Source organism: Cibotium barometz, chromosome 22 (assembly GCF_041138505.1).
Source record: "Cibotium barometz isolate CiBa-2024 chromosome 22, ASM4113850v1, whole genome shotgun sequence".
Lineage (NCBI taxonomy): Eukaryota > Viridiplantae > Streptophyta > Polypodiopsida > Cyatheales > Cibotiaceae > Cibotium > Cibotium barometz.
Genome location: NC_141067.1, coordinates 20,177,482 through 20,321,660, shown reverse-complemented (window position 1 = coordinate 20,321,660; position 144,179 = coordinate 20,177,482). Strand labels below are relative to the sequence as shown.

The 144,179-nt window shown below is 43.7% G+C and overlaps 1 protein-coding gene, 1 long non-coding RNA gene and 1 pseudogene across 6 annotated transcripts; 1 reads left to right on the top strand and 2 right to left on the bottom strand.

The window, feature by feature from the left end:
* Positions 1-13,518: 13,518 nt before the first annotated feature.
* LOC147626363 (uncharacterized) lies at positions 13,519-19,740 on the bottom strand. 4 transcript variants are annotated; one of them, XR_015268650.1, is made up of 5 exons: positions 19,586-19,740; positions 19,346-19,402; positions 14,108-14,186; positions 13,935-14,028; positions 13,519-13,839 (listed from the first exon to the last, which is right to left on the bottom strand). It is a non-coding gene; the product is annotated as an uncharacterized LOC147626363 (long non-coding RNA). The 4 variants fall into 4 exon arrangements; XR_015268648.1 differs by having other exon boundaries at positions 13,935-13,982; XR_015268649.1 differs by having other exon boundaries at positions 13,519-14,028.
* A 24,811-nt stretch (positions 19,741-44,551) lies between these two features.
* On the bottom strand, positions 44,552-143,320 carry LOC147626361 (putative phosphatase SPAC513.02). Of its 2 annotated transcripts, none has more exons than XM_086816502.1 (10): positions 143,025-143,304; positions 142,866-142,903; positions 142,704-142,763; positions 95,516-95,626; positions 95,389-95,433; positions 95,246-95,308; positions 72,230-72,313; positions 71,933-72,053; positions 71,742-71,836; positions 44,552-44,998 (listed from the first exon to the last, which is right to left on the bottom strand). In XM_086816502.1, the coding sequence occupies exons 1-10, from the start codon at positions 143,032-143,034 to the stop codon at positions 44,939-44,941; spliced, it is 687 nt and encodes a 228-aa protein (XP_086672628.1). In that variant the 5' UTR covers positions 143,035-143,304; the 3' UTR covers positions 44,552-44,938. The 2 variants fall into 2 exon arrangements, with proteins under 2 accessions (XP_086672628.1, XP_086672627.1); XM_086816501.1 differs by lacking the exon at positions 44,552-44,998 and adding an exon at positions 49,901-50,131 and having other exon boundaries at positions 143,025-143,320.
* LOC147626362 (uncharacterized) lies at positions 67,640-69,042 on the top strand (annotated as a pseudogene).
* Positions 143,321-144,179: the final 859 nt, after the last annotated feature.

Below are 144,179 nucleotides of genomic sequence, written 5' to 3'. Positions count from 1 at the left end.
CCCTACCCAAGTAACCACACCATTGGGAGGAAAAGGAGGTTGTTTGACCAAAGCAAGGTCACCATCATGGCCAATGGACTCTTCCCCCCTATCCACGTAGCCATACCATTGGGAGGAAAACAAGGTGGGTTAACCAAAGCAAGGTCACCACCGTCCTAGTGTCCCATGGCCACATCCCCTCTCTTTAGAAGATACGTGAAAGCCAATTCCCATGGTTTACTCATCTATTTAACCAAATACAAAAAAAGTGAGAGCCAATTCCTGTGGTTTACTCCTAATCTATTTAACTTAATACAAAAAAATAAATATATTTATCTTTCCCAAATTGAGATGATTCTACAACTTAAAGAGCCCATTGAGTTTCCAAATTTTCCTTTTGCCACTTGAGAAGCTCTTCTTGATCCTTGATATGCTTCTTGAGATTCTTCACCTCTACTTCTTTTATCTCCAAAACCTTCATGGGATCAATCCTTAAATAGACTTCAACAAGATGCTGTAGTGCCAATATGTGATGGTGCGTGGCTCATTAATGATCACTATAACACAAGAGAGTTCTTCCACCACTCTCTTCCAACACAATGGGAAAGGAATCTCAGCTCAGATACTAATGTAATGCATGGTGGATTAGAGATCCCTTAATATTATGCTTAAATAACCATAAAAGAGAATAATTTCAAATAGCATGATACCACTCTAACTCAACACATAAAAGAAACATTACACCACATTGGGGCCAACGGCGGCTACAAGCTAGCACATATATACAAAGCTTGTTCAAAATTATGAATGCCTTCTTCCAAAATAATAATTGTGTGCATCCACCTCAATCTTTTAAATCCTCCTCGACTGTAAAATATCCAACAAATAATTTAATAAAATCAACATATATTCCATAGGCATACAAACTATCACCACACACATGTTCATCAAGCATAAGTACTTCAAGAATCACCCTACTATACAACCAACTACTACAGAAAACAATATAGGAAGAAACAAGTATATGTCAATGTGCACAAAATGTATTAATATTCATAATGGCATCACCCACGATATTAACATAACTTGGCATCACATAAAGATTAGCTAGGTGTCCTTGAATTATCTAACAGAGCAGAATACTGTTTTTAAGAGGGCTTTGAATACATTCTCATCCTCTTACCTGGAACTGGTAGAGCTTTGCCATACACAATATCAAAAGGTGCAAAGCTAGTAGTAGAGCCTAATGAGGGTATTATTGTAAGAAAACTAGAGAAAATTAATGTACTTATCCCATAAACTAGGTTGTTATGGACAACATAGACTCTAAGTAGATCCATATTTTTTGTAGCAAAAAAATATCATTTTTCACTAAAAAATGGTTGATCTCCCCACTTGGCAAAGTAATTTTATATTGAGCTCTTCTAATGAAACATCACACCATTAGTTATACAATTAAATGTATGGTTCGATTGAAAATTAGAAATTTTAAACACCAAATTTTGTGTGTTACAAATATAGTGTATATGACATGTCCTAAACTTCAATATGTAGATAATATGATCATAGAATGTTAATAACTTCATTATTTTAACTCTAATTCCATCCCCACTTTTCACACAAGAACGATATATAATGATAATCTTAACTTGATTTATTGGTTAATTTTCATGTAATTTCTATGTTAAATTAACCTTTGCATACATGAATGGTATATAATGGTGATCTTTACTAGATTTATTTAGTGATTTTTACATGTAATTTTTATTTTAACTAATCATTATATGTTTTGAAGGTATACAAAAAGAGTAGTTTTTTTAAAACACCGCGCATAATTATAACAAAAATTATGTATCATATTTTCCAAGATCCCTATTAGGAATTTAGTTCAAAGCATCAAATCTGTTGAATATAATTAGTAATTAATAATAAAATTTATTTTTATGTGATTATGTAACAACCATGTGTTGAAAAGTAGTGCTAATCCTGGTGAATCTATGAAAAAAAATGGTTTAATTTGAGTAAGAAAAGGTCTATTTTCATACTAACACTATATTCGTGAGTTTGGGAATTTCCCAACTCCCATTTTTTGAATACTAAAAAGGTGGGGCATGGATAACATGCCTATAAGTTTCTCAAAACCATATCATGTGACCTATTGTTGGAAAGCGCTTGGAAAATGGAATCTAGTGAGCTATAGAGCGCTCAATTCGGAGTAACGGTGTTCAAGTTATGATTAATCCAAAGATTTGACCACGTGTCCCAAACTACTGGAAAATTCCCATATTCCCCAATATGGTGTTTACTCCTCATGTGATTAGAAGGAGAATGGCCCACCACATTTTCCTACATTGAACACACATTAGAAAAGAACAATTTATATAAGTTTTAATTCTTTGGAAACCAAAGTTTTGAATACAAAATGTTAAGGGTTCAAATACTTACAAACTGAGAGAGGAAAGATAGCCTTCCATTCGATCCAAGATGAGAATCCCCTTTTTTATGTTGTCGTACAGGCTACTTCTCTTTGTTGCTTGAATAGATTGGGATTTTTCACGGTATGCCTTTTTTGCCTTCTTTCAATCTTTATCTGATTCTCTTGGTGGCTTGATGGCCTTAGTAATCAATGATTTCCTATGACTTACATGTCCCCGCATACGATCCAACATCTTAAGGTCATTAAATTTCAAGTCGGGGTGTGGCACAGGAAACTCTATCTCAATACACTTAGAATGTATTGCTTATTTGCATTGTCTTGATTTCTCCAATCAATTTTGCAAATGTTTTTGAACTCAAGATTTACAAGGTGATGCATGCGTGCTTTGACATGCTTTCTCTTTCTATCCTCAATGATGCTCCCATCTGCCCTCCTCACACAGTAAGGAAGCGTTGCAGGGTCGTAGGCATTTGGATCCACCACCTACTGTGCATGTACATCCTCTGATATGGGGAATCGGAACTAGATCTATTACTTCTCCAAAAACAATCATCGGCACCACCCCCACTAGAACAATGGGAAGAGATAGACCTTCTATCTAAAGAGGATATCGTATGAGGTCATGGTGGACTAGGTGCCATAGAAGAAAGGGGAGTGGGGTAGTCGCAACCTCCACGTGAAGGTCCAACACTCTGAAATGGACTAGATCCTCCAATGGGACTAGATAAGGGTATAGGAGTGCATAACCTAGAGTAGAACCACCCATCAGAGTACCCCCCATAGGTGTAGGGTTAACTGTGTGGAAGGAATCAAGGGTGGAGCAAAAATGTTTCACACATTATCTCTCCCATACTGACGCAACAGACTAGTGGCCAACTGTGAGAGTCACTCCATATCCGGATCATCAACAATGGACACTGAATCGCAGGCCGCTGGGCTTCTCAAGTCTGGATAATCCCCCCACATGTCTATAATATAAAAACTCGGCTATCATGTTCATTGTCTATTATGTGTATATCTTATGCATGCATAGAGCTCTATGCATAAGGCTCTAGTCATAAGGCTCTATTCATAAGCCTTATGCATAGAGCTTATGGCTTATGGCTTATGCATAGAACTTATGACATGCATAAGGCTTATGCCTAAAGCTCTAGTAAAGAACATGCATTCATGAGGCCCCAAGATGTAATGGATGAGGTGGGGTCCGCTCTAAGAAGTTTGTGCACTCCAAAAGGACAGTCGAGCATAGGCAACAACCCTCACAAGCTATGTCATCATCAATCAAGAAACAATTAGATTATATGGGCATAAAGCCTTCAAAGAAGACAAGCATGAAAGCTTACTCAAAGAAGACAAGCATGAAAGCTTACTCTAAGAAGGAATTTGTAGAGGCTTCTATATCAAAGGGTATAGTGTCACAATGTTTCATTATGAAAATAAAATGTTGCGTCATTTAATTCTTGAAACACTGCTTTTAGACAGATTATAAGCTTGTGAATTGCCACACCACTATTGCTTGGGATCTCTCTTTCTATGAGGAGGCAAGGTAATGGTTTGAATTGAGCTAGAAATTGCTTGTCATAAGTTTTATATGGTATTTACTTTTCAAAGGTGGCAGGATTGTGCATTTTCTATGTAGCGTAGATGCCAAAGGTCTACTTCTTAATGGTGGTGAGGAGAGCACGAGGAGAGCACATATGTCATCTCTCTGTTCTTTGTTGCAGACTTTCCAAACGAGTTTCTTGGTTGAAAACATTTCTAGAGACTTGGTAATTTTATTGATGTATGTTGTTTTGTGATGGTTTCAATTATGGAATGTGTTCAATATATAAGGACAAAGTGTTATTTTAGGTGCCTAGATGGAATGATTTCTCTCATAAGTTGAGCAAGAATGTTGCTACATCAACTAGCAACTATGTGGCCGATGAGAATTGGTTTATTAGTTTATGTTCTTTGGATGACTTTGGTATTCTGAGTGGGCATGCCACAAGTGCGGGTTTCAAGTTAAACCAAACAATTCACATAATAATCCTGCAAGGCTACATGCGAAAGAGCACTCATCGAGAGGGTACATTGCAAACTTTTAATGGCATTAACCACCACTCGTACATGTTCTATGGTTTCTTGTTGTGTAAAATGCAATTCACATAATAATTCTGCAAGGCTACATGCAAAAAAAGCACTCATCTCTCACGAGGGGGTACATTGCAAACTTTTAATGGCATTAACCACCATTCATACATGTTCTATGGTTTCTTGTTGTGTAAAATTCAAATAATGATTATGTTATGGAATCTATTGTAGGTATTGGTTTGTTTTATCACAAAGGTAACCGCCCCATGTATGATGGCAGCGTGGGGAGACAATAAACAAGAAGGCATTTGATGCCCAATCAAGGATTCTAGTGGACGTAGACGATGTAGAATTTCTTGGGAAGGGCCCACTATGGGGTGAAGCGGAGAGGAGCATGGACTTCTAGAGGTGTGTCAGATTTAAATTGCAAAGATGTGAAATTTTTTGTTTTTCACCCTTTCTGCATGTTTTATGAAATTACAAAAACATGTTAATTCCCTGGTTTTACACTCTTTAGAACTCTTTTTGCAAGGACTTTGATTTTTGCTTTAGCAAGAAATGTTTTGTTTTGCACCCTTTATGCATGTTCTGTGAAATTACAAAAACATGTTAATTCCCTGGTTTTACACTCTTTAGAACTCTTTTTGCAAGGACTTTGATTTTTGCTTTAGCAATCTTTAAATTACAAGGACGTGGGATTTTTTGGTTCAAATGAACAATCTTGCAATCTTGTATAGGTGGTTGGTGTTGACTTTCACAGAGGAGGAAAGTACAGTCATTGACATATTTGCAGGATGTGGTGGATTGGGAGTTGCATGTGCGGAGCTATGTCGACATTGCTTGTGTATCGATAGTGATACACAAGTTTATGAGAGCCATCTTAGGCATTGCCAGTACTGACTCCTCATGCACCTAGCATGGCAACTGGTGGTAGTGCAGAGACTGATTCGGGCCTCTATGAGCCCGGGTCCCAACCTCCATGGTTTTGCTATACTAGCCAACTTTATGGTGGTCTCATCTTGTTATACATTGGACTCTCGTATATGGTTATTTTGGTGGGGCTTTGCATGTACTCTCTCATGGTTATATTGGTTCTATGTCATCTTTAGAGGTCTGGGGTGTTTTGGATACATTTTGGATGGACAGATACTTCTAGAGAGGGATACATTTTTGGATGGATAGATACTTCTAGAGAGGGATGCATTTTTCCCTCTTAGCTTTGGATATATTTTGGTTTGATAGGTACTTTTAGGGAGGGATGCAATATCTTCTTTTGGTTTTGGTCTATTGATCAAATTTTTGGTGTTCTCATTATGTTAAACCATGGATTGTGTTTATGGCGTTTATCTATTTATGTTTCCCACTGTAAAGGCAAGAGGAGAGATTGTTCATCTACATGTGTCTGACATGGATGGGGTTTTATTTTTTGCGAGCATTTCCTTGCACATCCGGGAGGATTTTGTGAGTTTTTTTGGCATCTAAGAGGATTTTACAAGCTTTTTTGGCATCCGAGAGGATTTTGCAAGCTTTCAAAATTGTTCCAAGAGTCTAATTATGGCCTAATTTTTGATATCAAGGCTGCTTTTGGCACCTTCTGGACACAGTATCAACGATATCTCTTGGGTGGGCTACAAACTTACAAGGAGGTATCCTCCACACGCCTACAAAGCCCTATCTTGATTGAAGTCCATTTTCTCCAAGTACCCCCCTCCTAAGATTTTGGCAAGCCTTCTAGTTAGAGACATAGACCATACAAAGGACTACTCTTGTGCGGAGCATTGGCCTCATCAAACCTTTTCTTCATGGTTTCTCGATAGCCCAGAAACGGCTCCAGGCCACTTTTTCCAACGTGTCACCTGGGACGGGAATGGATAATGGTCGAGCGTCATAACGATGTCAAATTGCACCCATCCACCAAAAGGGTAAAATGCCCAGCTTTTTGTGAGGATCAAGATGTGCAATCCAATTTTCCATAAACATCAAGGATTATCCATGGCCGGAGAGTCTTTGCTTCAATGGTACAGTTCTTGGTGCCCAAAATTGGCTGATTCTTTAATCACGGCCTAATTTGACCTGTTTGTGTGACCAAACCAAAACAGCCTAGCACATGCATTGTAATATGTTCGAGCAAGATATAGGGCTCCGTACCCATCCGACATCGTTTGTTTGGTTTTCGAAGGGTCAGAGTTGCTTTTGGCACCCTGTGGGGACATAGTATAGGCCATATCTCTTGGGTGGATTGTCCAAAGTAAGATCTGGTGGGCCAAAAAGTCTCAAGGAGGTATCCTCTGCATGCCTACAAATCCCCATCTTAATCGGAGTCCATTTACTCCAAGTACCCCCAGCACGTCATCCAACCCCATCAAGAGAATCCGCTTGGCCATCCTTGCTCAGGAGCCAACTCTAGCAAACACCATTTGAAGAGCTTAAAATATTTTAACAGGCCGTGTGGGCACAATCGTAGACCATACAAAGGACTACTCTTTCATGGAGCGTTGGCCTTGTCGAACCTTTCCTTCATGGTTTCCCCACAGCCTAGAAATGGCTCTAGGCCACTTTTTCCAATGTGTCGCCCGTGAAGGGAATGAATAATGGTCATGTGTCTAATGATGTCGGACTACACCCATCCAAAAAGGTAAAATGACCAAACTTTTATGAGGATCACAGTCGTGCAATTTGATTTGACATAAACAGCAAGGATAATCCGTGGGTTGGAGGGTATTTTCTTCGGCAGCACAGTTCCTGGTGGCCCAAAATTGGCAAATTATCTAATCAAGGCCTAATTTGACTTGTTCGTGTATAAACCCAAAATGACCTGGCACATGCACTAGAGTCATGGTATGTTTTGTATAGGATCTAAGGCTCCGTCCCCATCATACATCATTTGCTTAGTTTTTAAAGGGCCACAACAACTTTTGGATTAGAGCCGCTTTTGGTACCTGTGTGGACAGAGGATCAGCCATATCTCTTGGGTGGATGGTCCAAAGTGAGATCTAGTGGGCTTGAAAGTCTCAAGTAGGTATCGGCCGCATGCCAATGAAACCCCATATTAATTAGAGTCCATTTTCTCCAAGTACCCCCCGTCATGTCGTCTGACCACCAAGAGAATCCGCTTGGGCATCCTTGCTCAAGAGCTCAATTACATGCTATGACATCTCCATTCACATCATCAACATGCAAGAGAAGTTGAGGTTTACCTTGATGAAAAAGTATTCATAAATTAATCACCAGATTAATTTCTATCACTTTTCTATACATGAAGGGTAGACTTAGCCACGTTGAAGGATAGTGCTAAATAGAACACACATGAGTGCATACATTTTTTGGGATAGACATCTACACTTTTGTCCTTCTAGCACATGCATTAAGTATATAATGTCGTCGTGTCCATTTTTAGGCAACAACAATCACTATGAATAACTATATCGTTCTCTATATGGCCACTCTTGACAATTGTCACAAAGGTTTCTCTTATATATGGTGCTAAATAGAACACATATGCGTGCATACATTTTTGGGATAAACATCCACACTTTCGTCCTTCTAGCACATCCACCAAGTATATAATATCATCGTTTCCATTTTCAAGCAACAATCAGTGTGAATGACTATCATTCTATATGCCCACTCTTGACAATCGTCACAAAGGTTTCTCTTACATTGATAAATGAATATATCTACCAAATCTTCCCAATCCTACTGGACATGATTCGTTATCTTTTAATAGACTCATTATTGAAAAATTTGGCTACAATTTGATCAGCTTATAGGCAAGATATCTTATAGTATTAAATACCAATATTTTTGGGACCTTTCCACTACATGGTTTCTATTAAAGGTACATGGTCAAGTAAATCTCATCTACATCAATGTAAGTATATTCTCATTCTCTTTTATTTATAGAATGTAGACGAACACTCAAAATTTCCTTGGTGGATGAGAGGCATATGATATACCCATACCCTTGGGGGAAATGTATCATGGTTTTTATATCTTCAATAATATCATATTTAACATTGAATGCCATATGTTTACATTGCCACCATGTTTTCTCTTGACTAGACTAATATATGGTGAGTATCCCACATAATGTACATAAATATCCAAAATTATGTCACTATTTTCCTTGCATTTGCGAGCCGCACACTTTTTCAAGCAATGATTTTCATATTACCAATATTATGCCCAAAAGGCCTCCATATAATGACGATATATTATCGAACAATATGTTGAAACATGCAATGCACCAATCACTCAAGTTATCAAATAGATAACGACTAGAGTCTACATATATTGAAGATATATTATTGAACAATATGTTGAAACATACAATGCACCAACCACTCAAGTTATCAAATAGATGACGACTAGACGCTACATTCGTGGCCTTGCCCATGCTAGCTCCTCAAGCCTTTCCCCTGCCAACCATGCACTGATAGCCTTACATGTCATTAGTCTCTTGCCATTCCACGGTCACATTTCGTGAAGGGCAAGATATTATGCTTGGGCATACATACTCCTCAAACGTAGCCATTCCACGATCACATTTCTTGGAGAGCAAGATACTATGCTTGGACATACATGCATCAACATTGTATTCAAAATGCATGTTCACCCTTTAAATGAAAGGTAAAGACTTGATTATTACTTAATTGCTTTTAGAAATACTTAATTATTGCTTAACTACTTTACCTTTAAATGAAAGGTAAAGACTTGATTATTACTTAATTGCTTTTAAAAATACTTAATTATTGCTTAACTACTTTTATAAAGTATATGCTAATAAGACTCGCTAGAAGGAGATAAAAAGCTACTGACCATAGGGTCAAAAAGACAAATCAACCTTAATAAGTTCACTATATTATCAACCATTTAAAAAAACCCCGAGTTGTTGTATGTACCTCTAGGTTATCAACTTCACTTATATTGTCAATGCCCTCATTTATAGAAGGTTTATTTTTTATATGGAAAACATGTTTATGGCCTAACGACGATAAGGTTTTTGTAACTAATCAAGGAGCTAAGATTTTGAAACCTCTAAGGTATGTAACTTCTAAGGTTTCTTTGCATGTAAAATTTATACACCATTAGAAAAAAGAAAAATAGCTCACCATTTCCACCCCTATAAATATTATGCCACTTCAGATGCATCACTATTTCTGATACAAATACTTGCTCTCTTACCTATAGCTGCTATTATTTCAAGCATACAATGACTTGTAGGCTTACCAACTTGCAAAATTAAATACTTACTGGTTTACTAGCTTACTGGCTTATATATAAACTTGCTATACCTACAAGGGTGCATTATCTTACTAATAATCTCTACTAACATGTTTTTTAGATGGATTTGCTTAACAAAATACAAGTGCAATAGAATCTTCCTACTAAGCATACTCATAAAACGAAGTAGATACTAGATTCGGTATTGCAAGTATTATGGAATCCGCTTACTAAGCATACCCACAAATAAAGTAGATACTATATTAGGTATTGCAAACATTTGGAATGGGCATTCTACCAAATAGAGGAGAAAACTCTTGCTACTTTTGTAATACAATCTTATGGACTAAGGGGTTTAAGTATATGACTATCTCTAGGTAATATTAAATATAACCCCTACCATCGCATGGTTTAGATACTATCTTTTGCAAAAACTAACGTTATGCTAGCAAATACTACTACTCCCACCTACAAAAATATATCTTGATTGGTATACTTTATTATCAAGTATAATGTTAATTTACCTATTTTTTTAGAGAGTTATTAGGATTGATAACTTAGAATTGTTCTTTTGTCATCACAACAACAGTAGAACACACCTATGAGATGGCTTCAAAAAACATCAAACTCAAATTTTATTGCTAGGATACGCTTTCTCTTAAACCACGAAACCTTTTTGAAGGGAACCTTTATACAGCAATAAAAAATTGAACAAATACTTACCTCGATATGGGTGAGACTTGAGTAGTGTTTATACAATCTACATACCCATAAATTATCAAGTTATAATAAAGACTTTTCTATTGGATGGATGTAGGTGAGGTGCTATCCCTAGGTAACAATTGTTCATATAAATACTTAGCATTGTATAGTATGGTATCTTCATGAATGTCTAGAGCCATTACAAACATGTATATATTGGAGTCCCTATTACATCACCCTAAAAAACTCATTGTGTCTCAATACTGATGTATGGTGTAGCTTAAATAATTGGATTATCTTGATTATGCCTTTTCTAAAATATGCCATGGATTAATTTACGAGGTATTACAAACATGTTGTATATATTGGAGTCCTTACTACATAACACTAAAAAGCTCAGTGTGTCTCAATATTGAGTATGGTGTAGCTTAAATAATTGGATTATTTTGTTTATGCCTTTTTTGAAACTTGTCCCATGAAACAAGAAACAAGAATCTTATTCTTCTTTCGAAACTTGTGCAAATATCTTGCGAGTTCTTACACAACTGCATGCTCCCATCGATTGAACTCATGTATGTACAACACTAGCTATGGTTAACCAAGTGCTTGATATCCTCATATCCACAAGGGATAAGCCTAAAAGGCCATATGTTGTAGATATATATAAGATAGATTTGGAACACTATCACATAGGCTACATTCTAGATGTTGAAGATGGATGGATATCAACAAAGTTATTATAAATTCCTCCCATGCTATTTTGAACATATGCTTCTATAGGCAACTCTTGTGTGGGGAGTTTCATGGCTCTTGAAGCGTTAGTGACTTCATGAAAATAAGAACACGTTTAGGAGTGTCCATTGTGGTGCTTGCTTTTGTATACATATCCTTGTAATTTAGCCATTACTCTCCCCCTTCTTGACTTGGAATTTAAAATCCAAAGGGCTTAAATCTCTTCTTGTTACCGAGCATAGACTTGACCATGATAAGTCCACTTCTTCCCACTAGTGTTGGCACCTTTAACCACTTTGTAAGGAACCACTATGGATACCCATGAATATCCCTCTTGTATTGTGCAAGAACAACCAAAATACAATTTGATGGAGTCAATAACATGCAATTGCATTCTCGGAAAAAAAAAAATTTCTCGGAAAAAAAAATAACATGCAATTGCAATACCCAAGGGGATGGGAGTGCAAGAAAATTGTGCTACTAAAGTTATAATCTAAAGACGTGCCTTAGGCACTCTAGCTCATGATATGTTTTCTCCTCACCCTTGCCAATATGCTTCTATGACTCTTTGGTCCAAACCTCTTGGCATGAGCCTCCTTGAGAGAGTGATGATGAAGCAAGGATCTCCTAATAGCCTTTCCCTTAATATCTTAATCCTTGGGTTTCCCTTCCTTGTCCCGACTTCTTGCTCTTTTGAAGCTACTACTATGCACTAATATCCCTAAAAGCCTTTTGATGTCTCAACTAGAGTTGCCAAGAAATCCTATAAATCATGTGAAGCATGAACAACAAGAAGCTAGTTAGGTTGTTACCTACTTGTTTGTATTGTGGATCTCAAAAACCTTGTGTTGTCTTTTTAAACTATGTAGATGGTTCAATGGTGTGAAATACTTAATAATGGTTTGATATCATCCATTCAAATTACATAAAAAATGAATCTTCAGGTAGACTCCACAAGAGGAGAGCTTGAGATGATAAAGTACAAAGCTCAAATGCCTCAGATCCACATGCTGGTGGAGAAAGGGAACCTCTTGATGAGTGTCTCTATACAATTACAAATATGTAGGATGTAGAAGATGGATGGATACCAAGAAAGTTATCATAAATGCCTCCCATGCTATTTTGAATATATGCTTCTATGGGCAACTCCTGTGTAGGGAGTTTCGTGGCTCTTGAAGAGTTAGTGACTTTCATGATAATAATTGTGGTGCTTGTTCTAGTATTCATATCCTTGCAATTTAGCCATTACTCTCCCTCTTCTAGGCCATTGTAACCTTAAACTATTGTAGCTTTTCTTTGTTGTTTTAGGCTTTTCTGCATATTGACGAATTTCTACTACCATGCTACTTGCAAGTTGTATGTCACGACTACTCTATAGAAGTCGGTTTGCCAAAAGAGGAGACATGCTCTTGAAAATCAATGGTTGAAGTAGAAAAGTGTCCAGTGCTTTAGTGAATCACATAATGATATAAGAAAAGACTAAGCTAAAGCTAGGGTGCAAAAGACGGGTTTTCTTCACAAATATATAACGTTAACTAAGAATGACAATAATCTGGCAATCAACTATTAAGAATGGCTAGAAAACAAAGTTGTTGAGAAACCCTAATCTTTGATATCAAATGCAATGCATATTTGTCTAAAGTTCAAGTGGTGACATGGAAGTAGAGAAGAGTAAGGAAAGACTCAAAAAAATCACATGCACAAGCAAATACTAACAAAACTATTTCTTGGAGAGGGCAAGATCTATGTAGAATCCCATTCAAAGAGAGAATAAGGTTAAAAAGTATGTACTCTAAATGATAAACCATTCTGTATACAATGAAATTCACATATAACCTCATGTTTGAGGATAAACACTAGCTAAAATATACTAGACATGTGACCTTGATGTTGTTTCCTTGCATGTAGCCCTCAATTACAAATGTATGATATCACTCAAGTGCACGAGAGATGGATTTGTTATTAGGCCTACTTATAATATTTTCTATTTATAGGTATATGGTTTTTTTGCTTTTGATGCTAAGTAGTCATCTTTAAAGTATGTAGACTTAAAAGGAGAGAAATCATAGAACCAAGTTTCTATCACCTATTTCTAGGACCTCAAAAGCATTTTTGCAAGACAATCAGTGGCTTACAAAAAGGGACTCTTACTAAGGCATCTTACTTGAAAGGTGCCCACAAGCCTAATGTTCAATGTGCTCACTATTTAAAGAAAAATGGTGCACAATTTGGCACCATCGATACATAATTCTCTAATATTCACCATGGACACACTATACTTAGGATCATTATGCCCATTGGTCACTTGCTATTGGTAGGTACTCCTACTGGTTCTTTATGGGATAGGTATAAATTCAAGCAGTGACCTATAGCACAGTTTGTTCAAGCAATGACCTATGGGACCTATGGCACAATTTGTCTACTTTACCTGCCATAGTTAAGGTCTTAAGAAGAGAAAAACTTCGCACATCATTTGATGCACATTGAAATTCACCATCAGATCATAGTCCATGTTCAAATTTCAGTAGTAGTAAAGATTTAACAACTTTATATCTTTATACTTAACTCATCCATATACTTGCAATGCATCATGACTAGAACCAAAGCCTAAAATGAGATTATTACAGTGAAAATGAAAGGGATTTTATAAAAGCCTCCAGGGAAAATGGCAGGGACGTCCACTTCAAGATGTCCTGAAAATAGAGAAATTGTAATGACTATAGATCTAATAATCAACAAAAAAGATAGTAACCATATCATGCCGGTACAGAAGATGTTATCTTCTCACTTAAGAAATACTCCATTTGTGTCGTGTGTTGAGAAATGGCTAGGCACTCTTCATTATTGCTCACATGTAAGGTCAGATGAGTATGAGACTTTCACTGCTGCCCAAACACTTGCATGGCTAAATTTGAGAGGAAATATTGCTAGTTAGATGTCCAAACAAGTGATGGTGGGTACCTTGTGAGTGACTTCGCATACACACTCTTTAGACATAAAATTGCCACCAATGCAAAGCCACTGAAGTCAGTGACATCCTCTGCACTCACAAAAAGGAGAGCGTTAAAAGACTACACGGTAACTCATCAGCATTTTAGTAGATTCAAACATCAAAAATATCATGCATACAATGCAAAGCTACAATAAGCATATACCTAAGCTCCTCAAAAGATGCATCACAAACATCACAAATATCATGCATACAATGCAAAGCTACAATAACCACCTACCTAAGCTCCTCAAAAGCTGAAACTCGGTATAGTTTAAGTCTGACATTAGCACTTTTTCGTTCATTTATCTGGAATAGCAACAACTCATAGCTATTGGGATGCTTATAATCTCCAAGTGCAGAGCTTAGGGAGATCAAGACCTCAAGATCACAGATGCCATAAACCAGCTCTGGTCCATGGCACGCTTCGAGCTGGGACCCCAGGAGATCTAAGGAGGTCCACAATTTCGTCTTCTTCCAAGGAGGACTCCAGGATATCCAAGGAGGTCCACATCTTTGTCTTCTTCCACACCAGCTTTGTGACAGAGCAAGAGGAGTTTCATGTACCTCCACAATGAGGATCTCCACCCAGTGAGGCTGGGGACAGGGCCTCAGCAGAGTGACATTTGGCAGGATGTATCTGCATCCACCTCGAGTGCTTTGCGACCGCATGAGAACAATCACTACTCTCCCTCCAAACATTTTCGAAAGCCTCACGGGCAGAGGAGAGGCCCTCCATGACCCGCCGCAGATTTCTCTGGAGATGAAGAAGACACCTTGTCCTGCAAGTCGCCTCTCTCTGCTCCTGAGATTGCCACCTTATTTTCCTGTAAGAGTTGTTTGCTGGGAAAAAATTACTAAACTAGGGTGGCTCCTAGTAAGTATTGATTGTCATAATTAAGATTGTTAATCAAGGATTAAGAGATAAGCAAGACTTAATGCCAGATGAAGACACTAATCACAAAATCAACACTCTCATTGCAAATTGCTCTCTGATGAGAGGCTAGACATCATCCACACTCTGCAAGGATGCTGTGAGTGCCTCACACCCGACTCAGTGTGGATGCAGCAGCAACGGCGCCGGGCCTCTTGTGGAGTCTGGACACCTTCCTCACTAGAGAGGGCCATGGACCATCTTGGCATTACAGCCGCAAGTGTGGCCTTTTCCTCCCCCTCCCCTGATGTAGTTTCCCTCTGAGAGTGGCCAACCAAAGAGGAGAACCCCCTCTTGTGTTTTTACCCTTTTGTGATGGTCGAGAAACCAACCCGAGACCCATGGGGCTTTGGGGGTATACTAGACCACGCCGAAGATCATGCATCTATATGGGGATGAAGTGCAAAGGAGAGGCGTAGCACGGACTCATACATAGGCACACATAGAATCACTCACGCACCAGGTAGGCACATTAGGCCTTCTGGGTCGCCGTGGGGGTTAAATGGTGCCGAGTGTCCCCTCCCCACCTTTCCAGCTAGATCGCCAATGCGAAAACGGGACCAACCGAAGAAAAATGGTGAAAACGATGAAGCCGCTGGGACGGCGAGCCGTGCCGAGCCGACAGGCTGATGAGGCCAGGCCAGTCGGATCATGGATTCGAGATGGAAGGAATGACCCCAGTCCACAAGGCCATGGAGCCGGGCTAGGGATGAAAGAGTGCACAGAGCAGCGGAAGCAGAGTGGCACTAGAATGTGCTGAACAGAGAGTGCAAGAGAGAGAGAGAGAGATATGGAGCAAACTATGCTGAATATACTGAACCAAAACAATCCCAAGCAAGAGACAGTGATAGTCTCGTAAGTGAGGGAGCAAATATGTACAAGACTGAATGAATAATGAGAGGCCACCACCCACTATTTATAGTGGGGAAGTGCTGGCCGACTGGAGCTCATAAACAGGCCGACTCGAGCTGTTGGACATGGCCGACTGGAAAAATGCCAGAATGGCTGGGAAAAATCCCAGAAAAATAGTAAAAAAGGGGTGGCCAGCCCACAAGCAAGGGCCATACAAAAGGGGACCAAATGGGCACCATGAAGAGCAGAAACTGGGGATGAAAGTGCTAACACCCCCTCTCAGCACCAGATGCTGAACAAACTTCGAGAATCCGAAGATGAGGAGCCAAGGAAGCCTGAGAAACCGGCTTGGTGAACAAATCTGCAGCATTCTCTGCGGAAGGACAATACTCCAAACACAAATCTCCAGCAAGAACCCGTTCACGAACATAGTGATACTGAATCTCAATGTGTGTCGTACGAGCATGAAACACAGGGTTCTTGGCGATGGCGATGCAACTCTGATTGTCACACCAAAGAAGAGTAGATCCGGTAGGAGGACAGCCAAGCTCCTCCAATAATCTCCGCAACCATATCGCCTCACATGCAGCATAACAAACTGCACGGTACTCCGCCTCGGTAGAGGAAAGCGCCAGAGTAGGCTGCTTTTTACTGCTCCAAGAAATGGCTCCAGACCCAAGTGAAAAAACACAACCGGTGGTCGAACGCCGTGTATCTGGATCTCCAGCCCAGACCATCCAACAAGAGTGCGACCTTGGCCATAAAAGATGCCAAAACCCAGAGTGCCACGTAAGTGCCGGCTCATAAACAGGCCGACTGGAGCTGTTGGACATGGCCGACTGGAAAAATGCCAGAATGGCTGGGAAAAATCCCAAAAAAATAGTAAAAAAGGGGTGGCCAACCCACAAGCAAGGGCCATACAAAAGGGGACCAAATGGGCACCATAAAGCGCAGAAACTGGGGATGAAAGTGCTAACAAGGGAGACATGAGACGGGTGTGACCCGACAAGGTGAAACGCGTGAAGATGCACTCAACTGCCAATGGAGCCGAGTTGCAAGACGGATGTCAATTCCGAAAAGGGGGGGTGTATGTGACGGTCAAGAAACCAACCCGAGACCCATGGGGCTTTGGGGGTATGCTAATATCATGCATCTATATGGGGATGAAGTGCAAAGGAGAGGCGTAACACACTCATACATAATAGCCACACATAGAATCATTCACGCACCAAGTACACACATTAGGCCTCCCAGGTTGCCGCGGGGGTTAAATGGTGCCGAGTACCCCGAGGGTTGCCCTCCCCACCTTGCCGGCGAGATCGCCGATGTGAAAATGGAACCGACGGAAGGAAAAACGGTGGAAACAGCGAAGCCGCCAGGACAACGAGCCGTGCCGAGTTGACGGGCCGATGAGGCCAGGCCGGTGGGATCATGGATTCAAGATGGAAGGAATGACCCAAGTCTACAAGGCCATGGAGCCGGGCCGTGGAGACATGAGACGGGTGTGACTTGACAAGGTGAAACGCACGAAGACGCGCTCAACGGCCGATGGAGCCGAGTTGCATGACGAGATGGGATGATAGGTCGCCTTGTGGCCCGATGTCCGAGACCTTGATCGTGGGGCCTGTGACACTGTGGAGGGATGTACCGAGCAAGCTCCCCCTGGGGCTCCTAGTTTTGTAGGCAAACATATCTCTTTTATGACTTTTTTTGGTTGGGTTTTCCTTTTTTTTTGGGGCGGGGGGGGGGGGGGGGGGGGGGATAAGGTGTCACGTGGACATGGTCAACCGACTTAGAGTCAAGATTAGAGGTCAGATAGGCACCCTTCATAAGGCCTAGGGGCTATTAGGACATCTTCAAGCCAGGCATCCAAGTGTGGAGCCAGTTGGCACATTTGGCAGCCAGCCAACCAACCCTGCATCAGCCGACCAGCCCTAAAAAGAAACAATAAATAGGAGGCTGAGGGGTCAGAGGAGACCAACCCAGATGGAGTATCCAAGGTGCCCAAGTCAGGAACAGCAAGAGGTGAGTTGAGATCATTAGAAGGGTGTTTCCTAGGAGCCAGATCTTGCCCAAGAACAGCCAGACCAATAACCTTTTCCAGTTCTTGCATTAACTCACAGTAGGAAGGTGTAGAATCAAAATTTAGATCCAGATCAGCAATGTACACATTCATTTTTTTGAAATATATAAAGTCAATCAGGTCATCTTTTCTTGTCTCTTGTGTATTCACAGCTTTCAGTGATTAGCGTGAACGAGCCTTTGAATCAGCATAATCAAGCATGCTTCTGCAGTGGATGTTACAGTGGTACCAGAGCGCTAGGCTTGCCAACGGAGTTGCGTAGGATTTGCATTTTTCCATCTTGCAGGTCACTAAGGGCTCTGTGCAGCAAGTTGTGCATAAGTTTTGCATAGGTTCTCAGGTTTGCTTCTAGGTCCAGTTGGCAGCAGGTTGATGAGTCTATCTTTTCTCTTCTGGGGGGAGCAAGATCTACAATTTTCTTCATGATGCTGTTTGGCATGGAAATCAGCCAAAAATTGAGCAGTACAAGAACATTAGTAGGAGGGAAAGAAGGCTGAGTTGGGTGCTGCAGCCAAATACACCTCGGTCCTCTATCTCAGCCGTGTTGTGCTCCACAGAGGGACTAGATGATGCTAGACAGAGCAGCGATTTTTTCTTCAGTCAGGCAGGAAAAGCAAGGCTGTGTTTTCTTTCAAGGACAGCCTCGAGTTTCTTCAACTTCAGAAACAGATCTTCGTGAGTCAGATCAGCATCCTAAATGCAGTAGGGATCCAGTTGGTGGAGATTCAGAGAGAGATCTGCCATATTGATCAGCATCCTAAATGCAGTAGGGATCCAGTTGGTGGAGATTCAGAGAGAGATCTGCCATATTGACAACTGCAGAGCCCGTGGACAAAGGAGCGAAAGAGGAGAGTTCACCCAAGATTGAAATCGAGCAGAAGGGAGTTTCTGAGGATGCCACAGAGCTTCCAGGACTGGAAGTGGCTCAGGAGGCAATGCTTGATTGCCTACTATGCTGACACTTGGACACTTACAAGTATGAGCATCCCTCAACCATGCTGAAAGTACGGCATTAAGAGAGAGATGAATGGTGTGACATCTAGGAGATGATGAAAGAAAGATGACTAACCCTAAGTATGAGTGCTTGAATTGAGCCAAGACGCTAGCAAAACTGTATTTTAGGAAAATTTTGAGGCATGTATGTATGAAGTGGAAGGCTTGGGGACACATGCTGATACATAAAAGAGTAATGGCATCAATGAGGAAGTCTGAGCAAGAAGAGGAAAATGCAATGACACTTATGGTTTGCAGCACAATGCATATAAGATGATCATTATGCTCTCAGTTCAGATAATGGTGGTGTCGCACATAAATACCGGAATGAGACAACTGCTGACATACCTCTGTATGAAAGCCGGCAATGATAACCTGGAGATGAGCTCTTCATCATCGTTGACCCTGCATAAGAAAGAGTTTCACCTCGGGTCAGAACACAGGAAACGTTAGGCCAAACCCTAATCCTGATAGAGACCTGTCGCTTACAGCCTTAATGGTGGGATTAATTAAGGTTCTAGACACAGTCGATGATTATGTGACCCTCATTCTGAAACCATAGACTTTCGATGAGCAGAAAACGCTCACCGCGGGAGCAGCATCCTCCACCTCTGCAGCAACGGGTCCAGAACTGCTCCATGTCGAGTTAGTTTATAAGCGATTCTTGACGACTCGGAAAATGCAGTTGTTCTCCAACCGCCACCGTCACATGACTCATCAGATCACAAACGCATTTAGTAGGTACGTGGTGGTAGTAGATTTAGTCTCCCTAATAAGCGAGCGTTCACACCCACCCTCTTGGCTAAACGTGATTCATTCAAAGTCTCATTGTGTTTCAAATTGTCCGTGTCCCCGGACAAGCAAAGCACAAGTCCACCTTTCATGCCTAGTCACAAGCACGAAGTCGTTAATGTTGGGATTCGAAGCCTTGTGTGTGTGAACCTATGTTTATGTGTGTGTATGTCGATAAAGTAGGCCAACTAGACGTTGGTAAGCGCACAACTTGATATATTAGATAGAATCTAAGCTTTTTCTGACAAACGCATCCTTGTAGATGCATCTTTGAACCATCGTCACTTTGGAAGAGCATAATCGAGAGAGAGTCAAAGGTGAAGCATCATCACTTTGGAAGAGCATAATCTAGAGCTAGCCAAAGGTGAAGCATCATCACTTTGGAAGAGCATAATCGAGAGCTAGGCTACTCTATACCAGTGACCCTAGGGGTTGAGGCCCAAAATAGGAAACAACCACCACGGGGCACTAATTTTGCCAAATCATGTAATACAAGCGACGTGAGGTATTTTTGTTATCGAAAACGGCCTTTCTTTACAAATCACAATAAGAAATTTCTTCAAAGGACGTGTATTAGTTCTCCTAATGAGTTCAGTCTATGGCTCCCTATGCTACCTAATGTAAAGAGGGTTTCGCACTTTCATCAATTCCAACCCTAAGGCTTAACCACTTTGGCCTTGACTAAAGGTGGAAAGGTATATTTTATAAACTTGTATGTTTGAAAAGGGTAATAGCAGTGGATGACAGACTCTGTGGTGATAGCCACTTTGGAGTACTAGAGTCATGGCATAGTTATAGCGCCCGCTCATATAGTCGAGTTCACACTATAGACCGACCATTATATGTGGTTGTAGAGAAGTAAGGAAATGGTACACGGGTAAGAGCATCATCATCTCGTTCCCTTCTTGTTTAGGTACAACACCCCCTCGGTAGCTCCGAGAGGAACACATCTTTAATTGAGGAGCTTTCTTCGCAATCTTGGAGATTCCTTTGTGGTACTCAGTACTTTGTACTACTATTGTGCGGCCACAATGGTGTTTTGAGCACGTCTCAGTCTCAGTTTCATTGCTCTGTAAGTTATTTTTGACAGTTTTGGGAAGTTCTGGTGGAGAACTATCTCTGGTCGAAATTTGGTTATCACAGTGTAGTAATGCATTTTGGGAGTGCAAACAGTGTTTACACGTATTGTTGATATTGGGTGTATGTACATGTACTCTGGTCAGATTTGGTGACATACAGGTTGTGCTGAAGTACCGTTGCAGCAGAAAGTGGTTGGCAAAGAGATCAAAGTGCAAATAGCATAGAGTGCTATTATTGTGGAAAACTAGGGTACATGGTAAAAAAACTGGTATAAAAAGCAGAATGACATTAAAAGTGGAAAGTTACAGCAAGGCAACTATGTATCATTTAGTATGTGATACAACACATACTCAGTTCCACAACAACAAGAGATGTATCAGGATCTTGAGATATATGGTATATGGATTCTAGCGCCTCTAACCACATAACTAGTCATGGTGGTAAGTGGTTAAGAGCCATGCAAAAAATGAAAAAAACAAGTTTTCTAAAAACATGTAATGATACTGCGCATCCCATTGCACATGTTGGTAAAGTGCCATTGTCTATGCAGGATGGCAAAATGAAGTACTTGGCAAATGTACTTCATGTTTCAAATATTACAAAGAACATGGTTTCTGTTGGGACAGATGGTTGAGTAGGCTCTATAAGTGAGGTTAAATCCTCAAGGATGTTTTGTGAAAGACTTCAAAAATCAATGTCACTTGGTTGCAAAGGGTAACAAAAATGGCAGGATGTTTACTTTGGATGTGAACATGCCTGAGGTAAAGGTAGCCATGCTAGAGCATGAAATAGGTGTCATTTGCAGATATTGACATATGGCACATGCGCATTGGTTATGTGAATATACAGCGGCTAAAGTTCTATGCAAGCCTAAAATATTATTGCAGGTTTGCCAAAGTTCAAGGTTGATGGTATGCATAAAGTATGTGAAGCATGCCAAACATGCTTTCCCACATGAAAAGCATGTTAGTGCAAGGCCATTAGATGTACATTCAAATGTATGGGGACCGACCAAGACTACAACAATTGTAGGTTGCAGGTGTTATGTTACATTCATTGATGACCACACTATGAAAGTGTGGGTTTACTTCATGAAGGAGAAAAGTGAGGTGTTTTCTCACTTTTCAAAGATTACAGCATTGGTCAAGAAGGAAAAAGGCATGCAAATAAAATTCCTCAGACCAAATGGTAGGGGAGAATATTTCTCCAATGAGTTTAGCAATTTCTTGAAAAAGCAGGGAATCAAGAGATAATTTACATGTAAGTACATTCCACAATAGAATGGTTTTGCAGAAATAAAAAATAGGCACATTGTAGAAGTGACATGTGCCTTGAAAATAATATGCCGCATTATTTTTGGGCAAAAGCAATAACAACTACTATGTACATTATGCACAGAACACCCACCACTGTAGTTTTTCATGGTATAAGGCCTGAACAAAAGTTTATAGGCATAAGACCGGATGTGTCTCACTTGAAAGTGTTTAGGTGTATTGCATATGTGCATGTTCCTGATGAAGTAAGAACAAAACAAAGTTAAATCCAAAGGCAAAGAAATGCATCTTCATTGGTTATGCTATGAAGCAGAAAGGTTATAGATGTTATAACCCTACCACTCGTGAGATGCGAGTAAACAAAGATGTTGTCTTTGACGAGATGAGTCGCTGGTATGTACCAGCAATGAAGGCAATAGAATCTATAGATGTAAGAAGTTCTTTGCACCCCATGTAGATCAGCAAATCAAAGGTGCTTAGTAGACCTGGAGAGTCCTCTAACAGTGGAGACAATGTTAGTCCATGGTCAGGTAGGTTGAGGTCAAATGTATGTACACATGTATCACGCAAAGGGAAGGAAAAGGTAGATCAACCTTTTGTGCATGATCTGTCAACAGGTTACTCATATGTGGATGGCGATTCTAGCGGCTTTAAGCAGAGACTTAATAAGGAGCTTGGCATTTCGTCTATGGTTACTCTTGGTGTAAGGAGAACGAGGGTTGTTTTTAAGGACATCTCTGGCAGTGATCTAGGTGTATGCAGGTCTACGAGGCTTAGATACCCTGTTGAGACAGATTAAGATATGATGGGTATACATCCCATCATTATGCTTACATAATAGTAAAAACAATACAAGAGTTGGAGCCTACTTGTTTTGAGCAAGCAAGCACTTGGAAATAAGAAATGGGAAGATGTCATGAATGAGAAGATAGTGCAAATTCAACATGCGAGTTAGTGCCTTTGCCTAAGGAAAAGAAGGTAATTAGGTGGAAGTGGGTGTATAAAGTCAAGCATAACAGTTGATGGTTCAGTGAGAAGGTATAAGGCAAGATTAGTTGCCAAGGGCTATACGCAGACTTACAGCTTGGTTATAAGAATGGCAACCATGAGAGCTATCATTGCTATGGCCACAACAAAGGCTTGGTCTTTACATCAAATGGATGTAAAGAATGCCTTCTTGCATAGTGATTTGCAAGAAGAAGTATAAATGATGCAATCACCAGGTTATGAGAGTGATGCACACCTAGATTTTGTGTGTAGGTTTACGCAAATCCCTGTGTGGCTTGAATTAGGCACCCAAAGCATGGTCAAGCAAGATCAGGGAATCTCTTATTACCATTGGATTTTAGATAACCAATGTAGATTTTTCAGTTTATGTGAAAAAGATAGATAGAGGGATCATGCTATTAGTCATCTATGTGAAAAAGATAGATAGAGGGATCATGCTATTAGTCATCTATGTGGATAACTTGATTGTTGTCACTGGGGTGATAGTGATGCTAACATACATGATGTCAGGAGGCTTTTGAAGCAGAAGTTTTAGATGAAGGATTTGGGTCAGCTGCGGCATTTCTTGGGCATAGAGGTGGTGAGATCACCTCATGGCATTTTGTTATTCCAAAGGCAATATGGCTTGAACATGTTGTCCAAGTATAGTATGATAGGCTATAAGCCTATTTTAGTGCCATTGTAGCACAACACAAAGCTTTCGGTAGATACAGGTGAGCTTAGAGGACCCCACTACTTCAGGCGCATAGTGGGTACCTTGATCTACATAACCATTACTAGGACAGACTTGAGCTATGTTGTTGGACTTGTGAGTCAATTTATGTGGGTCCCTAGGAGGCCACACGTAGATGCGGCTAGACGGATTCTTAGGTACATAAAGTCCATAGTTGGTTTTAGACTTTTCTATGAGACTGGTGTAGAGATACAACTACATGAGTACGCAGATGCTGATTGGGTTGGTAGTGTTACTGAACAGGAGATCTATCACTAGTTTTATGTTTTCATTTGGGAGTGCTGCTATTAGTTGGAGTAGCAAGAAGCAACCCAGAGTTATCTTGTCGAGTATAGAGACAAAGTACAAGGATGCTGCTATGGCAGCTTATGAGGTAGCTTGGTTTCAAAAGCTACTTAGTGATATGGGTGCACCTGTGGTGGATAGGGCAGTTGTCATTATTATGACAACATGAGCAGCATCATACAGCTAGCGAGTGACCTAGTATACCATGCTAGAACAAAGCACATTGAGGTACACTATCACTTTGTGAGGGAGAAGGTTCTAACAAGTGATGTAGATCTGGTATATGTAAGCACAGAGGATCGTATGGATGACATCTTCACGAAGGTATTGGACAGAGAGAGACTCCATATGTTTAGGATCTTACTTGGAGTGCAGTGTGTGGAATTAAGCTCGAGGAGGAGTGTTGAGATATCGAGCTCAACTAGTGCTACGGTGGACATTGATGACCCGCCTGGGTGATAGCTTCCGCACGTATTCCACTAGCATGGTTGGTGAGATTATGATTGATATGCCACCAATGGATGACAGGGTGTGTGACAGCCACTTTGGAGTACTAGAGTTATGGCATAGTTATAGCGCTAGCTCATATAGTCAGGTTCACACTATAGACCAACCATTGTATGTGGTTGTAGAGAAGAGAAGAAGATAGAATAAAATTTAGCCATCCATCTCTCTCTTGTGTCTTGCACTCTCTTGTGTGTGTGTGTGTGTGTGTGTGTGTGTGTGTGTGTGTGTGTTTACTTCCAAGGAACTCAAGCTTTCTCTCTCTCTCCCCCCCTATTCTCTTTATAAAACTTGATTTCTCAAGTGATAGAGTCGTAAGTTATTTCGAAATCGTCAATTCAACAAATATTGTTCTACTTAATGTAACAATAAAGTATTAAAAAGGTGCTTAGTAGGAATCGATCATGGTGTCTAAAGCCGAGGTTGGCATTGAGTCTAATCCAAAACAGAAACTTCCCATCATCAAAAATTTCTTATCTTGTTTGGGGAGTCTACAGACAAGGTGGAGAGATTGCTAGTGTTTAACATCAAACCATTAGGAATCCCTAAATTTAGGATTAGTAGTTGCAAATAGAGAATTGAGAAGGACAAAAGGGAAAGAAAGAAACCCAAGAAGAAAGGAAGAAGATAAACAAAAGAAGACATGAAGAAAGCATATAAGGAGAGTATTGAGAAGCCCGAGAAGGAAGGAAGAAGATAAATAAAGAAGAAAAAAGACATGAAGAAAACATCCAAAGAGAGAATTGAGAAGGAGAGAAAGAAGCCCATGAAGAAAGGAGGAAGAAGACATAAAGAAAGCATGCAAAGAGAGCAAGAAGGAAGGCAAGCAAAAACAAAGAAGATAAATTTATGAAAGTGGAAGGTACGAGATGTCAAAAGATACAAGATAAAAAGAGGGCCAGATTTTGAAGTAAATGGAGCAAGAGACTAACCATGAAATTAGATACAAGAAAAGAGGAGAAGACAAAAAAAAAATAGAAGGGAAGAATGATAACCAATGACAAAGAGACCTATCCCAAGGTGAAGGCTTGGGAGAATGCTTATGAGAAAAGCATACACAATATGCCAAAACAAGCCATGGAGATTGTGAGATCCCCCTGTTCCCACCACGCGACGGATTCGGGGTACTAGCAGCGGAAGTAGCACTTCTCGCACGGGACAGGGGTCCCACATTCGGGGCCTCGTCCACGGATATCCGGACAAGAGACTAATCCGTCGGTTTTTCCAAAACCGAACCCGGAAAAAACTTCCCTTACCCGGAAAGCACGGGCGATTCCACCAGGATAATTTTTTACTCTAACGTAGTCAAGATCATTACGGATCAACTGATCTGACTGCACCTTTAACGGTACTTGGTCAAATCAAGGAAGAAACTTGTACTTGGATCATTGGGATCAACGCTTTTTTTCCCCATCAAGAGGCACAGCCGTTGATTCCTATCCATAGAACAATTTCTTTCCGGGATTTATTTCATCTATCGTAATAATAGAAATTAAATCTCGATTTACGGATCCATCAGTCCAGCCTAACCCCATCCGATCCCATGGGTTAGCCAACCGCCCAACCACTGTAGTGATGGGATCCAATTTGGAATTTGGTTAGGTTTTGTTCCCGGGTACCAAGGAAAAGAGTTCCAAGGCCCCCTAGCCGGAAATTCATGCAAACATAAAACTAGCCACACCACTTACACACCCAATATGAAAATTGCCTTTTTCTTAGCATCAGCTAACTTTAAAACAATCCTTTAATGAAACCATAGTACCACTGATCATCCATTCTCCAATTTATCCAGTTGATTCATAATTTCCCATCATTCCTTCATCAGAGTATCTATGGCATCATTGGCAACTAGAACGCTCACCACCTGTCCACACAGAGGCCGTTTCCATAGTTCCTAGCCCATAATACTCGGCAATATAATCACTTATCAAGATGGACTCTCGTTGAAGATCAGCAAGATCAACCAACAGATCCATATAAAAGAGCCATGGACTCATCCGTTGAGGACCAGCAAGGTCAGTCAACCAGATCCATGCCCGGTTTCACAAAACAACTCTTACTCCTTGTTCCAATATCTTCCTCGACGCACGCGTGGGTATCCTAGGCGACCCAGAGCCCGAGCACCGTATGGTCAGCACCCTCTAGGATCCTTCGCAGGTGACCTAGCGCTTCACTCATAGGCCGCTTCCTTGGTCCCTCATCCACCGTACCGGAAGCTCACCATTTTAATCGAACCGAGGCTGGTCAAGACCTCGGTCGACCTTGCTACGCGAGACGTCCTCCATTGACTCTCCGTCAGCAGTTGCAACTTTATCAGTTAGGTCTCCACAACCTTAATCACATGACGGTCAAAATGCTTCCCCAGCATTCTTGACATAAAACAGCCATTTACAAACAGCATTTACAAACAGTTTACAAATACAGTTTCTATATTAACTCTATTTTTTTCACATTATCCCTCATTAATCCACATTACTTATTCCACATTCCATGTATATGTGTACTCATCCAATCACCTCCTTTTCCATCTCTTCACTTCAGATTCCTTCACATCACATATCATATATTCACATCCATATCCACATCCATACATCCACATCCACATCCACATTCACATCCATACATCCACATCTACATGCTTATCTCCATTTTCACATCCTCATTTATACATCCACATCCCATATCCACATTCATACATACACATCCATACATCCACATCTACATCCACATACATACATACATCCACATCCACATTCCACATTCACATCTATACATCCACATCTACATTCACATTCACATACATCCACATCCACATTCCCATACATCCACATCTATACATCCACATTCCACATTCACATCTACATTCACATTCACATACATGCATCCACATCTACATGCTTACCTCCATTTTCACATCCTCATTTATACATCCACATCCCATATCCACATTCATACATACACGTCCATACATCCACATCTACATCCACATACATACATACATCCACATCCACATTCCACATTCACATCTATACATCCACATCTACATTCACATTCACATACATCCACATCCACATTCCCATACATCCACATTCCACATTCACATCTACATTCACATTCACATACATCCACATCTACATTCACATTCACATACATCCACATCCCCATTCCCATTCACATCTATACATCCACATCTACATCCACATACATACATACATCCACATCCACATTACATCTATGCATATACATCTTCATGCATATATCCATTTTCATGTTCATACATCCACACTCCCATCTCCATATCCACACATCCACATACATACATCCATTTTCACCCTATCACAACCCATATACATCTTATCCTATCACATACACTTCTTACCTCATCCCATACACATCTTATCACATCTTAATTCATCTTATCACCTCTTATCATCTCTTATACACCTCTTATCACATCCTATCACATCTCATATCTATTTATAGAATACAAGAGAACTCTTATATTTGATATAAGATTTCTTTACACATTTACTTATGCATAAATTCCATTTAAGGAGATTAATACTTCTGAAGAAAAATCAATCTTTTATGCATCTTCCTATGCATAAATTCATTTTAAATGAAAATGACACTTTTGAATTAAAATTCAATCTTTTATGCATCTTCCTATGCATAAATTCAATTTAGATGAGAATGACACTTTTGAATTAAAAATCATTTTTTTAAAATGCATCTTCTTATGCATAAAGTCAATTTGGTAGGAATTACACTTTTAGAATAAAAGAATTTCTCTTATGCATCTAAGTTATGCATAAAATCCATTTATGATAAAAATCACACTTTTAGTATAAAAAGAATATCTTTTATGCATACCTCCATGCATGAATTCCAATTATGATAAAAGTTACACTTTTATAATAAAATAATCAACTTTTATGCATACCTCTATGCATGAAATCCAATATGATAAAAGTATCACTTTTGATATTAAAAAAAATTATCCTTTATGCATACTTCTATGCATGAAAATTAAAAATGATAAAAGTAACACTTTTGATATAAAAATTTTCCTTTATGCATACTTCTATGCATGAAAATTAAAAATGGTAAAAGTAACACTTTTAATATAAAAATTATCTTTTATGCATACTTCTATGCATGAAAATTAAAAATGATAAAAGTAACACTTTTGATATAAAAAATTTTCCTTTATGCATACTTCTATGCATGAAAATTAAAAGTGATAAAAGTAACTCTTTTGATATAAAAAATTTTCCTTTATGCATACTTCTATGCATGAAAATTAAAAATAATAAAAGTAACACTTTTGATATAAAAAATTTTCCTTTATGCATACTTCTATGCATGAAAATTAAAAGTGATAAAAGTAACTCTTTTGATATAAAAAATTTTCCTTTATGCATACTTCTATGCATGAAAATTAAAAATAATAAAAGTAACACTTTTGATATAAAAAATTTTCCTTTATGCATACTTCTATGCATGAAAAATAAAAAATGATAAAAGTAACACTTTTAATATAAAAATTTATCCTTTATGCATACTTCTATGCATGAAAATAAAAATGATAAAAATAACACTTTTGATATAAAAATTTATCCATTATGCATACTTCTATGCATGAAAATAAAAATGATAAAAATAACACTTTTGATATAAAAATTTATCCATTATGCATGATATTAAAATTCAATTTCTCCATGATTATAATGAGATTCTTTCAATTAATCTAGGATGATAATTCCTAGAATATGGTAGGAAATCCTCTTTTTATGCTTTGAATGAGATTATTTTATGCATAATTTTTATAAAAATTTTGCCATAGCTCCGCTGCTATGACTGATAAATCTCAATATTTCTAAGGGATAATGCTTATCATTAAGGAAATAATTAAAATAATCTCTAATTGGATTATTAATCCATAATGGATTGAATCATTAATATACATAAACTAAAAGCATAGAAAAAAGCCATTAATTTGGCCTCAAGCATAGCTTAATCTTGGGTTAAGGAAAAGCTTTATGAAAAGCTTGATTTGGATTGAGAACGGTCATGAGTATGACCATTTCTTGAGTGAGAGAGAGAATTTACATAAAAATCATTAGAATTTAAACATAAATGAAATTTAACTTCAATAGCATTATGTAACTCTTCACTACTATTCAAACTTCAATAGCATTTAAAAAAAACCATACCAATTAAACTTCTCAAGCTTGAGAGGGGTTGAGAAGAGAGAAACATTGAGAAATTATAGAAAAGAGCAATATTCACTAATTACCTTACAATTTTCTTGATTCTTTGTTCACGGTAGAGGCCCCCAACCAATCAATTGGTTAAGTATGTTGATGGAGCCACTAATGGGGATTGAAGAAAGAGGGAAGCTCCAAAAACTAGTGAATTATTAAATCAATTCACAGTTCTTGGCTTAGGTGGAGTAGAGTAACGATGCATAAACACTATATATTTTTCAACAAGGGGGAGGCTTCTATTTATAGGAAAAATTGAGCTCCTAACCAAACAAACTGATTCTAGAATTTTCTAAATCAGTTTGGTCAATATTTGACCATTTTTAGGTCAGTTAAGCTAACTTTTTGGAACTAGACTTGAATGAGGAGAGAGGAGAGATGAAATATCTCAATTTTTTATGAGTTTAAAACTCATTCAAGCATGTGAATTATGCACCTCCTTTAAAGAACTCCTCTTCCTTACATATGTGTCATAATGGAATCATTTTAATATTGCTCATAGTTTTTTTTTTACTAATAATCCTTGTACATTTTCAACTCTTCATCTTATGTGAAATATGCACCTCCTTTAAAGAATTCCCCTTCCTTACATATGTCATATTTTTAATATTGCTCATAGTTTTTTACTAATAATCCTTGTACATTTTCAACTCTTCATCTTATGTGAAATATGCACCTCCTTTAAAGAATTCCCCTTCCTTACATATGTCATATTTTTAATATTGCTCATAGTTTTTTACTAATAATCCTTGTACATTTTCAACTCTTCATCTTATGTGAAATATGCACCTCCTTTAAAGAATTCCCCTTCCTTACATATGTCATATTTTTAATATTGCTCATAGTTTTTTACTAATAATCCTTGTACATTTTCAACTCTTCACCTCATGTGAGCATTTACTCATTTTTGGGTATTTTCTTTTTACAAGTTGGATTTATCTCCTCCCTACACATGGATTGATGCTATTGGTCCATAGGAACCTTAATTGGACCATAGTCTAAAGATTTCTGAAAATCTAGACCCTTAGACTAAGGTTCTTTATACCTATTTCCAATTAATTCCAATTGCACATTGGAAAATTCTTTTTGAATTTCTGTTTCAGGGGAACTCATCTGAATTATAAGAGATATTTTTCTATCCAATAATATTCAAAATCTGAATATTCTCTCTCTAGAATAATTTTTCTCTCTCTAGGCTAAATTAGTTAGCAACAGGGTCTTTATATTTCTGAAGAGGGTTGATTACAGGGGAAGATACTAGACATCAAAAAGGGAGTTGGGGGAGGAATCTTACATTCTACCCCACTTAAAAAACGCGAGATGTCCTCATCTCGCAACTTGTGATAATTTCGCAAGATTCACGAAAAAAAAATTTAATCAAGATTAACCACCAAGATAAGTCTTAAAGAGAGCAAGATTCAAAATACGAACAAGATTTAAACTTTATTCATTCCCGGAACTTATACAGTAAAGATAGAGGAACTCTTTACACTTCCATAAGCCCGTCCATCATATGGTCACAAAAGTAGCACTCACAAGCTGCGCATGTATAAGGTAACTCATCTATGGGAATAATTCTGTTGGTTATTGCCGCACCTATCTCAGTGGTATGAGGTGTTCTAACAAAAGGACCTCTGAGAGGCAGGCCAAAAACGGGGTAAAGGCATATCTTCTCATGAGGAAGAAAACACGCCAGTAAGAAGACCCGCTCAGAAAACCCAAGATGCCTTGATCTCATGACGCAGTAGTATCGGGAACCCAAACCCAAAGCTTCAATAACCATGGCCAAGCGGACATTATTACGAAAATGTTGCTGACCCCAGGGTGTTACCCTAGTTATGTCTTGATAGGTCCGCCATTTGGTCTGTGCTACAGAAGTTCCCAAGTGAGGGAAAAGTGAGCGCTCATACTGTTCTATAAAATCTTTCTTCACAGACTCACTTGCGTCTTGAAGGTGAGGAATCATTATGGATAAAACTAGTTCTTGTTGCCAAGCCATGAAGGAGATTAAGAAAGAAAGGAGATCGATGGAAGTAAGATTACTGTGAGCGACAAGTAAAAGTTACGACTTATATAAAGGAAGGAGCTAGCGTAACTTAGAAGCCAACGGTAACTTGCCACTGAAGTTTTACCGTCTTTCCATGATTTGGGTTTGACACATTTTTCTATAGAAGGCATTAAGAATTTTGAGATGAAGAGATAAAAGAAGCTTGTAGGCTAAGTCATCTACTTTCATTGAAGTCAGATAAGGCTCACAATATCTGGGGGATAACTTCTTAAACTCCCCAATAGATAAAGAACTTCTTTTGTGCCGTACTCAAATGAAGACCAAAACCTTGGTATCCAAAACACCGATTTTCACTTCTGAACTCATTGTTCTGAATCCTTAAAACAGCGTGACTCCTGAGAAGTATTCTAGGGAAAGGGTCTTCTTTTTTTTTTTTTTTTTAACAGAATCTTTCTTTTATTTTTGAGAGGGAATAATTTTAAGATCAAAAAGGGAGATTCTTACTCCTGTATGCCTCGAAGGCTGGGGAGGAATCTTACATTCTACCCCACTTAAAAAAAGTGCGAGATGTCCTCATCTCGCCAAGTAGAGGACAACTCTTTTTCTTAAGATCCAATTTATTCTAGGGTTCCTTATATTCTGGTCAACCCAACAGAATACGGGGATAAATATCCCTTATATAGAACTCATCATTAAATAAATTCATTTCAGATCATATCATTCATATCTTTAACATGATAATGGTCCATCAGATCGAAATTTTTTCTTTCTGAACATTCCTCCACGGGAATTTCAGTCAAGCAAGTTTTCAATTTGTCATCCCTTAACTTGATATACCGAGTCAAGTGTTAACAGTAGTACTTTGACAGCACCATCCACTAATCTCATAGTGATTTGTTGAAATCATTATCATCATTTATCATTACAGGGACTCGTCCCATTCATCCTCATTGCGGTTTTGCTCAAGTTATTATATTTCAACTAAATTTTAAAAATCATCATTTTTCAATCAGAATCCCAATCAATTCATCAGTTCCCAAACAGAATTAAAAATCATATCAACCACATTCAAATTCATCATCTGGATAGCATTAACGCTTATAATTTCAAGTCTTAGATTTACTCGTATATACTGTCAGTAAAGAGCTGCAGTATACTCTCGGTATATACGGGTAGTCGTGGCTCTTGGAATTATAAGGTAAATACCATCATGTCTAGGCCTCAAGCAAGTCAGGGATTCTATATAATTGCGGTACTTCTATCTGAAGACCCAATTACCAAATTACGAATTTCAGTTTGAATATCAATTTGTATGAATTATATCACACAATTACAACCTTTTTGTGTTTCTACATAAATTTTTGACATATTTGTCTTCTCAGTTGATCTTTATTAACCAATTCGCTCTGATACCAACTGTGAGATCCCCCTGTTCCCACCACGCGACGGATTCGGGGTACTAGCAGCGGAAGTAGCACTTCTCGCACGGGACAGGGGTCCCACATTCGGGGCCTCGTCCACGGATATCCGGACAAGAGACTAATCCGTCGGTTTTTCCAAAACCGAACCCGGAAAAAACTTCCCTTACCCGGAAAGCACGGGCGATTCCACCAGGATAATTTTTTACTCTAACGTAGTCAAGATCATTACGGATCAACTGATCTGACTGCACCTTTAACGGTACTTGGTCAAATCAAGGAAGAAACTTGTACTTGGATCATTGGGATCAACGCTTTTTTTCCCCATCAAGAGGCACAGCCGTTGATTCCTATCCATAGAACAATTTCTTTCCGGGATTTATTTCATCTATCGTAATAATAGAAATTAAATCTCGATTTACGGATCCATCAGTCCAGCCTAACCCCATCCGATCCCATGGGTTAGCCAACCGCCCAACCACTGTAGTGATGGGATCCAATTTGGAATTTGGTTAGGTTTTGTTCCCGGGTACCAAGGAAAAGAGTTCCAAGGCCCCCTAGCCGGAAATTCATGCAAACATAAAACTAGCCACACCACTTACACACCCAATATGAAAATTGCCTTTTTCTTAGCATCAGCTAACTTTAAAACAATCCTTTAATGAAACCATAGTACCACTGATCATCCATTCTCCAATTTATCCAGTTGATTCATAATTTCCCATCATTCCTTCATCAGAGTATCTATGGCATCATTGGCAACTAGAACGCTCACCACCTGTCCACACAGAGGCCGTTTCCATAGTTCCTAGCCCATAATACTCGGCAATATAATCACTTATCAAGATGGACTCTCGTTGAAGATCAGCAAGATCAACCAACAGATCCATATAAAAGAGCCATGGACTCATCCGTTGAGGACCAGCAAGGTCAGTCAACCAGATCCATGCCCGGTTTCACAAAACAACTCTTACTCCTTGTTCCAATATCTTCCTCGACGCACGCGTGGGTATCCTAGGCGACCCAGAGCCCGAGCACCGTATGGTCAGCACCCTCTAGGATCCTTCGCAGGTGACCTAGCGCTTCACTCATAGGCCGCTTCCTTGGTCCCTCATCCACCGTACCGGAAGCTCACCATTTTAATCGAACCGAGGCTGGTCAAGACCTCGGTCGACCTTGCTACGCGAGACGTCCTCCATTGACTCTCCGTCAGCAGTTGCAACTTTATCAGTTAGGTCTCCACAACCTTAATCACATGACGGTCAAAATGCTTCCCCAGCATTCTTGACATAAAACAGCCATTTACAAACAGCATTTACAAACAGTTTACAAATACAGTTTCTATATTAACTCTATTTTTTTCACATTATCCCTCATTAATCCACATTACTTATTCCACATTCCATGTATATGTGTACTCATCCAATCACCTCCTTTTCCATCTCTTCACTTCAGATTCCTTCACATCACATATCATATATTCACATCCATATCCACATCCATACATCCACATCCACATCCACATTCACATCCATACATCCACATCTACATGCTTATCTCCATTTTCACATCCTCATTTATACATCCACATCCCATATCCACATTCATACATACACATCCATACATCCACATCTACATCCACATACATACATACATCCACATCCACATTCCACATTCACATCTATACATCCACATCTACATTCACATTCACATACATCCACATCCACATTCCCATACATCCACATCTATACATCCACATTCCACATTCACATCTACATTCACATTCACATACATGCATCCACATCTACATGCTTACCTCCATTTTCACATCCTCATTTATACATCCACATCCCATATCCACATTCATACATACACGTCCATACATCCACATCTACATCCACATACATACATACATCCACATCCACATTCCACATTCACATCTATACATCCACATCTACATTCACATTCACATACATCCACATCCACATTCCCATACATCCACATTCCACATTCACATCTACATTCACATTCACATACATCCACATCTACATTCACATTCACATACATCCACATCCCCATTCCCATTCACATCTATACATCCACATCTACATCCACATACATACATACATCCACATCCACATTACATCTATGCATATACATCTTCATGCATATATCCATTTTCATGTTCATACATCCACACTCCCATCTCCATATCCACACATCCACATACATACATCCATTTTCACCCTATCACAACCCATATACATCTTATCCTATCACATACACTTCTTACCTCATCCCATACACATCTTATCACATCTTAATTCATCTTATCACCTCTTATCATCTCTTATATACCTCTTATCACATCCTATCACATCTCATATCTATTTATAGAATACAAGAGAACTCTTATATTTGATATAAGATTTCTTTACACATTTACTTATGCATAAATTCCATTTAAGGAGATTAATACTTCTGAAGAAAAATCAATCTTTTATGCATCTTCCTATGCATAAATTCATTTTAAATGAAAATGACACTTTTGAATTAAAATTCAATCTTTTATGCATCTTCCTATGCATAAATTCAATTTAGATGAGAATGACACTTTTGAATTAAAAATCATTTTTTTAAAATGCATCTTCTTATGCATAAAGTCAATTTGGTAGGAATTACACTTTTAGAATAAAAGAATTTCTCTTATGCATCTAAGTTATGCATAAAATCCATTTATGATAAAAATCACACTTTTAGTATAAAAAGAATATCTTTTATGCATACCTCCATGCATGAATTCCAATTATGATAAAAGTTACACTTTTATAATAAAATAATCAACTTTTATGCATACCTCTATGCATGAAATCCAATATGATAAAAGTATCACTTTTGATATTAAAAAAAATTATCCTTTATGCATACTTCTATGCATGAAAATTAAAAATGATAAAAGTAACACTTTTGATATAAAAATTTTCCTTTATGCATACTTCTATGCATGAAAATTAAAAATGGTAAAAGTAACACTTTTAATATAAAAATTATCTTTTATGCATACTTCTATGCATGAAAATTAAAAATGATAAAAGTAACACTTTTGATATAAAAAATTTTCCTTTATGCATACTTCTATGCATGAAAATTAAAAGTGATAAAAGTAACTCTTTTGATATAAAAAATTTTCCTTTATGCATACTTCTATACATGAAAATTAAAAATAATAAAAGTAACACTTTTGATATAAAAAATTTTCCTTTATGCATACTTCTATGCATGAAAATTAAAAGTGATAAAAGTAACTCTTTTGATATAAAAAATTTTCCTTTATGCATACTTCTATGCATGAAAATTAAAAATAATAAAAGTAACACTTTTGATATAAAAAATTTTCCTTTATGCATACTTCTATGCATGAAAAATAAAAAATGATAAAAGTAACACTTTTAATATAAAAATTTATCCTTTATGCATACTTCTATGCATGAAAATAAAAATGATAAAAATAACACTTTTGATATAAAAATTTATCCATTATGCATACTTCTATGCATGAAAATAAAAATGATAAAAATAACACTTTTGATATAAAAATTTATCCATTATGCATGATATTAAAATTCAATTTCTCCATGATTATAATGAGATTCTTTCAATTAATCTAGGATGATAATTCCTAGAATATGGTAGGAAATCCTCTTTTTATGCTTTGAATGAGATTATTTTATGCATAATTTTTATAAAAATTTTGCCATAGCTCCGCTGCTATGACTGATAAATCTCAATATTTCTAAGGGATAATGCTTATCATTAAGGAAATAATTAAAATAATCTCTAATTGGATTATTAATCCATAATGGATTGAATCATTAATATACATAAACTAAAAGCATAGAAAAAAGCCATTAATTTGGCCTCAAGCATAGCTTAATCTTGGGTTAAGGAAAAGCTTTATGAAAAGCTTGATTTGGATTGAGAACGGTCATGAGTATGACCATTTCTTGAGTGAGAGAGAGAATTTACATAAAAATCATTAGAATTTAAACATAAATGAAATTTAACTTCAATAGCATTATGTAACTCTTCACTACTATTCAAACTTCAATAGCATTTAAAAAAAACCATACCAATTAAACTTCTCAAGCTTGAGAGGGGTTGAGAAGAGAGAAACATTGAGAAATTATAGAAAAGAGCAATATTCACTAATTACCTTACAATTTTCTTGATTCTTTGTTCACGGTAGAGGCCCCCAACCAATCAATTGGTTAAGTATGTTGATGGAGCCACTAATGGGGATTGAAGAAAGAGGGAAGCTCCAAAAACTAGTGAATTATTAAATCAATTCACAGTTCTTGGCTTAGGTGGAGTAGAGTAACGATGCATAAACACTATATATTTTTCAACAAGGGGGAGGCTTCTATTTATAGGAAAAATTGAGCTCCTAACCAAACAAACTGATTCTAGAATTTTCTAAATCAGTTTGGTCAATATTTGACCATTTTTAGGTCAGTTAAGCTAACTTTTTGGAACTAGACTTGAATGAGGAGAGAGGAGAGATGAAATATCTCAATTTTTTATGAGTTTAAAACTCATTCAAGCATGTGAATTATGCACCTCCTTTAAAGAACTCCTCTTCCTTACATATGTGTCATAATGGAATCATTTTAATATTGCTCATAGTTTTTTTTTTTACTAATAATCCTTGTACATTTTCAACTCTTCATCTTATGTGAAATATGCACCTCCTTTAAAGAATTCCCCTTCCTTACATATGTCATATTTTTAATATTGCTCATAGTTTTTTACTAATAATCCTTGTACATTTTCAACTCTTCATCTTATGTGAAATATGCACCTCCTTTAAAGAATTCCCCTTCCTTACATATGTCATATTTTTAATATTGCTCATAGTTTTTTACTAATAATCCTTGTACATTTTCAACTCTTCATCTTATGTGAAATATGCACCTCCTTTAAAGAATTCCCCTTCCTTACATATGTCATATTTTTAATATTGCTCATAGTTTTTTACTAATAATCCTTGTACATTTTCAACTCTTCACCTCATGTGAGCATTTACTCATTTTTGGGTATTTTCTTTTTACAAGTTGGATTTATCTCCTCCCTACACATGGATTGATGCTATTGGTCCATAGGAACCTTAATTGGACCATAGTCTAAAGATTTCTGAAAATCTAGACCCTTAGACTAAGGTTCTTTATACCTATTTCCAATTAATTCCAATTGCACATTGGAAAATTCTTTTTGAATTTCTGTTTCAGGGGAACTCATCTGAATTATAAGAGATATTTTTCTATCCAATAATATTCAAAATCTGAATATTCTCTCTCTAGAATAATTTTTCTCTCTCTAGGCTAAATTAGTTAGCAACAGGGTCTTTATATTTCTGAAGAGGGTTGATTACAGGGGAAGATACTAGACATCAAAAAGGGAGTTGGGGGAGGAATCTTACAGAGATAATTGCAATGATGTATTGGACAAATTGATGTACATGGGATTTATGGATGTAAAAGAATTAAGCCTAGGTCATTTGTTCAAAGATTAAAAGCCTTGAACAATAGACGTAAACTATGCTGGTAAAGGTGAAAGAATCCATGAGGTGTACTAGGACCCAGGAGCATTTAAAGGATCCTCCTTTGTTGACTTTCGAAGCTAGAATCTAGGGCATGTGGAGGCTACAATCATGGAGAGATTCCAGGGAAAGATTCTAGGGAGAGAATCATGGAACTTTATTAGCATATAAGCTTGATTAGCATTGACCTAATCATCTTGTACTCAACCTATATAAGAAGCACACATCTAATGGAAATCATCTCTCTTGTTCTACTCATTATGCCTTGTTTATGCTGAACTTTTGTCACTAAGCTAATCTCTCATCTCATTAGCATGTCATAGCACCTACACCATGAGCTTTCTTGTGTACTTTAAGCCTCCATGATTCCAACATTTGATATCAGATCAATGTTATTAAGAGTGTAATTATCAATATTTATGCATAATTACTAGCTAGCATTTTAAGAGTTTTCCTAACTATCACTACTAGGCAGAAAAACCACCCTATAGTTTTTTGCTCCGTTCTCCCCGTATACTCAACTTTTTTTATAACTTTTTAGTTCAAAAGAAAGCTGACATCAAGCTCTATCTATAGTTATACAGATTCAACCAAATTTGAAATCATCGTAAAAATGCACACACAAAAAATTATGCGTCAAAAATCAGTCGAAAAATGTAGAAATCGGTGCCTACAGTTGCAATTGGTGAAATTTCTTTTGTGGGCTTCTAATTGGGTTCAAGAGGCACCCACTCATGAATTTTAGTGGTGATTTATTTGCTGGTTGGTGAGATCCACTCTGTCATGCTCTTTTCTACTGAATCTCATAATAGTGAGTTATTAGCCCTATTTATTCACTAATCTTGGTGTTTGAGGGTTCAAAAATCAATGCTAGGAAGTCTCTCCTTCATCCTATTGCATTAATTTTAAAAAACCCCTTGATTTACTACCTCAATTTTAACTGGGTTCAAGAGGCACCCACTCATGAATTTTAGTGGTGATTTATTTGCTGGTTGGTGAGATCCACTCTGTCATGCTCTTTTCTACTGAATCTCATAATAGTGAGTTATTAGCCCTATTTATTCACTAATCTTGGTGTTTGAGGGTTCAAAAATCAATGCCAGGAAGTCTCTCCTTCATCCTATTGCATTAATTTTAAAAAACCCCTTGATTTACTACCTCAAATTAGGCATTTCAAGTCAGCTCATTTTTTTACAATAATCAAGTCTTGATCATCATTTTTTTGCGCTACTTGTATTAACAAAGAAAAAACTATATAGTAAGATCTTCCCTCTTCACTCACATGGCCACCTCCACTAAAATTGATAAATTTGAGGGTCATTCATTCCATACATAGAAAACCAAAGTAAAATTTATACCAATGAGAAAGGGGTTATAGAACATAGAATGTGGGATAACAAGGGATGCTAAAGCCACATGGGTGTCCAAAGACGAGAAAGTTTTAGGTCTTAGTGATCAATTCATTCATCATATTGATGGAATAGACACTTGGGAAGAGTTGGAAAAACTCTTTGGAGTGCAAGCCAAGAGCTCAAGATTAACATGCTAATCCAATTGTTTGAGCTCAACATGAAAGAAGACTCGCTTGCTACACATCTTAACCATATGAAGAGTCTCACAACTCAACTTTCAGGCATTAAAATGAACATTGATGAAGATATTTGCATTGCTTTGTTGCTTAAAAGTCTACCATAGGAAGACTATGGAAACGTAGTCACTACACTCACCAATCTACCATCTCTAAAGTTGGTTAACATTATTGCATCCTTGATGGAGGAATAGAAAAAGATAAAGCAAAAACATGGAAGAAGCCATATCTTCTCCCATAATGAGGCCTACTACACAAAGAATATATCCAAAGGGTCTACATAGACAAAGGGTAGCACTCGTACGCTCTCAGCTTGTATGTCCACCTGCACAACAACAAAAGTGGGCTAGAACCTCATACACCACTTAGAAGTATTTCTAATGCTCTAAACCTTTTTGTTCACTCCATAGCCCTTCGAGGTCATGGCTAGCTTGCTCCTTCCTTTGCCATCATTTTTTATTGATTAGGATGGTTGGCTATGAATCAGTAGTTTTTTATAGTCCATCATTGCATCCATCCTCCTTTGCCATCATTTCTTATTGATTGGGATTGCTAGCTATGAATCAGTAGTTTTTTTTTCTAGTCCATCATGTTGGAATCATGGAGGCTTAAAGTACAAAAGGAAGCTCATGGCTTAGGTTCTAATGACATGCTAATGAGATGAGAGATTAGCTTAATGATAAAAGTTTACCATAAACAAGGTATAATGAGTAGAATGAGAGAGATGATTTCCATTAAATGTGTGCCTCTTAAATAGGTTGGGTACAAGATGATTAGATCAATGCTTATCAAGCTTAAGTGCTAATAAAGCTCCATGATTCTCTCCCAAATTCTCTCCTTAGAACCTCTCCGTGATTGTAGCCTCCACAAGACCTAGATTCTAGCTTCCAAAGTCAACAAAGGAGGCTCCTTTAAATGCTCTTGGCTCCTAGTATACCTCATTCTTTCACCTTTACTAGCATAGTTCACATCTACTACAAGGATTTTAACCTTTGAACAAAAGACCTATGGTTAGTTCTTTTACATCCATAAATCCCATGTACATCAAGTTTTCCAATAATGCCCCCTTCAAATTTGATGACCCCAACCCCTAGCAGTAGCCCATGGGATGTTTAACTTGTCCACACCCTTGTGTAACAACGTACATGACCCCAACGTGAAACTCACTCTAGTTTGTAGGTTTATAAAGTAAGTGGAATTCAAAAGTCATATAATGAGTACAATGGATTAGGATGGAAGTGAGCTGGCCTAGAAGGCCCAATCAATTTCAACAACAAGGTTGGCCTCATGTGAGGCCTCATGTGAGGCCCAATCAATTTCAACAACAAGGTTGGCCTCATGTGAGGCCTCAATAGTATTGTCTTCATCTTCTTTTTGAGTGTCTTCTTCCACGAGGTTGGCGGAGATCTTCTTCTTAATGTAGCAATCCTTCTCGTAGTGCCCTGGCCTACCACAAAAGTTGTATTTACCATTTGCTTTGTTTTTAAAGGTGGGAAAGTCTAAGGACTTCGTGTACATACTTAAGAGGTCTTCTCTTCTCTATCTGTGCTTCCTTGTATGCTATTGAATCTTGCTTGCTTGTATGCTATTGAATCTTTCTTGCTTGATGGATGCATGCTAGTTAGGATTGTCTATAGGTTTTCCCTCTTGCATTAGCTTCTTCTTCTTCTTTCCCACCACCGTGAAGATGGATCTCGATTTGTCTCCATCTAGGTGAAGAGAGCTCTCCCTTCACCCCATTGACAAGGAGCATTCCAGTGTGAATGGATTGAGAACTCAACACACAAGCTAGCATACCCACATCGGGAAGTTTTGTAATTGTTGCTCTAAGGCCAATGACACATGATTGGGCAAGGCTAAGATAAGCTCTTGGCTTGACCAAATATATACATCTACATATACTTTTCTTAAGTTTATGTTTTTTTCTTCCTTTACATGTACTTCTACTTCTATGAGCTTCGATATTTTCTCTTGAGAAGAAGAAGAAAAGCATACTAGACCTCATTCTCTAGAATCAACCATCCCAAGATAAATAATCTCAAACTCATCACCAAGCATGTATTGTATTTGTGAGATTATTTTTGATGATCCTTTATGAGGACAACAATACAAACGATAATTTCCATATTCATACTATGTTCACTCAAAGCATACAACTTTACATCTAAAGTGCTAAAAGAGAGTCCGATTTCACAAAGTAAGCCTCAATGGTACTTCACTCGAGGATCTTCTTTTAGACCATAGAGTGTCATGGATGCCTTGCTTTGGAATAAAAAATCACTAATCCTAGTGGTTGCTCCACATATACCTACTCCCCGTGATGCTCCAATGAGGAATAAATTTTACATCTATTGTGTGATAGATCATAGCTTTTGTTGCCAAAGCTAGGGTGGTGTGAATTGTAGCTATGGGATCAAAAAGCTTCATGAAAGTCGAATTCTTCAATCTACTTAGAATCTTTGGCCACCAAGTATGGGTTGTACTTTTCCATTCTACCATGAACTCTATATCTAGCCTAATAAACCTATTCGCTACTTACATTTTGTGTTTTGAATGATGATCCACAAAGTTCTAGGTGTGGTTTTTGAAGATGGATTCATACTCTCCTTACATAGCTACCATCCATAAATTTAAGTTCTGTACGGTTTTAAAGAATTATTGGCTTCTAAATCTTGAGTACCTATTACAAAAGAGCAGTATTCACAAGATTCTCCTCTAGAAGTTGCTCATGAAGGAGAGTAAAGCTCCTCCCCTATATGACCTTGGTGTTCCTAGAATATCGTGTCGTGACTCGTTATGATATTCTTTACCTAAAGATCATGAAGTTTATCATGCTACATCCCAAGAAAATAAATTTGTGGATTTTTTTATCTTATTTGGTTCTATACGCACCTAGAGTATATAAATAACATTCACACTCCTTAACTTCTATATGTGAAGCTAAATGTTTCTAGCTTGAACAACGATTATATAGATTTTGCTGCACTTGGTTGGGAATGTAGACAATATTAATAACTGCCTCACATAAAAAGATCTAAAAAGAATCTTTCCATTAAGGATACTCCTTGTCGTTTCAACAATTGCAAGATATTTACGCTTTGCAACATCTTACTTTTTCTAATAGAGATGGCATTATATGATCTGATATGAAAAACATGAACCTAGTTAATGGTTTTAATAATGCTAATGACTTTAATGGTGATTGAGAGAACACTCACTCAAGGGATAGCCTAAAAAATGCACCCCATTTACTTGCTTTTAGGCATGATTTACGGCCTTCTACTCTCAACACTTGATGCTTATGCTTTGATTGTAATAATACTTCAAGAAGGTTTATGCATTGATGAAGTGTTACTTGCTTACTTTTTATTAATGTTCATACATCCAAGAAGTGATCAATTTCAGTTTCCTCTCTATGGTTAGTCAAACTGCACTTCATAGAATGATGGCAACTATTTTTGAAGACAACACACTAGAATCTTTGAGACTTTCTAGATGACAAAAGGATGAAAATATATTGAAACACTAGTAAGTTTTGCTAACTCATGGGGCATTTATTTCAACACTAAAAGAAAAAAGGAACAAGTCAAACTCATAATGTGCAAGTGGCTAGATGAAACTTGGTGCTTCATGAGGCATGTCCACCTTGAGGAGACCCTGAGTGTAGAGTGTAAAATTTGGATAAGTGCTGTTGTGGTCCTCGAGGGAAGTGGAGGTATCATGTTATCGTTCCTAATTGCTAATCTCTTAGGGTGTTCACACACTAGCGTGTGAGCCCACCCTAGAAATAAGGGGAGCCCTTGGATTGCATGCCCCATCTTCAAGTGTTCACATTTCTCCCTACCCAAAGTTCTCCGAATCGTAGTCAACTGCCACCTCATTACTCATTCTTCTTTTGCTCATGGATGGGGAAAAGCTGGGTGGTAACAAACTGGACAAGCACTTTTCAACCAATCACATAGTTTCTTCAAGAATGGGCATGGGGGATGAATATTTAAATTGGAGAGTCAAAGAAGCAATCATGGTTTTTTTTTTCAGCCAATCACATTAAAGTTTTCCCAAAGATTGGGCCTGACCAATGTGTAAACACATGTTGAAGCAGGCATTTACAGTCATCCTTAAATTTTTAAAAAGTTTCTTCATGCCCACAACTGGGTGTCCACAGTTTGGGCGGGCTCTAATGTGTAAAGGCCTTAGATGACCAAGAACACACACAGTTGTATTTATCCAAATTTGGCATATAGGTGGGGCAATGAAATGAAGTAAAAGGAAAGGATTATGGTTTTGTTGTGGATTGATAAAATAAGTGATCAAAGCATGCCTGATAAGCAAATTACACTATATTACAACTCCAGAGAGAGGCCAAACCGCCATGGTTTTTTCAAGCATCAAATCTTGATTGTAAGAATCTCACAATTTTGCATGCGCTTCCGTCTACCACTAAGTTCCTGCACCAATATCCAGCCACAGTCAAACAACCTAATCCAAATACTTCTACAAACATTTCACACATTCATCACGATAGCTCAGATAATCTCCATGGAACTTGAGATTTTCTCAAACACAATGATAAGGAGTGGAATCCTTGATTGCTAAAAGTCTGCTATCATATAATTCATGCTATGGCATCCCTCTTCATGCCACAGTAACCAAGAATGGGTGCAGGCTTATGTACCTTACTACACAATCACATCTTCACATACAAACCACCGTACCAAGTTTACATCGTGTATTCAAGGTAAGCTCGGCCATGACAAATGCACTAGAATTGAAGAGCAAACGAACAAAAACATAGCCTTTTTTCCTTAACGAGATAACACATCATCATCATTTTATCATGTGGCAAGCAAGCTTAAAAATACGTGGATCTTACCTGCCATGCCACAACAAGTGATTCCTCTTCAGGCAAATCAGTGACCAGCTGTTCCAAGGGGCATGCATTAAAAAGAATGCTTATGGCCTCCAAGTCACCCATTTTTTATGGTTCTAAGCAAAGTAGTGAGCAAACTCTCTGCTCCCCTCAACAGCAATACACGAGCTGGTTCTACAAGCTCAGGACAACCACATCATGCTGATGCCACTTGGATGAGTAGCCTTTGTGTTGCACATGAGCTCGACTCCTTTGAGGAAGCCTAGGAAAATGAACATTGGATGAGAGCCATGCATGACAAGATGGATGCCATACATAAGAATGGCACATGGGATTCGGTTGTTGGCAAGAAAATATTGGTACAACGTGGGTTTATAAGGTCAAAAGAAAGCGTGATGGTACTAGACAGGTACAAAGCAAAGACTTGTGGAAAAGGGATATACTCATCAAAAGGGTATTGATTATGACGAGACTTTTGCATCTACTTCCAGGATTACCACCATCAGAAGTGTTATTGCATTGGCTGCCCATCATGGATGGAATGTACATCAATTGGATATCAAAACAACCTTCCTTAATGGGAATTTGCATGAGGAAGTGTATGTGAGTCAACCCATGGGTTTTGTCGCGCATGGTCAAGAAAGGAAAGTATGTAGATTAAGCAAGACATTGTACAGCCTCAAAGAAGCTCCTCAAGCTTGGTATGAAAAGATACATGCTTATTTGACTAGCTAAGGCTTCCAGAATAGTCCAGCGGAGAATACCTCTACGACAAGGTGGACAAAGAGGATTTGATTATCATCATCCTAATTCCTAAATGTGGATGATATGTTGCTAATAGGGACCAACGAGCCTAATCTTGAATCTTGATTTGAGATGTCAGATCTCGGGCTGTTACACTTTTTGGGTATACAACTTGTGTAGTTACAAGTTGGCATTGTTTTGCTACAGTCCAAGTACATAAAGGGGCTGGTACAACGGTTCAAATTTCAGGATGGTAAGTCTTATTTCTACTCCTACAGAACCTGGGCTCAAGCTGAGTATGTATGCTGCAGACGAGCCTTGAGATGCCACTCTTTACAGCTAGGCTGTTGGATCCCTAAATACATGTGTAACACAAGGCTAGACATACACTTTGGAGTGTCCCTGTTGAGCAAATTTATGCACAGCCCAAGGACAAAGCATTGGCAAGTTGTTAAGCGTGTGTTCAAGTATTTACACAAGGGACCCAGTCTCTTGGTTTGTTCTATGCCAAGGAGGGTAATTTTCAGCTCCATGCTTACAGTGATTTGGATTGGGCTGGTGATTATGAAACAAGGCAGTCCACAAGTCAGGATTGCTTTTTCCTTGGGAGCTCATGCATATCATGGCTGAGCAAAAAGCAACCTACTATGACTACATCTTCATGTGAAGCGGAGTACAAGACAGCTTTCACTACTAAAGTTGAGTGTGTATGACAGAGGAGATTGATGGCAGATCTACATGGAAGTCAATAGATAGCCACTCCCATTCTCACTGATAGTCAGAGTGCTATAGCTACAACAGGGAATCCAGTCTTCCATGTTTGCACCAAGCACATAGAGGTACATTATTTGTAAGGTCTCCACAAACAACGCCCGACGATTATCTGTCCAAGAACCAAAACCCTAATGAGGTTTCATAGACCTAACATCGTTGTATGCATCCCATGACCGCAATGGATTGTGGCTAGTGACTCACCACCCAACTATAGGTTCAATACCTCAAACCACCCCCGAGCCTGAGGTCTAAATGCCATGAGCTTGCTTGGTACCGATGGCCCCAACCTATCGTCCCATACCACTAGGCCGAACCACCCACCTTGCAGTTCCATGGCCACTAGATCCTGCACGCTTCCTTGGTAGCCCAAGGCCACTATGTGACTACTTGACCTCTTATCTCTAATAAGTGATCCCAAGGTCACTTATATATTAATAATCCTCTATTATTAGCCCTTGCTTTATTTATAAGCTTTCCCACTTTATTTAAAAGCTTTTAGCCATTATTAGCCTTAGGCTATTAATTATAAGCTCTTCGCCAATCTAGACCTCTTCTTGCAAGTGCCCTTAGCCCACATGTGGACCCGCCAGCCTTAGCTAAGCCCTTAACCCTAATCTTAGGTTAACTCTAACCTTAATCTTGGGTTAGCACATGCCCCTAGCCCTAATCCTAGGCTTGTTGAGACGTAAAATTATCATTATGTCAGAGAGAGGCTACATGCAGAGAGATCAGTTTAGTTTACTGTCCTACACATGAGAACATTGCAAATCTGTTTACTAAGACATTACCTGGAGAGAAGTTTGAAGCTTTCCACAAAGCTTTGAGCTTACTCCCATTTGGAGAGTGATTTGCTACCCTGTGCATATTTACACCATCACTATAGAGGGGATTTCTAGGAAAACTCAAAGTGGTAGTGCTAGGTGTAAACATGGGCTTATAAGGGGAACATTTTACCCTCTATATTGAAGGCTTTTTTCCCCTAACAACCCGATGTGAAAGGACGCCATATGGACAACATTTTATTTTTATGCCTTGTACTTGTGGTTGTGTACACACGACGTTATCATTCTAATACATTCAACATCGTGTTGCTCTCCCATCTCTCTCTCTCTCTCTCTCTCTCATGTTTTCTACCCCCATGTCTTGCACATTAGGGTTAAGCCTAACCCAACACGTCCCATACAGCCAAGACCCGCCCTATAGGACCATTGGCAAACCGTCTCCATTAGTATGGACCGGTAAGAGTGGGTTAGTTAGCATTCATGGCCCATGTACTAACCATCATAGCACAAGGCTATAACAATACAATAATCCACTTCACTCATAATCCTTACTTATACAGCTTATTTCGATAAAAGCTAGACTTACAATATGACTTAACTCACTTATGAGTTATTTATAAGCCTTGACCGTTCTAATCAATCTGCTTTCCTAATCCCTGGCCTACTATCTCCCACATTAGGTCAGCTAACCCTATCATTAGCATCAAAATATAAAATACTTCCCCTTCATAGACATTTATGTCCTCTAAAATGAACTCGCGGAATCTATGCTTCAAACTAGCAACTATCTCCCAAGTTGACGACTCCTTTGCCCTATCTTTCCACTCAATCTTATATTTAGGAATCAATTTATTTCTAAGAATTCTCTACCTGAAATCAGCACAACTCAACAATGATTCTACTAATTGATGTTATAAAAGCTTCAAAGAGTACAATGCTTTTATAGGCTTATAGCCTTATCTTTTGACACATCACACACAGTGGGGCAATGACACTTGGCTAGACCTATGACATCAATGCTTATCACATTCACACATAATATCTAGCTATAAGTGGTTAATCACACGCATAAACACACTAACACATACTAAGAGCTGCTTCACACGCACAAAGCTCCAAATACCCAACAAACCCCCCCTTCAGAGTGAAGGTGGTGAGACCCAACAGGCAAAGGGAGTAGCTACCTTCTAACTCTATCACATGCTGCAAGGAAGCGATCTAGCCATGCTAATCCTCCAATCGGCAAGTGACCGAAGTAGCAAGGCCAGCTCTTCGTCACCGCCCTAGCTCTTAACAAGGATAAAGGATAACACGGAGCCTTTTATACGTGCAGCAAATCTTTTTCGGTGTACAACCCAAGCAAAGAACGTATATACCAATTTTAAAGGAAAGAAGAGAATCACTAAAAACAAATAAAATCAAAAATAGGAAAGCTTAATATAGACACCCAAGAAAAAAATAATAATAATAACAACTTGCAAAACTAGACAAATACATAACTAAATCACACATGCCCACATACACACACACAAATTCTTTATTGGACAACCCGAGCAAAGAACCCTTATTGACTCATACAAAATGATGAAGAGGAGAAGAGGCTTCGAAAGCCCAATCGTCCTCGACCTTGCTTAGAGTGAGGCCCTTGACTTAGACTGTTGCAGCATGAGTTTCTTCTTTATCAGCACCATATTCTTTAGAAGAGTCTGGAACATCTTCTTCAATGGCATGATGTTGTATAGTGAGTGTGATAAGCAGTGATGCCATAGGCACTTGCCATGTGTCATTGCCCCAGTGTGTGTTGTGTCAAAAGATAAGGCTCTAAAGCCTATAAAAGGCACTATACTCTTTGAAGCTTACATCATATCAATCAATAGAAGTATTGAGTTGTGCAATAATTGTGTCTCTTGAGTATACTCTCTCTCTCTCTCTCTTAATACTACCACACATCATGGATATCTTCCATTCTCCATATCTGCTTTAGTTTTGTGCTAACCCTAATACCACAAATGGTATCAGAGCTAGGCTCTCAAGTTGATCGCTGCCGCTTTAGAGCCGGACCACCGCCATTTTCGGGTGGCACAGGTGCAAGGCACGCCCCCGCCGCCCAGCTCTTTTACGTCGTCCATTTTCCTGGCAGCGCCAGTGGGGAGACATCCACCTCCGCCCAATTTCACCTGCACCAAATCTCTGCTCTGCCGGTTGCTCTGCCCAACTCGCCCTCCTGCACCAGATCTGCGCCTAGCTCCAATGCACATCTCCATAAATGCCAATGCCATCAGCTACACGCGCAGGTTTTGCATGGGCCATCCGCTTCTCTAGCAGGCACCACTTCCGACGAGCTGTTGTCTTGTCTCTGTAGTTGCACTCACCCTATTGTCGATCTCGTCACGGTTCTTCTTGCAAATCATCTACATGGATGTCATTAAACTTTTAAAAATTTACCTTTTCTTGTTTATGTGTGAGTCATGGGTTCTCTACCCAAGGAGTTGTTGGAGTATTTCGGAGCTTCACGTGTAACCATCATGTGTACCCGTGTGTAAGTGTCCACCTGTGTACCCACGCGTGTCCGTGCGTGAACTGCCCCCAAAGGGCTAGTATGTGTGTGTGTATCCTTATTCATGTATGTGTGTGTGTGAACACCTGCTTAGGTGTGAACTTACCCGATAAGATAAGTCTATGCCATGAGTCCATTATCCATTTGTATGTGTGATATGATTGAGTCAAAAGATAAGGTTTGCAACCTATAAAAATGCATGTACTTGGTGTACTTTACAAAAAACTTTAATCAAGTACTTTGAGTCGTGCAATCTCTCTCTAGGGCATTGTTTTTCTCTCTCTAAGATCTCTCTTTGAGATAGATTTCAAGCCTCCATAGTTTATGTGTGGTCAAGCTCCATTTGTAGGCTTGAATGTGATCCGTTGTATCACAGGTATGGCCACTATGATCTTTTGCATCACCTGGTGCCAGTGAGGTGAGCCCAAATCACCATAAGTATGACGGCCAATTCATAAGATATCACCTTCGCTCCGAAGGCGGTTTTGTTGGGTATTTCAGAGCTTCACATGTAACCATCATGTATACCTGCGTATAAGCTTCCACCTGTGTACCCACATGTGTCCGTGTGTGAACTGCCCCCAAAGGGCTAGTATGTGTGTGTATCCTTATTCATGTATTGTGTGTGAACACCTGCTTAGGTGTGAACTCACCCTTATACTCGATAAGTGTATGCCCATTGCCATGAGTCCAGTATCCATTTGTGTGTAATATGATTGAGTCAAAAGATAAGGTTTGCAACCTATAAAATGCATGTATTTGGTGTACTTTACAAAAAAATTAATTCAAGTACTTTGAGTCGTGCAAACTCTCTCTAGGGCATTTTTTTCTCTCTCTAAGCTCTCTCTCTCTCCTTCTCTTTCTACAGTCACTCTCTCTCTCTCTCTCTCTCTTCGAGATGGAGTTCAAGCCTCCATAGCTCCTCCTGCAGGAAACCCTAACCCTACGTGCCTTCAAGAGTCCCCCGAAATCTGGGTTAAAAAATCCATGTGGTTTATATGTTTGTATTGCCCTCAAAGTTCACTTATAAAAGACTCTATGTTATCTTTTATCCCTATTAGGAGGTGGGTGACAAACAGCTGACTTGGATGCCTCTTGTAAAAGCATCATCAACAAACTGAAGCGCCGCCTTCTCCCCATCATCATCAACACCAAGAAGTCTTCCGTACACTCTGGATTTCTTTATTGTTGACATAGCTGCCTGCTGTGGCTGTGCAGATGTCGTACCTGCTGTGTGTGTACCTGTTGTACCTACTCGGCCTCACCGCAGTACGTACAGCTGTTCCGTCTCTGCCGTACAGCTGTGTGCCTGTCTACACCCTGCAAGGGCTGTCTGTACTGAAGTTCCAGCACCCGCCTCTACTGTATTGATGCTGCTGATACTGTACAGGCCGGCTGAGCCCTGAAGCTGCCTGGCTGTACTGTATCTACAGCAAAAACCTAACCCTAAAACGACTGATGGCCGAACAGTGTGCCATACAGAAGCATGTTTTGCTGATTGGAGGCTGCCATATTCCTATTCTTGCTGCTGGTGCCATGTTCCTACTGTTGGTGATTGTCTTCTAGCCGAACCCAGAGCATCTGTATGGTATTGCTATGCATCAAAGAGTGCCGAACAATTGGTTACCTTCTTCCCTCACTACTTTTTGGAAAACCTCTCAGCTGAACGAGTCTTCTACATCATCAGGAGGCCATATCTACACCATACTTAATTCTTGAGGGCCTTGGTGATTCTTGGATTGCGTGAAAGACTCTTGACGACTGCCATCTTTCTTGGCATTCACCCGAAGACTTGTGGAGTGTAGTGTGTCATCAGGAATGTGGAGCCCATCGGTGGAGTGCATTGAATTTTCTGGAGACCGACACCTATTGGTTAGCTCCAGGTATTCACCACATGTCCCAAGGAATCTCTTGTGTTGGATAGGTTGGTAAGTACAGGTAGTGCTTCTTTAAGGCCTCAGAGGTTGGGTGCGGCACATGGTGGTAGCTCCACTGTGCTGGTCAGTGGTCACCTAGCACCTTGGCAAGAACACTGTGTCGCCTGCTCCATGGGGAGATGAGGGTTGTGACAAGGAAAGAGTATTTCCCAAGCCATTGTTTATTTGTTTGCTTTTATGTTCATGTGGAAATTTGGAGGTCCTATGGGACACTCTAGTGCTTGTCCAAGAAACTCCCGAGTAATACATCATTACCTTAGGAGGGGCCGACTTGTCCGGTTGAGTGTGGTGTCTTTATCTCCCTACTGAGACTACTCCGTGCTTACATCAGAGGGGTGTGTCTTGGTGGAATGGGACGCCAAGGCTTTGCACATGGAGCCAAGTCTAGATAATTCTAACCTCCAGCTTGGAGGTGAGCTTAAATGGCTCTATGGTTGGGCGGTGAGGTAGATGCCAAGGTCCTTATTTTCCTACAATTGGCTAACCACAGCTGGTTTCTAACATTGGTATACAAGTCTCTAGATGCTTCTAACCTCCAGCTTGGGGGTGAGCCTGAATGGCTCTATGGTTGGGCAGTGAGCTAAATGCTAGTGTCCTTATGCCCTACCATTGGCTCAGGTGGTTTACAGGATATGATCCTAACATTGGTACCAGAACCAGCTCTGTTGGTGTGAAGCCAAAGAAACTCCTCAAGGAGGAAGGAGTAGGTCTGTCACCGAAACCTTCTGCTCTGGCCAGGAGGTGGCTTCCCGTGATTTCAAAGATCTATATGGGTGGTATGGGACACCCTGGATGGAAGGGGAAGGCTTGGCCATAGACAGTGGAGAAGGTGCTGCTGTTTTTCATGTGCTTTTGTGAAAAAGCAGCTTCTTGACATGTTAAGTTGCTGTTTTTTGTGAGTTGCAAGTAGCCATGGCTTAACTTCAGTCCAAAACACAAGCGTGTCCAAGCTCTGAGGCACTAGCGTGCTGCCAGTAGACTGTTTGGAGTGTACAAACTCCAAGGGGCTGTACCCAGGCCGAACACTGTACAGGTCCTCACAAGAGGTGCATGAGGCATTGCATAAGAAGGGCATACAAGGGCTGGACTGTGAGGAGCAATGCCCAAGCTGGGCTTCCTGGGTAACCCCTGTTTTTCACCACCACTGAGGCTCCGCCCACCTTGACCGCCCTTGCATTCCCTCGCATGCCACCGCCTCTTCTTGGCTCCAGTCGCTGCCACTGCCTACATCTGCTCCATCTCCACTTGCTGACTGCTGCTCCATCTCCACGTGCTGACTGCTGCGCCCCACCTTGTTGCAATGTTGGTCTCACCGCCCATCACCGTCAGCATCCACTGCTCCTGCTCTTCGCCCAGTGAGTTAGTGCCCATCAAAAAGGTATCATAAGTGTAGTGATTACATAGAATTTCCATGTGGCACAGTGACGCACCCTAGTACATCAAGTGCACATGACAAGGGCTAGTAACTCTTCTTTCCTTACTTGATAGCTTCCAAGCTTGAAGATAACGACTCTTAACACTTCAAAGATTGCTGAGCAGCATGTTTCAGAGTGGGTCTGAAACCGATCCCGTCAAGTGGGAAAGACTCAGTTGGACACCTACACGTTTAATAGCACAACTTTAAAACCACAAATATGAAATGGACAACTTAAAACAACTTGAAATTTAAATGAACAGAAATGGAAAGATGGACACCAGCACTGGGGCCGGAACGGGCCGACCCCCCCCTCAATATATGATATATTTATTGGGAGTATTTAAAGAATACAATGCTCCATGGGTTCTGAGAACCAGATAATGTCCATGTACATATGAAAACAGTACTAAACAAATAGCTCGAATTTCGATGTAGAAGCTCGAAGCAGATCGACCACTAGTGTGGTCCAATCGCTACGGTCCTGTGCTTTCACTGGACTCGGCGGAGAGCGCCACACTGGTGTTCCGAGACCACGCACAGACAGGCACTCTCGTACTAACGCCTGGCTCTCCCGATCTCAACACCTTTGGACCGAGGTTCGCCCATATAGCTTGGACAACCCGGCACCGAACGGGTGTAGGCCGAGCGGGACGAATCTTTTACCAGATTTTAAACATTAAATGCTTTACTCAAATCTGAAAATCACTTACTTGTAGTTGGTTGATAAAAGACCAAATCTTGCGGAATGATGAAGATGAAACCACCCTTGTTGATGAAGGAGCAGTCTCGTGTAGAACTAACAAAACAAGCACCACCACGAGAGACCACAGCCGCCTGTGAGAGCAGCCACAATAGTCCTGGTGGAGGTGGCCACGACTGAAAAACAGTGAAGAAGAAAGGCAGCGCAGCCTGATAATATTCAGCCGCCTGGGAGACAGTTGCAGCTGTGTGGCTTTGTGGAGGTGGCAGCCGCCTGCAGGAGAGGCTGAGGTGCAATCAGCAGCAGAGGGTCGCCTGGGGTAGTAGGCGCAGCCAGCAACACATTCAACCGCCTTTAGAGATTTTGGCGCAGGCAGCAGCAGCATAAGCAGTACCTTGCAGGTTTCAACGCAGCCACCAGCAGCAGGGTTCAGCCGCCTGTAGAGGGGCAGGCGCAGCAGTAAGGAGATGGGTGGCCACCTGCTGTGCAGTTCGCAGCCAGCCGCCTGGGGACAGGTTCGTGCAGATTATAAGAGCCGCCTGCAGCAAGCTAGTCGCCAGCCGAAAGAGCAGCCAGCGCCGGTTGATGAAATTTTACCCCCAGATAGATGCGATGGGATTAACGCTTGAAGGGGAGATTTCTTTTAATAAAATTTCATGTGGAGTTAACCTTAGTGTTGTCCACGCTTGCATGTGGGGGATTAGTGGGGGTAGGTGACCATGCCCACCCCCACACTCACTTAAAAGTGAGGCTCCCCACCTTGGCCCCAAAGTGGGTGCCCAAAGGGGGTGCCCACTTTTAAATAAGTGTGAACCCCTATCCTTATAAATCAAAGGGTTAGAATTTAATAACATTAAACAACATGTACCATATACTTACCACCTGTTCACATGCACTGAAACTCGTCAGAATACAGGGCAGACTTCACGACTCACTGGCAGGCGTCCCCGCTCAGTAAGTAACACGTCAAGCAGGCAAACACACGAATACATGTCATGCGAAAACAGTTTCAAACATGCAAAATATGTGTGCATGTGCAAATAGTAACATGGACATATCTCCCGTTCATGGAACATGTACAAAATATCTGTCGGCACAAAACTGGCACGACATAAAAACATAAAAACCTGGTCTTCCTATGGAGTGACAGTCCCATAGGTAAGACACAGTTCCAGGCACGAGTTTCCCTAGGTGTGACAGTCCCATAGGTAAAACACGGCACGAATACTGGCTCTTCCATGGCGTGACAGTCCCATGGATCGAACACAGTCCAGGTCATACACGGGTGGCACTGATCTGGCTCCCGTCCATACGACACCATCCTGCTAACACACGGGTGGCACCAGTCTGGCTCCCGTCCATGTCAGCAAAATACTGGCCTCTTCACACGAGACACCGGCCTGGCCTCAAGTGAACGAGACGCAAAAACTAGGAATGGACCAAATGGTCGGCCAATTGGTGACATCCCCCCGGGCTTCTAAAGAGTTGACCTCAACTTAAAAGCCTCAAGATATGCCTGCAACAATTGCGGATAATCTGCAAAATAATCCTCATTTACCCATTTGGCATCAATAGGCAAATAATTTTTAAACTTCACAAGGTATCTCCTGGAAAGCTTTCCTGCAGGTAGCTTTCTCTCCTTGTGAAAAACAATCTGTTCTGGCTGGAGGATCTCCTCAAGCTCTTCAATTTCTGGCGGATCTTCTGTGACAGGCTCATCAGGATCTGGCCCCACATATTTCCGAAATAGACTCACATGAAAAGCATTGTGAATCTTCCAATGACTAGGTAAAGCAAGCCTGTAGGACACTTCATTAATCTTGTGAATCACGTTGAAGGGTCCATAATAGCGAGGAGAAAGCTTAGGATATGATCCTTCTCGTCCTGGCCTCTTCCGAAGCCTAGCCTTCTCAAATTTCAGCAATACCCAATCACCTTCTTTGACTTCCATGTCCCTTCTATGCTTGTCAGCAGCCATTTTATGCTTATCCTGAGATCTCGCAATGGCTGTACGCACCTGACCAAAGGCAACATCCAAGTCACGAACATATTCATCAGCTGCAAAAATCTCATCCTTGGTACGAAGGATGGGTGGCAAGACCACTCTGCCATAAATAATCTCAAACGGAGCCTTTCTTGTGGAAGCATGGATCGTATTGTTGTAGGCAAACTCAACAAGTGGAAGATACTTCTCCCATGCACTCTTTTGATCTGCCACATAACATTTCAACAAATCCAACACAGCTGAATTTGCAACTTCACTTTGGCCATCCGTTTGGGGATGATAAGCTGATGAAAACTCAAGCTTAGTACCCATATTATCAAACAAAGCCCTCCAAAATAGGCTTGTAGTCCTGGGATCTCTATCCCCAACAATGGATTTAGGCATACCATGATGCTTGAAAATATTAGCAAGAAAAAGCTTTACCATATGATCAGCTTTAATGGTTTTCTTGACGGGCAAGAAGTGAGCTTGCTTGCTAAACCTGTCCACAATAGTCCAAATAGCATCATTCCCATGCTGGGATCTAGGCAAATCCATAATAAAATCCATCGTGATACTTTCCCAAGGTTGCGAGGGAATAGGCAATGGCTGAAGCAAACCTGGAGGCTTTTGCCTATCAAATTTCACCTTTTGGCAAGTAATACATGCACGCACATAAGCCTCAATGTCTTTACGCATGCTTGGCCAAAAGAAATACCTCTCAATCATGCGAGTAGTAGGCATAATACCTCTATGACCAGCATAAGGTGGAGCATGACATTCGTCCATAACCTTTGGACGCAAATCCTTCACCACACATAGGCAATTATCCTTCATGAGATAACCCTCGTTGATAACATAAGAGGTATGTGAATGACCAGCCATCAAATCAGTCCATATATGGCAAAAATCAGCATCCAAATGATACAAATCTCTCATAGCAGATAGATCTCCATGAGAGGCCACTGAGACTGCAGCAATATAAGGCCTCCTAGATAGTGCATCGGCCACCACATTTTTCTTTCCTGGAGTATGCACAATCTGAAAATGAAACATGGAAAGAAAATTTGCCATTCTCATCTGCTTCTCTGAAAGCTTGGTTTGAGATAGAAAGTATCTCAAGCTTTGATGATCTGTCTTGACTACAAATTCAGCCCCAAGAAGGTAGTGTTTCCATATCTTTAAGGCGTGAATTACAGCCAAGAGCTCTTTCTCATAGATATCCATATGAAGCTCGGCATCATGCAAACGACGGCTCTCGTATGCAACTGCATGCCCTTCTTGATTTAGGACAGCTCCTATGCAATCACCACAAGCATCACATTCAACCACGAATGACTTGTGCAAGTCAGGAACAATCAATACTGGACCACATATGATCGCATGCTTGAGCTGCAAGAAAGCATCCTGTTCCTTTGAAGTCCATTTGAAAGCAGTTTTCTTCTTCGTGAGATCATGTAGAGGAGTGGCAATCATGGCGAAATGCCTTATGAAACGCCTGTAGTACGAACATAATCCGAGAAAACTACGTACTTGATGTACGTTTTGCAATTCGGGCCAATTCCGAATAGTCTCTATCTTTGCAGAATCCATTGTAACTCCATCCTTGGATACAATATGTCCCAGATAATGAATCTCTGAAAGGAAAAACTCACTTTTCTTGGCATTGACGAAAAGTTTATGCTTCCGCAACTCTTCGAACACTGTGACCAAATGAGTTTTGTGTTCCTGCTCATTCTTGGAGAAAACCAAGATATCATCAAAGAAGACTCCTGTAAACTTGCGATGGGGTCGGAATATCCTATCCATCATACGATTAAAAGTAGCAGGAGCATTGGTGAGACCAAAAGGCATTACCAAGAATTCATATAATCCGAAGGCTGTCCTGAATGCAGTCTTATGGACATCTTGTGGCACCACTCGGATCTGGTGATAACCACTCTTCAAATCAAGTCTGCTAAAGCAAGCTGAACCATCAAGCTTATCCAAGATATCATCAATACGTGGAATAGGGAATCTGTTCTTGATGGTAAGCTTGTTCAAAGCTCTATAGTCTACACACATACGGAATGATCCGTCCTTCTTTTGAACTAGAAGCACAGGAGAGCAGTAAGGTGAGGAACTGGGCTGAACCAAACCTTTCTCTAAAAGCTCATTTACCTGCTTCATAATTTCTTCTTGTTGTGCGGCACTCACTCGGTATGCGGGTTTGTTAGGTGGAGAACTACCTGGCACAAGATCTATGCGGTGATCTTCGGGCCTTTGGGGAGGTAATTCACCTGGCAATGAGTCAGCAAAACAGTCTTTGAATGCATTAAGAAAATTCAGCCTATCATTAGACATAGCATCCACATTTTGATGATTTGGCACAAGACTATCACGAACAAAAACCAAGTACGCTGAAAGACTCTTTTTCATTGCTTTATTAATTTGGATGTGTGATACAACTGGGATGGAATCCCCTTCTTTGCCAGCATCAATAAAGTGCATGCGGCCTTTATGCATAAAAGAAATCATATTGGACTTGTAGTCTTTGCGGGGCTCAAGCCTATGATGCCACGGCTTGCCCAACAATACATCACATCCATTCAAAGGAGCAACTAGGAAATGCTCATTATCAAGATAGCCCTGTATATGAATACGCAACTTCCCAATCAAAGGGGTAACCTGCACCTCTTTGCCAATAAATGCAGCTTCAGCTTCAATCTGAGGTCCCATGTTTTCAACCTCAATACCCAATGCAGCTGCCATTTGCATAGAGATGAAATTGTCAGTTGCACAGTCATCAAACATGAATAGTGCGGGCTGATCCTTGATTTGCCCCCAAGCCTTGCAAACCATACGCTCTTTAGCATCATGACCTGTATTACCTTGCACATCAGGAACTGCATGAACATTTGCTTTGGTGTGCTTGTCCTCGTGCTTTGGTTTGCGATCTGGGCATTGCCGAAACATGTGGTCTTTGCTACCACAAGAAAAGCATTTTCCATCCTTAGCATATTGCTCTCTTTGCTCCGGAGTTAATCCAAATTTGTTCTTCCTTGGGCCCTGTTCTTTGGATGTGTAATTTTCAGCTTTACCACCCTTGTAAGGCTCCCGGAAGTTCTTTTTAGATGGCTGTCCTCCCTTTTGCTGATTTGGGGCAGCCTTGTCCTTCGCCTTGGAACCTCCTTGATCCTGCTTGATCTTGAGCACCAATTGCTCCGTAGCAAGGGCAGAAGCTGTGAGTTGTTGCAACGTATGTTTTGGGTGCAATTCAATACCCGATCTATAAGCAGGTTGCAATCCAGAACGAAACTTCCTCTTTCTTTCCTCCTCAGAGATTAGCATGAAGGGAGTCACTTCCAGCAACACTTTCCAAAATTTGTTAACATACTGTTGCACACTCTCATTATCTTTTTGTTCCAGCCTGTCCCACTTTTGAGTGAGAGTTTGCTCCGCGTTGGGTGGCAAGAACTGAGCATAAAATCTATCTTTGAATTCCTTCCAAGTAGAGATGGGATCCTTGGTGATCTTTTCGGTGATCCACCAATGGGCAGCAGTGCCTTTCAGAAACATGCTAGCATGGCGCACCTTCGACTTTTCTGTAAAGTCCTCATCGCTAAAAGCAATGTCGAACTGTGCCACAAACGCTAACACCTTAGAGGCATCATGTTCACCATGAAAGACATCAAATTTGACAGACTTATCACCTGCTTTGAACTCCTTGAGCTTCCTGGCATGAGGCTCATGGTCCTCTCTTTTTCTTTTCCCCTTATCCAACGGGGTAGCCCTGTCTGCATGGGCTCCATGGGCCGTCAAAGAAGCTTCATGGGGCACGGTGGCATGTGCTCCACGAACTCGAAGCTCAGATGCATGTGACTTACCTGCATATGGCATAGTCTCTCCATGAGACAACTCAGAAGGCAAAATTTTTCTGGAAGCAGATCTGTCACCATGAGATACATATCTTGCATGCATGTGACTTTCGTGCCCTCCATGAGCACTGGCATACATAAATCTGTCAGGCTTAGTGCCTTGGGGAGAGGATGCATGTCGAGAGGTGACAGTCACCTCTTCCTTTTGCATATAAGATTTCAGCCTCTGGGATGCGGGATCTCCATGCTTCAAACGAGGTGGATTTCTGAAAATCAGCTCCCCGTCATCCCCCTCTTTGATATCACCTTTGCGAAGGAGATAGGCAAGTGCCAACTCCCTTGGTTTCTTGCCCACTTCACGAGCCATTGATTCAAAGGTTACATCAACCATAGCATCAGCCTTCCTGGCTTCAATAGCACTTTGTAGATGAGGATCTTCATGCAAAAACTTCAATTCTTGCTCTTGAGCCTGCAAAAGTTTTCTCATATGTTCCATTTCAGCTTTCATAGCATCAGGGTCTTGTTCAAGCATAACTGTCTTCCCTGGAGACAGTTGACCCTTGGATTCACTATCAAGAACCCTTTCAAGGGGCTTGTGCCTACCACGCAGGGCATCAGACCCACGAGAGGCACTAGATGGACCCCTCGAATTTGGCACTTCCAAAGGGTTGCCTTGGCTGTCCATTGTGTTCAAAGTTTGCTAAAAGCGGGATGTCCAGTACACAGGTTCGTTTCCCCACTAGGAAGAGGGAAACAACCGTGCTCTGATACCAATGAAACCGATCCCGTCAAGTGGGAAAGACTCAGTTGGACACCTACACGTTTAATAGCACAACTTTAAAACCACAAATATGAAATGGACAACTTAAAACAACTTGAAATTTAAATGAACAGAAATGGAAAGATGGACACCAGCACTGGGGCCGGAACGGGCCGACCCCCCCCTCAATATATGATATATTTATTGGGAGTATTTAAAGAATACAATGCTCCATGGGTTCTGAGAACCAGATAATGTCCATGTACATATGAAAACAGTACTAAACAAATAGCTCGAATTTCGATGTAGAAGCTCGAAGCAGATCGACCACTAGTGTGGTCCAATCGCTACGGTCCTGTGCTTTCACTGGACTCCGCGGAGAGCGCCACACTGGTGTTCCGAGACCACGCACAGACAGGCGCTCTCGTACTAACGCCTGGCTCTCCCGATCTCAGCACCTTTGGACCGAGGTTCGCCCATATAGCTTGGACAACCCGGCACCGAACGGGTGTAGGCCGAGCGGGACGAATCTTTTACCAGATTTTAAACATTAAATGCTTTACTCAAATCTGAAAATCACTTACTTGTAGTTGGTTGATAAAAGACCAAATCTTGCGGAATGATGAAGATGAAACCACCCTTGTTGATGAAGGAGCAGTCTCGTGTAGAACTAACAAAACAAGCACCACCACGAGAGACCACAGCCGCCTGTGAGAGCAGCCACAATAGTCCTGGTGGAGGTGGCCACGACTGAAAAACAGTGAAGAAGAAAGGCAGCGCAGCCTGATAATATTCAGCCGCCTGGGAGACAGTTGCAGCTGTGTGGCTTTGTGGAGGTGGCAGCCGCCTGCAGGAGAGGCTGAGGTGCAATCAGCAGCAGAGGGTCGCCTGGGGTAGTAGGCGCAGCCAGCAACACATTCAACCGCCTGTAGAGATTTTGGCGCAGGCAGCAGCAGCATAAGCAGTACCTTGCAGGTTTCAACGCAGCCACCAGCAGCAGGGTTCAGCCGCCTGTAGAGGGGCAGGCGCAGCAGTAAGGAGATGGGTGGCCACCTGCTGTGCAGTTCGCAGCCAGCCGCCTGGGGACAGGTTCGTGCAGATTATAAGAGCCGCCTGCAGCAAGCTAGTCGCCAGCCGAAAGAGCAGCCAGCGCCGGTTGATGAAATTTTACCCCCAGATAGATGCGATGGGATTAACGCTTGAAGGGGAGATTTCTTTTAATAAAATTTCATGTGGAGTTAACCTTAGTGTTGTCCACGCTTGCATGTGGGGGATTAGTGGGGGTAGGTGACCATGCCCACCCCCACACTCACTTAAAAGTGAGGCTCCCCACCTTGGCCCCAAAGTGGGTGCCCAAAGGGGGTGCCCACTTTTAAATAAGTGTGAACCCCTATCCTTATAAATCAAAGGGTTAGAATTTAATAACATTAAACAACATGTACCATATACTTACCACCTGTTCACATGCACTGAAACTCGTCAGAATACAGGGCAGACTTCACGACTCACTGGCAGGCGTCCCCGCTCAGTAAGTAACACGTCAAGCAGGCAAACACACGAATACATGTCATGCGAAAACAGTTTCAAACATGCAAAATATGTGTGCATGTGCAAATAGTAACATGGACATATCTCCCGTTCATGGAACATGTACAAAATATCTGTCGGCACAAAACTGGCACGACATAAAAACATAAAAACCTGGTCTTCCTATGGAGTGACAGTCCCATAGGTAAGACACAGTTCCAGGCACGAGTTTCCCTAGGTGTGACAGTCCCATAGGTAAAACACGGCACGAATACTGGCTCTTCCATGGCGTGACAGTCCCATGGATCGAACACAGTCCAGGTCATACACGGGTGGCACTGATCTGGCTCCCGTCCATACGACACCATCCTGCTAACACACGGGTGGCACCAGTCTGGCTCCCGTCCATGTCAGCAAAATACTGGCCTCTTCACACGAGACACCGGCCTGGCCTCAAGTGAACGAGACGCAAAAACTAGGAATGGACCAAATGGTCGGCCAATTGGTGACAGGGTCTTCTACATACCCAAGTTGTGAAACGCTCCAGACATAAAACCTGGCCATGCAATGTAGTTCACACCCTTCTACGAAATGAAACCAGCCCACACGCTAAGAAATCAAACCTGCAATCCACCTACTGGCTGATGTGGTTGTTGGAGCTTGAGCAGGTAAGCTGACTGGGATTCCAGACACTTATTAGACCCATGGTTGGATGCCCGGAATACCCATCAGGTCATTTAGAAATTTTAGAGTCTACCTGTGCAAACACACGTTTCCATCCAAGGCCATTGGCAAGGTAACAGATTGCTTTGGAAGTTTTATGAGAGCATGGGCAAGGCTATGGGCAACCTTTGGGCACCCATTGGGTGCCCATTAACCAAGGCAAAAAGGGCATTACCTATCGGGTAAGAGGCGCCCAAGCAAAAAGAAGGAAAAAGCACTTAATGGTTTATTTGTCCTCTTTTACCTGGTCGGCTAGTTTCAGCAGGCGGACTTGCTCATGTGGCTATATAAAAATATACATGGCCAATATTCCATCATTTCCAACTGCATTTCCCTCAAGCAGCCCATGGCATGTGCTTCAATCCCAGGCATCAGGAAGAGGCATAAACGCAAGCATGAGGACAGCAGGCAGTGTGAGGGGGGAAACGTAGGTCAACTTCGAGTCAAGGAAGAAGGGTGATTCTTTGTGGGTAACCCTAATTTCAGGTCAGCCACAACTCAAGGCAGATTCATCCCATTCGTTGTACTCGTCCAGTTGCAGCAATCAAAGAAAATAGGGGGAAAACGTAGGTCAAAACGTAGGTCATCTTTGAGTCAAGGAAGAAGGGTGATTCTTTGTGGGTAACCCTAATTTCAGGTCAGCCACAACTCAAGGCAGATTCATTCCATTCGTTGTACTCGTCCAGTTGCAGCAATCAAAGCAATTACTCTCATGGAATGGTGGTGGTTGAGGGGTTGGACTAGAAGCAGATCTGATGCAAACAAATTTTATAGACATGGGGGTACCCTTAAATGGGTAGTTGGGACCCCATCAGATGTACTATATATGCTCCATCTCTCTCATCTCTCTCTTCGCTTCACCCACCCTTTGCATTTCGCTCCCTTTCCGCACCCACCCCTGCTCAGGCCCCCAAGGCAGCAACATAACTCTCTCCTGCACCTGTAGCTGAGCATCTTGTAGGTCGCATTTTTTGAGTCTCCCCCAAAGGGGAGAGGGTACCCTTGAGGGGGGACTCCTTCCACCAACAGCCCTCTCCTTTATCAGCAGCAACACATGGAAAGTAAGAAGTCTTTTGCTTCAGTCACCGCTTCACGATTACCGCCCATTCCTCCACCCGTGAGCAAGCCGACACCATGGGAAGCCTACCTCATGCAAGAACTGAAGAAACTCCAGGGAGAATTAGCAGCACTGAAACATGAGACTATCAAGAAAGATGAACAAATCAACGAACTGAAAGTGCAAGTGCAAGCCATGAAGACGAAGCAAGAGGAAGCACGAGAAGGACCCATACCTACAACAATACAAACAGAAATGACAAACCATGTTTCAAAGGTAGATTCAGTTAACTCACAAGATTTTGTTAAAGAAGTCATATCAGCGGTCAAAGAAAAGGAATGAATGGAAAGTAACAAAAAGGTAATCAGAGTCGGTGGTCTTCCTCAAGGCTGGGATAGGGCAGACATAGCTCAAGAGCTTCGAGAAGACTACATATTAGATACAGATGTACTTACAGCACAACTGAGCAAAGTAGTCCCCTTCGTGGACTTAGGAGACCCTATCTCTATTACAGTAAAGGGTACACAGGCAAAAGTCTCCTATATGGACAACAATGAGAAAATAGCAGTGATGAAGCAAACAAGGTCTCTCCAAGGGACAAAGGTATGGATAGCTGATGAACTCACCCCGCTACAACTCAAGAACAAATCGGCAGAGCTGAATAAAGTTAAAGAAGCAAGAAAGTATGGCAAATGGGCAATATACAGAGGAGGACAAGCAATCATTAAAGAATTCCGTACCCCACCCCCCTCAAGAGCAAATCCATCCATGGATGAAATATAGCTATTTTTATTTTGAACCTCGATTTCGAACTAGATGCAATAGAACCCATTGTAATTTAAACTCTTAAGAGTCTTAAGAGTTCATTTTGAGTTATTTTTTTTCCAGTTTTATGCCTCTTTGGCATCGATACCCAGAGTGGAATGTAAATGGATGTACCTGATCTGTCCCATAGGTCGGATTCGGCCTCCCGTGGACGTTAATATAACTTTCTTTCTTTCTTCTTTCTCTCTCTCTCTCTCTCTCTCTCTCTCTCTCTCTCTCTCTCTCTCACATGTACTGCACTCCGCAACCGCGAGGAGTTTCCCACACCACATATAGATAGGACAGCCACCTACATCTGGGAGCATGCCCCAGAACCGATGGTATGATGATGAGTGCAGAAACCTTTACCGCAGTCTCCGAGTGCAGAGGGCTCGTAGGGAGATCACCCAGAGACAGGCAGGCAGGAGGATGCATACTCTCACCCGCCGTAAGCCGCGAGCTTATGAGGAGGCTCAGTACTGGGACACATATCACATGCTCATGAGCAGAGATGCTGCTGCTGCTTGGAGGAGACTCAGAGAGCCCCGTCCTCCCACACCTATTACCGATCCTCAGACCTGGCAGACATATGCAGAGAGACTCTATGATGTGCCTGCACAGCCCCCTATACCACAGCCCACAGATCCATGCTCCACAGTCTCCACCTTCTTCACCCCACCTATGGTTAGGAGGGCCATATGCCGACTCCAACATGGACGGGCAACAGATCAGGGAGAGCATCTCATCTATGCTATTGATACATTGGCACCATTTCTTGCTCATCTCTTCAACAGAGCTCTGTCAGAGGGGTTTCCGGCTAAGTGGACGTTGCACACTATTGTGCCGATCCATAAAGCGGGAGATGTACTAGACCCCGGGAACTACAGGACCATCATGATTGGCCATATATTGGCCAAACTATACGGGGCAGTTTTGGAGGCAGAGCTGAGCACTCATGCAGAGGATGGGGGATTGAGAGCAGCAGGCCAGGCAGGCTTCCGACGAGCCTTCTCGACCATCGACCACATTTTTACATTGAGGTGCCTGATTGATCAGGCCACGGCACGGAGGCAACGGCTCTATTGTTGCTTTGTGGATTTCCGCAAGGCATTTGATACTGTGCCCAGAGAGCGCCTCTTTCGGCGACTGACTACAGACACTAGGCATACCCTCAGACATGATGTGGGGCATATACAGGCTATATGAGCAGGTCTTTGGGAGAGTCCGATGCCCAGGAGGCTTGTCCGACACAGTTGCTAGCACCATTGGTGTGAAGCAGGGGTGCCCGCTCTCCCCCACGCTCTTTGGGCTCTATATTGATGAGGTGGTCGATTACATCACACAGGGAGGAGGCTCTGGGGTTGAGCTATCAGGTATTACTGTCCATGTTATGCTTTATGCTGATGACATCGTCTTGGTATCCGACACGCAGGTTGGGCTTCAAAGACACCTTGTGGCTCTTGATGACTTCTGCGCACAGCAGGGTCTCACAATGAACCTTGGGAAAACCAAGGTTATGATCTTCCACACCTCACCCCCAGTCAGGAGCCACTACTCTCACATTAGCAGGAGGGCAGGTCGAGGTGGTGAGCTCTTATGTTTACCTTGGCATCACATTTACCCATGGCTCAGGCAGTCCGAGACAGAGTGACCCGGGGGTATGCAGCTCTTGCTGGCCTTGAGCGTCAATGTCATCAGGCACATTTTCAGGAACCCCACACGAAGGGGTGGCTCTTTGATACATTAGCGACACCAGCCTTGATGTATGCAGCAGCGGTTTGGGCACCAGGGCTTGTAGCCTCCACATGGGTACAGCTGGAGAGACCACAGATCTTGATGCTCTCGAGGATAATACGCAGCAAACGATCCGTCCCGCACGACATTGTTCGAGTTGAGTTTGCTGCACCACCTATGGCAATGGAGGCATCGTTCCAAACGATCTCCTTTATATACAGGATGAGGGAGATGCCCACGGAGAGATTATCTTGCTGAGCTTTTGAGGCATCCAGACAGCTGGCCGAGGCTGGACACACTGGACCTTGGTATGCACAGATGCTACAGTGGTTCTCACATCATGGGATAGACATTGAGCGGTTGCCACCTTTTCAGTATGATCAGTCTGCTCCACGGGGTTACCTCTCTCTCAATGAGAGGAACAGAGTGATGAGACAGGACATATGGCAGCCCTACATACAGGAGACATGGACATGGACATGGCAGCCCTACATACAGGAGACATGGACAGCACCAGAGAGCCCACTACCACCGAAGATGCTGTATTACAGAGACCACTTTATGAGCATCTCAAGGGATGGGACCTGGGTTTATACAGCGACCGCGGTATATGGATGTATACATGCTCCACAGCTCTCGCGTTGCTATTGGACAGCTACGAGTCTCATCACATCAGCTAGAGATAGAGGCTGGGAGAGCGGCACGGGTTCCCAGAGCCGAGCGGATATGCAGATTGTGCCGCGAGGACGTGGAGAGGCCCGTTCTCTCCTGCACTATTGGACTATACATCGATGAGGTGGCTGACTTCATTGTTCACGGTGGTGGGGACGGGGTAGACATCTCAAGTACCACAGTCCACATTATGCTATATGCAGATGATATTATTTTGGTCTCTGGGTCACGGATGGGACTACAGCATCATCTCCATGTACTCGATGACTTCTACACACAGAGGGGACTTACAGTGAACCTTGGGAAAACCAAGGTTCAGATTTTCCACACCTCAGGGCCAGTTCGACGACAGGCCATCTTCACACTAGCAGGAGGACAGGTAGAGGTGATAGACTCATATGTGTACTTGGGGATTACATTTGCGACTCCACCAGGAAGATTTACTATGGCACAGGCAGCCAAGGATACACTCACACGAGGGTATGCAGCTCTGGCCATGCTAGAGAGACAGTGTCACCAGGCACACTTCCAGGAGCCCCGCACGAAGGGGTGGTTGTTTGACACACTAGTCACCCCTGCTTTGATGTATGTTGCAGCAGTATGGGCACCTGGGCTCGCCACCTCCACATGGTCTCAAATAGAGAGGCCTCAGATTCTCATGCTCTCACGGATGATCCACAGCAAACCCTCCGTCCCACATGACATCGTCCGGGCGGAGTTTGCTGCACCTCCTATGCTAGTAGAGGCCCTCTTCCAGATGATCTGTTTCATACAGAGGATCAGAGATATGCCATCAGATCGACTCACATAGAGCTTTTGAGGCATCCAGGTAGCTCACAGAGAGTGGAGATAGGAGATCATGGTATTCACAGATGATACAGTGGCTCACTCAGCATGGTCTCAACATAGATCACCTGCCACCTTTCCACTATGATATACATGTACCACACATCCAACTCTCTCACAGTGAGAGGAACACAGTCCTTCGGCAGGATTTATGGCAGCGATACACTCAAGAGACTTGGATTACACCCAATCAGCCTCTACCGCCGAAGATGCTATACTACAGAGATCAGTTTATGGGTATGTCAGCGGATGGATTCATACAGAGACTTGGACACATGGATACATACATGCCACACAAGGTCAGAGTGGCCATTGGTCAGCTTAGAGTATCATCACATCAGCTTGAGATAGAGGGTGGTCAAGCATCGCACCTCCCCCGCACTGAGAGGATATGCAGACTCTGTCAGGAGGAGATAGAGAGCGAGGAGCACTTTGTATGGAGATGCAGAGCATACAGCACTGTCCGAGAGAGATACCCCACTTTCTTCAGGGAGTCCCCCCTCATTGCGCCAGATCATGGAGTCGGCAGACCAACGCCGATTCGGGCAGTTCCTAATAGAGATACAACAACACAGAGAGACACTACACAGGGAGGTAGGCAACAGTCCCAGATTACAGATTTCTTTCAGAGAGCTACGCCACCACCCCACCACCACCACAACAGGGGGTCACACTTCAGCGCGCAAAGGATCTCCGAGCTCGACGGAGAAAGAGAGCACCAGGCTACCAGACCCCCAGACTTCATGAGAGAGAGATCACTCACATCTGGTCTCGCCACCAGCTTTATGTCCAGGAGAGGCTCACACATTTTCGATCAAATCTAGGGAGGATCCCACAGGAGGTCTTTGCCCCTCCCCCACTGATGTACACCATCCTACATCCCCAGTATGGTACTGGATGGAGCTAGCTAGATTTGCATAGCATGATTGTATACCCGATGCATACAGTACTGCACATTGAGGCCCTAGTGATAGAGCTCCATCCATCCCTTGTCAGTTTTGATGGTCCACTCTCCCATCGATCCTTAGCTTTTCAGTTTTTAGCTTTTCAGCTTTGTACCTTGTACCTTTTTCTATTATCTGGATACCCAAAGGACATTGACAGTTGTATATTGTTTTGTCTCATAGGCCAACTTCGGCCTCTAGTAGACGTTAATAAAGCTTTCTTTCTTTCTTTCTTTCTTCTCTCTCTCTCTCTCTCTCTCTCTCTCTCTCTCTCTCATCAGCTCCAGATCTAGGACATGCTCCACCACCATCGAGCTACCTTTCCATGTGACATAGCTGAGGGAGACCTCTCGGCCATACTCATGAGCCCCATGCTTGATATTTTGGAGAGTGGTATACCATCTACTCGGAGCTGATGCTACTCTCATGTTTCGAAGTTCTTAGTATTCCATGATGAGTTTCCATGGATAGTTTTGTATCACCCAATGAGATAGCTATGTTTATGTTTTCTTTCTGTTTTATTTTCCATTCCATGATGAGATATGCCATGGACATTATTGTATCACTTTGGTCTCAAAGGTCCATTGGGTCTTTAGTAGACGCTTAATATCTCTCTCTCTCTCTACACATAGGCCAATTTTGGCCTTTTGCAGACGTTAATATATCTTTCTTTCTTCTTTCTTCTTTCTCTCTCTCTACACAAGATCATCTATTGATCACATGTACTGTCAGATGTTTTCATTTTACTTTTTCTTTCAGTTTTCCATGGCTCAATATATCCATGGTACCATTGTATTATTGTTGGTCTCGTAGGCCCTTGTGGTCTTCCGTAGACGTTAATATAACTTTCTTTCTCTCCCTCTCACCATAATCTCAATAATTAACGCATCACTAATCACAATCAAGAAAACCTGTAATAGCCCTGCTTGTTGCCATAGGGACCATTGTGTGTATAGGGTGAAAGTGGGTGGAAGGGCAATACAAAGCTTGTAGAGGGTTACATTGTATGTTTATGCCTAGAATGTGTAAAGCCATTCTTGAGGATAAGCTCAAGCTGAAGTTGTTTTTAAAAGTTATGGTATGTTCTCTATATGCATTTGAGTTCATTGATTTTGGTGCTATTTCTTCTTCTAGAAATATGTACACATGTTCCTTTTTGTCATCAGGATGAAATTTTTGAACCTTATGGAATTCGTTTGATTATGGCTATGTAAATATGTTTGGTTAGACTATGTTTGTAGTCATGTTGTCACTAAGTTGGCAAACCATTGATGGTATCTTTCAGAGAACTACATTGATTTTTATAGTACATTTCTCTTAGTAATATGTTTGATACTCCTCAAGAGTATGTTTGACCAATTATAACTTTATCTTTATTTAATTTGTGAGAAGTTAAATGAAAGAGAACAAGTATTCTTGGTTAGGACGAATATGGAGGACCTGACTATCTAGATGCTTTTGCAACCCCTCGTGTGTGTGTGTGTGTGTGTGTGTGTGTGTGTGTGTGATGGTAGTGCTACATCTCTCTCTCTCTCTCTCTCTCTCTCTCTCTCTCTCTCTCTCTTATGCACATGGATTGCAGATGGATCATCTCTTTTCACTACAGCCTAGACTCTCCGCACCTCGACCTCTAACGCGACATGAGATCAACTGAATCATCCGGTTGGATGATCTACTCGGCCCACGCATAACACCAGACTTGGATGTCATCACCATCAGAGATTGGGACAAAATTTGAATTCTACAGAGCATTTTTTGAGACTCACCGGGGATGGATTCTTTGAGATCCCAAGATACATGCAGATCCACATGTCACATGCACATTGCGATTGGTTAGCTCAGAGTATCCTCACACCACCTCCAAGTAGAGACTAGGAAAGCCCAGAACATCCCACCAGAGGAGCGGATACGCAGAGTATGCACCATAGGTAGGGAAGGTAGAGGTCGAGGCCCACTATATGTTCAGATGCCCAGTGTATTATGAGATGCAGGGGAAATTTCACTGCCTCTTCCGGGAGGGGTTCAAGTCACCGGCACGGGTGATGCAAAAATTTCTTGGGATGCACCTGATAGAGCTCATACGACATAGGGACGGAGTATTGAGAGGAGATGCTCAGAGACAAGGCATGACGTTGCCTCATTATAGCCACATCTGCCATCAGAAGGCTTATAGGGTTATGTTTCGGTCCCATTGTAGAGATATTAATACTACTTTGACACGCGTTCATAGCATTTTATTTTTTAGTCTCCCATGGATCAGTGTCTCATGGAACTATTGTATTACTCTTTGGTCTCATAGATGTTAATATATCTTTCTTTATTTCTCATGGACGCATTGTGGAGATATTAATACTACTTTGACACACGTTCATAGCATTTTATTTTTTAGTCTCCCATGGATCAGTATCTCATGGAACTATTGTATTACTCTTTGGTCTCATAGACCCTTGGGGTCTTTTGAGGACGTTAATAAAACTCTCTCACACACACAGTATATTGTACCTTGAAGAATGTAGAGTGGCCAATAACAACGATTGTAGTCTCTGGTCTTGAAAGAAGATATTGACGAAATATGCCAACTCTTTTTCTCAAATGATCTGCAACCAGATACAAAACATTTCAACCACACTGGCCCATTGAGCCGCCCCAAAACTTTGATAATTCCTCACAGCATTGCAAAAACAAAAGATTACCCATGCTTTCACTGCTCTGGAAAATCCCATTTAGGGGATCATTTGGAGCCCTTTTTGGTGAGAACCACCAAACCTCTTCTACTCCTGTGAAGGACAGCATTGGGAACTCTCTTGAAAGCATCTGAATGGTGCACCGAAGAAAATATATAAATATACTATTTTCTCTCTGAACTGACTCTTACTAAGGCAACATTGCAGGCAAACTACTCTAGTAAGGATTTTTCTGGGGGGTTTAACATGAGTCTAATGAGCTACCAGAACATCAACAAAGAACTCTCAAGCCCAGTTGTTACTTACACTAGTAGGTCTTCCCACATCTCCAGCATTGAAGACGTGTTCCGTGTGAAGATGAGAAACCTCAATCCTCCCAGCTTCAGGTGACTAGAAACATACAAGGTAAGATTTCAGTGGAAAAATAGTTTTTAAACATTACAGCCTAATGTTGCGAGTCAAGTAGTTGGCTTCAAGATGTTTTTACAATGAGAACCATTGATGGTTGGTTTGTACCAAATAGAAGCTTGAAAAGAATCTACTGTTTATTGAACCAACCTTAACATTAAATAACATGAATCAGGAGTTAAGATGCTACTTGCATAGGTAGCTTTAGATGTCTGTAAAGGCTTTATTTCTACTCACAAAAAGATCATGAGAAGCATACACAGTATCTTATTACAGGGAGGTTCACCAATATCCATACTAAATATAAATAAGAGTTTGCTGAGCCTCTCCCAAACCTACAGTTTTTCTGCTTTGTTTGGTCGTCCTACATTCAATTATTCTACCTAAATTTAAGCTGTGATTCTTGAGAGTTGCAACCTAGTTATCCTAACTACCAATTTAATAAACACTTCGATGATGCACGGCAACACCTAACAATCAGGAATTGCCTTCAATCCTTTGGAAGGAAAGTATGTTTATATCTAGGAAATCAACCCGTATCAAGGAGTCGATACAAAGCGTAGTCAAATCTGGACCTTTACTCATGGTTGTGGACTCAACCAGGAATGGAAACTCCAATGCATCATGTTGGAAGTGCCGCTTGGTGATTCGAACTAGAGTTTTACAAATGTGAAACCCTTGTCCCAATCATCTAAAGATCTCGAGGAGGGAAAGGTTTTACAAGAATTGTTGGCTGGATTTTTTAATGGGTTTCCTCCTAAGCTACCTGATGGTTTGCCTCAAGGAATGTCGATCATAAGATTCAGCTTATTCCTTGGGCACAGCCAGTATTCAAGAATCCGTATCAGTTGAATGTCAAGGAAGGGACTCGAGTAGCAAGACGGTTGCATGAATATCTTCATACGGTGCATGTTCTCATTCAACTAGAAAACACCTCTGAATGTAAAGATACTGATTACAAGACGTGCCAAATTGTGCGTAAATGGTTTTGATTTTCTACATGCATTTTGGTGAATTGCTTGTAGGTCTTATCTATGACGTATGTATTGCCAAGTGCCAAGCAAGTCTCCTTGGAACCTCTAGTGATTCTAGTGATGGTTCCAAGTGGTTCATGAGATGCATATGTAACTGGTTACTGCATAGTTGGTGTGGATCCACATTATAAATCAAGTAGTGTCTGAAATTTTGAAATCTTAACAGTAACTACATCCTCTAACACATCAAGTTCTTTATTGATTATTTCTTTTGATCCATGAGATGCCATTTCAAAAACTTGATTTTAATCAAGTGGGAATTCTATAGTTAAATAAAACAATTCTTTTCAGTTTTTGGTACATCCCTTTCTCATATCCAATGAAGGGATTGCTATTCATTTCTGTTTTTCAGATCTTGGGATCCAAAGTACCTTCTGATATCACCTCAAATACAAAATATCATGCTGATTTAGGGAAACCCTTAGTTTTCACTCTTCCCAGCATCAATTTCAGAGTTCTAAACTTCTCTGTCATTGTAAAGCATATAGGCATATAAATGCAACAGCCTTAAAATTTGTTTCAAAATGTGTCGAGGGGAGTTTTTCTTGTTAGCTTTATTTGAAGGCTCCCCAGTAGTGCCTATACAGTGTGCCAGATTATGGATTTACTTACACACGGGGGAATATGCACACAAACCTAATATTTCATGAAGCCTTTATCTATGAAAGCCCAAATTCCAGCCTTTTGGACATGTTTTTCCCCCTTTCCTCTTCTATTTGGCTCTTTCTTTGCCCTTTTCAAGGCCACTTTGTTGTCTGCCCTGAGGCTGCTCGTTGGGTGCAGGTGTTAAAAGTTAAAACTTAACAGAGATAATTAACACAATGGACAATCTAACAAAAACACAAGCACACACCAATTACCTACAACTAGTACTATGATTCTATTTAGAGTGACACAAGGCTGAGAACTCAAGTAAAGAACTAATATTAAATCAAGAATAATCTCTTGACAACCAACTTGCATAAGAACCTCTGTCTAAAGCAAATACTGGCTGAAAATGGAAGAAACTTGGGGCTGAAATCTGCACCTCCTGTCTGCTTAGGATCTAGGAGAAGGTTTCAAGGTTGATTTAGGTAGAGGAAAGCTCCTATGGCAAGAATGAGGTGGGCTAATTGTAGGTGCTAAAAACCTTTAGAGAACAAAATTAATTGCAGTCGGTTTGTCCTGATCCCCTGATTTGCATTTATAACAAGACCCCATTGGACTTGTTTTTTGGGTTCAAACTCTTGGCCCGACCATATAGGGTGGAGGCCCCTTTGCAACACCTTTCTGGTCCATTTGCACATTTTCTTTGCACACAAAGTAATTAAATTCTCTTGCTCCAAAATCTGATGTCCAACAGTGTCCATGTGTCTGACTACCCACCGTATGCAGCCCATTTGTGACACACTGCCCACCTAGGGTGAGGTGTGTCACGGCCTATGGGTGCACCACATGAACGTGGCCCTCCCACCTGCCTGCACCTCTTTTGGCTCTATTTTCTTGCAGGTGCCTTTGCCTGTGTGCAACCGATACTTGCCCACGCGGACCACTCTCTTCTTTGTGCTGCACATCCATAGTTACCTGGGCTTCCGACTGACACAAAATGCAATGCTATGATTCACTCTGTTCTGCAACGCAATCACACACACAGAACACACAAGATTCCAAAAACTATTGTCTATATTATGTACAAAAAGAAAGTAATACAACTGAATCTCTAGTACAAAAGGTGACTGAGAAATGAAGACCTCAAATCACAGTCCAAGTACTGCTGAAGATGTCTTGGCCAGCCTACATATAGATACCTGGGCTTCTGACTGACACAAAAAGCAATGCTGTGATTCACTCTATTCTACAACGCAATCACACACACAACACACACAAGATTCCTAAAACTATTGTCTATATTATGTACAAAAAGAAAGTAATACAACTGAATCTCTAGTACAAAAGGTGACTAAAAAATGAAGACCTCAAATCACAGCCCAAGTACTGCTGAAGATCTCTAGGCCAGCCCACGTATAGAGAAACGCTCTTTACAAGATGATTTTAACGATTTGGCTATGCATATACATATACATATATATATATATATAATTATTATTATTATTATTACGAATCCTCTATACTGGTGGGCCACCTTCAGTCGGTATAGAGGATTCGTAATAATAATAATAATATATATATATATATATATATATATATATATATATATATATATATATATATATATATATTAATAATTATTATTATTATTATTACGAATCCTCTATACTGGTGGGCCACCTTCATTAAAGTCGGCCTGTTATATATGTTTCATATGTGGAGGACTACCATGCCCATACCATTGCCCACCTTACCTGTGCACGCATCTTTGTTGGCCCACCTCTGCTGCCTGTCCTGCACACACATCCTTGCCGATCGAATGGCTCACAAGCTACTACATGGCACCGTAGGTGAGGTGTGTCACATTCTCCCCACTTGCATTGCAAGTCTCCTCAGTTGCACCGTGTCCATATAAAGTGCCCTTTCATAAAAGGAAAAGATCAAGCAAAGCTCTTCCAAGGTACCCAAGATCCCAATGTCACATGCACGCCCATGCCATGGCTAATCATCTGCATGAACAGTCTTAATCCCTTACTAATCATCAGTTAAGTCAGTCATCAATAGAAACATTAATACCATCAGATAAGCATCCTCATCATCATCAGCAGCCACATCAGCATCAGCATCATTAACATCATCATTAGCAGCATCAGCAGCATCATTATCTTCATCATTACCATCACTTGGGGGCATGGAACCCTGTCGGCAGGCAGCCTGACAGCTGTTGGCATTAAAAAGGGAATTTAATGAATATATGTCTAGTAGATCTGGCCAACAGAGGGGAGCTGGCCGACCTGGTCCTCAGTGAAATATATAAGCATGAAGTCATTCTCAGCATTTCAGCAAGTCGTCATTCATTCATCTAAAGTCTTGCAACCTTTTTGTACCATATTGAAATACAGAAAACCCTGACACCAATCTCTCTCTTCTTCTTGTTAGCAGTCATCTCCTGTCTGTACATTACACCAGGGCCTCTGTTGTGGGTGTGCCCGCCCAGTTTTGGTGTTTCCCCATTTTTCGTCACTCTCCATGTATTTTTCCCATTTTTCTGAGGTGTGGCTGAGCTGTCGGCTGATTCAGTTGCTCGCCGACTGGATTATTTGCTACCCGACCTGATTTGCTGACCTGGCCGATTGCAGGCACCTGGCCAACCAGGGCTTTTCTGGTCGTGAGCACTCTTGGTGCTGGTCGTGAGCATATGCTGCTGTCGGCCTGTTTTAGACTCGCCGATCAGCAGCTTGGGGCCATATAAAATGGCCCCTTACCCCCCACACTCTCCGTTGTGTATTCGGGATTTTCTTGTGTGTATATAGCAAAGTTACACAGCTTCTCTCTCTCTCTCTCTCTCTCTCTCTCTCTCTCTCTCTCTCTCTTTCATCTGCGTTGCTCTCTACAGCGGTTGTCTTCATTTCCATTGTGCATTCTGACATGGTATCAGAGCCCCAGGTGGCTTGAAGCTTGGAGACAGTGGGACCTCGAGGGTTTGCTGATTTGAGGTGCTGATTGGAGATTGCTTGGGCTGTTCAGGACTTGGAGATCGGGTAGAAGGCGGCCATCACCGTTGGACAGCCACCTTGCATATTATTTGCAGCCTCTTCTTCTTCTTTTTTCCCACCCACCCTCCCTTCACAAGACCTTGTGAACCCTTAAGATGGAAGACTTGCTTGAGATGGCTAAGAAGCACGTGAAGATCCCCACACTCCCCACGTTCCCAGTGGACCAACAGTTGGGCGGGAACAACTACGGCATATGGAAGGTAATGATGGAGTCTGTTTTGGAGTCTTATGACTTGGCTGATTTCATTGTTGTTGGTGTTCCAAGGCCGGAGTTGGAAGACGGGGAGTTACCCTCTATACGGAAGGAACGGGAGGCTCGGGCACAGTTATGGGATCGTGTCAATGCCTGCGTCTGTTCTTTCATCTTCCTAAATTGCACACCATAGGTGATCAACCATATAAAGCAAATGACGCTAGCCAGAGGGATTTGGCAGCATTTGGCTTCTTTGTACAACAGGGTATCACCCATGAAGAGGATCTCCTTGGAAGTTTAGATGCAGGTGATGAATCCTGCAAAGTCGTCGACAATGTGGGAGCACATCAACAAGTTGCAAGCTCTTCAGCACGAGGTTCTTCAGGCAGGGAAAGAGATATCGTCAGAGGATATGGCCATCACATTGTCTCATTTGCCCTCTCAGTACTCAGCATTTTACTCCTCTTTGATCACCAGTGGCAAGCTCAACACCATCACGTGGGAGGAGCTTATGCAATGGTCTTGGACCAGGAAGAGTGTTTTATGAACCCTCCACAGGGTGGACGTTCTGAGGCCTTGACTAGGCAACAGTCCAAAGGCCATAGCAACAACAAGGGCAAAGGGAAGTCTTCATTGGAGAAATCTTCTGAGAAGAAGCTCAATTCAAACCATGAGAAACTGAAGGCCGAGCGGACCTGTAACAATTGTGGCAAGAAAGGCCACTATTGGAGGAAGTGTCCCAAGCGGAATACCGGGAAGAGTGTTGATTCTTCAGCTTCAACTGGAAAGACTCCAGCCTTTGTGCACTTGGAGATTTTGGACATAGATGCTTCATCTTCTTCGAGCGAGAAGGCAGTTGGCTTCACCGCCAGGGATACTCAGGAGTGGATTCTTGATAGTGGTGCTTCCAAGCACATGACTCCTTCCCATGAGTTCTTCCAAGATCTTAAGCGTCAGTCAAGTCGCATTTTCATTGGCGACAATTCCACTATCCCGATGGCAAAGGAGGAGAGTTTTCTTCCAATGCGTTTGTGCGGTTTTGTGCGGAACATGGCATCAAGCGGAAGCTGGTCAATACAGGTTTGCCAATGGAGTAGTTGAGCGTAAGAACCGAACTGTGGTGGAGATGACGAGGACGATGTTGGAGCATCGTGATCATCCTCGTCCGCTTTGGGGAGAGGCTGTGGCTACGGCTGTCCATATCCTCAACCGATCTCCGATGACTTTAATACCAAACATGACTCCCTTTGAGGCTTCTTTTGGCACGAAACCAGATGTCTCCCATCTCGGTGTGTTTGGGAGTGATGCTTATGTTCACATTCCAAAGAAGCAGAGGGGGAAGCTTGACTCCATGCCCCAGAAGCTTGTCTTTGTGGGACATAACTCTCTTTCCAAAGGATACAGGTTGTATGACCCGGAGCGGAACGAGGTTGTCGTCAACAGAGATGTTGTTTTTGATGAGCATGTTCCAGCTTCCACTGTTGATGAGCTGCCACTTCTTGGAGACCCAAATGAGCCTGATGATGATTTCCAATCGATTGTTCCAGCTGGACAACCTCAGTCAGTTGAGGAGGTTGAGCCCGCAGCTGGAGATGAGCCCCCGCAACAACAGGAGGCTTCGCATTCTGTTCGAGTAACCAGGTCGTTGTTAGACACCCTGGGTGTTAAGAAGCTGCCCTCCGAGTGGACCACAGAGGACGGACCTCGAAGATCGCATAGAGTTCGTGACAAAAGTCATTCAACGGAGCTCTGACAGGTAAACTATGCGTTGATGTCTCGTATCATGCGGGACAAAGAGCCCACTTCCGTAAAGGAAGCCCTTTCACAGGATACTTGGAGGAAAGCCATGTAGGTGGAACTGGATGCCATAGAGAAGAATAAAACTTGGGAGTTGGTTACGAGGCCGTCAAAACGGTCAGTCATTGGTGTCAAGTGGGTCTTTAAGACCAAGTATACGTCAGATGGGTCGGTGGACAAACACAACTCCAAACTTGGGGTTAAGGGTTATGCTCAACGGCCTAGCATCGACTATGAGGATACCTTTGCACCGACAACGAGGATGAGCACAATTCGGACCGTTCTTGCCCTTGCTTCTTCTCAGCGGTGGCTCGTATATCACATGGATGTTAAATCCACGTTCCTTAATGGTGACTTGCAGGAGGAAGTGTATGTTGAGCAGCCTCCAGGCTTTGAGGTTCCAGGATCAAAGGGAATGGTTTATAGGTTGCAAAAGGCCTTGTATGGTCTTAAGCAAGCTCCCAGGGCTTGGAATCAAAAGATTGATTCCTTCTTTCTATGGACTGGATTTCAGAGATCAGTTTGCAGATCCTAACTTATATCTTTTTCGGGAACACCATTTGGTCACGTTGATCATCCTTTATGTGGATGACCTCATTCTTACTGGCGGTCATGTGGAGCACATTGCAGTGACAAAAATTGCCTTGTCAAAGGAGTTTGAGATGACCGACTTAGGCTTACTCCACTTCTTCTTGGGATTGGAGATCTGGCAGACCCAGAGGGGTTTCTTTGTCTCTCAGCAGCAGCATGTCCATGAGTTGCTTGAGGCCTTTGGGATGGAGAACTACAAGTCTATCATGTCACCGATGGACCCGAACACGAAGCTTACAATGAATGATCCTTGTGAGCCGGTTGATGCCTCTCTTTACCGGAAGCTGGTTGGTTCATTGATCTGGTTGCTTAACACCAGATTGGACTTGAGCTTTCCTGTGGGGCTCTTGAGCTCGTTCATGCAAACGCCTTTGAAGTCTCATTGGAATTCGGGACGTAGGATTGCGGATCTTGCGGTATCTGTAGGGGTACGAAGGATCTGGGACTCTTCTACAACACTAGGGGTGAAACGAAGGACCGAGTCCGACTCCAAGGCTAGAGTGACTCAAATTGGGAAGGAGATCGAGACACAAGGAGAGCTACATCAGGCTACAGTTTTACCCTCGGCTCAGGAGCTGTTTCATGGAGCAACAAGAGGCAGCCGACTATTGCCTTGTCGTCTACAGAGGCAGAGTACCGGGCTGCTTGTGGTGCTGCTTGCGAGGTTGTGTGGCTGCGGAGGTTGCTTGGCGAGATTGGGTTTCCACAGAAGGAGCCCACAGTCATCCAGTGCGATAACCAGAGCTGTATCGCTATTGCTCGGAACCTGGTCTTCCATGCTCAGACCAAGCACATAGAGATACAATCACTTTGTTCGTGAGAAGATCTTGGCTGGTGACATCTTGCTTCTTTATTGTTCGACGAAAGACAATGCGGCGGACCTCTACACGGAGTGTTAGCAGTCATCTCATGTCTGTACATTACACTAGGGCCTCTGTTGTGGGTGTGCCCGCCCAATTTTGGTGTTTCCCCATTTTTCCTCACTCTCCATGTATTTTTCCCATTTTTCTGAGGTGTGGTTGGGCTGTCAGCTGATTCAGTTGTTGGCCAACCAGATTATTTGCTATCCGACCTGATTTGCTAACGTGGCCGACTGCAAGCACTGGCCGACCAGGGCTTTTCTGGTCCGGAGCAATCCTGGTGCTGGTCGTGAGCATATGCTGTTGTCGGCCTATTTTAGACTGGCCAACCAGCAGCATGGGGCCATATAAAATGGCCCCTTGCCCCCCACACTCTCCGTTGTGTATTCGGGATTTTCTTATGTGTATATAGCAGAGTTACACAGCTTCCCTCTCTCTCTTTCATCTGTGTTTTGCTCTCTACAGCAGTTGTCTTCATTTCCGCTATGCATTCTGACACTTCTCTCCTATGTCTTACTCATGTTTAATCAGCATCAATGTTCTTAATCAGGCTTAGGGTTGGAAATCAGTACAGCAAGGCTTCCACGCATGCAACATTAGTATCAGTGCACAATTCTAGCATAAAGGATGCAACAGGGTGGCAGATGGAGTGGTCTACAACAACAGGCGAAGCCAAAGGAAGCATTCCCTGAGGGTATGTACGCAAGACCAGTACATCATTAAGCTCTCAAATCAATTCCAAAGGCCTGGCAACAAGCATGATCAGTTCCAGCAGGTGACCTGATGTTGTGTTAAGGGTAAGGGAAAGTAGGCATGGGGGCAGCAGTTGAATAGATGCTCAGTTCTTTAGCAAGACTTGGAACTGGAGATCAAGAGTGAAGGTGTTCAGACAAAAATATCAGTTAAAGTCAAAGTCAGTAAAGTAGAAGGTCAAAGTCAATAAATCATCTACATGAACAGTCTTAATCCCTGACTAATCATCAGTTAAGTCAATCATCAGTAGAAGCATAAGTACCATCAGATAAGCATCCTCATCATCATCAACAGCCACATCATCATTAGCATCATTAAAACCATCATTACCAGCATCAGCAACATCATTATCTTCATCAACACCATTGTTTGGGGCCATGGAACCCTTCGGCAGCCAGAATGGGATCCCAAGCAGTACGTGGGATAGCACCCAAGTGAAGGCCAGCAGTGGGACATACAAAGGCAGAAGCACAGCATTAAAAAGGGAATTTAATGAATATTTGTCCAGTAGATCTGGCCAACAGCAGGGAGCTGGCCGACCTGGTCCTTGGTGAAATATATAAGCATGAAGTCATTCTCAGTATTTCAGCAAGTCATCATTCATTCATCTAAAGTCTAGTACTCAGTAGAAGATACGTAGAAGGGGCCAAGGTCACCCCAATGGGGCTGACCAAGGGCCTACATCATCTACAAGCATTTATGCAACCTTTTTGTACCATATTGAAATACACAAAACCTTGACACCAATCTCTCTCTTCTTCTCTCTCCTGTCCTAATCATGTTTAATCAGCATCAATGTTCTTAATTAGGCTTAGGGATGTGGATCAGTAGAGCAAGGCTTCCGTGCATGCAACACCCAAACACTGTGAGACCACTTTGCGTCGAATGCAAAGGCTCATATTCCATACTTGCACCGCGTCGGCACAAAGAACATTCCCAATCTAAACTCGCGCCACCTGTGAAACTCCACATATGGACCACCATCCTTGGCTTCCAAAAATGCCTGCCAATGAAGCAATCAAATGAAAACCCACAACTGTTGCATCAACAATGTAACCGCTAGTAACTCTCGGCACTAGTTTCCTCAGACCAACATTTCCCTCCCTACTACGTGCCAATGCTTGGTCCTCCCTATGGAGACCTCCACTCCACATCGATAGAAATGTAACCGCCAATAACCCTCGGCACTAGTAACCGCCGGTAGCATTCGGCACAAGTTTACTGAGACCAACATTTCCCTCCCTACTAGGTGCCAATGCTTGGAACTCCCTGTGGAGCGTACTCCACATAATACACCGTATGATTCACCGAAGAAAACACTCCGTCCTTCAAAATTGTCTCCAATGAAACTTCGTCTTTTGGCACGAGCTCCAGTGGTGAAGACACATCCCCACTGACATCTCGTTTGGTGCCATCTGTGCAAAAATCACCTCTATTGCTACGGCCAACTCTTCCGATAGCTGTGAAGAATCCTCTTGGGGAGCCTACTTCTTACCCACTACCAGCAATACACCAATGAAATCCTTGTTTCAATCTTCATACGCTTGCTTGTACTTTTGGGCTATGGTTGCCTACTCCGCAAATGATAAGGTCAACGTCATTCCTCTTGTCATGATTTGTGACTAATCTCTCTAATTATAGCCTAATCTTGATTATTAGTGAAGAGACATCGTTAAAGGATTGTGTCCCGTTGCAATGGTTATTATGAAGAGGCATGTCCTATCCAAAGGATATGACCCTTCGCCCTAGAGACACGGCATTATAGGGGCTTAAACACGCCCCTTATGTATAGCACCCACAGATAGATGCTTTCTTTATAAGTATTGGTCAACTCTCTTTGATCAAGAGCCACACCCCTGAATTCGGGATGTGACTCTTCAACTGTACCTCTTCGGGCTCTATTTAAGAAAGGCCCTCATCTCAATACAACAACACACAACGTTCTACTCTATTTGTCTTAATTCTCAGTGCTAGGTCTCTAATCATGTCCTATAGAATATCATTAGACTAAGAAGTCCTTCCAGTGGTATGAGAGAAAACAAGCTCCTACCTGTAGTACGCCCATAGCAAAACCCTAACCCTAAAAATCAGCCAACCCTAACCCTAGAATTAGGTTTCACAAGGGTTGTATGGAAGAAAGGAAAGATTGCCACAATCTTTCCTTTCTTCCATAGAATTAGGTTTCACAAGGGTTGTATGGAAGAAAGGAAAGATTGCCACAATCAATTTTCCCCCTTTGCCCAACTTTTCTTGATTTGTTATTTTCCCCAATATATAGTAAGCATTCTTCACAAACCATAAGAAAAACAATGGGAAACTTTAGGTTTACCGGGCAGCATGGGTTCCTTCCAAGGCTTTGATAAGAAGCTCTGTCACCATTTGGTCTATCTCCATTTCTGAAGCCACTTCTATGGGACTCACTCCATAAAGCAGCAAGATTTGTACCATGTTCACATGTGGCCAGGCCAGTGCCCCATGTGAAAGGGTCAGTCATTTGGTGTCACATGGATGGGAACTAGTTTTGTGCCACCCATGTGTGACCAGTATTGTGCCATATGGATGGGAGCCTGTTTGCTGCCATCCTTATATGACCAAGATTGCGTCTTATCCATAGGACTGTCACTCCAAGGTAGGACTGATATTTGTGCCAACCTTGTCTATGGGATTGTCACTCCATAGGAAGGCTCTTGCTAGGACGTGTGTTTTGCCTATGGGATTGTCACTCCATAGGAAAACCAGGACTTCACATTTCTGCCGCGCCAGTTTTATGCTCGACAAGAAATCCTTGTACAAGTTTCATGAAAGGGAGATTTCATCCATTACATGTGCACATGCATTTATGTTTGCATGCATAAACTTATTTTCGCATGACTTGCTTTCGTGTGTTTGCCTGCTATGTCGCGCCAGTACACTGGACGAGGACGCCTCCAGTGTACCGTGGGTGTGTTGTCTGTTGACGAGTTGGTGTGGCGTGTGAACAGGTGGTAAGTATTACCCTTTTTGGCCTTTTCAAATGTAAAATCCCTTAAGTAATGTTAAGCTTAATATTTATAAGGTTGGGTGTTCACACACATTTAAACATTGGCTGGACATTTGTTCTAATGTGGGTGCCCAACATTATTAATAATATTTATAATTAGTATTGCATGATGAAATTCTCCTTCCCCACATGTGGATGGTTGGTGGGAGGGTGGTAGATGCAGCCTGTACCCACCTCTATCCAGCACCTTATACTCGATTGCATCTGCTGTACCAACCTGTACCTTATTGTACCCGATTGCACCTGTTGTGCCAACCTGTACCTTTTGTCATGTACCTGATTGTACTTGCTGTCATGCACCCGACTGCACCTACTATTCCAGTACCCAACAGCAACTGCTGATGTACCTGCTGCTGGAGTACCCAATTGTACCTGCAGTTGTACCAGCTACTGTCCAGCATCTACTGTTGCCAAGGCCTGCCTACAATTTGGGAGTGCATTAAAAAGGGGATGAGCTTCTCTACTGAGGATTGAATTGGAATATTTGTCAGGTATTTATCTCTGTATTTTCAAGTTCAGTAATTATTAAAATTAAATGTTGTTTGCACAAGTCTTGTCAGGCAAAATTATCACGTCTCATTGCCTTCATTAAGTAAGGCCACCGGAACGGTGACTTTTTCCCATGATTACCTTGACCGCGCCCTCACCTTTTGAGGAGCCAGTGAAGGTCATTTGGGATATGAGGAAAACTGGGAGCAAAGCTGATTCGGGAACACCAGGTATTGCTCCCTCCGCGGTGTTTCACCTTGCCAAGCGTTAGTATGGGTGTGCCTGTTCCCGGAAGACCAGTGAGGACAGGCGTTCACCCACTGAAGGTGGGAGATTACCTGTGACTTGGTCTACTCCGACAATTGATTCTTCAACAACAAAATCTTATTGTTTACCAGTTGTACTCACTCCTTGTTATGGAGAAATCTGGCCTAGGACCCGTGAACACTTGTACATATAAATACTCCAAAAACTACAACAATATTGAAGGGGGGGGGGGGGCTTTCCGGCCCCAATGATGGTGTCAAGTGTTCTTTATCATTTTCAGTTTTAATGTTGCAAGTATTGTCCATTGTTTGAATTAGTTAAGTGATCTAAAATATGTGTATTTTATCTTCCGATTTGTAGGCCTCTTGTAGGGAGCGGTTACGAGCTCCCTCTCCACCTATTAGAGGCATTGCTTTGTGCATATGCCCTCTCTCTGGCTGAATCATCATCGTTAAAGAGTCACCACCCTTTGGTTTGGAAAGCTATGAATGTTCGAAGTAAAAAAAAACGTGTGGATCTTTGCAATCACCATTGCCTAGGATTACCTTCCCCATTACACTTTTACCTTCTACACTAGTACTTGTACGTGGGCCTCTCCTTTCTAGTTTGCCATATCCTCTTCCAGGATATCGATCTTTATTCAGAGGTGCCACCCGCAGCTTTTACAGCTTTTACAGGGCACGCTCTAACATCTAACTATTCTCCTCGGACACCCACACCCTTGTAGACATATACCATATGGGCAATGATGTGTGTGAACACACTTGGGGCACTTTTTCCCTCACTAGGAGGTTTTTTCACCAGCATGCGAACACTTTCTTATTTCATATTATTGGGTATACCTAACAGATTATACAAAAAAGGCCACCCGGTCTCAAGCCAACAGCCAAGGGGGTCCACTCGAGAGGAGTAGAATTCAGCCCCAAGGAACCATGGAGAGTTCAAGTTATTAAACTTAACAAAAACCAAAGTGTGATACTGACACCATGGGCGTCTTTTCACAAAGCTTCAAATGAACTACCAAGCAAGTAGTAGATAAATTGCACAAGAGACAGCTCTTTGTGTTAAAGCTGATGTGAAGAGACAACTCTACTTTCCACAAGTGGCCACTTATTAATCCCTCTCCATCTCTCTTTATTGATCTAAGATTCCTCACATTAGGTACTATCCTATGAAAATCCTATCTACCCCTCTTACAGTTTAATAATCCTAACCCCCCTTTTGCCCCTAGAGAGAAGGATCTATAACTGATTAACTTCCCCAACCGTTTAGACCATTCCACTTTGAACCACAAATAACACCACTATGATTCATGTATCACAACACAGTTTCTTCAAACTATGCTTGGTAGACAAGCATTGTAAGCTCTTTGAAGATAATCACCCCAACCACAGACTGAAATTCTGAATGATTCTTCAGGTGATCCTGCAACAATAGGAGAGTTGGACCTGCCAATGGGTGAGAGTAGGAGCGGTCAAGATGGTTGTGCAGACAAGAGCAGAGTTTTTTCGAAACTCATTTCTGACCCTCACTCCATTTTTTTTTTCCCCGAGAAAAGATCCTTTCATTAGTTATATAAAAATGCCCATAGGGCTACAAAAGATCTCTCCTGCTCATAAGAGAAACAGAGCAGTGAATACAGCATGGCAGCCCGGGAGACTCTCCCTAGGTGCTGCAAAATACAAGCATCAGTACAAAGGACTGAGAGGCTAAATCATACAATAGGGGGGGGGGGAAGAGCCAAACAGGTGGCCTGTAGTGCCAACGGGGGGATCCCGTGTGTAAGGTGTAGAAGGGGCCACAGCGCCAAGTGGTGTGAAAGGCCTGGCGCCGCAAGATCGCCTCATCCGCCGAGTCTCCCCGGATGCGGTCGTACTGTCCTCGCAGGGTGTGGATCAACTCCTGCCAAATCCCCCGTACAGTCTCTGCTGGTGGCTCCAATCTCCCCTCAAAGGCCGTAAAGCACCGGGCCCTCCAGGTGAACCAGATGGTGAGGCTGCTGAGGAGCTCCCATCGTAAATCCCGCTCCTGTGTCCAGCTGGCGGACGAGAAATCCGGTGCTGGAACCAGGCGAGGCTGGCCCCTAATAAATCTGATGGCCTGACTGCCCTGCTCCATCTCATAGCCCATAGCAGGCCCTGACGAAGTCGACCAAGCAGCGGCACCCCACGTAAACATACCCTCTGGAGAAAGGGGAGCCAGAATACGCAGCATCCGCAGCCAAATCTGCTGCGCCTGAGGGCAATCCCAAAGGCAGTGTCTCTGTGTCTCCATAGGGTGGCCGCATCGGACGCAGGCCGCCGGAAGACCGCTGTAAACAAGCCAAGTGCCAACTGCTGAGCCCCTGTGGGCGACCAGCCCCCGCTGAAAAGTCGAGATCCTGCGGGCCTGTCGACTAGCCCAGAGCCGAGCCCAAAAATCCTCCAGGAACTCCTGTGAGAGTCCCTGTAGCCGCCAATGCCCCGCTGCCGCTGGAGAGACCGTCCTCCTCGCCGTCAAAATATGCCGCCCCAGCCGAATAGTATACTGGAAAAAGGTAATCTCTGTGGCCTCAAGGGATGCATAAGGATCATGCCACTCGTACTCCCCGGGGTCCCACTGTAGCCGGGCCAAGGGGCGCGCTGCATATGCCCATATGCGCCAATCCGGGAGCACATCAGCAGGATCAGGGTCTATATGCCACTTCCGAGAAGCGGCGGCCACTACCCGAATCCTCTGAAAGATGCACTCTACAACCAAAGGCGACTCCACCTCCACTCGCTGGAGTCTGCCCTCATCCTGAATCTCATAATAGCGGCAACTGCCATCCTCAGTGCAAGCTCTGACAGCAATCAGGATCTCCAACTGTGTAAAGGCTCCCATCCACCGAGGGGTCACTGGCTCGAGAGGCGTGAACCACTCCTCTGTGAGTGCCTCCTGAATATCATCTCTCATAATCAACCCCCCTCTGAAGTGACTCAGCCTCTCCACCTGTATCTCCTCTGGGAGACTGCAGAAGGCCTGCCAGTCTCCAAAACTACGAGCTAGGCTTGCCGCTAAAGGCCCCCAGGCTAAACGAGGCCGAGAACCCAGCATATGACCCTGCTCTGTGCGAACCGCTAGGCTCCAGATGAGCGGCTGTCTGGCCCGCTCCTCAACACAAGAAGGAGGTCGCTGAGAGAGCCCCGGTCTCAGCTGCTCCCAAGCTCTCAGGATACTCAAAGCAAATCTGTCCTCCCATCCTCTACTGAGGCCTGTCCTCCTCATCTCTATGAAGATCCAGCGAATCTCTGGTGCCCAAGTACCCCCTGCTGGGGGCGCCCGAGCCTGCAGCCGCTGCAAGAGGAGCTCTTTCCAAGGCTCAGCGCCTGGAAGCAACCCCCGAACAATAAGCTTCCATAATAAGGCTCTGCTCTGATCGACTGGATCTATAATGCCCAAACCTCCCTGAGCCAGCGGAAGTGTAATAACTGCCCATGCAACCTTTGCCCGAGCTGACTGACCGTCCCGCCCAGACCACAGAAAGTTCCTGATCAGCCTCTGTACCTGGCTGATGCAAGAGCTCGAGAAGATCCAGCAAGACGTAATGTACCACATGGTCGCTAACAGCACCTGATTTGCCACCACCACCCTCCCAGCCAAGGATAGTCGAGCTGTACTCCAATACAAAAGCTTCTTCCGAATGCTCAGAAGAAGCGGGGCAATCTGCTGCTCAGGTGACAAATCTAGGCCAATCTGGCATCCCAAATACCGCACTGCTGTGCCTGGAGGAATCCATCTAAAACCGGGGTCCGGGCTCCATGTCGGAGTGGGAGCACTACTGATCCAAAAGGCCACTGTCTTGCGCCAATTGATCAATGCTCCCGAAGCTGCACTAAAAACCTGGAGCGACTGCTCTGCCCGAAGAAGATTGGCCTCTTGGCCATGCAAAAATAAGCCCGTGTCGTCTGCAAACTCAGCATCAAGCAGGTCCTCCCCCCGGACTGGGAGCTGTAGTCCTCTCAAACCAACCTCCTCTGCCGTCAAATACATGCTCATAGCCTCCGCAAAGAAGAGAAAAAGAAAGGGGGCGAGAGGACACCCCTGACGGACTGATCTGGTCAGCTCAAAACTCGGCCCCCGTCCTCCTGCAATCAACACCTGGCTGCGAGCTGTGGAATACAGAGCCACCACCCCTCTGATCCATCCTGGCTCAAAGCCCAGGCGAAGCATAGTGCCCTCTAAGAAACCCCAATCAACTCTGTCGTATGCCTTCTCAAAATCGAGAAGCATCATGACCAAGTCCTCGCCAAGAAATCTAGCTCTGGCCGTCGCCTCCCAGAAAGTAAAGATGTTGTCAAGGATACTGCGCTCCTTGACAAATCCTGTCTGAGTAGCATGAATCAACTCCCCCAGGAAGGGCTGGATCCTCAAACTCAAGGCCTTTGCTAAGACCTTGTAGACCGTATTGAGGATCGTAATAGGCCTCCAATGCCGAATATCATCTGATACTCCCTCCCCCTTGGGGATAAGATAGATCAAGCCCTCTGAAAAGCTCTACGGCATCACCCCAGTGTCCAAAACATGCTGAAAGCCCCTGCGGAGGCCTGGCCCCAAAAGGTCCCAATAGCGCATAAAAAAGGCCGGCGTCAGTCCGTCCTCCCCTGGGCAACTATGTCGCGGCAGGACCCTCAGGGCCTCGGCAAGCTCAATCTCTGATAGAGGCGCACCAAGAACTGAACGCATACTATCTGTGACCCTCCTCTGCACATGGGCCCACACAGTCTGTCTGCAAGCATCTCTGTCCTCAGTGGCTGGCTCCGCTGAAAGCAGGTCTCTATAAAATGCAGTGGCAATGGCTCTGATCTCCTCGGGCTCAGTAGCTACCGAGCCATCCGGTCTACCAAGCTGACGGACTCCTGCCCGAGCATGGCGGGGTCCAGTGATCTCAAAAAACTCACCAGTCACTCTATCACCAAGCTGCGTCCACTGAGAGGCCTGACGACGATAGTAAAACTCATGTCTCTGCTCCTCTGCCTCTCTAACCTCCTGGCGTGCCTGGCTCAGCTGGGCCGCCAAGCTGCTGCTCCTGGAGGCGCTGTAACGAGGCAAGGCTGCGTCTCAGCCGATGCTCCCTCTCGCGAATCTCTCCCAGCCGTGTCAAAGCTGCAGCGTGCAGAAAAGAGCTAAGCTCGATGAGTCCCTGGGCACACTGGCCTGCTGCATCCTGGTCAGTGCACTGACTATCATGCCAAATCCTCTCAATGTCCTCAGCGAGACTCGGATCTGTAAGTACCCTCTCTGGGATCCTCAACTGCAAGCTGGGCTCCCGTGTCCTCTCCTCCCATGTCAGGATAACTGGCGCATGATCTGAAAATGAGGTGCCAGCGAGAATGCCGACGGAGCCCCTCGCTCCCCTAACTAGTCGCCCACATAAAAGCGATCAATCCGTGATAGATTAGTCCCTCCCTGTCGGCGATCCGAGCGAGAGAAACTAAGACTGTCCTGAGAACGGGAGAAGGCCCCATGCTGCCATGCATCAGTGATCCTCAGTGTCATGCAAAACCGGTCCCAAGCTGCAAGCTCCGTGCCGTGCACTGTAACATGACTGCCTCCCACCCTGTCGGCCGGGTCCTCAAGCATGTTGAAGTCTCCCCCGACACACCAATGTGCGGCCTCTGGCAATGCATCCGTAACCTGGGTCCAGAACTCTGCTCTGGCACTAGCATGATTAGGCGCATAGACGTTGAGCACGCCCAATAGCTCATCATGCATCCTCAGAATGACATACTGTGCTCTACCAGGCACAATGATCCCTCGATCCACAATGGCCTGCCGCCATACATCTGCAATGACCATGCAAACTCCTCCCTGTCCACCCAAAGGACCAAACCCTGCAGACCAAAAGGTATCCCATCTACCAGGCATCACCGAACCATATCTCCGGATCCTGCTCTCACCCAAGTGGTGCTCCTGCATCATCAAAATATCAATGCTGCCACCAACCAGGCATCTCTGAAGCTCCTGCCTCAAGCAACCTCAATAGCATATAAAATGTGCTCTGCCCAGGCCCTGTACATTCCATGAGATGATCCTCATGGATGACCTGCTGAGGTAGATGTTGTCTCAGCCGTGCGGCGGGCCTTCGCAAGCGGCTTGGATGGAGAGTAGTCCCCATCCGAGCGGCTGCGAATCTGCCCACCCGGTGTACTGCAAGAATCACGGATCAAGCGCCAGTGGCTGTGGCCCATGGCGACTGCCTCCCGCTCTGACAGAGCAACCTCGTGTATACATACATATCCAGGGTCGCGTGCTAAGTCTGCCACTATACGCACGACCAAATGACGAATCCCTGAGGCATCCACACTCCCGGGATCCAGGAAAAAATGAGCCAACTCCCAGAGCCAGCCTATCACATCTGTCACCTCCAGGTCGCTCACATGATGAGAAAACTCAACTGCCTGAGTCTTCAAAGTGCTAAGAGCGAGCTCTAGAGTCCACTCCCGGTCGCAAGGGCCACAGAGAGGGAACGAGAAGGCCACTGCTGAATCAAGTGCCTCCTCCCCGCGGGCCGGAGGTATCACTACATGAACTCGGATGGGAGCGGGCTCATGGGGGCCCTTTGCTCCAAAAAGCCGAGTGAAGGCGTAACCGAAAGCCTCCGATCGCTGTCTAACACCGAGGCGACTCAGCCGACTGCGGATAGATGATATCCGTGAAGCCCGAATCGGCATGGTAGGTCTCCTCTGTGGTGCTCGAGCGAGGTCGGTGCTCAGCGCCCTCCGGACTACGGGCGAGCGCCAGGGGACTGCCAGGGTCTCCCGGGAAGGCGAGGCGGGTGGGGGGGGAGGAGGGGACGGCGAGGGGGGCAGAGAGGGAGCCGCTGCCGAGACCGGAGCGGGGGCGGGAGGAGGCGAAGGTGGAAGCGAGGCAGTGGGAGGGGATGGGGGTGGGGGGGGTGAAGGAGGGGGTGCTGGCATCGCCTGGTCCTCAGTCGCTGCAGGGGTCTCCTCCTGGAGGGGAGCAAAGCTGTTCCTCACGGGAACCCAGTGAGGCTGAGACTGTGGCTGCTGCTGCAGCGGTCTCTGTGCGTGCTGCTGTGACTGTCTCCCTCGGCGGCGCCCCTGTCCAGGCTGCCACTCCGAGGTCTCTGTGGCCTGAGCAGGTGTCCCGGAGGCAGCCTGCCGTGCCGCATCTGTGGGCGGGCCATCAGGGGCCTGCTGCTGTGGTGAGGGTCGAGGTCTCCTGCGAGGGCAGGCCTTGGCCAAATGGCCGACCTGCCTGCATATGAAGCACTGGTTCGGAAGCCCCGAAAACTCCACTCTCTGATCAATCCATCCCCCCCCTATCCTAGGTAGCTGAATGACCTTAGGAAGGGAGGAAATGTCGGACACCAAAACTCTGACGGAGGGTAGCCCAACTGCTCTGGCCACCACTGAAGCTGCTGTGGGGCCAGTCTCGAGTACCGAGCCCACCAATGCTCCTAGCCGAGAGAGAAGCGGAAGATACTCCCGGCGGAGTCTAGGGAAGCAAACTGTAACATGAAAAAGGCGCTCTCCCTGCTCAGCCGCTGCTGGATCAAAGCCATGCTGCCAAGGTCTGAAGAAAGCCCGAGCACCCCTGATGTCAAGGGGACTCATGGCAAGGACCTTGGCCACACTCTGGGCGGTCTCGAACTCGATCTGATAATGTCCCCGGCCCAGTAGTTGTACGTCCAGGATCTTGCCCACATCTGCAAGAAGGCGGGCCTGGAGAAGATCCCGGATCTCCCCTCTGCTGGGGCGAGTGCCGACTATACGGCAGATGGTGGAATGGGCCTGAAGGCGTTCCACCTCTGCGGTGAGGCTCGCTTCCTCTTCCGGCGAAAGAGAAAGCCTGATGGGGGTGTCCTCGGGGGCAGGCGAGGGGGCTGCGGATGAGTCCCTCTGAGGCGAGGCGGGAGGAGTCTCCATCAGAGTCTGAAGCTCAGGCGTAGGCGAGGCGAAAGCGGAAATCCTGCAAGAAACGGGCTGCACACAGAGGGGCGGAAGACCGGAGAACAAGGAAAAGCAAAACCCCCTAGGGGGCGGAAGACAGCACGAAAAGGGAGGGGGGGGTAAAAAAAGGCGAAAGAGAAGCCGGGGGGGGGGGCGGCGGCTGCGCGAACGTGGGGCGGGGAGGAGAATGCTGGCGGAGGGGGGGGGGTCGGGGCGCTGCAGAGGCGAGGTGGACGCGAGGAAGGGGGTGGGGCAAGAAGGCGAGGAGGCGAGGAGGGGGGGGGGGGAGGCGAGAGGGCGATGAGGGAGCGCAGCAGCGAGGGAGGGGGGGCTCAGCAGCAAAGCAGGCGAAGGGGGGCAGGAAAGCAGACGGCGGGCAGAGCAACGAGGGAGGGGGGCGCAGGGACTACAGCAGGCGGGGGGGGGGGGGGGGGGCAAAAGCAAGCGCAATGGCGCTGGTGTGCAGTACGCGCAAGCAGGGACGGGGGCGCAGCTTCAGCGAGCTCTGACTGTGTAGTTCTTACTTTTGGTGGACCCTCACTCCATTTAAAACCTTGCTTATCGAATAAAACATTGAGCACTTTCAAAATCTCGTTCACTTTATACATGCAACCTGCCTCCATTTAGGGCTTTATAACTCCCTCCTTTTAAACATTTTTAAACTACTCCTTGAAGTGTCTTTTATATCAACAAGGCTCTTAAGATACCTACTTCTATCACACTTGTTGACCCTTGACCCTTGAAAATCTAACCTCTCAGCTAGGGATCAAATTTTCCAAACTCATTCGAAACCTGTACTGCCCTCATTGTTTCAAAAGTTTTGAAAGTTTTGGACAACCCTACCAAAGAGTGTGTTGCATCTATAGGAGCAGTTATCATGACACACCCACAGACTAATTATCAGTCTCCAGCAGTCTCTGTAATAACCAGAATTCCTCGAATTTGAAGACCTGATTTTGGCTGAGAGTTCTTGGCGAGTGTAGTTGTAGAAATGGTACACAGTCCAAGGAAAATGAGAGTTAAACTATAATTATTTACACAATTTATCAATTGGATAACACTGCCAATCACTTATCTAGTGGGAAACTATACTTGCTAGCTCTGTAAGTTTCCAGGTGTCTAGCTGCCCGAGTACAGCATGCTATTTGCATGTTATAAGCAAAGAAGCAGTGACACAAATCCTAATTTTGTGAACTCCTCGGACCTCCCAAACAAAACCTGGCAAACTTTATCCAATGAGAATTGTTTCAAGCTGCATGGATTCAAGTAATACCAATGACTAAATCTTACTTGTAGCTTGCTTTGTTAAATAATGACAAAACAGAGAGCTACATCAATGTCGTCTCGTTATGTCAAGACTTCCATGATCCCTTGTGCAACCTATCCAACTTGCTCACACATCTTGTGTCAAACATGCAGGTCAGCTTTAGCCACCTCAATATGCATGCATGCTGAGAACATATATTTGTGGAAACCTTAACCTATAAGTGTGGAGTCCTACATTGAGATGTAAGTCGCCTGAAAGAATTGGAGTGGGCAAAGAATTCCAATTAAATCCCCATCTTTCCAAGTCTCATCCGTTTAATGAGAATGCAACCCAACACTATACCCATGGAGAGCATAGTACCGACAAGACATACCACAAATCATCCATCACTCATGTGTCCTTGTCTAGGGTCTTATAGAGGAAGATGCCAAGATGAATTGTGAGCATGCACATATTAGTTTCCTGGCATTTGCTCCTGCTGAGCTCTTAAATCCTAGACTTCCATATCATTCAAACCCTTGGCTTTACTTTCTAAAATGATTTAATTATACTCAAATGATTTACTTTTATTTGATGTGGTTTTCTCCTCCCATGCTGTCTCAAAGCACCTTTTAATGCTTCTTTCACTAAGACTGCAAGACCACCAACAAGACCCAGACACACACAACCAGGACCTCGAGACAAAATGCTCCTATACCTTGGATTGTTCCATACGCAGAGACTCATCAGAGACGCAAGCAAGCAGAGAATTTCTGGCTACATTTGAGGTACACATCAATCCATGCACACATCTATGATCTTACAACTGCTATCAGCTCCATTAGCACCTGTATTCACTCCAACTTTCACCTTATAGTTTTGTCCTTAAACTACACACTCAGCTTGACTTTGCATAAATAGTTGCATTTCTAATGAATTATCATGGACCCTTGTGGTCAGTTTAAAAACACAACTTTCCATTTGTCATTTCATATGACCTCAAGCTAGCTTCACATGCATGATAATCTAAAAAAGAATCACCCATGTGCAAAAGAACAAAGTTGACCTGAGTTAAATCCATTGCATATTGAAGAGTTTGCAATGCCCGCGTCAAAGGTGATGTGAGGATCTGCATATTTTGCAGTCTTTTGAGTGGCATTTTCAAAGCATTTAAACAGAAAAAATTGCTCCCATCATATTTGAACTTACCAGTTCAGCTCCAAGGCAACCCAGCTTTTCTTTCAAAGCAGAAGCCTGCATATCATCCCTATTAGTTCTTTCCAACAATAGAACATTGTAATCACCAGCCATTAAAGCAATTGCAAGAGAATGCAACCTGTTGGATTCCAAAAGGAGATAGAATCACATCAAAAGGATCATTTCCCAACTTTGTTCTGAAATAGCCGCCAGTGTAGGTAGTGTGGCCATGCCGAATCAGGTGGACAATCTGCAAATGCCATATATTTGCCATCACTACAACAATGGGGTTCTACTCCAGCAAGAAATGGAGAACGTAGTGATTTTCAAACTTTCTTGGGGATCCTTATTTTAGATTCTAGCCTTCTACATCAATTCCCGATACCTTGTCCACTACTTCATCAGCAGATACAATTGCACATACTTGTGTTCACAAGACAATGTTGCTTTAAGCATGTACTCATGTGGACAAGACGATGGTGCAGTGTAAACTCAAAAACAAAGTGAAAGCTTCCACGCAGTTCTCAGGGGTATGTAGTGTTACCTGAGAATTATATTCAGTTCCTTCCATGCAGTTCTCAGGGGTTTGTAGAATTATATTCAGGTCCTTGTGGGGGTGTTTGGTCAGTTGTTGCAAGTTGCAAGTTGCAAGTTTTTTTATATGTATATGGGTCATGTTCCAATTGGTTGTTTCGGGGGACAAGTGATTTTTTTTGTTTTTTTGAAGTTTTAGGTTTGAGTGGAAATGGGTGCATGGACAGGTCTGGAGGCCTGAAAGTGGCCCCACCTTGTATGTAGCTATTTTTGAAAAGGAAACCGGCAGGATTGTGAAGGAATGGAGAACTATACAAGCTTGTACAGAATGGTGTACTTTGTGTGGATGGAATTGGGGTGTTGCTCAGCTTCAATGGCTGAATTTTCCTCTCGCTCCTTCACCCTTGCTTAATCCCGTTAACTTGAGTGTTGCTGCACTAACACTAATTTTTCCTCAATGCTTTTTGGTGGAGATGACAGGCAAACTCTAGTTACAGAAAGAGATGCAGACGTGGAGCTTACCTGATATTTCCTCGACACTTTTTGGTGGAGATGACAGGCGCACACTAGTTACAGAAAGAGATGCAGACGGGGATGAAGCTGAGGGGAAGTTCGAGGGGTTGGCCATGATGTGCAGAGGGATAGGGAAGAGAGAAGATGAGAGGAAAAAAGCTGAGGCAGTTGCATAGCATGCTACACATGACCTGGAGAAGCAGCTCACGGCTGGAGAAGCTGATTTTAAAAAGAGACCCAAGGCCATATCAAGAGGCTGAGCCAGCAATTGCAAAGAAGGGGAGAACTAGGCAGCAAAGACAAGATGTTGCATGCTTGTGGAGAATGAAAAGGATGGCTGGCCTCCAGACAGTAGAGTGAAGAGTCAAGAAATCAAGAGGGGCAGCACAACTGCCTTGGAGAATGGTCCTACAGTGATGATAGCGACCAGAAAACAAGGATGGCAATGATGGCAGCAGCTGCATGATGCCTGTTTCTCGCAGCCTTGGAACCACCATTGAGAAGGAACGTGACAACAAACAACCCTGGAGGCTATGGTGAGGTGTTGCAGATGGAAAAGGAGAAAAAGATGACTTTGGAAGCCCAACCTGTGGTTCAGGTGTTTTTTGTGCCAGCCATGGTGGAGGGTTCTGTCATGGAGAGCAGTGCCAGCAACTTGCTGTTGGTGAATGCACAAGCGGAAGCATAAACTGAACAAGAGAGAGAGTAAGGAGAGCTTGTGGACAAGATCACCTTTTATATTAGCAATAGGCTTTACAATGGCAATTAGCCAGAAAGACTGTGAAGAACTTGTGCAAGGGATTGGAAAATAAAGTGAATAATGGGGAGGCCCTTAAGTAGTGATATGAGGAACTGGCCGACTGCTCCTAGAGCTGGCCAACTGCTCCACGACCAACTAAATCAAGGAAAAATAGATAAATGCCCAATAAATAGGCAGTCCCATAACACTGAGATGCACAATTCTAACACCCCCTCTGCAGCTCATAGAGTGCAAGAGTCTGAAGAAGATAAGGTGATGAAGATGCAACCATGGACCCTCCAATACTGCAGATACCGGAATCACCTCAGAGAGAGCACCTGCCAACCTATTTCCTCGAAACAAAGTGCCACCGCGAACAGCAAGGAATTTTGCTTGGCTACGAATTCCAACTTAAGTGTGCAGTGAACTCCAAGAATAGATGATGAGTTGCTAGACACACCGCACCCATAATCCCCAACACTGGACGGAAAACACATCACGTCCCAAAAGCCTCGAACAATGAACTTGAAACAGATCCAGTTCATAATCTCTGCTACACAAAAGATAACCATGTCCTGCCATATGTCTAATGCTCGGAGCTCCGAATGACGGTTCCCATGCACTAGTAACAGCCCCCACTCCCACCCACAAGCCTCCTCTGGCTAGAAGCACATGGGGGAAACTGCATGTATACTACATAAGTACACCATTTGGGTCCTCCTGAGCCGGAAGCGCCCTGGGAGCCCTACAAGTGGTACTAGAAGAATCCGTATCACTGTCGTGTGTCGTGTCTTTGCCCTTTCTCTGAGATGAAGACTTGCCCTTGGTCTTGTCCTTCTTCTTGGACAAACAATCCTCGGACAAATGTCCTCTCTTCCCACAAGAGAAGCAACGACTCCGACCTTTCTTCTGAACTATGGAAAGTGCCTGATCAGAACTCTTGAGAGACACCTTCAACTTACCCTGAGAAACGAGGACGAACTCTTCCTCCAAGAGTAGGGAGCGATCATTAAAATCCAACTAATTGGATGTGACCTGGCACTGCAAAGATCGAGAAATCACATTATAGTCCAAGGGAAGCTTGGTGAGAATAAGTGCAGTCAGCTGAGCAGAGGACAAAGCAGCACCCATTGCTAGTAACTGGTCATGGATAACCTTGACCTTCATGAGGAACGACTGCATACAACTGCTTGCACGGAATAACAAACCATAGAGTTCTCCTTGCAAGGTAACTACCCTCATCAACGAATCTTGAGCAAAGAGATCCTCCAATTTAGACCATACCTGATGAGCACTGGTGAGAGTTTGCACGGCTGGTGAGACCTCCTCTGTGATGGTCCATACAAGCACTAAATGCCTCTTGGAATCCTGATTCTCCCAGTCTTGTAATTCCGCAAGGAATTCATCCTCTTGATCTGGAGTTCACCTCCTAGAGTTCTGAGGACACCCAGGCTTCTTCTCAATGCCCTGAACAATATCCCACAAACCCTTGTGGATGAACCAGATCCACATTTGCAGCTTCCAATGGGCAACTTGTCATCCTTGTTCGTACAGGGGCGAGCCATATCCACAGTAACAAAGAACACAAATCTCAACAACGCTTTCCAACGAAGCGAGGCTCTAGAACCAATCAGCCCCCTCTCAAACTTGAGACAGACAGAGGTTGGACGGTAGCAAAACAATCCAAGAACCACCAGGAACCTCCTACCGGAAGGGTAGGGACTCGTGGAGGAAGAAGAAAAAATAGTGCCACTTGTCAAGCAACACCATATGCAAGAGAACTCACTAGCAACTGATGACGGAGCAGAAAACACAAACAAAACTCCAACGCTTGCCTCTGTAGAAGAAAACGCAGCCAAAAGATTGGCCGACAGCAAACAAAGGGCTAGCTGGACCAAAAAACGTAGCAAAGTAGTGAAACACAGCTACTGTTAGAGACTGATCTGCAGCCAAGAGGAGTTATGGAAGAAAGCGCAAGGCACCCGAAAGAGATGAAAGGCAGATTTGCAGAATAGTGGAGCAGCCTGAACCTAAACGAGTGATACCATGTTGAAGAATGCACAAGCGGAAGCATAAATTCAACAAGAGAGAGAGTAGAGAGAGCTTGTGGACAAGATCACCTTTTATATTAGCAATAGGCTTTACAATGGCAGCCAGCAAGACTATGAAGAACTTGTGCAAGGGATTTATTCTTGGAGTTCACTGCACACTTGTGTGGGAATTTGTAGCCAAGCAATTCCTTGCTGTTCGTGGTGGCATTTTGTTTCGAGGAAATAGGTTGGCAGGTGCTCTCTCCAAGGTGATTCTGGGATCTGCGGTACTGGAGGGTCCATGGTTGCATCTTCATCAGCTTATCTTCTTCAGACTCTTGCACACACTGAGCTGCAGACGGGGTGTTAGAATTGTGCATCTTAGTGCTATGCGACTTTGCCTATTTATTGGGCATTTATCTATTTTTCCTTGATTTAGTTGGTTGTGGAGTAGTCGGCTAGTTCCTCATATCACTATATAAGGGCCTCCCCATTATTCACTTTATTATCCGATGATGAGTTGCTGGACACACCACACCCATAATCCCCAACACTGGACGGAAAACACATCACGTCCCAAAAGCCTCGAACAATGAACTCAAAACAGATCCAGTTCATAATCTCTTCTACACAAAAGATAACCATGTCTTACCGGATGTCTAATGCTCAGAACTCCGAATCACCATTCCCATGCACCGGTAAGTGGAGCTGCAATCAGCCCCCTCTCTCGCCCACAAGCCTCCTCTAGCTAGAAGCACATGGGGGAAACTGCATGTATACTACAGAAGTACACCATCTGGGTCCTCCTAAGCCAAAAAGCGCCCTGGGAGCCCAGAAGTGGTACTAGAAGAATCTGTATCACTGTCGTGTGTCGTGTCTTTGCCCTTTCTCCGAGATGAAGACTTGCCCTTAGCCTTGTCCTTCTTCTTGGACAAACAATCCTTGGATAAATGTCCTCTCTTCCCGCAAGAGAAGCAGCAACTCCGACCTTTCTTCTGAACTGTGGAAAGTGCCTGGTCAGAACTGTTGAGAGATACCTTCAACTTACCCTGAGAAACAAGGACGAACTCTTCCTCCAAGAGTAGGGAGCTAAGATCATCAAAATCCAACTGAGTGGATGTGACCTGGCACTGCAAAGATCGAGAAATCGCATCATAGTCCAAGAGAAGCTTGGTGAGGATAAGTGCAGCCAGCTGAGCAAAGGACAAAGCAGCACCCATTGCTAGTAACTGGTCATGGATAACCTTGGCCTTCATGAGGAACGACTGCATAGAACTGTTGTTGCAGGGAATAACAAACCGTAGAGTTGTCCTTGCAAGGTAACTGTCCTCATCGACGAATCTCAAGCAAAGAGATCCTCCAATTTAGAGCATACCTAATGAGCATACAAAGCAGCACCCATTGCTAGTAACTGGTCATGGATAACCTTGGCCTTCATGAGGAACGACTGCATAGAACTGCTTGCAGGCAATAACAAACCGTAGAGTTGCCCTTGCAAGGTAACTGTCCTCATCGACGAATCTCAAGCAAAGAGATCCTCCAATTTAGAGCATACCTAATGAGCACTGGTGAGAGTTTGCACGGCCGATGAGACCTCCTCTATGATGGTCTATACAAGCACTGAATGCGCCTTCGAATCCTGATTCTCCCAGTCTTGTAATTCCGAAAGGAATTCATCCTCTTGATCTTGAGTCCGCCTCCGAGAGTTCTGAGGACGCTCAGGCTTCTTCTCAATGCCCTTAACAATACACCACAAACGCTTGTGGATGAACCAGATCCGCATTTGCAACTTCCAATGGGCATAGTTGGGTCCTTTCAACTTGTCATCCTTGTTCGTACAGGGGCGAGCCAAATCCACAGCAACAAAGAACACAAATCTCAGCAGTGCTTTCCAACGAAGCAGGCTCTAGAACCAATCAGCCCCCTCTCAAACCTGAGAGAGACAGAGGCTGGACAGCAGCAAAACAATCCAAGAACCACCGGGAACCTCCTACCGGAAGGGCAGGGACTCGTGGAGGAAGAAGAAAAAATAGTGCCACTTGTCTGGCAACACCATATGCAAGAGAACTCACCAATAACTGATGACGGAGCAGAAAATGCAGCCAAAACTCCAACGCTTGCCTCTGTAGAAGAAAACACAAAAAGATTGGCCGACAGCAAACAAAGGGCTGGCTGGACCAGAAAACATAGCAAAGTAATGTAACGCAACTACTGTTAGAGACTGATCTGCAGCCGGGAGGAGTTATGGAAGAAAACGCAAGGCACCAAAAAGAGAATAGTGGAGCAACCTGAACCTAAACGAGTGATACCATGTTGGAGAATGCACAAGCGGAAGCATAAATTGAACAAGAGAGAGTAGAAATGAAAATGAAATGAAATGATATATTAACGTCTCTAAGAGGCCATAGTGGCCTATGAGACCAAAACTGAGAGTACATCTGAAGTTGGTGTCTTATCAAAGAGAAGAACTAAATGAGACTAAAAAGTACAATACAACTGATTGTCCTACAGTTATAAGAACAGAACTGTAAGACTCCGAGATGATACTGAGTAGAAAATTCTGGAAAATACTGAAAAATGTATATCAGGTAGATCCATGTATGCTGATCACTTGAAGTGTTGCCCTCTCCTTAGATCAAGTATCTCCGCCATGGGACTGTCTAGAATGGAGAGGTCGTAGAAGCGAGGTAGGTGCCTCCGATGCCGAGCAATAATGGATCTGATCTGGCAATGGTGAGGATGCCGTGGTCGGGATCCTGGTGGGCGTGGCCGACGAGCACGACATAAGATAACTGCTCTATCAGTGGTGACTCCCTGGGAGCGTGGTCGGTGCGCTGATGGCCCAATGGAGGAGGTATCAGGAGGTGTGTGGGCTGGGTTGCTGGTGCTGGTGCCGAAGAAACCTGTCAGGGTCCTCTGTCTAGGTACATCATGGCTCGGTCTCCTGTCTGCCAAGAGGGTCTCTCTGTGTCTATCTCTCGGAAGAGGCAGTGATATCTCCCTTGGATCTCATAATAGACTGTACATCGGCAAATGTAGTGTTCCTCTGTCTCTACCTCCTGGTAGCATAGCAGACAAATGTGGTCATCCACGATCTGATGCACATATCGCCCTGTCTCAATCCGCAGCTGGTGTGATGAGGTTCGGATCTGTCCAATGGCACAACGTATCCCATGTGATAGGTGTACATCAATGTACGCCGGGCGGGTGATAAAATCATCCGGTGAGAGGTGTAGAAAATGGCTCTTGTAATGAGCCATTTTCGTGCCCAAGGGCTCAAGGGGGCTAGTCCATGTCCTCTCTGTGTCCACTCTGATAATATCCATCCTGATCACGCGGTTTTGCTCTGAGCGGGTGAGATCCAAAAATGGACAATCCAGACTATACTGAAAGGGTGGTAGTGCCTCTATCCGCAAACCATGTAGGTCAAACCATGATCTCATCTGAGCGTACCAACAATGAGTATCTCCATCCTCTGCCAACTGTATGGATGAGGTCAATGCCAATCGGGAGTACCTCTGTCGAGGGAGCTCCCATAGCCGCTGTAAAAAGGTAACTGCCTGGAATAGGGCCTCGGTTACTACTGGTGGGACACCCAGCTCAGCCCGAACAATCTCATGTGGTACTGATGATTTGCTCCGAATCATGCGGGCAATCATCATAATCAGTGGTCTCTCCATTTGCCTCCATCCCTCATCTGTCCCTCTCTGAGATCTGTGATGTATACTGGGTCCCCAAATTGGAGCTCCGTATAGGAGGGTCGGTGTGACAAGCGTATCAAATAGCCACAATTTGGTGCGTGGCTCCTGAAACTGTATGTGTGCACCCTGCCTCTCAAGTGTCCCTTTTATATTAGAGATCTTGTAGAGAGAGCTTGTGGACAAGATCACCTTTTATATTAGCAATAGGCTTTAAAATGGTAATTAGCCAGCAAGACTGTGAAGAACTTGTGCAAGGGATTGGATAGTAAAGTGAATAATGGGGAGGCCCTTATATAGTGATACGAGGAACCGGCCGACTGCTCCACGACCAACTAAATCAAGGAAAAATAAATAAATGCCCAATGTTACCATATTATAGTAGTGATGTGTGTGAACACACTTAGGACCGCCGGGGCACTTTTTCCCTCACTAGGAGGTTTTTTCCCCCGTGCATTGTATATACGCCCATTATCTTCTAGGGCTTGTGATCTTTCATTTTTGGCACTCATAATACACTACTGTGTTGTGCTCAAGCTTCCTCATCTTCTTGAAGTTGTGTGTGCATTCCTGCAACCCTAATTCCAACAATTGGTATCAGAGCAGGCTTCCTCCTCCCGGGCAGCATCACCGGCACCTACCGCTTCATCTCCTCCGATTGCGACGAGGTTTCAGAATTTTGATCTGAAGTCATTTCGCCCTCCGTTTTTGCATTCCAAGTACTGCGCAGGCAAAATCGTCCTACTGTGCAGATTTTCTGTCAAGATTAAAATCTGCAGGACAGGTGCCCATTCGTCTGTTTTGGGCTGTGCTACATAGCACAGGTCGATTTTATACAGGTTTACCTCTTACAGACAGCATTTACATCTAGTAGTACAGTCATTGGCCATGGCTGACAACAATGATGTATTCCGCATGTTGGCTGCTGAGGATAAGTTGGATGGCACCAACTATCCATTGTGGGCATATATGATGCGACATGTATTGGTAGCAAAGGGGTTATGGAACATTGTGCAGGGTATTGATGCACGTCCTATTGTGGCTGGGAATGCTGCAAACACATCAGAAACAGGTACTGTTGATGATGGTGCAGGCACAAGTGCTGTAGCAGCTGTTCGAGAACCACCACTTTCAGCAGAGCAGATTCGTTGGGATGGTAGAGATGCGCAGGCTCATGCCTTGATTGCGCTGTCTGTCAAACGTACCATTATCCCACATATTCGCTCCTGCAGGACTTCTAAGGATGCTTGGGATGTACTTGCCACATTGTATCAGGCAAGAAATGAGGCTCGTGTTGCTTACCTCCGAAAACAGTTGGAGAGTGAGCATATGAACGAAGGTGATTCTATGGATAGCTTTTTGACAAAGATCAAGGATTTCAAAGAGCAGCTCATTTCTGCAGATGAAATCCTGTCAGACAGTTCACTTGTGCAGACTGTTTTGAATGGTCTACCAGATTCTTATCAGGGTTTTGCTTCCACTCTTCGCTTGATGATGAAAGGCAATCCCAATGCCTTATCATTTGAGGAGTTAGTTTCTGTTTTGCTGCAAGAAGACCAGTCAAGGCAAAACAGGAATATTATGCGTGTCGCAGATCAAGCTTTCGTTGCTAGTCAGAGAAGCGGGAAAGGTAAAGCTGGCTTTTCTTCTAGTAAGCAGAAATCTGCAAATGCTGCGCAACCAAAGAAGGAAGACAAAGATGAGAAGAAGGGTGACAAACAGAAGACATTTTGCAAGTACTGTAAGGGAAATGATCATGTCATCAAAGCGTGTCCTAAGCTGGCTGCGAAAGAGGCTAAGAAGAAAGAGGCTGGTATGGCTGTTGCAGATGCCTCTCCTTCTAACAATGAATCTGCTAATGTTGTTCAAGATACAGAATGGGCATTCAATGCGCAGTGCAGTTATGACCCATCTTTGCATGACACATGTATGTCTGCAGTAGATTCAGATGTATGGTACTTTGACAGTGGTGCCACTAAGCATATCACCTCGCAGCGCAGTTTATTCACTTTCCTTGAGTCTGCTCCCACAGGGAATACTGTCACTTGTGCCAATAACTCCTCTTATCCCGTTAAAGGAGTTGGACAGATTGTGCTGAATGTTGCAAATTGCAACACCTTTACACTTTTTGATGCATTGTATGTGCCAGGGATCAAAAAGAATCTGCTGTCAGTCTCCGCATTTGCCAAAACAGGTTTGGTTGTAAAATTTGTGGATGACAGATGTACTGTTCATGATCTCTCTTGTGGTGACATCATTGTAGCATCTGGTTCACTATGTCGAGGGCTGTATAAGCTCAATATGGATGGCAAATGTGTAGAGGATTCAGCATGTGCTATTATGGATACGCAGGCTATTTCAAATGCAAAACTGTGGCATGCACGTTTTGGTCATCTGAATTTTGCAAGTTTGCTGCGCCTGCAGAAATCTGAAATGGTGTCTTCTTTGCCTAAGCTTGAGGCACCTGTCAAGCATGTTTGTGAGGGCTGCATATTGGGTAAAATGCAGCGTGCTTCCTTTCCCAAAGATGGATCAGTGAGAGCTGAACGCAGATTGCAGCTTGTTCACAGTGATGTTTGTGGTCCCATGCAAACTCCATCATTTGGAAACTACCTTTACTTCGTGACTTTCATTGATGATTTTACCAGGCATGCATGGGTATATCCTTTGAAGGCAAAGTCCGAAGTGTTTTTGTGCTTCAAACAATTTTTGGTTATGGCTGAAAATGTGTCAGAAAGTAAGATGGGCACCCTCCGTTCAGATCGAGGGGGGGAGTATATGTCTTCAGAATTTAATGCATTTCTGGCTGAGCGTGGGATAAAACACCAATGTACAGTGCCGTATACACCACAGCAAAATGGTGTGGCTGAGAGAAAAAACAGGTCTCTCATGGAAATGGCAAGATGTATGGTTAAGAGTCAAAGTCTACCACATGGTTTTTGGCTTGAGGCTGTCATGTGTGCCACTTATGTACTAAACAGGTGTCCCACCAAAGCATTACAGGTTGTCACTCCATATGAGGCTTGGCATAGCCGCAAGCCATCTGTTGGCCATTTACGTGTTTTTGGTTGCCTGGCATATGCATTAGTGCCTGTGCAACATCGCAGAAAATTGGATGACAAAGCTGTCAAATGTATTTTTGTTGGATATAGTGCTGAGAGCAAAGGCTATCGTTTGTATCATCCACAGACAAAGCGCATTTTGGTTAGCCGTGATGTTGTATTTGTGGAAGATGCAGTTCAGCCCTTGGTTTCATGTACTAAGGAGACAGATATCAGCTCACGTGATGTCTATGATACATTGTTGCCTCTTTTCAGTGGTGCACAGTCAAGTGCAATACCTCATGAGGCAGTTTTTCAGCCTATGCAGGTTTTAAATGATGGCACAGATCAGCCTATATCTGATGCAGATGTGCATGATGCACTTGAGGATGAGAGACAAGAGATTGAGGGCTCTAGGAACATGCCTAGATGGCTGGTGCAGACTTTGCGTGACAGCAAGTTGGATGCCCCTTTGTCTAGTCGCACTCGTTCTGGCTCTCATGGTGCCTCTTATGCGTCAGATTGTTATGCATTGGCTGTTTCTAGTATGTGCGATGAAAGTGAGCCTGTTTCATTTGATGAGGCACAAAGTTCAGAAAATTGGATGGCTGCTATGCAAGCAGAATACGATGCTATTATGAAGAATAGTACATGGTCTTTATGTGACTTGCCCCCTGGCAAGAAGGCCATTGGCACTAAGTGGGTATACAAATTGAAGCGTAAGCCTGATGGCACAGTGGATCGCCATAAGGCTAGGCTTGTTGCAAAAGGTTATGCTCAAGAGAAGGGCATTGATTTTGATGAGACTTTTGCTCCCACATGTCGTATGACCACTGTTCGTAGCATCTGTGCATTAGCAGCTCATAATGGTTGGAATGTACATCAGCTGGACATAAAGACTGCGTTCTTAAATGGAGATTTGCATGAGGAGGTGTATGTATCGCAGCCTCGTGGTTTTGTTCAAAGAGGGCAGGAAAACAAAGTGTGCAGGTTAAAAAAGGCTTTATATGGTTTAAAGCAAGCTCCACGAGCTTGGTATGAAAAAATACATGCATATTTGACTGCACATGGGTTTCAGAATAGTCCAACAGAAAGCACTTTGTATGTTAAACGTGTGGATGGTGTACATCTAATCATTGCTCTCTATGTCGATGACATGCTGCTCACAGGACCAAATGAGAGTCATATTGCTGATTTTAAGACTGATTTGAATGCCTCTTTTGAGATGTCAGATTTGGGGCATTTGCATCATTATTTGGGGATACAATTTAAGCAGTGTGATGGAGGTATTGCTTTGTGTCAGACAAAGTATATTGAAACATTGTTGCGGAGATTTGGCCTTGAAGACTGCAAGCCTATTGCTACTCCAATGGAGACAGGTTTGAAGTTGAGTCTTCATGATGCTGGAGATCACTTTGATGTCACACTCTATCAGACAGCTGTTGGTTGCCTCATTTATGTATGCATTACGAGGCCAGACATTCAGTTTGCAGTCTCACAGGTGAGCAGATTTATGCATAGCCCAGGCATTAAGCATTGGCAGGCAGTGAAGCGTATCTTTCGCTATTTGAGTGGTACTCGGCATCTTGGGTTGTTTTATCCCAAGGGGGGATCATTGCCGCCAGATTTACATGTTTTTTCAGATTCTGACTGGGCTGGTTGTTATGACACACGCGTGTCCACGAGTGGTTTTTGCTTCATGCTTGGAAGCTCATGCATATCATGGTTGAGCAAGAAGCAGCCTACTGTGGCCACTTCTAGTTGTGAAGCTGAGTACAGGGCAGCTTTCACAGCTACGGTTGAGTGTGTGTGGCTCAGACGCCTTATGGCTGATTTGGGTGTTGGGCAGCCATCTGCCACCACCATCTTCACTGACAGTCAGAGCGCATTGGCAGTTGCGCGGAACCCAGTGTTCCATGCTCGTACGAAGCACATTGAGGTGCACTACCATTATGTCAGGGAGAGACTCTCTGCAGGAGAGATCAGTTTGGCTTATGTGCCAACACAGGATAACCTTGCAGACCTTTTCACAAAGGCTCTGCCTCGTGAGAAGTTCGAAGCTTTTCGCAAAGCTTTGGGCTTACTCCCTTTTGTGAATTCGTCCACATAGCTAGACACTTCCCTATACATGAGTGCTAGCTCTTGTTCACCGCATCACTCCAGGGGGGATTTGTTACCATATTATAGTAGTGATGTGTGTGAACACACTTAGGACCGCCGGGGCACTTTTTCCCTCACTAGGAGGTTTTTTCCCCCGTGCATTGTATATACGCCCATTATCTTCTAGGGCTTGTGATCTTTCATTTTTGGCACTCATAATACACTACTGTGTTGTGCTCAAGCTTCCTCATCTTCTTGAAGTTGTGTGTGCATTCCTGCAACCCTAATTCCAACACCCAATAAATAGGCAGATTCCCATAACACTGAGATGCACAATTCTAACACTTGCATGCTACGAGGTCAGTTGAGAAGGACTATGGAAAAGATGATGTCATAGTTTTCACATTTGGTTCAGGCTTCCCAAGTTGGAGAGCCACGTGCAGAGCCATGTGTGCTACATGACAGAGTGGGCATCACATGCTTTGAATGCCAAGAGAAAAACCATGTACGGGCTGATTGCCCAAGGCTCGTCGGAAAGAAAAAGAGGAGAAACCAGTGGCATTGGCGAATTGTTGGAGGATAAAGATAGAGTGAGGTTGATATGTATGCAAGAAAGAGGATTCATGAGGAGAATGGGAAAGGGGTGGAGACCTCTACACGATTGTATGCTCGCACGAAAAGAAGATAATCCTCTTGCCTGAAAATTAATTTGACACATTTTTCGCTTGGACAAGGGGTCCGGACCATAATTACGAGCAGATTTGAAGGGTGTAAAAGTTAACATGTCGATCCCACAATTGTGTTGAAATGTTCAATGTAGGTTATTTGGTTGAGTGTGTGAACACACCCTACAGGTGCAAGATATTGTGGAAAGATAAGAATGCCACATAAGATATAGTGTGAATGGTAAGAGCCACATAAAAGAATGTGGAAAAGGAGTTGCCACATGGCATGATGACATTGTGTAAAGGAGATTGAGTCAATGGCTATCTATATTAGAAGCCTTTCATTGTATGGTTCACAACATATGCAATAGAGATTGATTGTTGAGTGTGCTACTCTCTCTCTCTCTCTCTAGTCATGGAGTTCTTAGTGTGGTATAACCCACCATAGTTTATGCTTAATCTATGTTACACAACACCATGATCAATCCCATATTAAGTTTTTCAACATGGTATCAGAACTACGATGGGCTCTTGATCATGGTTTAATAATATGTACATTAGATTGTGGTTTGTTAATTAAGCATATGTTATATTTTCAACATTTTCTTATGAGAAAATTTAAGCACACTCTATTATCATTAAGATTGCATTAGAGAGAGTTCATGAAGCTACTTTTGGAGATTGGAGTTGAAAATTGTCAACCATTTGAGAGAGTATGAAGTTGCCAATGAAAGTTGCAAGAAGAGATATGGAACATGGAGTGCTACCACAAAGGTAGGAGCAGAAATTTCAGCAAAGATGGAGTCTTGGAAGCTGCCTCCTCATCAAGGAAGGTGCAAATTGCAATTGCAACATTAAAGGTTGGTTTGTGTATTATATTTCCTCATAGAGTTTTGGTGTTTGAGCATTAGCAGAATACTCAGGTTTTTGAAAGGGTTGCCACTATTGGGATTCATGATTCCTATGGTCCTTGCAAAGTAGTGAAGGACATGGAGGTGCATGTTTTGCTTGGCTATAGCACAAGCAAGTTATGGGATGCTGCGGTGGTCCTTGTTGAGGATACCAAAATGCGTATCGCTCATTGGATTGCTCACAAAGGTTGGGCAAAGTGGTGAAAGTCATGAAGACTTTCATGTTGATGCACCTATGGCTTCTTGCGAGAAGCCACCTGAAGTAGCACCCTTGAATATGCGTGCAAGGATGTTGCATGCAGATTTGAAACACATTTGGAGGGTTTGGAGTAGTTGTCGGCATATGCTCACTTATAGTAGTGCTACGTGTGAACAGGGCTTAACCAAGGGCACTTTTCCCATGTGGTTTTTCCCCTTGGATATCAAGTGTGAAAAGACACTCCATCCATATAACTTTTGTACTTCTATATTATATGGATGTGACTCACATGCAAGGGTTGGCTTGCATTTGTGATCACCACACATTTTGTGTCTAGCTCTCTCTCTCTCTCTCTCTCTCTCTCTCTCTCTCTCTCTCTCTCGTGTGAGCTTCTTTATCCTGCAACTAATCCTAATCTATAGGAAGCCTTGCTGTGTGTGAGTGTGAGAGTCCCCCAACAATTGGTATCAAAGCTGGGTTGCACCCCGTGCAGTTTTGTCGTCACTGCGTTTTTCCGTCGCTGGCTACACAATCCGTCTGTCGATGTCGTCACTGCGTTTTTCCGTCATCACCGGCTGCACAGTCCGTCCACCAGCTAGGTACGGCTAGACATGTGTGTTGTACTAAATAAGTCGGTAGACTTGACTTGACCTAACGTCGGCGGAGCTCGCACCCCGTGAGGCGGCCTAGGGCTAAGCTGAGATCCAACCGTCAGTCGTTGTCCCCAGGTCGCCTGTGCCTATAGTCAACGTCAACAACTCCTGCACCTAGTCCTACAGTAGCCCGTCTTCAGCACTGACGTACCCTGCAACTCTGACACCTTGAACCTCCCCGTCCGCTCGCCACCTTCATTCAGCCAAGGTCAACGTCTGCAGGTCGACTACTGAGATATTCGCAAATTTTTAAAGAAGAAAAAAAAACCACAAAGAACAAAATTTGTTGCAAACATTTTGGTGCAAGTTCAGAGAATTTTGGGGGTTTGGCCGCTTTGAATGGAAAATTGCAGTAAGCACCATATGCAGACTTCTCAATTTGATGCAAAATTGCCAAAAAAATGAACATGCTACTTTGCTTGGAATTTGGAGATTTTTCAAATTGAGGCCAAAATCAGTCAATTGAGCCTCTTTCGGTTGTAGAAATTGAGGCCAAAATCAGTCAATTGAGCCTCTTTCGGTTGTAGAAATTTGGGGCTTTTCTGAAAATTGAAAAATTGACTGCACATTGAAGCAATTGCAGTGCATAAAAATTAGGGCTTTTCAATTTGGAGCATGTAATCGGGGATTACAGCGGTGATTTGTCACATATGTATACACATTATGTGTAATTGGACAATTTGATGCACGTTTGTACTTGCTTGAAGTTGCAGGTAAAAATTTGCACAGGACATTTGGTTGCCTGGCAGTGCACATTGGTGCTTGGCTTGCTTGCACGTATATTTTGTTGACATGGCTCAAAATGCTACATATGTATTTGGTGTGCTCACCCAAGAGGACAAGTTGGATGGATCAAACTACTCCCTCTGGAGTTTCATGATCTGTAATTTGCTGGTAGCCAAAGCGCTTTGGGACATCGTGTGTGGTGACGAAACATGCCCACTTACCATACAATAGGCAACACCTCAAAGGGGAGGTGCTCAAAAAGCTCTTGAGGTAGAACCTGCTCCCACACAAGAGCAAAAGAGATGGGACTCTAGGGATGCACAGGCCATGTCCTTGATAGTCCTTTCAGTGAAAAGGTCTATTAATTCCACACATTCGGTCTTGCAAGACATCGAAGCTTGCATGGGACACATCGGAAGCAATGTATCAAGTACACAACGAGGCAAGAGTTGCCTACTTGAAGAGGCAATTGGATCTTCTTTCTATGGATGAGGGTGACTCCATGTCAGATCATCTCACCAAAGTGAAAGATTTGCAGGAATAATTTGCTTAACATTGATAAGGTTATCCCAAACAGACAGTTGGTCACCAACACTCTTCATTCTTTACCAGCTTCCTACTTGGGCTTTTACACCTCTCTCAACCTCTCTATGAGAGGAGGTGGTGATCCTGTCACTTTTGGAAGAGCTGGTGGGTTTACTCTTGCAGAAAGAGCAAACAAGAGCAAACCTATCTAGCAACCGTGGTGGAGACAAGGCCTTTACAGCCAAGGATAAGGGTAAAGCAAAGAGCATTAAGCATGCGGGACAACAGTCTAGTAAGGCTGGTCATGGACAGCCCTCTTCTGGTGGTGAAAAGTCTAACAAAGGGGATGCAAACAAGCCTAAAAAAAGAAGGAAAAATGTCACTACTACCATAAGCCTAGCCACTACATCAATGAATGTAGAAAGCGGATTGCAAAAGAGAAAAAGAAAGATGCAGGCAATGCAGTAGCAAACTCTTCTGATGACAAAGCAGAGCAATCGGCTAATGTATTCAAGAAGAGTACACTTTTTTTGTCACATGCACTCATAGTTGTTAGGTACGATACCATACGGTCCGTACAATACGATACTGTACGGAAAAATACGATATGATATTTAAAAAAATTCTTATCTTACGGTCTTTTAAAAAAATACTTACAAACTTTAGTATTTTCAATTTCAAAGAGAAGACAAGTTGTCACATGAATCAAACCAAAATTCCATTAAAACCAAGTTGAAAACATACATAGATGTTAGGCTAAAGCCTAAGTCATACAATGCGAGGCGCTCTAGGCGCATGTAGCCGTAGTAGTAAAAAAGAGGTGCACAAAAGAGGAAGGAAATCTAGATGGAGAAGTGATCACTGTTAAAATCAGAGCTCTCGCTAGGATCATCTCCATCAGAAGAGTGCCTATCGGAGAACTTGCAGAAGTCACCCTCACTAAGGATGTTGCCCTCGTCATCAAACTCGAGCTCTCTAAGCTCCTGTGACAAGGCAATCCGAGTGTCCTCATTTGCAACAGCGGAGGAAGAACTACCGGAACCTCATCGTGTGTTTTTAAAATTTACTTATAAACTTAGGTATTTCCAATTTCAAGATATGAATATACTGAATTTCCAGCTCTCTCTCTCTCTCTCTCTCTCTCTCTCTCTCTCTCTCTCTCTCTCTCTACTCTCCCTTCTGTTTGCATTTTTGCATCAGCATGTTCTAAGTGGTGTTTAGGGCTGAAAGAAGACTCCCAGAGCTTCCGCGTGTTACATTGGTATCAGAGCATCAGGCTCAGCAATCCTAAACACTGTTTCAATCCCATATGATGGTGTACAGGTCCAAGGTACAGGAAAAGTGCACGGATACGAAGCCCAAGGCAAGGAACACAAGATCGGGAAGAGCTCCCAAGAGGTTTGTTGGTGGTGTTCCACAAAGCCAGAGGGGATGGCAGTCCTGTGAGCCAGATAGGTTCTCGGGCAACGGTCCCAAGGGAGGATTATCCTCCAAGGGGTGATGTGAGTGCCAGACTCATTTTCTCAGGAATGAAGACCAAGACAGTGTTCAGAGTCAGGGCAGGAATGGATTGGGGACTGGAAGGAACAGATGCATAGATCTTATTCAAAGTCAAAGTGGTTTTGGAGACCGGGCCGGGTTTTCAGAGAAAAGGGTTGCCAGAGATGGATGGATGATAGAGGGACTTCGGGAAAAGAATGGGATGATGACAGTCATCCAAGAACAGGTTGGAATCCCGTCATCAAGTTTAGCAGAGGGGGATGTCATGTGCAAGAATTGCCATGGACATATCCTGATGCTAGTCCAGAAGGGGCAGCCAGAAAAAGATGATAAGAACGAGAAGTTGGAGCATAAAGTGTTGTTTTGGCTAGTGTGGACTTGGATCTTGTCGGCTGCAAGGAGGGTACTGTCGACTGCTGCAAGGTTTGTCGACTGAACCGGATGAGAGGCGGCTGAAGCCGCATCAAGTTGTATGAGATTTTGTCCAGTCGGCTAGCCGACTCTGGTCGGCCAGTTCTCCTTATGCGCAAGGGCCTATAAATAGGCGTAGGTGCTCATTGAGTAGATCATTCTCTCCCTTATGGAGTGGGTCAAGAACTAGGATTATTTTGGTGTACTACACCTTTTCAAGAAGGCAGCCTATGGCTGTAGATGTAGGGTACCTTTTTGTACCATATGAATATACTGAATTTCCAGCTCTCTCTCTCTCTCTCTCTCTCTACTCTCCCTTCTGTTTGCGTTTTTGCATCAGCACGTTCTAAGTGGTGTTTAGGGCTGAAAGAAGACTCCCAGAGCTTCCGCGTGTTACATTGGTATCAGAGCATCAGGCTCAGCAAACCTAAACACTGTTTCAATCCCATATGATGGTGTACAGATCCAAGGTACAGGAAAAGTGCACGGATACGAAGCCCAGGGCAAGGAACACAAGATCGTGAAGAGCTCCCAAGACGTTTGTTGGTGGTGTTCCACAAAGCCAAAGGGGATGGCAGTCCTGCGAGCCAGATAGGTTCTCGGGCAACGGTCCCAAGGGAGGATTATCCTCCAAGGGGTGATGTGAGTGCTAGACTCATTTTCTCAGGAATGAAGACCAAGACATTGTTCAGAGTCAGGGCAAGAATGGATTGGGGACTGGAAGGAACAGATGCATAGATCTTATTCAGAGTCAAAGTGGTTTTGGAGACCGGGCCGGGTTTTCAGAGAAAAGGGTTGCCAGAGATGGATGGATGATAAAGGGACTTCGGGAAAAGAATGGGATGATGACAGTCATCCAAGAACAGGTTGGAATCCCGTCATCAAGTTTAGCAGAGGGGGATGTCGTGCAAGAATTGCCATGGACATATCCTGATGCTAGTCTAGAAGGGGCAGCTAGAAAAAGATGATAAGAACGAGAAGTTGGAGCATAAAGTGTTGTTTTGGGTAGTGTGGACTTGGATCCTGTCGGCTGCAAGGAGGGTACTGTCGGCTGCTGCTGCAAGGTCTGTCGACTGAACCAGATGAGAGGCAGCTAAAGCCACATCAAGTTGTATGAGATTTTGTCTAGCCGACTGCTGGTCGGCCAGTTCTCCTTATGCCCAAGGGCCTATAAATAGGCGTAGGTGCTCATTGAGTAGATCATTCTCTCCCTTATGGAGTGGGTCAAGAACTAGGACTGTTTTGGTGTACTACACTTTTTCAAGAAGGCAGCCTATGGCTGTAGATGTAGGGTACCTTTTTGTACCATATGAATATACTGAATTTCCAGCTCTCTCTCTACTCTCCCTTCTGTTTGCGTTTTTGCATCAGCATGTTCTAAGTGGTGTTTAGGGCTGAAAGAAGACTCCCAGAGCTTCCGCATGTTACAAAGGCTGATTTGAAAGCTGAATTTGATATGTCGGATTTGGGGCCTTTACACTACTATATCGGCATACAGTTTATGCATAGAGATGATGGTATTGTTATGCAGCAATTCAACATACTCTCCCTTCTGTTTGCGTTTTTGCATCAGCATGTTCTAAGTGGTGTTTAGGGCTGAAAGAAGACTCCCAGAGCTTCCGCATGTTACAAAGGCTGATTTGAAAGCTGAATTTGATATGTCGGATTTGGGGCCTTTACACTACTATATCGGCATACAGTTTATGCATAGAGATGATGGTATTGTTATGCAGCAATTCAACATAAAGTATGCAGGTTACACAAAGCATTTTATGGGTTAAAACAAGCTCCAAGAGCTTGGTATGATAAAATACATACTCATCTAACCAGCCAAGGTTATGTGAATAGTCCAACTGAAAGCACATTGTATGTGAAGAAAACTGGTGCCGATACTCATAGTCATCTTGTATGTAGATGACATGTTCATAACAGGGACTAGCAAAGAACAAATTTCAGATTTCAAGGCTGATTTGAAAGCTGAATTTGATATGTCGGATTTGGGGCCTTTACACTACTATCTCGGCATACAGTTTATGCATAGAGATGATGGTATTGTTATGCAACAAACTAAGTACATAAAAAGTTTGCTAAAAAGGTTTCACATGGAAGAATGTTAGCAAATTTCTACTCCAATAGAACCAGCTGTACGGCTTACTATGCATGATATTGGTGAGCCTTTTGAGGCTAGCATTTACAGCCAGGCAGTGGGATGCCTCATTTACTTGTGTAACACGAGGCTTGACATATCTTTTGGGGTGTCTTTGTTGAGCAAATTCATGCACAGCCCAGGCACAAAGCATTGGCAAGCAGTCAAACGCATTTTTCATTATCTTCAGGGTACCCTGGATCTTGGTTTGTTCTATCCCAGGAAGAGCAGCTTGCAGCTTTATGCATACAGTGATTCAGATTGGGCTGGTGATTATGATACCAGGCAATCCACCAGTGGGAATTGTTTTTTTCTTGGGAGTTCATGCATATCTTGGTTGAGCAAAAAGCAACCCACTGTTGCCACATCTACGTGCGAGGCTGAGTAAAGGGCAATCTTCACAGCTACAGTAGATTGTGTATGGTTGCAGAGATTATTGGCTGATCTTCGTCAGTGTCAGCAGACACCCACCACCATTCTCACTGATAGCAAGAGTGCTATGGCCGTGGCACGAAATCCAATATTTCATGCACGTACCAAGCACATTGAGATTCACTATCACTAGGTCAGAGAGAGGTTACATGCAAGGGAGATCAGTTTATCTTCCTGCCCTACACAGGATAATGTTGCAGATCTGTTCACAAAGGCTTTACCGCAAGAGAAGTCTGAAGCTTTCCGCAAAGCTTTGGGCTTACTCTCATACACATAGAGTGATCTGCTACCTTTTACAGGTTCACACTTCCACTATAGGGGGGATTTGTAGGCATATGCTCACTTATAGTAGTACTACGTGTGAACAAGGCTTAACCAAGGGCACTTTTTTCCATGTGGTTTTTGTTACCATTTGGTCCATCTCCATTTTTGGAGCCACTTCTATGGGACTGTCACTCCATAGAGCGGCCAGATTTGTACCATGTTCACATGTGGCCAAGCCAATGCCCCATGTGAAAGGTTCAGTCATCTTGTGTCACATGGACGGGAACCAGTTTTGTGCCACACGTGTGACCAATATTGCACCATATGGACAAGAGCATGTTTGTTGCCACCCGTGTATGACCAGGATTGCATCTTATCCATGGGGCTGTCACTCCATGGTAAGACTGATATTTGTACCGAGCTTTGTCCATGGAATTGTCACTCCATAGGAAGGCCCGTGCTAAGATTTATGTTTTGCCAATGGGACTGTCACTCCATAGGAAAACCAAGACTTCACATTTCTATCGTGCCAGTTTTGTGCCCGACAAGAAATTCTTATACAAGTTTCATGAAAGGGAGATTTCGTCCATTACATGTGCACATGCATTCATGTTTGCATGCATAAACTTGTTTTCGCATGAATTGTTTTCGTGTGTTTGCCTGCTATGACGTGTCAGAACACTGGACGAGAAGTCCCTCCCCATGGCAGACCATTGGTGCCTAGGAGGGGATTGCAACATGCTGGAGGATGCAGGGCAGCCAGGAGACCATTCATGGGCCGGAGCTCGCTGCCTGGGAGGAGCTAGTGCTGCAGGTGAGGCCAGGATCCGTGGACTCTCTCGGAGTTTGGCAGGATGCAGGGGAGTTTATCTTTCTCGCGCTCGGATAGACGGGCCACAGGAGTTAACCTTTCCCGCATCGACAGGTTTTACATTGATGAGTGGGCTTGCGATAGAGGTGGCACTGTGGGTATACTTGCAGGCTCTTCTTTTTCAGACCACTTTCCAGTGCTTCTCCAGATCGAGGACCCTACAAGAGGAGAGCGAGGCCAGAGCGTCCGGATTCCAGATTGTCTCATAGAGGAGCCCGAGATTGCGACCAGAGTTGAGCAGGTCTGGTGGGAGCTTCAGTTCAGGAGAGGATCGGCAGCCAGTGATCTTGACAGGGGTTTGCAAGAGATCAGTAGGATGCTCAGACAGGCTGCCCTGGACCGTCTGGAGGCTTTCAGAGAGCAGGAGAGGAGCCTGCGGAGGAGTCTAGCTTCCCTTCAGAGACTTCAGGAGAGGGATCCTACGAGCCCTTGGATTTCAGAGCAGATGGAGTCAGCTCGCACAGAGATCAGATCCATCGAGGAGAGGAGGGTGGAGTTCCGATTCCATGCTCGGGCATCTTTTTGGACACAGGCTGGAGACAGAGTGACTCGGGATTTCTTTGAGGTGACAGGGCCTCGCTTCAGACGAGAGGGTCTCAGGCGTCTTCGGCAGGCTGATGGCCAGGTAGTGGTGGATCCCCCCAGGGTTCGGGCGATCGCCACAGATTTTTACAGGGATCTGCTCTCCGCTGAACCAGCAGATGACAAGGTGAGAGAGGCTCGGGAGGCAGTCTGGAGCTTCACGAGACCGGTTGTGCCGGCCCATTTGCAGCACTCCCTTCTCTCCCCCTTCTCGGATGCGGAACTGGAGGCGGCTCTTCAGGCACTTCCTCGGGGCAAATGCCCAGGAGAGGACGGTCTCTCAGTGGCTTTCTTCCAGAGGTACTGGGGTCTCTTGCATAGGGGCTTCAGATTGGCATTCCAGGAGATCATGGAGTCGGGAGACATGCCGGACAGCATGGCAGAGGGGTTGATTCACTTGATCCCCAGAGGGAGGAGACAGACTGGAGATTAGACAGTGGAGACCGATCACCTTGCTAGGCACGGCCTACAAGGTCCTAGCTAAGGCGATCAGCAGGCGGCTTCAGCCCCACCTTCTGGACATCATCCACTCCACGCAGACAGGCTTCATCCAGGATAGGAGCATCCTGGATAACATCTTCTCTTTCTGGGAGGCTACGGCTTTGGCTAGATTTCGGCAGGAGGATCTGGCAGTGCTCCTTCTCGACTTCGAGAAGGCATATGATCGGGTGGACTGGGCCTTCTTGGAAGGCACTATGGCGAGGATGGGCTTCCCCCCTCAGTGGATCCGAGGGGTCTCTGCACTCTACACATCTGCTCATAGCCAGGTGCTGATACAAGGCGTGCGCGGAGAGAGGTTCCAGCTCTCGCGCTCGGTGCGGCAGGGGTGCCCCTTGGCGCCCTTTCTTTTTCTTTTTGTGGCGGAGGCCATGAGCACTTTCTTAACGGCACAGGATACAGGTTTGCGGGGCCTCCAGCTCCCCATCCGCACCTCGGAGGAGCTCCTAGACTCGGAGTTTGCGGATGACACTACTGTCTATCTTCAGGGAGGGGAGGAGAACCTCCGCCGCTTCGCCTCAGCCATGGACAGGTTTTGCAGAGCTTCGGGCGCTTTGATCAACTGGCACAAGTCGTGTGGGTTGTGGGTCAGTTCTGGGCCCCCCCGACTTGGAGGCCAGTTGATGGGTTTCAGTGGCTGGCCCCCGGCACTACAATGCGCTATTTGGGATGCTATGTGGGCATTGACATATCTCCGGAGCAGCAAATAGCCCCCCTTCTTCTGAGCATTCGGAAGAAGCTTCTGTATTGGAGTACCGCTCGTTTATCTCTGGCTGGCCGAGTGGTTGTGGCCAACCAGGTTCTGCTTGCTACCATGTGGTACATCACTTCTTGCTGGGCCTTCTCTAGGGCGTGCATTGGCCAGGTGCAGAGGCTCATCAGGAACTTTCTTTGGTCCGGTGGCGACGGGCGGCCCGCCAGGGCCAAGGTGGCATGGGCTATGATCACTCAGCCGAGGGAGAGAGGCGGCCTGGGCATAGTTGATCCTATTTGTCAGAGCCGAGCTTTGCTTGGCAAGTTGGTGGTTCGTGGCCTCCTACCAGGCGCTGAGCCGTGGAAGGAGTTTCTTGTTTCCAGGATTCTCAGCCGCACTCCTTCTCTTAGCGGCCCCTGGACCCCCAGCATCAGGTGGATCTTTACAGAGCAGCGATCCAGAGGAGTGGGCCTTGGTTTCGAGGAGCGTTTTGCAGCTAGCCTTCTGAGGGCCTGGGAGCATCTGAGACCGTCACTCTTCCAGACTCCCCCGGGCACCGATGAGGAGCGCCTGAGGCAGCCATTGATCTGGAACCCCTTGATCCGACTTCCCAGTGGTCATATGGTTGGATCGCGATTTCATGTGTCGTGGGGCCCGTTGAGCTCCGGCCCAGCCCAGTCCTTAGACGACTGGATATGTTTTCAGCAGCTGCCTCCAGAGGTTCAGGAGAGGAGACTCAGCGGGATGAGGGGCAGAGAGTTGATGAGGCGGGACATTGAGGCGGCCATCCCCCGGGAGTGGCGGACTCCAGTACAGGACCCTCCACCTCCACAGTGGATGGGCGGACTCCAATACAGGACCCTCCACCTCCACAGTGGATGGGCGTCTTTACTCGGCATGAGATCCTTCTAGCGGTCTGCGGCTCAGCAGAGAGAGTCGCCCCACTCACCTTCGAGGTGGGAGAGGGAGGCGAGCTTCAGAGGACCCGACTAGATTTGGATGAGTTCCAGGGTTGTATCTTTCAGAGGGTGCGGGTGGTCGGCTTTCATCAGAGACAATGGCATATAGACCCCTCACCGGCCTCGATAGGGGAGGACTATTCTTGGAGATTATGGGCTTGGGACAGCAGGCCTCTTATTCGCCTTCAATGGGATCTAGGCGAGTGGCTTTGGCGAGATCCCTATTCGGCCCCTACCAGCCCAGGCACCCCCTTTTTTCAGTACACAACGAGGCTGGGGCGGCGGATCCAGAGGCACAGGATAGTGGGCACCCCGGCGGCGGCCGAGCATCGGCGACGACAGGGGCTCTCCCCTGCCTTCCTTAGGGACTTCTGGCAGCGCCTTTGGGGTAGCTTCCGGCCCCGGAAGGTGACACTTTTTCTCTAGCTTACAGCGCATAGAGGACTGGCTGTGGGGGCATCCTTGTACCTATCGACAGCTACTCCTGTACCTGCCATTAGTACCTAGTTGTTGCTACCCTTGTGCTCATCATCAGTACCTGCCGACTACGGCTACCTGCACCGACCAGGACCACATTAAAGGGAGGAACAGTTTTCTCACCTTAAATCCCAATTTGAATCTCAATCAGGTACTTGTTTCTGTATTTTCAAATTCAGATAATTTTAAATTTAAATGTTGTTTTTCCAAGTCTTGTGTAGGCAATCATCACCACCGGTTGCCTTCACCATGGAAGGCCACTGGGATGGTGATCTTTCCACGTGGGTACCCTGACCGCACCTTCCCATTCAGAGGAGCCAGTAAAGATCAATGGGGTTTGAGGGAAACTGGGAGCAAAGCTTACTTGGGAGCACCAGGTATCACTCCCTCTGCGGTGTCTCACCTTGCCAGGTGCTAGTACGGGCGTGCCTGTTGGTGCACGGTCCCGGAAGACCAGTGAGGAGCGGGTGTTCATCCAGTGAAGGTGGGAGACTGCCTGCGATTTGGTCTACTCCGACAACCGAATCTTTATCAACAGAAATCTTATTGTTTTCAGTTGTATTCACTCCATGTTATGGAGAAATCTGGCCTTGGGGCCCTTGACACTTGTACATATAAATACTCCAAGAAATACAAACCGTATTGAGGGGGGGGGGGGGGAGGGAGGCTTTCCGGCCCCAGTGATAGTGTCAAGTGTTCTTTCTCATTTCCAGTTTTAATGTTACAAGTATTGTCCATTGTTTGTATTAGTTAAGTGATCTAAGAATGTGTATTTTATCTTCCCCTTGGGGCCCTTGACACTTGTACATATAAATACTCCAAGAAATACAAACCGTATTGAGGGGGGGGGAGGGAGGGGGCCTTTCCGGCCCCAGTGATAGTGTCAAGTGTTCTTTCTCATTTCCAGTTTTAATGTTACAAGTATTGTCCATTGTTTGTATTAGTTAAGTGATCTAAGAATGTGTATTTTATCTTCCGATTTGTAGGCCTCCTATAGGGAGCGGTTACATTGGTATCAAAGCCCAGTCGTCTCTCTTTCTCAAGAGGAGACACGGTGTTTTGAGATCGGAAGCAAACACAAACACTTGACTCAATGGACAGCCAAGGCAACCCTTTTGAAGTTCCAAATTTGAGAGGTCAATCAAGTGCCTCTCGCGATTCCGATGCATTGCATGGAAGGCACAAGCCTCTTGAGAGAGTTTGTGACAGTGCTTTGATGGGACAGCCATCCCATGGAAAAGAGCCTATGCATGTAAAGCTTTTATAGCTTTATTAACATGATTAAGACTTAATCAATAAACATAAGACAAATGCTGCAAGAAAGATTGAGCTGTTTGCATTGAGACAGGGGCCTTTCTTAAATAGAGGCCGAAAGGGTACAAGTGAAGAGACGCATCCCTGGGAAGGGGTGTGGCTCTTGAGTCAACGGTTATGTCCTTTGGAGTTAGGGGTGTGTCTTTTAATGAATAAACATGTCCTTTGATAGTGACCCATGTGTAAGGGTGTGACCCTTCACAAGTGTCCTTTCAGTTAATAAGAGATTAAGGAGTAATTAAGGAGAGATTAAGAGAGTAAGTCACAATTCGAAAGGAGAGGTGTTTGGCAATGGTGTTACACGAGAATGTGGAACCATCGGCAAGCTCTACTTCATAAACAACAGTACTTGGAGAAGTCCGAATCTTCAATCTCTGAGTCAAGGTGGTTCCCACAAAATTATGAGAACACCCACTGTCAATGAGCACCTGAATAGGGTGACTGGAAATAGAACCTTGAAGAACCAAAGCCTGAGTAGACCGCTGAGGCAACGGTGAAGAGGCAGTTTGTGCTGTAGCAATAGCGGTAATTATTGAAGCATGTGCAATAGCATGGTGATTAACTGCACGCTTTCCTTTGTCAGCAATGTTAACCTATGACGGACATTGAGACGTACTATGTTTTACGTCATTAATTTAAATATTTTGAGTCATGGGCCGGGCTTGTCGGCACCATATGTTAAGGATGAAGGGATTGGGTGATCGCCGATGAGAGGCGCACCTTGAATATCAGAAGGATAAGGGTTAGGGTCGGCCGGCCATGTATGGGCGCCCAAGTGTGAACGGCCAAGTCACCTATAAGAGTCAAATGTAACCCTAAAATCCTCATTCTCATGTGTTGTGAATACAAGAGTGCTCTTGCCTTATCTCCTTGGTTTCCTTCTCCTGCGTGTGTGAGAGAGAGAGAGAGAGAGAGAGAGAGTGAGAGAGCGATCGAGCACTGTGTAGCGGCACGGCGGCGGAGAGGCGGTAGAGCGGCGACGGCGGCTCCTCCTTCACTGCTGCGACGCGGGAATCCTTCACGGAGGCGGTTAGAGCGGTGAGTGACACACCCTTGCATTCTGTTTGAGCTTACTTCCCTAGTTGTATGCTTGCAGCCATTCGTGGCTCGCATACGGTGCTCGGTAAGTCCCCAGCTACGACCTGTGCGGCAAAAGCGCACATTTTTGGCGCCGCTGCCGGGGAGTTGCCCTGCACCAAGCTCCAGTTTGCAACTCGGGCTGCTGCGTGAAGTTTAATTTACACTGTAGGAAAGCGACTCTGTGTTTGTTGTTGAGGTGTTTTCGTGTTTTGCAATCTGTTTCTGCAATTTGTTTTCTGTATTTCTGTTTCTTTTGTTATTTGTCCGCTCCGCGCGTAGGCGTGCATTCTGTTATCTGGTTTTCTGCATGCGAGGGAGGATTTCTGAATCCCCAGACCTGTGCTGTGTGCGAACTGCGCCGCGGCCAAGGCTGAACCCCAGAAAGAAACCCTAGAAAAAAACCAAACGTGTGAAGAGGAAAGAAAAAAACCAAACATGTGAAGAGGAAAGATTTTTCAATTGGAAAAAAATTTTGAAAAGAAAAAACCCCCAATTGACCCCGACCCCGACCCCGACCCCGACCCCGGCCTCGGTCTCGGTCTCGGTCTCGGTCTCGGTCTTTTGATATATATATATATATAGGAGAGTGAGCCTCCATAGCTTTCTTTCAAGTGAGAGCTTATGGGAAGTTGTGTCCTATATGTAGCCCACTCCCCAAGGAGTAAAGTGAGCATGTGGGATAAAGCCCTCACCCTTTCCTCCACAAGCAAATAGGCTTTCGCCCCTTTCCCCATAGACAAACGGACTGTTTTGAGGACCACACGAGCTCCGGATAGGCAAACACGGTGCTGTAAAGCACGCTAGGATCCTTTGAACGATACGCTCGTTTCGAGCTATCACACGCCCTAGTCCAAGTTCGACCATAAGTAAGGGGGTCAAAAACGGGTTAAAAACAATCTAAAAACAAGTAAAAACGGGGTGTGAAACACCTAAGAAACCACTTGTGTGGACTTCAAGGGTAGTTACCAACGCCCGTAGGGTACCCACGTCACATGCATCTACGCTCTGGTCGGGTACTAGAGCCTGAGCCACTAGAAAGCGTTTCAGTTTACGCAGGCTCACACCATCCCTCCACGTTGGCATCTTGGCCTTCGGCTGGAACCCGAGTGCAACCCAAGATCCACGAATAGTGGATAGTGACTCGTCCTCTGACTCAGAAGCCATGGAAGGGCACCCTACCAAGAACCCTGAGGAGACAAGCCAAAACATGCCAGTTGGGGCCCCACAACCCGGATCTAGCATGTTTAGTCGTCTAATAGAGACCTTTAGTAGGGCTACACGCTCTGAACATGCGACAAGCGAAGTAAATGAAGAAGGAGGGGTAGTAGATTCGCCATTCACATCTTATGTAGACCCTACCCTCCCAAAGAGTGTCCATGTGGATATTCTACCCACTTCGTTTAATGAGGGCCCTACTGAGCTACCACATTCCGATGCTCTTCCTGAAGTAGAGGTCCCTAGAAGCCAATCCATAAGAAGTGACATTGCGTCCACTTCAAGAGAACCGTTTGGCACACCAAGTCTGGATGGGATATTTCTCAATGAAAATTGGGAATATGATCTACACACAGAGACTCTAACTAACCTATACACGGGCTACACATACCATGTAGGTTGGTTAGAAGTCCTACGATCTACATCTAGCGCCACTAATCTAGAGGAGCAACAACAAATGATATGTGAGGTTATTCACAGAATTATCCAAATTGAGAGGCAAAATAGGGGAGTGAACTTAGGTTCCACTGGCCCTATGAGATTTTTGGATACAGGCAAGGCCAAACAACCAACCCTATCACAATTGGAGACTCCCTCGGTGAGTCCCATAGACCCTTCATATGTTGTTTCGCCTGGAGTCTCAATGCAGGTTGAGCCCACGAGCAGTAACTTTAGCTTTCCAACCTTGGCTCAACTTTCCATTAAGGAATCCACAATGCCTACCCCAATGATGAGCATAACGGAAAGTGCACCTGTTACCGTTGTAGTTAGTACGACGCCGCTACCTAGTGGAACAGTACATACAACAGTGCGTGCCAGTGCCTATCAACCATATGTACCTATCGCTACTCATGCTCATGTAGCTCCTACGCCTCTTAGTATGCCAATGGCGTATACTCCACGACCGCCTTATCACAACCCTTATCCAAGAGGAGCTAGGCCTAGTCACATATCATATCCTATGTCATTTGCCAACATACTCAGACCAACGCCAACTCCTATCAGCCAGGCTATCCCAGAAGTGCCTCCACCAGCTTTGCCTGCCCTCCTAGGTGATCTCGCAGCATTTGCTCAGACGATCGGACGATCTATTGCGGAAAACATGCGGGGCATGCCTGAGAGAGAACCTAGAAGCAAGGCAGTACAAGTGGCTAAGCTCACTCAAAACTTCAGTGGTAACGAAGATGTGAGGAAGCACATTGAAGTCTTTGAACACGTGTGTGATTCCTTGGAAGAGCACAATGAGCTGCATAAGTGTAAAGCCTTAGGCTTAACCTTGAGTGGGAAGGCCAGAGATTGGTATCGGACCTTAAGGGTTGAAGAGCGCACTCACTACCCCACTCTCAAGAGATTGTTCTTGAAAGAATACATACGTGAGGGTGTGCTTTGGGGAGTAGCATCTCAACTCCAAAAAGCTGAATGCGAGGAAGGGGAGTCAGTGAGAGACTTTATAAGTCGATTGAAGCATCTAAATTCTCGCTGCACTCCCGATGAGCGCTTCAATAATAACCAACTGCTCGATAGATTCATCCGAGGATTGCGCCACGAGGACATATACAATGGCCTAGTCATTAGAGGTCTTACAACGTGGGAAGCAGTCACTGCCAATGCAATCCAGTTAGAAGACAACTTGATGATTGCAGGTAAAAAGGTGTCTTCGGAGACAAAATCCGTTAGTTCGCAAGTTTCTGGGCACGAGCCAATGACGGTAAAACCTATTGCCAAGGAGCCCAAGATATCTGAAATGTGTGTGACCGACCTTACTAAGGCTCTCCAAGAATACTTTAGGGGAAATCGAGCTCCTCAGAATAGCCATATGTACCCAAGGAGAGAGCAACAATGGTGTTCGGTGTGCTTAGGACCACATAGCACGAGTGAATGTCCCACATTCAGAGTCAAATTCAATGGGAATTGCAATGCATGTGGTAAGTATGGCCATCAATCTAAAGATTGCCTAGTACTTAAGCGAATGTTGGCAAATCAGGCACCACTAGCCTGGTCAAACACACCTCAAGTACCCGCGCTAATGCCTGCACAACCTGCCGAGCAACCGTCACAGCACATAGTTCCAAGGAATCCGAATGTAGTCCAGTCTGTGCCATTACCACCGCCAGTGCTAGGACCACAACCTCCACATCCAAGGATTACCCCTGTAAACCAGATGGGTTGTGAGTCACATAGTGCGTGTGGGGATTATGAAGAGGAGATAGACCCCACTGTTTCATATGGGATTGATACGTTTGAAATGATTCCCCAGTACTACATGGAGGATCATTTCGGGCAAGTCAAGCCTGTATATCACTGCTCTCGCCACAAGAGGGCAAAACCTTAATACCTTGGCGAGGAGACCACCTCTTCAATGCTACGAGTGTGGTGGACCGCATCGTGTAGCGGAGTGCCCTAATAGGCTACAGAAGATCGCTACTCAGATGCAACCAAATCAAGGGAGCACATCGGGAATGCCGGTACTTACATGTAATCGTTGTGGCATAGATCATTTGATTGCTCAATGTCCACATAATCCTAATGCACCCAAGATTACGCCATTGAATTTGGTTGAGGTCACCAACCAAGCACGAGGAACCACACCCGTTGTACCCGCGAATGTAGTTACACGGTCAATGCTTCAAAATCAAAACTACATTCTTGAAGAGAGAGATACTGCATCAATCGCTGAGGCAAAGAAAAAGAAAACACAGCGGAAGAGATCGCTTAATGCCACGAGCTCCAAGCCCAGTTCAAAGACCAACATAAGGACAGGAGACGACCCCGTGTATATGAATGATCTTGAAGATGATTCCGATTCAATAGAAACCATGGGGACCAAAGCCACTACCTTAAGGGAGGAACCCACTCGGGAGCTCAACGAAGGAGAATCAAGCGAGTACATAAATAAGGGGAAACAGAAGGAAACTTCCTCAGCCCCACAACCAAGTCAGTTAATGCCCTCTCGACCACCCAAACTGACTGAGACTCCCCAAGACAAGCCACGTGGGCCAAAAACCCTCAAGAAAAAGATTGGAACTTATCCAAACCCAGTTGAGGAGATTGAACAAGTGCAACACTTAAGGGGTTTGGTGGAAGAAACACAAAGAGAACTGGAGCCAAACCCGAGAAAAATCAAAATTCCAGACACAGTGTTTCCTACGCAAGTTCAGCCTCACAAGAACCATAAACCGTTAGCTATACCTAGTATCATTCGGAAAGAAAGTGAGGATAGGACATCAGGAAGTGGGCAAACACCCTTTTTGCTTGAAAGAATGTTTATTGAGGGAATGCCTGACCCCATCGAAGAGGAAGTGATTCCATCTTCACCAGTCCCTAGTCAAGGGGCGATGTCTCGAAAAGTACCATTGAATGTGTCTAAGCTAATGGATTTCATGTCCTCTGAAATCAGAACCACGATCATATCCAAATTATACGGAGATCTTGAGCTATTCTTAGCTCTTCGAGCATTTCTCAATGGAGAACTAAAGGCGGGGCTACCACAATTTGCAAATATGGATAGACCCGACACGCTTCAAGATGAAGGGGAACATTGGGATCTACAACCCAACCTAGATGAAGACTCGGTCGTTGAAATACCTGTGAACAAGTTGGGACAGTACTTTGAAGGTGACGAATCTAATGCAACCCTCCCCATTACTACCAAGGGATTAACTCTAAAGGGAATCCTTGATGGTGGTGCTGGCGTGAGCATTGTGACTAAAAACTGTTGGGAATCTATGGGGAGACCTCACCTCGAAGTCACAAACATAGTGGTTAAGATGGCAAACGGAACCATAGCTAAACCTATTGGAATGTTAAGGGACCTTAAGATCAAGGTCTTGGGATACAAGGTAAAACATACCTTCATTGTAATGGATTTCTCCAAGCATCCTATGTCATATCAAATGATCTTAGGACGTCCTTTCATGAGGGAAGCACAAATGGTGCATGATTGGTCGAAAAACCATGTCTACCTACAATTCCAAGACTCTGTCATTCGAGTTGATCTTGAGAATGGTCGTGCACATCCCTTAGGAAGCAAGGTTATCATTGATAATCGATCGGATACCACTATTCACTCCGCCCCATTAAGGTATTGCTATACATGTAAAAAAGAGACTGATGATGGGAAAGATTCTCCTTATATGGATGTCCTACCGGGTATGACTGAGTCGGATAACGTGGATTGGGTACACCTAGCGGCAACCATAGACACGTGGGGAAATAGAGGCACAAGTTGGGTAACACCTGAGGGGCAAGATATGCCACCGTTAGTGCCAATAAACATGATAGGTGTTATGCACTTGACTCCTGATGGCGAGAAAGCGGCAACCTCCACTGACACTGAAAGTGGCGAAGACTCTTACCAATGCAACTCTGAGTATGAATCTCAAGAACAAACTGACCGTGAGCCTGATGGGGGGAATGAATCAAATATTCACCCAAATGTGGAAGCAATGTGCTCAAGGCCTAGGACGGTAACCTCCTACAGTTCATCCGAAAGTGAGGGAGACACTAGTGAAGATCGACCAAGTGAGTTCGAATCTAACAGAAACAAAAATCAAAAACTTGGTAAGAAGAAAACGAGACATAAGCGCCAACGCTATCGAGCTAATGTACGCACTGCAATAAACAAGGAGAGATCCACCGCAGAATGGCTTAGTTATGTAGGAGCTATTGACACTAATCGGAAGTTAGCGGATAATTGGGGACAATACCTCCAAAGTGTCATGTGGTGTATTCCGCAACCTCATGACGTCACCCAATTAGAAATCGAAGAGAAGCCGAAACTAAGTCGTACTGCAAGAAGGCGGCAAAACCAAGAGTTAGCTCAGCAACAAAAGGAGGCGGAATTGAAAGAAAAAAGCCTGGCACAACAAGAACCAGTAGACTTACACCCCGCACTCGAGCATTTCAAATCATTCACCACAGGGGAACGTAAAGTGGTCTACACAAAAGCCCAACGAACACCTACCAATGGGAGTAGCGGTGTCTACGATGGCCCTGCGGTAGTTAAGGAGATGGACTTAGCAGATCCGGGTGAGGAGTCTAAACCAGTTTTTATTGCTCAAGACCTCACCCAGTCAGAGGAAGCTGCACTTACGAAGCTTCTTAAGGAATTCAAGGACATATTTGCTTGGACATATCATGATATGAAGGGTGTTCCACCCTCGGTGGTGCAACACACGATTCCAATGATTAGCACTGCTAAACCAATCCAGCAACGTCCCTACCCAATGAATCCTAAGTACGCAAAGATTGTACAAGAGGAAATTGAAAAGCTTGTAGAATGTGGATTCATATACCCTATTGAGCACTCAGAATGGGTTTCTCCGATAGTCATCGTACCAAAGAAGAATAGGAAACTCAGAGTGTGCGTTGATCTCAAAAAGGTTAATGCAGCCACTAGAAGGGATCATTACCCCTTGCCATATTCTGAACATGTGCTTGAAAGAGTGGCAGGCAAGGAGGCATATAGCTTTTTAGATGGGTACTCGGGTTACAATCAGATCACAATTGCAGTCGAGGACCAAGCTAAAACAGCATTTATCATGGAGTTTGGAGTGTTTGCCTTTCGCGTCATGGCTTTTGGCTTGACCAATGCACCTGCAACATTCCAACGATTGATAAACACGGCCTTTAAGGAATATCTAAGGGACTTCTGTGAAGCCTTCTTAGATGATCTTTGTGTTCATTCCTCTTGGGACGAGCACTTGATGTGTTTACGAAAAATATTTGAAAGGTGTAGATTATATCGCATCTTCTTGAATCCTTTCAAATGCCAATTCTGGGTCAAACACGGAGTTATCTTAGGGCATATAGTGTCCAAAAATGGGATTTCCACTGACGAGAGTAAAATTAAGGTCATTCTGGAATTACCCCCACCCACCAACTATAAGGGAGTCCAACACTTTATGGGCCACGTTGGTTATTATCGAAGATTTATTCTATTCTTCGCTGAGATAGCTCGACCATTGTATAAGCTTCTCATCGAGTTTATTTGGACCGAAGAATGTGACCGTGCCTATGAGCTATTAAAGAAGGCCTTAGCGAGTGCTCCAATCTTGCGAATGCCTAACTGGGATTTAATCTTCCATGTGCATATTGATGCATCAAACTTTGCTATTGGGTGTGTGTTAACTCAACCCAGAGAACACAAATTAGACTACCCCATTAGCTTTGCCAATTGCCAGTTGAACGATGCTGAGATAAACTACACCACTACGGAGCGAGAAGGGTTGGCAATGATATATACAGTAAGGAAATTTCGTTATTACCTCCTTGCCACCAAGTTTGTTTTCTATGTGGATCATCAAGCATTGTTGTATCTGGTAAACAAACCATGCTCCACAGGAAGAATCACACGATGGCTATTGATTCTTCTTGAGTTTGATTTCACTGTTGTTGTGAGACCTGGCAAAAAACATGTTATGGCTGATCATTTGTCTCGCATACCTAATGGTGAGGCTCCTACAGGGATTGATGATGACTTACCTGACACTTCCCTGTTCATGGTGGAGACAATGCCTGAATGGAGTGAGAAGATTGTTAACTTTTTGGTTAATGGCTTTCCACCCAAGGAGCTTCATAAAGATCTAGCTCGAAAGCTGATCAAAGAATGCGAACCCTATTGCCTGATAGCCGGGACTCTTTATAAAAGAGGAAAGGATGACGTTCTTAGGCGTTGTGCCCGAGAGGATGAGTATCTATACATTTTGCAAGAGGCACGTATGGGTGTAGCCGGTGGTCACTTCTCAAGAGACTTAACTGCGCGAAAGATCTTACAATCAGGGTATTGGTGGCCCACTATGTTCCAAGATGCATCACTCTTTGTGAAGGGTTGCGATGAATGCCAACGATACAAAAAACCCCAGAGGAAAGATAAGATGCCCCTACATCCAATCAAAGTAAACCAACCATTTGAAAAGTGGGGTTTAGACTTTGTAGGTCCAATTAGCCCAGCGGCCCGAAACACACAATCTCGCTATATTATTGTGGCCACTGACTATATGACCAAATGGGCTGAAGCGAAGGCGACACGTAAGGCAGATGCAAGGACAACAGCCAAGTTCCTCTTTGAAAATATAATCACACGCTTCGGTTGTCCTTTTGAACTTGTGAGCGACAATGGTACACATTTTATAAATGAAGTGATTAAGGAGCTCACAACAAATTTCATGATATCCCATCATAAATCTACTCCTTACTATCCGCAAGCGAATGGCCAAGCCGAGAGTACCAACAAGACCTTAATCTCTGTTTTGACAAAGACAGTTGAAGCTCATCGCACGGATTGGGATCTAAAGCTTACAACAGCTTTATGGGCCTATCGTACTGCGTACAAAGTGGCTATTAATTGCACACCATTCAAAATGGTATATAGCCAAGAAGCAGTTATGCCGTGGGAATTTGTCATTCCTAGTCTTCGTGTTGCTACTCAAGAGGGTTGGGATGGTAATCCCTTAGTAGAGCGTCTGTATATTCTTGAACGGCTAAACGAAGAAAGACAATTGGCTGTGTACAATGCCCTTGTGGAGAAGGATAGAAGGAAAAAATGGTTTGATCGCCACCTAAAGGACAAAGACATCAAGGTTGGGGATAAAATCCTGATGTATGGAGTGCGAAACGAAAAGAAGAAGCTCAAATATGCTGGTAAGGGACCGTATAGAGTATGTGAAATTACCCCGCAAGGTACCATCAGAGTGGAGACTCTCGACGGAGTTGAAACCATTGGATTCCTTAATGGGAGTAAATTCAAAAGATACTATGACCCCCTAAGCCAAGAGGAGTTACATGCAATCCATCAAAAGAAGGCAGCTAAAGAACAAGCTGAGCTTAAAAAGATACAAGCAAGAGTCGAAGCCAAAGAACGTCAACCGCGTGCTAGGCGACAACGAGAAGCCAACTTGAGAATTACGCAAGTATTTTTCGAGGAAGCAGAGGAGGATGCACTGGAATCTGACCCGCCTCTAAGATACCTAATTGAGTTACAGAGTCCTTACAGGGAGGTGCTGTATAATGCATTATTGGATACAGGAGCTCAACACAATTTGCTATCATATGGCGTGTGGTGTCAACTTGGAAAACCCCCTTTATCCAAGAGTGCTATCCAAGTTCAAGGTATCAACAAGAAGAAAACCCCTGTCTCAGGAATTCTGCACACTCCGGTTGCCTATGACAAGGGGACCGTAATTCAAAGCTTTTTGGTTATGCCTGCGGGTACCATGGAAGGGACTGTAAACTTAGGGCGCAAATGGATGATGGCCACCAAGTGCAATATCGATTAGGCAACTAGACGAGTCACAACGCAAGAACCAAGACTAGGTCTGACCGCTCAAAATCCCGCACCTAAGTCATCCACTCAAATGCTAGATAATGAAAAATCACAAAGTCCAGTGGCAAAACCATCTTTGATTGTTTGCCACCCCAACGCTTCAATGCCAAGAGTGGAACATGCAAGGTGGTCTCTAAAGCTCCGCTTACTATGCCAAAAAATACATACAAATGCTTCGTTAACAGCTACTTCCCCTGCTCAATCTCGTTCAGCCACCAAGGAGCCTCGTAAAAGGAAAGCAGCTACCCACCCGAGAAAGAGCAATGTAACATCGCGATGGATCCCTAAAAAATTATTAGTAACCCAAGGGTACTACGAGGGAAATGACCAGATTTGGGTCCCTAAACATAAGCTGAATCCCTCTACATCACCTGTAAAACCTTGCAAACCAATTGTTGCCACCCCAATGACAATTCAAGACCGTGGTAAGGGAAAAGTAACAGAGTGCTCCGCACTACTTCTTTCAGAGTTAGTTTGGATTCCCAAACGATATCGATCATTACCACCTAGCTCAGGAAGGGGGGAGCCACATGAAGCTTCTAGCTCCTCATGCCAGGCACACACTCATATAGAAGTTTCTACATGCTCTACACCTACTCTTGTCAACACCCAACAAAAAACCGATGAGTCTACGTCTCCCCTTGTAATAGTATCGTCGGAAACCATTTCCTCCATTCGTCAATGGGAGCGTACACTACCATCTCTGCAATTGGATGTGGCCACAAGGGTCATAAAAAGCTATCTGCCCACATCACAACCTATGACCCGCTGGACAAATTGGTTCCAAGAGGCTGCAACATCATTGCAGAAAATATGATCTACCCAAGGAAAGGGGGAGCATGTACTCACACTCGACATTCTATTGCTTCCTCCCTAACCTTCTCCCCTGACCATGTAATTGCCAAATTCAAGGGGATGTATATATATAGCTTCATACATAGAAAAGAAAAGAGAAAAACAAAAAAAATAGTAAAAAGAGCAAGAGCACAAAAAGAGGAGAAATATCCGTAAACAATCAGGAACTAGATTGACCTGTGATTAACCTATTGATGCTATATCTGTGTTTGCAGATATGGCAAATGCAAGAGCATCGCACACTTCTCCCACCTTTGGTGAGAGGTATCATCTGTACCTTTCTCAGATATTTCACATGTGCTATCCTGTAATTGAAACTGAATGGGATCATATAGATGTACTAGCCAGAGAGGAAAATGTTGAGGAATTAGAATGGCTAATTCGCCTATTGACCATGACTGACCCCTACTCCGTAGAGGAAATATCCCCGATAGCCCAATGCTTTCCTTTTCCACAAGATGACTATCCTCGCATGGTTACATTCTTGATGAGTTTATATGGATGGGAAAATGAAAAGGAAATATCTGACAATAATGAATGGACGGATGAAACTCATGGCACTACTGAGGTTGACTTTATTTATTTGGATGATGCGGATAGAGGCTTAGCCTTAGGGCTAGAGCCAGGACTCTACAACATCCTCTTACCGTATCCTCAGTAGTAGTGTGGTGACTGGTAGGTAGGTTAGTGTTTTCAAGTTTTTTCTAGTTTGGATTCCTTAAACGAGTCTTTAATTTTTCACACTGATGTGCCTCTCAAGGTATCGTGCTTGTTAGTTGATTGTACAGGTTGAAAAGTTTGAGGTGGGTTCGCTTTCAAGTCCTGAAATAGCCGCAACGCTCATACATAAAATCTAATCAAATTGCGGGCATTTCTCTCATCGAATCAAGGAGATCTCCAAAATACAGGTGTAATTCTTCCATACCCACTCTCTTTCGTTTTTACTGTTCAATTAATTGCATAAACTATAATGCATGACCACATGAAAATTGTCAATGTACTACTTAGTTTTTGAAGTTGCTTGCACGCTAGTGTAAATCATTAACGAGCTTAATTTTATTGGAAATATTCCAGGCAGCATGACGTCTTTAGTTAACCTTGGAATACGATTGTCTTAGGTCTAGGATCAAACCATCTTAATGTTTGACACCTGGCCAAGTGTATGTTGACCTCTAGGACATAGCTTTTACCCCTTTGTCGAAAGGATGCAAGACAAATTATAGTTCAGAAGCGAAGATCAAAAGAAATAAATTTTGAAAAAAAAGCCTACAATAAATGGCAATACAAGTCTATGATGTGCTTTAATGTTGGCCTATCGCCTTATTGATACTTGGTAGGCGAGGAGTATTCTACTCCAGACCAATGCCTTGGTTGGTAGGGGGTAGCCTTGCCTAAGGTGAACTAATAGATTCCTGGATAATGCCTTGTGTTAAACATGGTAACAGGATCGATGTTAGTTTTGCCTTAGGAAGGTCGCCATTGTGTGTAAAAATTGTCACGTGCATTTATTTTTTTTTTTAAAGGCAAAAGGCTCCTGTAACTCTGATATTTCTTGTGTCCCTAGGCTCGTGGTATTAACTTGTTCTTAGAGTAGACACAGTGTGGTCATCTATTTATTTATTAAGCTTGGTTATTTTCCTTGACTTAGGCCAGTTATAAACCCTGATTAACCTTTGACACCTTACTAACTCTTGATTTACTTTCAATAATTTTAAACTCCTGTTAATTTGCTACACTAGCTCACTCATGTGACCCTTAAACTAAGTTCTCATAGCAACATCCATTGTGGTCTAACATGCTTGAATTTATACACTTTATATCTTTTGAATTCCAGCATACCTTCACTCTACTTCCCTGTTTTGCAGACGGTCTACCACAACAACCCTCTCGAGCTTACCATACCATAGCTTCCGAGGACGGAATCTACATCAGGAAGGGGGACATGTTAACCTATGACGGACATTGAGACGTACTATGTTTTACGTCATTAATTTAAATATTCTGAGTCATGGGCCGGGCTTGTCGGCACCATATGTTAAGGATGAAGGGATTGGGTGATCGCCGATGAGAGGCGCACCCTGAATATCAGAAGGATAAGGGTTAGGGTCGGCCGGCCATGTATGGGCGCCCAAGTGTGAAGTGTTGTGAATACAAGAGTGCTCTTGCCTTATCTCCTTGGTTTCCTTCTCCTGCGTGTGTGAGAGAGAGAGAGAGAGAGAGAAAGTGAGAGAGCGATCGAGCACTGTGTAGCGGCACGGCGGCGGAGAGGCGGTAGAGCGGCGACGGCGGCTCCTCCTTCACTGCTGCGACGCGGGAATCCTTCACGAAGACGGTTAGAGCGGTGAGTGACACACCCTTGCATTCTGTTTGAGCTTACTTCCCTGGTTGTATACTTGCAGCCATTCGTGGCTCGCATACGGTGCTCGGTAAGTCCCCAGCTACGACCTGTGCGGCAAAAGCGCACAAGCAACTAGGGGTTTCTCCTCAGAAGTGGGGGGTTCAGCATTAGAATTCTGTCGATGGGTTGGTCTTTTGGGGCACTCAAACCAGCGATGAGGTCCATTACAAATTGTGCATAATCCTGTCTTTTGTTGATCCCGTCCAGAAGGAACAGTAGAAGGACGAGGATTGCGAGATTGGTCACGTCTTTGGTCCCGTCCACGATCCGAACTGCGTGGTTGGAAGGAGTGAGAACGTCGGAACCGAAAAGAGGACGATCCTTCTGATCGGCGAGGGTGTTGAGAATTATTCCATTGGGGATTAGGCCGGGAAGTAGAAGAGCCAGATGACTCTCTGCGACTATCTCGGCTCATACGAGATCCATTGGCTTTCTGAAAGTCATTAGCTCGATCGAAAGAGGCCGAATTTCGAGAATTAATGTCTGCAACGCGCTCGGCATATCGTATGGCATCGGCAAGATCGACAGGGTTATATTTCTGAACATCGGCACGCAATGTGGGGTTAAGCCCTTCAACGAAGACATGAAGTTCGTCCGCTGGAGACAAAGAATCAATCTCCAGTATCAAGTTGGTGAACTGGGAGATATAAGAGGCCAAGGAACCAGTTTGGTCCAAATGGCGTAAGCGAGTACGAGCTTGGAAATCCGCATTGGCAGGTATGAACTGCTTACAGGGGACCCGCTCGAATTTTTCCCACGTTGTAACCGTTTTTCCAGTGTGCTGTCGTCGTTGCCACCATAATAAAGCAGTGTCTTTGAGGAGGGATACCGCAAAAATCACCTTTTTGGAGTCAAAAAGGGTCATGGTTTCAAAGTATAACTGCAGTTTGTAGAGCCATTGGTCTAAGATGCGCTTATTGCGCTGACCACCATAAGAGTCAGGGGGTTTAATTTCCAATTTCTTTGTTTTACTGGCTTGTAAAAGACGATAAAGAGTTTTAAGGTCGTCGCCTTCTACCTCGGAAGGAATGACGTCTTCGTCTGCTGGTACTGTTGTGCTGAAACATCTGCTGCTGGTACGGAACTTGTGTAGGAGTGGCGATCCGTGTGGAGCTGCTGGATCTGAGAGGCCAAGGATGCCATAGACTCCTGGAGTTGCTGTTGGAACTGCTATTGAAGTTGCTGCAAAGCTAACTGCCATTCCGGAGGGGCTGGTATGTCAACCGGTTCTGCCATGAGAGGAGATGTTGACGTAGAGGCTTCAGGGTGATGAGCCTCTGGGGGTTTTTGCTGTTGATGACGCCGCTGGGCTCTAGTAAGAACCATCGGCTGGAGGGTGCGGCATCTGGAAATCCCGAGAGGAGAGGCTACGTACTGGTAAAGCGGCTATAGACCATCCAGTATAGTAAGGGCGATCCTCTGGGACTGGGCTCGCACGAGAGTCTACTACTGGAGAAGAAGGTACAAGGGTAGGGGCAGCTACTGGTGTCAAGGGTGTATACTCCGGTGTAGAGGGATGCACCGTGAATGAAGATGGATGAATGTCCTCAGAATAAGTGCAATATTCATGAAAAATGATGCTACACTCGGGGAGGATAGCGCCCAGATAAGGATGACGCCTGAGTATAAAACAATAATGATCCAGATCCTGTGCAGAAGTACGAACACGGATCACCCACACGTCGAATTCTCGGAGGTGAGAAGTCGGTGTGACTATCTGAATGCGGTAATGAGTGGGCTGGAAAAAGGGGGGCACACTCGCTGGAATAGGGGCTGAGACTGGTGGAGAAACACGGGTAGGAGAGGGCACTATGGACTTAGAGGGTGTATCCTGTAAATAACTGAAGTCATATAGGTTTCCTTTGCCATAAGCCGTCGAAGAAGAGGGTAGTGTGTGTCCACGTGATCAGAGAGGTGCTTCTTTTGATCCCGTAAAAAGGGGTATTGGCCCCGGAGGAGTGGAGAGCCCGCAAAAGAATGAAATGGCGGGTTGTTGATATGTTAATACTCCACATTATGTGAAATGTGTATACTCAACAAAATGGAAAAATCACACCTGAAGGAGATTGCCATAATAAATAGTATTGCTGGAGCAGAAGCACCAAGGTAGTAGCCGTCAAGCCACAGAAAACACCAACTACACGTGGCTGGTCCAAACACCAACATAGACCGCAGGAGCCTAGCAATGAAGAAGGCTGCTTTCGAGGAAGGGAGGCGGCAACAAGCTGGCGCGCAAGAGACCAAGGCAAGCGACGGCGATCGCGTGGCTGAAAACGGCCGCAAGGGTGGCGCCGTTTCGTAGGAACCCGTAAGGTAAGTTTATGGTTTTTTTTTTTTTAATGCGCTGGTCGGGTTGGCTGTTGGGTTCTCTTTTTTTTTTTTTTCCCTTAGCGCTGGTCGCTGCCGGGTTTCTTTGCGCAAGTCAGGTTGCCGGGTTGCCTTTCGCTAGTCGGGTTGCCGTTGGGTGCTGGCTGTCGGCTGCTCAGGTGTTGGGTGAGGCCACGTGGGTGTAAAAAGGCTTAAGCCTTAACTTATAAGGCTAATGGCAACAATGAGCTTGAGGAGATCCTCCAGCCAAAGCAAATTGTGTTTCACAAGGAGAGAAAGCTACCAGATGGGAAGCTTTCCAAGAGATACCTTGTGAAATTTAAGAACTACTTGCCCATCGATGCAAAGTGGGTACACGAGGATTATTTTACTGATTACCCGCAACTTTTGCATGCATATCTTGAGGCTTTTCAGTTGAGGTCAACTGTTTAGAAGCCGGGAGGGGGATGTCACCATTTGGTCCATCTCCATTTCTGGAGCCACTTCTATGGGACTGTCACTCTATAGAACGGCCAGATTTGTACCATGTTCACATGTGAAAGGGTCAATCATCTTGTGTCACATGGACGGGAACTAGTTTTGCGCCACCCGTGTGTGACCAGTATTGTGCCATATGGACGGGAACCTCTTTGCTGCCACCCGTGTATGACCAAGATTGCGTCTTATCCATGGGACTGTCACTCCATGGTAGGACTGATATTTGTACCGAGCTTTGTTCATGGGATTGTCACTCCATAGGAAGGCCCGTGCCAAGATTTGTGTTTTGCCTATGGAACTATCACTCCATAGGAAAACCAGGACTTCACATTTCTGTCGCGCTAGTTTTGTGCCCAACAAGAAATTCTTGTACAAGTTTCATGAAAGGGAGATTTCGTCCATTACATGTGCACATGCATTCACGTTTGCATGCATAAACTTGTTTTCGCATGAATTGTTTTCGTGTGTTTGCTTGCTATGACGTGCCAGTCCCCACTGGACGGGGACACCCCAAGTGTACCGTGGGTGTGATGTTTGCTGACGAGTTGGTGTGGCATGTGAACAGGTGGTAAGTATTGCCTTTTTGGCCTTTCTCAAATGTGAAATCTATGAAGTAGTGTAAACCTTAATATTTATAAGGTTGAGGGTTCACATATATTTAAATAATGGCTGGACCCCTTTCAATGTGGGTGCCCAAGGATTAATCATTGATAAAGGCCTAATAACATTTTAGACTAAGGATTGCATGGGAACAAAATCCCCTTCACACGTGGATGGTGGTTTGGGAGTGGTTGATGGAAAAAGGAGGCGACTACTATATGGAGAGGGGAAATGGTTTTCACAACCCGCCTGGCTACTGCTGCCCTATACCCGCCTCCAGCCCGCCTGGCTGCTGCTGCCCTACCCTGTACCCACCTACAGTACCTGCTGCTAGCTGCTGCCCTGTACTCGCTTACAGCACCTGCCGGCTGCATCAGTACCCACCTGGTGGCTGCCATGTACCTGTGGTTGCTGCTCTGTACTCGCCCTTGTACCTACCGACTGCAGCTCTTGTACCTACCATTAGTACCCGACTGTTACTGCCCTTGTGCTCGTCATCAGTACCTGCCAACTACGGCTGTCTGCACCAACCACGACCACATTAAAGGGGAAGACAATCTTCTCACCTTAAATCCCAATTTGAATCTAAATCAGATACTTGTTTCTGTATTTTCAAATTTAGATAATATTAAATTTAAATGTTTTTTTTCCAAGTCTTGTGTAGGCAATCATCAACACCGATTGCCTTCACCATGGAACGCCACCGGGATGGTGATCTTTCCCTGTGAGCACCCTGACCGCGCCCTCAGACTCAGAGGAGCCAGTAAAGATCAATGGGGTTTGAGGGATACTAGGAGCAAAACTTACTTGGGAGCACCAGGTATCACTCCCTCCGCGGTGTCTCACCCTGCCAAGTGCTAGTACGGGCGTGCTTGTTGGTGCACGGTCCCGAAAGACCAGTGAGGGGCGGGTGTTCACCCGGTGAAGGTGAAGACTGCCTGTGATTTGGTCTACTCCGACAACCAAATCTTCATCAACAGAAATCTTATTGTTTTCAGTTGTATTCACTCCATGTTATGAAGAAATCTGGCCTTGGGACCCTTGACACTTGTACATATAAATACTCCAAGAAATACAAACTGTATTGAAATTTGAGGAAGAGGCCAGCCCTTTCTGGCCCCAGTGATGGTGTCAAGTGTTCTTTGTCATTTCCAATTTTAATGTTGCAAGTATTGTCCATTGTTTATATTAGTTAAGTGATCTAAAAATGTGTATTTTATCTTCCGATTTGTAGGCCTCCTGTAGGAAGCGGTTACAATTTTTTCCCTTGGATATCAAGTGTGAAAAGACACTCTATCCATATAACTTTTGTACTTCTATATTATATGGATGTGAGTCACATGCAAGGGTTGAGTTGCATTTGTGATCACCACACATTTTGTGTCTAGCGCTCTCTCTCTCTCTCTCTCTCTCTCTCTCTCTCTCTCTCTCTCTCTCTGTGTCTTTTGTGTGAGCTTCTTCATCCTACAGCTAACCCTAATCTGCAAGAAGCCTTGCTGTGTGTGTGTGAGTCCCCCGACAGTAGTAGTCATATGAATGTCTATGGACCTCAAACAAAATTCCATAGGCAACCAATGCAACTGCGTATGAAGGAGCTCCCTTGAGGGCTTAGAGAGCAAGATCATTGGCACGGGAAAAGCCACAACACAAAGCTCGACGTGAGAAGCACTAGCTATATGGAGCAGATATAAAAACAAAAGAGAAAGTAGATAAGGTATCGTCTTGAAGAATAGCACGCCACAAAACCTTAGCGTTGGAGCAATGGCAAGCTCATAATGTAGCTAGAGAAGACAAACCCGTGATAGGAAAATGGGTAAAGAAGGTGGATACATCATGAAGACACTAGGAGCAACAGAGAGGTTGAAGCTCAAGCTATGACAAGTTAATAAACGAGCCATGATGTGCTTGAGAGCAGAGAAGTAAGCTCATATTCAATAGTAATTAAAGGCCTAAAGTGAAGAAGATCAGCATTTAGAGAAGATATTTAACAAGGTGACCAAGGAAGCTCGCAAGTGTGGAGCTACGGCAATGGCATGAGCAACTGGACAAAAGAAGCTTGAAGAAGAAGAAGACTCGGGTGGGTCCATAGAGTCAACACATTCAATGCAATCTGCAAATACCAGCCGCATGCAGTGGATGGCCAGTAGTGCAAGATGCTAGAAAAAAGAACAAGAAGCGAAGGTCGCCATGGGAGCTACAATGAAGAAGTAGTGCAGCGAACAACAAAGAGTAGCTCATGTATGAGCAATAGATAAAGGCAACTAAGAAAAAGGCCATAAAAGAGAGAAATGATGGACAAGTTAGCGCTAGAAACAAAAGGAGCAATTTTAATCTGTTGGTTATGGGAGGTCTGGATGCATAGTAGAAAGTGCACAGGCAAGTTTGGTGAAGACAATGAGTAGGTCCCAAATTTGCAACAAAGAAAGAAACTAGATCTAAGCATGCAAAAGTGCAATTGAAGGTTCAGCAGGAGCGTAGCGTGTAGCAAAGGAATTGATACATAAAAAGATTGTTTTTTTTTAACCCAAATTATGAGGCTCTCCTGTCCTACGGGTGCTCGAAATGGATATATTTGTAGTGTGTGTTGAGTTGTGCACGTATGGGCATCACACTTTGTGGGTTGGTTCTTTCTCCCGGACACATTGGTATCCAAAAAGCACTTAGGTGGCTTCGCCCAAGCACTAGACACATGCACACACACTTGTTGAACACTCCAATTTGCATTGAGGAGAAGTGTTGAGATTGGCAATACCAAAATTGTTAAGGGTGAAAGGTGATCTGGTCAAAAATGGTTGAAGAGATTGTGAATACGTAAATTTACATTGAGGAGGGGTGTTGAAATGTGCAATGTAAACTAAAGTTTGGATTATTTCGTTGAGTGTGTGAATGCACCCTAGAGGTGCGAGATATTGTGGAAAGATAAGAATGCCACATAAGATATTGTGTGAATGGTGAGAGCCACATAAAAGAATGTGGAAAAGGAGTTGCCCATGGCATGATGACATTGTGTAAAAGAGATTGAGTCAATGGCTATCTATATTAGAAGCATTTCATTGTATGGTTCACAACATATGCAATAGAGATTGATTGTTGAGTGTGGTACTCTCTCTCTCTCTCTCTCTCTCTCTCTCTCTAGTCATGGAGTTCTTGGTGTGTTATAACCTACCATAGTTTATGCTTAATCTATGTTGCACAACACCATGATCAATCCCATATTAGGTTTTTCGACAAGTTGTTGGCTTCAAGCCTTAATTTGAGGTACTAGTTTGCAAAGGTGGCAAGTACCCGCAAGCCCAAAAGATAGAAAAAAAAGGCAGCAAGTGTATGCATTACAGCTTGGGCTGAAAAGTAATGCTCTCTTGCCTTACAATATTAAAATGGAAGAAAACACATACATGAAATGCACTAGAAAGGTGAAGAAAATTAGAATGAATGTGTTGACAAAGACGTCCTTGCAGTACATGTAACAGGAGATTGAGCTTTATGTGATAAGTTAGATATAATATGATCTACAGAAGTTTAGAACAGCTCTAAAGCTATGAGTGCATCACACAGACACAGAAACTTACCTTCTTATGCTTGTTGAAAACAGAAAACAATCTGGGCTGAGGGTCCTTCTCATAGTGATTCTGTTAGTGGGCAAATAGACTTTGTATAAGTTAAAAGGGGCATTGAAGGCAATTATGCATAAACCCAAAAGCTCTCACACAGCAGCTGGCCTAGAATCAAACCCTCTTTGAACTCTCCCCAAGCTCTTCCGCATCTTCACCTGTTTTAACAAGTAACCCATTATGATTTGTTTTAAGCCATCTGCTTGGGCTAGTATTAGATTAACCCATTGCAGAAAAATCCATGATTAACCCATTAATACAAGAAAATGAGACGGTTACTTTTCTGCATCCTGCTGTGATCGCTCGGAGAGATTATCGTTGAATTATGTGACAACCTCGTATTGCTATTGTCCGTGATTGATGAGATGAAGCTTTTTTTTTTTGGTTTTCAGCCGGCGAGCAAATGAGATGAAGCTGTGGTGCTTGGACGCCCCACACACAATTTATTGGTCCTTTCCACACTCTATTCTAACCACCCGGGCAATGCAACCTTGGATGATAGTGTAGGTGGGTCACCCAAAAAGAGGGAAGCTATCGAGTCACTTCAGTGAAGGTTCCAAGTGGTAGGAGGAGGAGCCAAAATTTTGAAATTTCTTGAGGAAAAGATTCACGCTTGGGAAAAGATTCACGCTTGGGAGAAGATTTTATATTGCCATTTTAAACAATGCCACAGCATCGCGTGGGTCCCGTACTATACAAGATAAAGTAAGGGTGCGTACTCTTTTACGTGGAGAAAGGAGAGGGAGAATTTTTTTAAAGGAGAAAGGAAAAGAGAAGACAGTTTTTAGGAGTTTCTTTCCCACGCGCCTAAATGCATTGGGGCTCACAACTAATTGTCACCATCAAGTCATTTGCTCATTGAATGAGTTTCTTATATATATATATATATATATAATACATTAGAAAGCAAATCGTCCACCCCTCCACATACACACATATATATATCTTCTAATATTATATTATGTGCATGTGTAAGAGAGAGAATATACATACTTATATATACATAGATAAATACATACATACACACACAAATTATGTATGTATCTATGTATCTATAGGTATGTAAGCATGTATATATAAATAGCTCTCTCTCTCTCTCTCTCTCTCTCTCTCTCTCTCTCTCTATATATATATATATATATATATATTAGAAAGCAATCCCCCCTCCTCCACATACACACACATATATATCTTCTAATATTATATTATGTGCATGTGTAAGAGAGAGAATCTAAATACTTATACATACATACATAAATATATACATACACACACATATATATATTATGTATGTATGTATGTATGTATCTATAGGTATGTAAACATGTATATATAAATAGATCTATACACACACACACGCACATAATACGTGCACACACGTATTATGTGTGTACGTGCACACACGTACACACTCGCACGCATAGACACACGTGC

Bases quoted from the DNA above. Each gene is read 5' to 3' on its own strand.
- LOC147626361 (XM_086816501.1), bottom strand. The intron at 95,434-95,515 runs GTTGCATTCTCT...GATGATATGCAG, and splicing joins CTCCTTTTGGAATCCAACAG to GCTTCTGCTTTGAAAGAAAA. The intron at 72,314-95,245 runs GTCAACTTTGTT...GTATGTTTCTAG, and splicing joins ATGCAATGGATTTAACTCAG to TCACCTGAAGCTGGGAGGAT.